This window comes from Helianthus annuus, chromosome 12 (assembly GCF_002127325.2).
Source record: "Helianthus annuus cultivar XRQ/B chromosome 12, HanXRQr2.0-SUNRISE, whole genome shotgun sequence".
NCBI classification, from domain to species: Eukaryota; Viridiplantae; Streptophyta; class Magnoliopsida; order Asterales; family Asteraceae; genus Helianthus; species Helianthus annuus.
Genome location: NC_035444.2, coordinates 144,365,937 through 144,510,115, shown reverse-complemented (window position 1 = coordinate 144,510,115; position 144,179 = coordinate 144,365,937). Strand labels below are relative to the sequence as shown.

Sequence of the window (144,179 nt, the reverse complement as noted above, 5' to 3'; positions counted from 1 at the left end):
AAAAATTGAGAGAGAATAAAGAAAATTGAACGAGAACAAATGGCAGCTGAACGCCCAATTTATAGGCTGATCATAGGCGGGTCGCGCCCCGCGACGCACATCAGCTTCTCCCTCGCGGGTCGCGAGGGAGTCTAAGTCGGCGTGAAGGTTGCTGAGTCATCTGGTGATCTCGACACATGTTCTGACAGGTGGCGTAAAGGGTGTCTGTAACATATCAATTTTTTTTATATATAAGAATTATAGGTTGTTTAAATTCGTTAACCACTAGTAACTAATTTTATTTTTAATATAATTATTCGACCCATATAGTTTTAAAAACTATTTTATATATAAGTGGTTGGAATGTTATACTAATTAATTGGCTTATATATGTGTGTCATTTCTATTTTCTATATTAAAATAAAGTATCTAAAAACTTATATTATTAGACGGGTAGATTACGGGTAAGTTGACTGTTAGAAATATGAAGTACCTAGACGGGCTTAGGAACCGTTTAATAATTAAATTATAAAATTACATTATATTTAAACCTACTCCGTTTTTAATGAAACTTGGTTCAAAATGTAGATACAAATATTCTCGTTCTAAAGACATATTCATTATTTTATAAAACGTCATATTTTGAAAGTTATAAGCGCCAAATAAGTGAAGCGGTTGAATTAATTATAATCTGTATATATAATATATGAATAAAATGTAGGACACGTGTCAAGTGGTGGTGCAACCACAATGGATTTTTGGCGGGAAAAATGTGAGAAACCTTATGTTTTCACACGGGATCCGCGTGTGGTATATCCATACCCGTTTTTTGGACCCGGGTATAAAAACTATCAAATTTAGCCTAGATCTCTCAAATGCATCATTCTTCTCATTCACGCTTTCATTCAAGCATACAAAAACCCTAATTTTGTTCATCGCCGACAAGCAAATCTACCACCATCTCTTTCGATTTCATTAACATCTGGTAAGTCAATGAATCTATTCTTATTTTCCTATGATTTCTTGTATCTTTCATCGATGATTTCGTTCAATTTCTTATGATTCTTCTATCATTCATCCATGATTCGTTCGGTTTCATCTAATCTGAGTGTTAATCAAGTTTTTTTTTGTGCTTGAAGCATTGTTTTGGGTTTTATCTCATCTTTTGTGACAAACAATCTATGGTGCTGAGTTGATTGATTCAGTTCTAGATTTCCAACGAGCGATGATTGAAGTAGAGGTAAACTTGCAAAACCCTAAATCTAAGCTCTTCATCGTCGTTTAACCCATAGATATCATCGCTGTTAATCACTTTTTTGTCACACCCTGGCTTTGCGGAAGCGTGGGTTTATTTGGTGTGATTTCTTAATACCATAGCTTAATCACAACAAAGCTATATGAAAGTAAAACCATGCAGATCATCCATTGATTCATGTTATAAAAGTACCACAACATAGTTTTAAAACGTCGACACGTGCAACGGAATTACAACATAGCAAAATAAAAACATTGTTCAGAAGACATAACCACAAACATGAAATAGACGCAGTTTAAGAACTGTGACTCGTCCAGGTAAAAGCCACAACCCCTAAACTTGGATGACCCCATAACTCTTACGCAGCGTGAAAATGTAGCATACCGTGCCAGCTCCTTAATTCCCTGAAATACACGTAAGTTGGAAAAATCAACAAAAATTGTTGAGCGAGTTCATGTGTAAGTGAGTATATAAAACCTTTGTAATATGAAAATCCCTGGTATGTAGCAAATAACGAAATAAAGAGATCCCAATGGTTTGCAAGGCCATTGATATGTGTGAAGTGCAGTAGGAAGACTCAAACCTAGCAGATTTTTGCGTCGGGTACCAAGTCACCCCGAGCTCCGTACTGTTGGGCCTGGGGCTGGGCTCGCTACACCCAGATAGATCTACCGCTAAAGAACCTCGGTCCTACAATGAGGATTAATGGCCTCCAGTTCCCGCCTACCCACTCACATGATCTAAGTAGTAACCCTCCTTACGCTAACCATACCATGTAAAAAGTATTCGTAAACATTGTAACATGTATTTCACCCCCGCAGTTTAAAAACTGAAAACAGTTAAGAGAAAAGGGGGACATGAACTCACTGAAGTGCGTCTCGAAATAGTAATCTCCCAGTCAACCTGCTGCGTGACGACCTACACGTACTAACTTCTATTAGACGGACGGCCGTGCTTTGGCTTAAGGTTTAACGTTTTTGGGAAATAGTTAGACAACTATTTCGTGTTTACACTTCGTAATTATGTATTAATTATATTCCTTCCCAAGGATGGGGGCTTTAATACATGTGGGTTTGTATAATTCCAAGGATATATTATTAAGTCTCACTTAATAAAATATATTTTATTTTATTTGTCTTAAAATATTCTACTTCCAAAATATAAATATTTTTCCCAAAAATATTATATTTTATTCCATACAATTTTTCCAAAATAATACTTTTATCAAAATACGCATTTAACATAAGTTACATTTTATGGTTCGTGTGGTAATAATAATACCGATGTAACTTAAATATTTATTGTGAGGGCGTTAGTATTATTTTGGGGATCGTAACTTCATGATATTTCAAGTGATATTATTTTTACTCTAAAAATAATATACATGTAGTTCACAAAATATTCATAAAATCGCACAAGTGTTACTATGAAAAATATATGTTCTAAACATATATTTAACAAGTTTTATTTATGAAAATCCACCTCCGACACTTGGTTATTTTGTAATAAAAATTCATGGCGAATTTTTATTTGGGAAAATAAGTTAAAAAATATTTTTAGACACTTGTCATGGAAATATTCTAAGTGTTATATTTCTGGAAAAATTTCGCCAGAGTTTCCTCTGTAACTGGAGGTGGCCACGCTTACTAGCGTATCATTTTCTTTTCAAAATTCAATCAACAACTTTCCCATCATCAACAAACAATATTCAAACATTAAACTAGTCAAAACAAGTATAAATTGCAAACACATGAACTTGTAAGTGGTGTAAAAATATGTAGTAACCTTCCAACCTTTTTTAGTAGGTCTTTCTATCTTTAAAAATGAAATTGGTTTCTTGAAAGCTTTATTTCTAAAGAAAATGCATCTTTACAACTTCTTAGTCAAAAGTACAAAAATATTTCTTTGTTAAATCCTTTTGTCACACAAGTGTTTACACACTTGTTTGTTCACAAAATGCTTTTATTTCATGAAAGATCCGGCTTTTAAACGTGATTACATCTTACACTTGGTTCTTCGAAAATACCACTTGTAGATCTTTAGATCTACTAGTTTAGAACTCCATTTTACAAGAAAAACTATTTTTACACAAGTTCATGTTCATGTATGAAAGGGTTCGTCATCTTGTAACTTTCCTACTTAACATAATGCTAGTTCATGTTCCATGAACATGATCTAGCGTGGTTAGATGATGATCCGTTCCACTACTAGCAACCAACAACATAAAATAATCATAACTAAACAAGATTCATGAGTTTACACCATTATTTACTCTTTAACCATCATGTTCATCTTTCTTACAAGACTTTTAGTTTTGTTTTCGTATGTTCTTGATTTTTATCTGTTAAACTTCTTATTAACCACTTTAGACAAGATCAAGAGAGCGATTAGAAGCACTTATAACTAGCTCAAGGCTAGGGAAGAATCAAAGCGAAAACTAGGTGGATAAAAGCGATGTAGAGAGGTCCTTGTGATTCTGTAAGCACCGGGTCTCCTCGTATGAACTCTAGCACCTTGGATTTTATGTGGAATTGCAAGATCAAAATTGAAAAGTGATGGTGTGTGTGTGTGAGCTCTCGGCCGAGAATAAGAGGAAAGGGAGAGAGAGATCAATTTTGAGTTGTGGTTTGTGAAGTGAATGATGGTTATCCTCTAAGTATACTTATAGTCCATATTGTGCTTTTGTCCAACAAATAATGTGTAATCTAGATATGGAGCATGGGCTATTAAAATAATCAAAATTGTGGATGGTGTCCCCCTTGGGGAACCGTTCGGTTAGAGGGGGGGGGGGTATTTGGTTTGATTCCAACTATATGGTTAAGTACTAGTTTGATTAGTTAGAACTTTAAGTTAGGTATTTAGTGTGTTATGAATTTTAAAGGGTGTTAGGGTATTCGGGGACCCTAACTGGCTCAGAAAAGGAAAAACAATGTTATTGTCAATATTTTTATGTTCCAGGTAAACTCCGGTTGTTCGGTTGGATACTGATCTGTTAAAGTGCTTAATAAACATTTAAAGTGTCTTTAATATTATTTTTAGTGACACAAAGAATTCCCGACACTTTGGAAAGTGTCTAGTATTATTTTCCCTTGTTTTTGCACTTTACTAGTTAGCTTAAATGCTGAATTTTGTATTAAAGTGCAGAATTTGTGTTTAGAACATGTTTTAGGCACATCCGGTCACTATAACTATCACCTAGTGACGCAGTTCTACAATCCTCACCTCCCTACACTCCCTACTAGTGTAGCAAACTATTCCCGGCTCATACTGACCTTAGAGACAGTGTCTGTCTGGTGCTGGCTATGTCAGCACGTTTACTGGGTTATCCGTTCATTGTGCTACTGTGCTTTTGTGCATCAAGTTTGTCACTATAGTTCTGTGTAAATAAATGGAGTGACAGCAATAAGGTATGATGCAAGTATATGTATGTATCAGAAATCACGTAGCAGTTTATCCACAATTGTAAGCAAGCACAGTAATTAAGCATTAATTAAATATTAATTAATTCGTACGGATACCTGGTTTGGTGAGGGTTGTCACATTCTCCCCCCGTTAGAAAATTTTCGTCCCGAAATTTTAGGCTCTGCTTCTAGTTGCAGGGGTCTTGGGAAATAAGTGGGGGTACTTTTCTTTCATTCGGTCCTCACGCTCCCAGGTGTATTCTGGACCGTGTCTTGCATTCCAACGAACCTTGACGAGTTTGACACTGCTCCGGCGGGTTTTGTTCACCTTCCAATCCGTAACCTCAACCGGTTCTTTCACAAAATGGAGCGTGTCGTCAATATGAATCTCGTCTGCGGGAATGACAACAGTATCTTGCGTTGGACTCTTTTTCAGATTTGATACATGAAATGTATCGTGAACACCGTTCAGCTCGACAAGTAAATCCAACTTGTATGCTACTAACCCAATTCTTTCCAGAATCTTGAATGGAGCAATATATCGCGGGTTCAACTTTCCACGCTTCCCGAAGCGTGCCACACCCTTCCAGGGTGATACCTTTAATAATACCGTATCACCTACCTCAAACTCTAGAGGTTTCCTTCTTCGGTCCGCATAGCATTTTTGTCGATCGCGAGCCGCCTTGATTCGATCTCGGATCTGTGCAATCTTATCTGTGGTTTCCTGTACCACATCAGGACCAACCAATTGCCTATCACCTGCATCAGACCAACAAAGCGGTGATCTGCACTTGCGGCCATATAGAGCTTCAAATGGCGCGGCTCCAATACTGGTGTGATAGCTGTTGTTGTATGAAAATTCGCCCAATGGTAAATGTTTATCCCAGCTACCACCCAGATCCATAACACATGCTCTCAGCATATCTTCCAATGTCTGAATAGTCCGTTCGCTTTGTCCATCGGTCTGTGGGTGAATTGCAGTGCTTAGATTCAATTGCGAGCCAAAAGCTTCTTGGAAAGACTGCCAAATTCTTGACACAAACCTTCCGTCTCTATCAGAGATGATCAAGAGAGGCACTCCATGACGTGTAACGATTTCTCTCATGTAAATTTCAGCTAATTTGCTCGTGTTGTCTTTCTCTCTGATAGGTAAGAAGTGCGCAGATTTCGTTAACCGGTCCACTATTACCCAAATAGTGTCATGACCTTTTGACGTTCTTGGCAACTTCGTTATGAAATCCATTGAAATTTGTTCCCATTTCCACTTGGGAATCTCAGGTTGTTGCAGAAGTCCTGAAGGCTTCTGGTATTCCGCTTTCACCTTAGCACACGTCAAACACTTGCTCACATAAACAACAACGTCGCCTTTCATCCTAGGCCACCAATAATAATCTTTAAGGTCCTGGTACATCTTATCCGCTCCTGGATGGATAGAGTACCGTGATTTGTGTGCTTCGTCAAAAATAACTTTTCTCAAACCACCAAACAGAGGAACCCAAATCCTTTTCATAAAACATAACGTTCCTTCCTTGTTTGGTATTAACTGATTCTCCATCCCACGGAGATATTCCTCTTCGAGGTGTCTTTCTTTCAGAGCTTCTTTCTGCGCGGCACGAATGCGCAGTGAAAGATCTGTTTGGATAATCATCTCCAAAGCCCTAACCCTTATGGGCTTGATCCTTTCCTTTCGACTTAGGGCGTCGGCGACCACATTCGCCTTCCCTGGATGGTACTTGATCTCGCAGTCGTAATCGTTCAACAACTCGACCCAACGTCTTTGTCTCATATTCAGCTCTTTCTGGTTGAATATGTGCTGCAGACTCTTATGATCTGTGAAGATTGTACATTTCATACCATATAGATAATGTCTCCAGATCTTCAATGCAAATATCACTACGCCTAGTTCCAAGTCATGCGTGGTATAGTTCTTTTCATGTACCTTCAATTGGCGCGATGCGTAAGCTATAACTTTCTGGCGTTGCATCAACACGCAACCCAATCCTTGACATGAAGCGTCACAATATACCACAAAATCATCAGTTCCTTCCGGTAGCGCTAAGATCGGCGCATTGCAGAGCTTGTCTTTCAGCAACTGAAATGCTTCTTCCTGTTTGATTCCCCAATCAAACTTCTTATCTTTCTGCGTGAGGAGTGTCAGTGGTTGAGCGATCTTCGAAAAATCCTCAATGAACCTTTGATAGTAGCCAGCCAAACCCAAGAATTGTCGAATCTCGGTTGGCGTCTTTGGGGTCTCCCAGTTCTTTATCGCTTCGATCTTTGTGGGGTCCACATGAATCCCATCCCCATTCACTACATGTCCAAGGAATTGGACTTCGCGTAGCCAAAACTCGCACTTCGAGAATTTGGCATACAACTGTTCCTTTCTCGGTAACTCCAAAATGGCTCTTAAATGCTGTTCGTGTTCATTCTTCGTCTTTGAATAAATCAAAATATCACTGATAAACACAATCACGAACTTGTCTAGATACGGTTTGCAGACTCGGTTCATTAGGTCCATGAAAACCGCAGGTGTGTTTGTCAACCCAAATGGAATAACTAGGAACTCGTAATGTCCATATCGAGTCCTAAAGGCTGTCTTCGGGATACTTTCCTCTTGTATCCTTAGCTAATGGTAACCTGATCACAGATCGATCTTAGAGTAAAAGCTTGAACCTTGCAACTGATCGAATAGATCATCAATCCTTGGCAGAGGATATCTATTCTTGATCGTCAACTTATTCAACTCCCGGTAGTCAATGCACATACGAAAACTACCATCTTTCTTCTTAACAAACAGAACTGGAGCACCCCAAGGTGAGAAGCTTGGTCTGATAAATCCTTTGTCTAACAACTCTTGAAGTTGTGTCGACAACTCCTGCATTTCCGAAGCGGCAAGTCGATATGGTGCCTTAGCCACAGGCGCGGCGCCTGGAACTAAGTCAATGTGGAATTCCACTTGCCTTTGGGGTGGCAATCCTGGCAAGTCCTCTGGAAAGACTTCAGGGTATTCCCTCACGACAGGGATGTCTTCGATCTTCCGTTCAACAACTTTCTTATCCACGATGTGTGCCAGGAAGGCAGCACATCCCTTTTGTAAACACTTTCGGGCTTTCAGGCAGCTGATGATTCTCAAAGGTGTGTCGCGCTTTTCTCCATGAACTATGATTGTTTCACCATCATCGGTTGGGATGCGAATGATCTTTTCGTGGCAGACAATCTCAGCCTTGTTGCTTGACAACCAATCCATTCCTACTACCACGTCGAAGCTTCCCAACTTGACCGGTAGTAGATCCAAAGTAAACTCACGCTCTCCCAACTCGATTACACAACCTCTGACCACTTCGTTAGCTTCAACCAGCTTTCCATTAGCCAATTCAATCGAGTATGGGATATCTAATTTACTAACGGCTAACCCAAGCATATTCTTAAATTCTAATGACACGAAGCTATAATCGGCACCAGTATCAAACAAAACGGATGCAAAGCGTTGGTTTATAGGGAACGTACCAGTAATAACATTGGGATCCTGGCGCGCTTCCCTCGCCTCGATGTTAAAGACTCTTCCCCGTGCTTGGTTCAATTCCGGGCAGTTTCTCTTAAAGTGTCCAATGTCACCACAGTTAAAACAGCCAAGTTTCTGCCCGTTTCCACCTCCATTCCCAACTTGATTGTTGTTTTGATTTCGGTTCACATTACCCGCTTGATTCGTGTTGTTGCCTTGGTTTCCATTTCCTCCGTTATTTCCTTGTGCACGATTTCCATTACCTCCACGATTATTGTTCCTATTTTCAAAACCTCCTTGGCCACCCCGACCAGCATTAGCCCATCAGTTATCCTTCAAATGTCCAACTTTTCCACAAGCTTCGCATACTCTTGGCCCACACTGACCAGAATGGTGACGCTGGCAGGTGTTACACTTGGGGTGTGTACCCATATAACCCTTTCCTTTCTTTCCAGCACCGGTTGTAGCTTGGACCGGTGTGCTTGATTCTCCTTTCTTGCCATCACTGCTTGTTCCTTGTTTGAAGTTCGAGAACTTCCTTTTGTTCTCGCCAGATGACTCTACGTGAGTCTCCTTCTTTTTCTACTCAACATTTGAAAACTTGTTTAAGCGGACGGCTTCCTCAGTAAGAGCCACAATCAGATCGATGGCCTCTGTGATTGTCGCAGGCTTGGAAGTAGTGACCATACTCATGATCTGTGGAGCTAAACCCCAAATAAAGCGCTCGATTCATTTGAATTCGTGGAATCTCTGAACGTACTCAGCAATTTTGGGACCTTCCATTTTCAAGTGCCAGAATTCCGTTTCCAGCTTCTGAATTTCCGCACGTGAACAGTACTTTCTTCGCATGAGCTCTTTCAGCTCAGTCCATGTCATCGCATAAGCTGCGGCTTCACCAAGAGTTTGCACTTCTAAGTTCCACCATGATAGGGCTCCATCCAAGAATAGCCCAGAAATGTAAGTCACTTGTTGGTCTGGAGCGCACTTGCTCATTCGAAGAACAGACTCCGTCTTTTCGGCCCATCTGACAAAAGCAACAGCACCTCCGGTGCCGTCAAAGTTTACGGGTTTGCAATCAAGAAACTGCTTGTAAGTGCACCCTGCACATACGTTAGAATATACAAATGGCATTAGCAAACGTGCTAAAGATATCCAAATATATCGTAGTATGTCTCAATGACTCAACATTACCATGAGGCGGATTGTGATTGCCGTTGTTGTTCGAATTACTTCCGCTGGTTCCTCCTTGTGAGGCTGCATACTGCGCTATGGCGGCAGCAATGATTTGTTGAAGTTCTGCCTCGTTGGTAGGCATGCATGTCTGGTGTCTTGGTGGCATCTTCTAAAAAGATGTTTTACGTTGGTCAGGTCATAGTAAGTAAAGTGTACGTACATAGCAAAAACATCAACACATAACATCTCATGTTATAAATAAATCAAACACATAACATCTCATGTTATAGAACATAAACAATCAATCAAACATCACATATGATGAGAATACTGCGATTGCACTGTCATAAATCGAGACCACAATGTAAGGTTTACAAGTACACAACTGTATCATACAACATCCATGACTAAGGGCCACATCGCCCTAGTCCAAAACTATCACATCAATGTCCACAACAGCCAATATACAAAACATCGAAAGTCATAATCATCCAAAATGTGGTCTCCAAAAGCTGTATAGTCTGCGCAATCACCGTCCTCTCATCAAAATTCTACCCGTGTCGTACAAAAAGGCCTAAGCTGATGGCGGTGGAGGAGGGGGAAAATGAGAAAAGAGCAAACGGCGCATATGAAGCCAATCCTCCTCCATAGCGCGATGAGAGCGCAACAAGTAGGCTATCTGCTGCTCAGGAGTCCAAAAACGAGCGGCAGAATTTGGTGAAAGTGGACGTGGAGGGTGAGATACTGCAGGTGGAGTCTGGCACTTGCACGGGAGTCACTGAGCTCTCTCCAGCTCCTGCACGCGACGGGTCAGCGCCTCCTGCTGTATCATGAAAGATCTGAGAATATCCTCTGTAGAATAACCCACGTGATAAGGATGATAAGGATCAGATGGTGGCATGATGGGTGGCGAAGTCCAGAGGAACGACTCACTAGATGGAGCGAAGGATGGTATAGCAGATGGTGTAACAGGGGGAACAAAAGTAGGATGAGAAATCTGGGGTACAAACTGATCTCCTCCTAACACAAAAGGTATATGACCAAATGGCTGACGAGATGAACCCTCCCCAGGACGTGGTGGAGGTATGTCCTGAAGAAATGTAACAGGTAAGTCAGTGTAGTGAGCATCTGTAGTATGTGTGGGAATCAAAGGAGCATCAAAGGCAGCTGAAGCAGGGGCTGAAACAGGTGTAACTGGTACCACGAAAGGTGGGAAATCATCATCATCGTCTACCCACCCGTTGCGGGTGTGCGCGTATCGTGGATCAATATGGGTCGCGAAAGGTGCACGGTCGAACATCGCCGGCACTGGATCAGGAAGTGGCGCAACAACAGGATCAACAGGAAAGTCAGCAACATGAGGAGCATCAACATGAGCATCAATAGCAACATGATCATCCACCAACTGTGGAACAACAATAGGATGATCATCAACAGGTACATCATCAATCAAAGGAGCAACAACGGGTGCATCGGCATGATCAGGGTCATGCTCTAATGCGGGGTCAGGAGCAACTACTGGCTCAGGGGCCACAGCAGGCTCCGGATCATCAAACTCCATCTCAAAATCAGCTGGATCAGCAAACAAGGGATCAACAGGGGCTACAGGATCCTCCATGGGCTGGTCTAAGTGGACGAACTCAATATCATGGTCTGGATCAAAACCAGGTGGGAAAACAGGATCTGAATCATAATCAACATCATGATCGAACTCAAAACTGTGCGCAGGAACCGGTGCAGCTGATGACGCTATGTCCGGGTCGGCGTCGTGTGAATGGTGCTGCACTCCCTGAGTATGCGAAGGTGCGGATGCCACAGACTCAAAGGAGTCTGGAACAGGTGAATGTATGGGAGCCTCCTCTGCAGAAGCGTCAGCAAGAAGTAGGAGATCACCAGCAGCAATATGGGCCTCGCCCTCAAAGTCATCCTCGAGTGGGTCCTCATCCAACAAATCGACATCGTTGTCTGAAACGATATCAAGGGGCATATCAACAGCGGGATAAACGGAAAGGGGTACAGGAGCAGGGATTACCGCGAGCGGCAAATCCCCAACAAGATGGCCATCAGCGGGCTCTACTACGACATCGGGCAGCGCAAAGGGCTGGAAGTCGTCATCGTCCGTGCTGGTAGTATCTGAAGTATACACCTCGTGCTCTGATGAAACTATGTCGTCTGATACTATAGGCATGGGGTCCGTAGTGTCTGACTCTCCAGTACCAGATGAAGGCATGACGTCTGTAACACAAACACACACATGCACAAACAATCAATCATATAATCAACTAAACATGTTAGTCACCAATAAGCATTCAAATAGTTCTCCTAGTCCCACTAGCCTAACCTCCCAGCCTCTCAGACTGAATCTCCTAGTCTCTCAGACTACCCTCCCAGTCTCTCAGACTGAACTTCCTAGTCCCACTAGATTACCTCCCAGCCTCCCAGACTGAACCTCCTAGTCCCACTAGATTAACCTCCCAACCTCCCAGACTGACTCCCTAGTCCCACTAGACTAACCTCCCAGCCTCCCAGACTAACTCCCTGGTCTCTCAGACCAGGACCTTCCCAATCTCTCAGATTGGCCCTTCAATCACCCTGACTGAATCCCTAAATTTTGAAAAATGTGCTCAACTTTTTGTTTGTAAAAATATTTTGTACTCTGGATCTGGACGTAGTGTATGCAATGTAAAAATGTTTTCGTGCGAGCCCTAGTGATCATAGTCTAGACTCGAGAAGGAATCCTAGTTTGCTATGATCAAAGCTCTGATACCAAGCTGTCACACCCTGGCTTTGCGGAAGCGTGGGTTTATTTGGTGTGACTTCTTAATACCATAGCTTAATCACAACAAAGCTATATGAAAGTAAAACCATGCAGATCATCCATTGATTCATGTTTTAAAATAAAAGTACCACAACATAGTTTTATAACGTCGACACATGCAACGGAATTACAACATAACAAAATAAAAACATTGTTCAGAAGACATAACCACAAACATGAAATAGACGCAGTTTAAGAACTGTGACTCGTCCAGGTAAAAGCCACAACCCCTAAACTTGGATGACCCCATAACTCATACGCAGCGTGAAAACGTAGCATACCGTGCCAGATCCTTAATTCCCTGAAATACATGTAAGTTGGAAAAATCAACAAAAATTGTTGAGCGAGTTCATGTGTAAGTGAGTATGTAAAACCTTTGTAATATGAAAATCCCTGGTATGTAGCAAATAACGAAATAAAGAGATCCCAATGGTTTGCAAGGCGATTGATATGTGTGAAGTGCAGTAGGAAGACTCAAACCTAGCAGATTTTTGCATCGGGTACCAAGTCACCCGAGGTCCGTACTGTTGGGCCTGGGGCTGGGCTCGCTACACCCAGATAGATCTACCGCTAAAGAACCTCGGTCCTACAATGAGGATTAATGGCCTCCAGTTCCCGCCTACCCACTCACATGATCTAAGTAGTAACCCTCCTTATGCTAACCATACCATGTAAAAAGTATTCGTAAACATTGTAACATGTATTTCACCCCCGCAGTTTAAAAACTGAAAACAGTTAAGAGAAAAGGGGGACATGAACTCACTGATGTGCGTCTCGAAATAGTAATCTCCCAGTCAACCTGCTGCGTGACGACCTACACGTACTAACTTCTATTAGACGGACGGCCGTGCTTTGGCTTAAGGTTTAACGTTTTTGGGAAATAGTTAGACAACTATTTCGTGTTTACACTTCGTAATTATGAATTAATTATATTCCTTCCCAAGGATGGGGGCTTTAATACATGTGGGTTTGTATAATTCCAAGGATATATTATTAAGTCTCACTTAATAAAATATATTTTATTTTATTTGTCTTAAAATATTCTACTTCCAAAATATATATATATTTCCCAAAAATATTATATATTTTATTCCATACAATTTTTCCAAAATAATACTTTTATCAAAATACGCATTTAAGAGTATTTTCTAAAAATACATAACTTACATTTTATGGTTCGTGTGGTAATAATAATACCAGTGTAACTTAAATATTTATTGTGAGGGCGTTAGTATTATTTTGGGGATCGTAACTTCATGATATTTCAAGTGATATTATTTTTACTCTAAAAATAATATACATGTAGTTCACAAAATATTCATAAAATCACACAAGTGTTACTATGAAAAATATATGTTCTAAACATATATTTAACAAGTTTTATTTATGAAAATCCACCTCCGACACTTGGTTATTTTGTAATAAAAATTCATGGCGAATTTTTATTTGGGAAAATAAGTTAAAAATATATTTTTAGACACTTGTCGTGGAAATATTCTAAGTGTTATATTTCTGGAAAAATTTCGCCAGAGTTTCCTCTGTAACTGGAGGTGGCCACGCTTACTAGCGTATCATTTTCTTTTCAAAATTCAATCAACAACTTTCCCATCATCAACAAACAATATTCAAACATTAAACTAGTCAAAACAAGTATAAATCGCAAACACATGAACTTGTAAGTGGTGTAAAAATATGTAGTAACCTTCCAACCTTTTTTAGTAGGTCTTTCTATCTTTAAAAATGAAATCGGTTTCTTGAAAGCTTTATTTTTAAAGAAAATGCATCTTTACAACTTCTTAGTCAAAATTACAAAAATATTTCTTTGTTAAATCCTTTTGTCACACAAGTGTTTACACACTTGTTTGTTCACAAAATGCTTTTATTTCATGAAAGATCCGGCTTTTAAACGTGATTGCATCTTACACTTGGTTCTTCGAAAATACCACTTGTAGATCTTTAGATCTACTAGTTTAGAACTCCATTTTACAAGAAAAACTATTTTTACACAAGTTCATGTTCATGTATGAAAGGGTTTGTCATCTTGTAACTTTCCTACTTAACATAATGCTAGTTCATGTTCCATGAACATGATCTAGCGTGGTTAGATGACGATCCGTTCCACTACTAGCAACCAACAACATAAAATAATCATAACTAAACAAGATTCATGAGTTTTACACCATTATTTACTCTTTAACCATCATGTTCATCTTTCTTACAAGACTTTTAGTTTTGTTTTCGCATGTTCTTGATTTTTATCCGTTAAACTTCTTATTAACCACTTTAGACAAGATCAAGAGAGCGATTAGAAGCACTTACAACTAGCTCAAGGCTAGGGAAGAATCAAAGCGAAAACTAGGTGGATAAAAGCGATGTAGAGAGGTCCTTGTGATTCCGTAAGCATCGGGTCTCCTCGTATGAACTCTAGTACCTTGGATTGTATGTGGAATTGCAAGATCAAAATTGAAAAGTGATGGTGTGTGTGTGTGAGCTCTCGGCCGAGAATAAGAGGAGAGGGAGAGAGAGATCAATTTTGAGTTGTGGTTTGTGAAGTGAATGATGGTTATCCTCTAAGTATACTTATAGTCCATATTGTGCTTTTGTCCAACAAATAATGTGTAATCTAGATATGGAGCATGGGCTATTAAAATAATCAAAATTGTGGATGGTGTCCCCCTTGGGGAACCGTTCGGTTAGAAGGGGGGGGGGTATTTGGTTTGATTCCAACTATATGGTTAAGTACTAGTTTGATTAGTTAGAACTTTAAGTTAGGTATTTAGTGTGTTATGACTTTTAAAGGGTGTTAGGGTATTCGGGGACCCTAACTGGCTCAGAAAAGGAAAAACAATGTCATTGTCAATATTTTTATGTTCCGGATAAAGTCCGGTTGTTCGGTTGGATACTGATCCGTTAAAGTACTTAATAAACATTTAAAGTGTCTTTAATATTATTTTTAGTGACACAAAGAATTCCCGACACTTTGGAAAGTGTCTAGTATTATTTTCCCATGTTTTTGCACTTTACTAGTTAGCTTAAATGCTGAATTTTGTATTAAAGTGCAGAATTTTGTGTTTAGAACATGTTTTAGGCAGTGTTGTAAAAGTCGCTAGGCGGTCCCTAGTCGGCCGACTGGGGAGTTGGGAGTAATCGGAGTACTCGGAGAGTACTCAGGGAGTACGCGGACATGGTAACTATAAAGAAAATTAATTGTTATATATTGTATATATGTTAAAATAAGCATAATTCATGTCAACTAAATATAATTTAAAATGAAACATGTTTAAAGTTCAAATATTCTGATTACAAGTCTGACTAGTCTGAGTACAAGGTCGAGTAGTCCGAGTACAAGGCCGAGTAGGCCGATGTTGACCGATTTTGACCGATTTTGACTAATTAAAAGTCAAAAAACCACGTTGAACGCCTAGACCGACTAGGCCGACTCTTTCCGACTACGTCCGACTAGGCGCCGACTAGGCCGACTAGGCGCCGAGTTTGACCAAGTTTGACCGAGGCCGACTAATTGAGTCCGCCTAGGAGGAAGTCGCCTCGGAAGGGTTCCGAGGACCGAGTACTCGCCGAGTACTCGGCCTTGGAATCCGACTTTTACAACACTGGTTTTAGGCACATCCGGTCACTATAACTATCACCTAGTGACGCAGTTCTACAATCCTCACCTCCCTACACTCCCTACTAGTGTAGCAAACTATTCCCGGCTCATACTGACCTTAGAGACAGTGTCTGTCTGGTGCTGGCTATGTCAGCACGTTTACTGGGTTATCCGTTCATTGTGCTACTGTGCTTTTGTGCATCAAGTTTGTCACTATAGTTCTGTGTAAATAAATGGAGTGACAGCAATAAGGTATGATGCAAGTATATGTATGTATCAGAAATCACGTAGCAGTTTATCCACAATTGTAAGCAAGCACAGTAATTATGCATTAATTAAATATTAATTAATTCGTACGGATACCTGGTTTGGTGAGGGTTGTCACATTTTTCCTTTTTCACATCTAATATGAAACCCTAGATCTCTAAAGCAATGGTGTGGTAACTCAAGTGGCGGCGGCGGCGGTGGTGGTGGTGCAATCATTTCGATTCAACCAACTATCTGGTAAGCAAAGCTTCTTTGGTTAATTTTTTTAGAGAGCTTGAAAATAAATGTGTTTTGTTTTCATACAGGAAAGAAAATACTTGAATCATTTCGATTCAACCAACCATGTGTTTTGATTAACATGATTTGAAAAGAGTTTGTTAACATATTTTGTTGGACTGTGTGTATAGAGAATTTGTTTTTTTTTTATAGTAGATTTGATAGCAGCTTCTAGTATTGTTATTACTTGCTATTATTGTAGATTTTGGATTGGCGGATTATAAACGATGTTGTTAATAAAGAAATTAAAAGTAGGAGTTACTGTTTTTAATTAGTAATTTATATGATTGCTATTATTTACTTCATTTTATCAAAAATGGTTTTGGTGGTAGGATTCTTGAGCAGATCGGTTGCAACTGAGACGAGATCCTAGCAGTACATGGTGGTCAAGGTTGGTTCCGACAACCCGATTCCGATTTAGCGGTCGCATGTATATTTTTCGATAACAAAGGTACGTCTGGCGACCTTCTTTTGATTTGTTTAGGTCACGTGCTTTAGTTTCTATTAGATTTAGCAACTAATGTTGAAATTTTGTAGTTCTGGAGGCTTTAATGATGATTCTAACAGCTGCAGTAACGATTTGCGACACCATAAGGGGCTATTAACGGATATTTGTTATGTGAAGGAGTAGGTGGTGTTCATATTAAGTGGCCAGCTTGGAAATGCTACTTTATGTCTGGGTCACGGGTTACTGATCAAAAAGTAAATAGTTTGTAATTGCTTTTTGTTTTGATTTCTTTAGTTTATTTTGTAATTGCTTTTCGTTTTAATTTCTTTGGTGTTATCTTTAGATAAAGCTATTCGTGTTCGGATGCTTGACGGTATATGTTTTGTTAATTTTTACTCATCAATGGCAACATTATCTTGTCTAATTCAGTTCTTCTTTGGTTTCACACTCAGTATATTGACCGAGGAAAGCGTGAAAAAAGAGACTGGATTGATGCAAATGTTGTCGTATTATTGCAGAGTACACCATTACAATATTGCTTAACAATGGCAAACTTCAGGTAGAATATGTTGGTTGATTTTAGATACATTTGTAGCGGTAAATGGTTTAAATTTTGATTGGAATTTTAAGTTTTACTAGGGGTTTAATTTTGATTATTAAGACTAGGAGATGAAGTCTAGGTGAGTTCATCCTGCCTTTATAGATAGAACGTACTCAAGTTCTTCTTATGTCTATATATTGTTGTTCTTTCTTTCTTTATTTTTTTTTTTTACTTTTTTTTAATTTGAGTGGATATCTGTAATCTTTTTCAGAGAATTGCTATTGGTTGTCCGGCCGATGGTGATTCCAGTTGAAAGAGAGGTTAATGGGGTTTTGACATTTTTTAATGGTATAGGATTTGTTCTCAATCGACTTGGTCAGTCATATATCTTTATGTCTGTTTTATATAGTACAAATTATGTGCAGTTTTTCATGTTCAAATTACCAATCATGTGATACTGTTTCTTAACTTTTAAGTGGCCAGCTTGGAAATGCTACTTTATGTCTGGGTCACTGGTTGCTGATCAAAAAGTAAATAGTTGGGGCGATAATGTAAAACCAGGCTCTCTTACACTCATTGAAGTCGATAATGAACAGAGTAAACGCGCGTACTCAGTCGCATATGCCACAACCATGGCAGCAGAAGCAGCGCTGACAGCCACTCAGGCTGTAGCTGAGGTTGTTCGCTTGATCTCCACTACCAATTTATCGGGTAAATTTACAAAAGAAATGACTTCTGTCACACCCCAACCGATGGCGGAAACATCGGGATGAGACGAACAAATTGCTCAAAACAACATAACACTAAATGTGACAATATGAACTAAATCATTTTATTAAAACTAAAGAATAATACATTGTTTCAAATAGTAAACATAGATTCAAACATTGTTTAATTGCTAAAATGGGTATTTAAAGCCATCCTAGCTTGTTTCTTGAGTCTTGTACTAATCAACCTGCAATATGTATTAAAATAAAATCAACAAAATATGTTGGCGAGTATACAAGTTTGATACATAGCATAATAAAATATTTGAAGTTGCTCATATCCAACGTGAATAACATGATTACACATTAACAGTATATACTCGAAACGATGTTACTCTATGTGTCCAAACCAAAGTTTAACGCAATTAAAGTGCCAATCCCAAAAGTATAACGGGAGGTTTTAACATAGATTAACCTAACAATACCCGCAAGAATAACGGGAGGGGCGTTTCTCAACCTATAGCGCTACCATTGTTAGGGGAGGCTTGCAAAGTTAATGAACACATAGTCATGAGAGTTTACAATAGCATAACATGTATAGCATGAATCAAATGTATCACGTGCAATTTGGATAGAGTGTGCATAAAGCTGTTTGAAGTGAATAATGTGATTGATATAGAATACATATTGCACCCAAAAGTGTTAAAATGGAAAATGGGTCATGTATACTCACCTTAGATTGCGTTGCGCTTCTTGTAAAGTAGCGTATGAATAAGATTGGGTAAAATCCAAGAGAACGAATGTAATGGTTATCCTAAATATTTAAACGAACTTCTATTATTTGTAAGTTAAATATAATTCCTAATATAGTTGATAAATTTGTTATGTAGATATCTAAAATTTATAGATTTTCCTAACTAATATGTTATGTTATAAAAATTAATTAATAAGTCATTTGGGTTTTAGTAATCAACTAATTAGTTATAAAAAAATAAGTATCAAAAGAAAGGAAAAGAAATGAAAGTAACTAAGGAAAGCAAAAACTGTTGTTTATAAAGATTTTATAATTATAAAAAAAAATCTTTAAAAATAAACCCAAAAATGTCCAAAACCGGGTCTGCCCGGGTTCAAACCCGTGACTCCGGGTTAACGAGCAACAACCAAAACCCACTATATTGGTTAAAAAAATAAACAGTGAACATAGTAGTTACAAACAAAACTCACTGAACTTTGGTTTCCTTTGTGAAATGAATTGTATCATATAAATTTTGAACACAGTTAGTTATATGAAGTTTGGCTTTATAAGATCAAACAGGAAAATGGAGGTGCAGCAAAGGAAAAAAAAAGTAAATAAATAGTAATGGACGAAGAAAAAGTATACCGAAATGAAAGGAGCGAAACTCAGTTGCGGCTTACGGGCGCCTCCGATGAACCCCGGTTCCGGCGAGACCTCCAACTCTGGCGGCTTCGAGTTCTTTCCGACAATGCGCGGTGTCATAAAGAAGACAAGAACAGAACATGTAACCAATTAAGAATCCGTTGTGTTTTAACTTTGAAATTGACAGAAACGAAGGAACGACGAACGAAAAGAAAATAAAAGAATAGTTGGAACGTATACCGTAAACGAGGCGTGCCGCGTTCCTGTCGTCCTCTGATGTCTTCGCGATCTCCCGTCTCCGGTGGATTGTTTTGAAGTGGCGAAACAGAAAGGTGGGAGATGTGTGTGAGGAATGAGGGTGTCGAACAGAATATGTGGAGTTATATATAGATGGTTCGGTGAATGTTTAAAGCCATGATGATTATAGATTAAGCTCTTGATTGGTTTAAAAAAAAGCGGAAATGCAGAATTTATTGCTAATTCCGAACAATCAACGAAAGTTTAAAAGAATAAATAAATAAAACAACAGCGGCTGTTACTCGGTTTCTTTAGTACGAAAAGATGTCTAAGTTCTTGATTGGTGAAGAATGGAAACACGCGTAACTGATAGTAATCCCGAAAAATCAGTTTAAGGTTTTAAAAATGGAAATGAAGGTTGTCATCTTTCTGTTTTGGCGGCAATAATAAAAGGGGAAAAAAGAATTACATGATATCACGTAATACATGTGATGTTATGTTTCAAGTTCCTATTTTCATTATTTTTCTCATAATTTACATACAAGGCTTTCTAGTTTATGATTGTTAAATAAAAATTTATAATTTGTTTATACTTAAAACCAACTAACCAAATTAACTTTAATAATTTTAGTTGATATTTTAATTAAATTAATCATTTAAATAAGTAGATAAAAATCGATAAATGGATTAAATTCCTTCGACGGTTGATTAGTTTCGCGAAAAAAATCCGAGCTTCAAATGGTTAGGATCCAAAATTCAAAACAGGTCGGATTTTGGATACCCAATTTGACGGATGTTACAACTTCCATCGAGATTCAGACAATGATATGGTACTTGGTAAAATATTCTCTCATGAACTTCAGACATTGTTTTTAAAAAGTTATAAAGCAATTTTTTTTTTTATCTTTGCGGTTATATTGTTTTCAGGTGAGGAGGGTCTTGCGTGCTTTGAGAAGGGTCTGGCGATTGAAATCATTAACTCAAGGTCAACCGGTTAAATGTGAAGCAACCTCCACCTTGAAATATATGCCGACAATAGTTTGTGTACTCTCTCAGGTTTAGTCAAGACGCGTTCATATATGTGAGGAAAACATAGTTGTCAAACAACTCTTTTGGAAGTTTAAGAAAAAGCTCCGCAACATTACATGGCACCAAGCGAGATATTACAAAAGATACCTCATCATTTGAGCAAGTGTTTGTTGTTATACCAAGTCAAGTTGCTCGCTTTGTTGGACCTGACATTCAGGTGTGTCATATATTTTTAACTATTAATTGCAGTGTCTTTGTTAGGGTTACATGCCTTCAGCTGGGCCAAATTAGTGATTTAATTGCCCGGGTGGAACTGTCGGGCAACTCGGATAAGTGAGTCTGGAGGCATGGTGTGGGTGGGGATTAAACAGTTCCATCTTGCCGAGCATTATTATCGATTTATCTGAGCATGATGTTCCATTTTGTCCTTACGGTTGGGTTAAATGGGCTCCAAAAGGTGAATGTATTTGCTTGGCTGGGTGTCCAAGACAGGATAGTGACAAAAAGGATTACGGAAACGTCACATTCTTCAAGGGTCTTCAATGTGTCGACTTTGTGGAGAACAAGAAGAAGACGCGGACCATTTGTTTTCATCCTGTTACACGGCGACAATTGCTTGGCAAAAGGTTAGTAATTGGTTAAAAGTGCCTCAGATTTTCGCTCTCTCGATGAAGGACCTGTTGGTTATCACATAAGTCAGTAATTGGACCGGGTAAAAGAAAAGTAGTGCGGATGATCATATTGGTGACTTGATCTTTTCTAGCAAACGGGCAAGTGTAGGGGAAGTGCAGCGTACAACCTTTCTGTGGTACAAGCATAAGGCGAAGTGCAGGTCAATTGAGTGGAGGAACTACGTGATGTTTGATCTCATAGAATAGTCCTTTTGTAATTCTGTTGTTTGGGTGAATTTGTATGGGTGGGTCGAGCGTTTGTGACCAGTAACTTGCTAGAATTATGGTATAATCTTTTTTGTTGTGAAATAATGTTGCAGTCTGCCGTCCAAAAAGAAAATTGCAGTGTCTTTTATCACTTATTTAAATTCAGACAAACATAATTTTGGTGTGCGGAGGGTACAGTAAGAGAGCGGGCCAACGGAAGTGCGGCTGGGTGGGATTGGGATTGGGATTGGAGAAGAAGGTTGGGAAATGGGGCTGAAATCAGTAACTCCAGCACCTTAAAGTGTTGTTTGTAAGATTAAATATGTTACGTATTAATATTTAATCTATAGCCATCATAATCATTTACATTATAGAGATCAAAATATATTAGAACCTATTAAATAATTAGTTGGTAATTGTTGATGGACCATATTACCCTTATTAACTAATTAGGTTTCCTCCTGGGTGCTTATAAAAGGAGAGTTATGTGGAGGTTAAGGGGTTACTCAGTTACACAATTACACACCCCATTAGCCATAACATCATTAGTTCGACCTCCTCTCCAAACCGATATCCCTTTTCGGTTTCTCTAAGTCCCCATCATTAGTCAGCATCCTAAGGAGGAACCAGATCACGATGACAAGCATGTCGAACTCCATTACTGGATTTTCCAACGCACTGTCTGCTATAACAGGTATGTTTTACAGTTTTCCTTCATGCACAAACAGAACTGAACCAACATGTGGTATTAGAGCATATGTTGATTAGTCAGTTCTGTTTTCGTATCCATAATTCTGGGATTGAAACTTGGAAAACGGATTTTTTTTTATAACTTCAAAACGTCACAACCGGTTTCGAGTCATGAAGATCGACTCGAGATCATTGTTTTCAGAAAAAGATTAATCAAAAGTTCATTCGAAATTAACTGGTTTATGTTTTAGCCGAAATCTGTTTAGAAAAATTATTAAAATTCAGGTTTCGGGTTCCAGAATTTTATGTTTTAATTTTTTAGGGTTCATCATGTTCTTGGGAAAATTCGAAGAATTCTGTTATGTTTTGGAATGATTTAGGATTAATGGGTGTTTTTCCATGTTTGATCTAATTTTATCTTTTAATTTTATTCGAAACTGTTATTAGATAAACAGTTATTATTTTCGAAATATGTTGATAAAATTAGATCATCTTAAAACAGGAAACAATATCTCATAATCCCTTAGATTTCGAATTTTCGGTTATGTTATCACAATTAACAGCGGTAACAGGAAGCTTCGAGATCATCAGATTACGACTCGAGACCATCAGTCTCGACTCGAGACTATAGGGTCTCGACTCGAAATCATCAGGTCATTAAAACCTTCACAACTCGAGACCAACAGATCTCGACTCGAGACCATAAGGTCTCGACTCGAAATCATAAGAGCTCAAAGGTCTCGACTCGAGACCATAACGTCATAACTCGAGACAAAGGTTGCGACTCGAGACCATAACGTCATAACTCGAGACCGTGGTTACGACTCGAGACCTCATCATGACTCGAGATCTCATAACTCAGTCGAGACCTGACTCGAAATCTCATAACGTCATAACTCGAGACCGTGGTTGCGCTAACGGGTAGTTTGCTATTAAATAATTGGTTTTGTAATTATTTAGTTAAATAATCAGAATCAGATAATGTAACGTTTTGCAAAACCAAAATAGCTTAACTTGAATGAGCTTCTGATGTATCATTTCTGGCCAAAGCTGACTTGATACATCTACTTATCATTCAAAGTATTACGAAAGCTATGTTAAATGTGCATCATAAGCATGAATGTTTTAATATCTGGCCAAAGCTGATTTAATTCTTTCATAGATGGCATACTTAACAAGTGCATAACTAAAGTGATTGTTTCAATTTCTGGCCAAAGCTGATTTGTTACAACCACTTTGCACATATGCTTAAATGATTACACTTCTGGCCAAAGCTGTTTTGTTTTCGTTTAAGTAGAATTTTAATTAAGTCTATTATTTTGATGTTAGTAATAGACAATATCACAGCTTCATTATGTAAAATGGTCATTATTTATGCCTGCCTTAGTTTAACATGCCCTTAGATCACATTAGGACTTCTTCCTTAGTATCATAACTTGCTCATCTTATTTCCACTATCAGCGCCCAATCAGGGGATTCCATCTTTGACTGGTGATAACTTTGCTGCATGGAAGGATGCTCTCATGCTTATGCTTGGGCTGTTGGATTTCGATTATGCTCTAAGGGAGAATAAGCCAGCGGACCTTACCACTCAGAGTACTGCTGCTGAGCAGATACTTCATGAAAAGTGGACTAGATGTAACCGCATGTGTCTCATGTTTATGAAGCAGTCCATAAGCAATGCTATCAGGGGAGCTATTCCTGATTCTGAAGATGCTAAAACCTACTTGGCTTCTGTGGAGGCACAGTTCAAGGGGACGTCTAAAGCACACGCTAGTACCCTTATTCTCAAGCTGGTGACAACTAAGTATGATGGGAGGAGCGACATTCGCGAGCACATCATGATGATGAATGACATGGCCAATAAGCTGAAGGGGCTGGAAATGGAAATCAGTGATGGTTTCCTTGTTCATTTCATCATTACTTCGCTTCCTTCGTCCTTTAAAGCATTCAAGATCAATTACAACACTCAGAAGGACAAATGGACAATGAGTGAACTGGTCGCTATGTGCGTACAGGAGGAAGAGCGTATGAGGATGGATCGCCATACTGATGTTGCAAACTTCACTACCTCCAATTCTAAGAAAAGGAAGAACAGTTATCAGAGGAAGGATGCTTCAAAAGTCCAAAGGCCTAACCCTAACTCTAATACAAGTGCACCTTCCAGCTCTAAGAACTCCTTAGGCAGTATCCGCTGCAAGTTCTGTAAAAAGACAGGACACATGCAGAAGGAATGCCCTGACTTTAAGGAGTGGCTGGCTAAGAAAGGTAACGATTATTTTATGATACTTGAGTCCTATAATTTAATTGTTCCTGCTAATTCTTGGTGGTTTGATTCTGGTTCTATGGTTCATGTTACCAACTCTACTCAGGGATTCCTTTCAATCCGGAAGCTGGAAAGAAACCAAAGAACGCTTAAGGTTGGGGATGATCAAGAATTAGAAGTGAAGGCCATTGGAACATTACAATTAGTTATGAAAACTGGTTTATGTATTAAACTTTATGATACCTTATATGTTCCTGAGGTAACTCGGAACCTTGTATCAGGACCAAAGTTAGACATGGACGGTTTTATTGTTTCCCATGGTCATCGCAAACTCTCTATCCTCTATGATTCTGTTCTTTATGGTACTGGTATTCTGGATGGTGGTCTCTATAGATTAGAACTAGAAGATAACTTTTCCAAATCTTTGTTGTCATATAACATTAATGAATCACTCACAAAGATGGAAGAGAAACGAGACTTAGAGACTTCATCCATGTTGTGGCATCAGCGTTTAGGCCACATTTCAAAAGAACGATTAAATTGTCTCGTAAAGGATGAAGTCTTACCTCCTCTCGATTTCTCTGATTTTGGAACATGTGTCAAATGTCTTAAAGGTAAAATGACATTAGCGAATAAGAAAGGTGCCACTAGGAGTTCTAATTCATTAGAACTCATTCACACTGACATTAGTGGTCCCTACCAAATCACTGGCATAACAGGACATACTTCATTTATCACTTTTATTGATGATTATTCTCGTTACATGTACTTGTATCTAATTAAGGAAAAGTCTGAATCTCTTACAACTTTTAAAGATTATAAGGCTGAAGTTGAAAAGCAATTAGATCGTCAGATTAAAGTTGTGAGATCAGATAGAGGCGGTGAATATTATGGAAGACATACTGATGTGGGTCAAGCTCCTGGTCCATTTTATGAGTTTTGTAAGGGCCAGTGGATTGTGAACCAATACACCATGCCTGGTACACCTCAGCAAAATGGTGTCGCTGAAAGAAGAAACCGTACCCTTATGAACATGGTGCGCAGTATGTTAGCCAACACTAATTTACCATTATTCCTCTGGACTGAAGCGTTAAAAGCAGCTGTTCATATACTCAATAGAGTTCCTTCTAAGTCTGTCCCTAAAACTCCTTATGAACTTTGGACAGGAAGGAAACTGAGTCTTAAATATATGAAAGTATGGGGCTGCATTGCTGAAGCAAAACTTTACAATCCTTTCCTAAGGAAACTTGACCCTAAAACAGTTACCTGTTTCTTTATCGGGTATCCTGAGAACTCTAAGGGTTATCGTTTCTATTATCCTTCCCATGTCACCCGTATTGTTGAGACCAAGCGTGCCGCGTTCCTGGAGGATTTCAAGGTCAGTGGGAGCAGTACCAACCCTTACGAAGAATTGCAAGAAGTACAAGACGCGGGGGGGGGGAGAGACTCGTCGCTTACCATTACTCTGATTACTCCTCTTGTACCCAATGCAACTACTGCACCTGAAGCTACTGCACCAACTCCAAATTCACCTCTACAATCAGAACCCATTATACCTCATGACGAAGGCACATCAAACGCTCAAAACCAAGACAACGCTGAACCCGATATTCCACTCATGTAAGGTCCCCTTTTCCATAAAAATAATAGTTTACTTAAAAATAAATAAACTAAAGACATCAAAACACCAAATTTGATACATAATTAATATTTTTACAAAAATTGGGCATGACCCGTTCGTACAACGAACGTGCCCCCTGTTTTTAACATAATAAACTAACGACAATCTACGACCCATTTAAACTTTAAACTTCCTAAAACGAAGACAACAAGTTTTTTTTAAGTGTATGACTTCTAACAAGATCAAACAAAGTAACAAGACATGGACCCAAAAAGTGTGCATATAAACTAGCGGAAGCGCTTGGTATAATAAGGCGTGAACACGTACTCGCTCCATATCTCCAAATCGCCTAAAGTGGAGTTTTACCTACATTAACAATCAAATTTTAAAAGGTTAGTTATCACACTAGTTAAATCATAATCCTATCGTTTTAGCTCCATCCATACAAAAACATTCATCCTTTACGCATTCGACTACCCAAATAGTTGGGTTAGGCATAAACACTCTCATTGAGAGTTAAGCATACACATTCGACCCGTTTAATTGGGTTTGGCATAAACACTCTCATTGAGAGTTAAGCATACACATTCGACCCGTTTAATTGGGTTTGGCATAAACACTCTCATTGAGAGTTAAGCATGCATGTTCGACCCGTTTAATTGGGTTTGGCATAAACACTCTCATTGAGAGTTAAGCATACACGTTCGACCCGTTTAATTGGGTTTGGCATAAACACTCTCATTGAGAGTTAAGCATACATATTCGACCCGTTTAATTGGGTTATTTTCCTTCAACATATATTCTTCTTTCTATCTGCGTATCGGATTAAGCTTCTAACATTCATCATAGCATTCCAAAACCACCCGTGCGAAACGGATGGTAGCTTAATCTTACACGGCTTGTGCACTTGAACCGGCCGATTTGCATAGCTTATCACAACTTTCGTTAGCATAACCAAATCCTTAAAGGATTTGCTATCTACTCGCTAATTACCACAAATGTCATACAAGGGTTGTTTTACATCTAAGTTAAATAAAAAGACAATTTTAACAAGGATTTGTATGCAACGGAACATACCTCGATCCTGAGGGCCTTCCGACTTCTTAGAGCTTGAATCTTCTTCCTTTATGCCTATATCAACACATACATTCATTCGTTTAATACCCGAAATCTCTCTCTTTTATTTTCTAAATTACACATAGTTGTTCATTCAAGCATTTCATCAAACACATGGCGGGTTTCGCATTTTCGGGACATTTACTCATCTATCTAACATATATTTCTAAGCTAATTACTTCAATCATTCAACAACAATCAATTAAGCTTTACTCCATATCATATTTTCTAGTGATTTCATATCATAAACAAGGTTATTCTTCAACATCACACACACACATACCAAAACTTGATCATTCTAACCCTAGTAACTTCTCATCAACTTGGGTCTTGGCTATTAACAATAAAATTGCTAGAAATCAGACATAATTCTCATCTTACGTCATAATCTTAACCGAATTTCATAAATTTCATAACATGCAATCAGATTTGATCAAGACCCATTTCCTACACTTTACTAAATCATAAAATTTAACTTAACAATTCGAAGAACAGATGTAGGAGCCTAGAATTCGTTGTTTACACCTTCAATTTTTCTCAAGATTTCACTTAATTCTTGTGAATTTGGTGAACTAGGGTTCATCCTCTTGCTCCCCCCCTTGTTTGCTCGACCAGAACACCCCCACACACACGAATTGTGTGTGGGTCTTTGTCTTTTGTTATTTAGTAACCTAGCTTTTTGGGTATTTACAACTTTAGTCCCTATATTTCATTTACGTATAAATTTTAAATACTATCCCATTTACTTCTACATTTTATCCTATGTGAAACAAACATTTTTGGGGTGTTACAAGTCCACCCCCCTTAAAAGAGGTTTCGTCCCCGAAACCCTTCTCATTCCAACTAGACCACTTCTATTCTTACTTTTCATCTATTCGCTTACACTGACATGGACGCATTCTGAATCTTGGCAAGTGTTTCATTTATGCATAAACGTATTTGTACGCATTGTCCCTCCGTTCTTAACTCAAACAATTTACTTTCATAATCACATATAAGTCAGAATCTGATCCAGAGCTCTTATTAGTGTCGTTTTCACTTTATAATACTAGTTCCTAACATACATCATCACTAGCGGTTCGTTCATTGAAATTTATTCCAAATACATACTAATTGTCGTACAAGCTTATGCTTGCGGCTTGTTTCTATCCTTCTAAATAAGCGTAACATATTCATACATCTACTAATATAAATAAATCGATTTATTTTATTCTTCACACGAATCATGCACGCTATAATTCATTATTGTAATCATAAGCAACCCCATCATCCCATTACTAACGTTCTTCCAATTACTTCCTTGCTCATATGAGGGCTTAGCACAACATTATACGTATACTATAGACATTCACTGACTTAGTGGTACTAATACAAAGCTACCCACTTCCTAATTACTCTTCATACTTAATACGAGTATAAGGCATCATTCTACGGTTACCACCGTCACTTGAACTACTTACAAGTTTGAGTTTAGTCTTGAATTTAATCATTCGCACACTTTATTATTAGCTCCTTGCATGAACTACTTATGATAACAACTATGTATGTTGTGTACAAGCACCATACTAGCGTTTAACCAATTCAGCTCAAACTTTCATTTGAGGCCTTTAATTCTCCCTCTTACTAACATTCATACCTTCTGACGCTGACCATTACAGGTCGATCACTGTATAGCATACCATAATTATTCTACCGTTCATTCTGTTCACATTTACAAATAAATCTTCGGATTCTTAATCATAAACTAAGAATTAAACATTTTACTAACCTCGCTTTCAACGTATAAGTCGGTTATCCGTGTGCCGGATCGATCCGCTTCTTTATATGTACCTTCCATACCAGAATTGGTCTCATTTATTCACTCGTGGGCATCCTCCCACTATCTTCAATACTATCGTTTCACTAAGAATTTCATCATATGTATCTATAAATAAATAATCAGCACATAACCTTTCATAATTGTGTCCTACAGGGTGTTTGTTCGCCTATTGTATCTTTCAAAATTTTCTTACGTACATGCTAAACATATCATACATTCCATTTCTTACATACAATCCTTTCTTTTTATTGGTTATTTCTCCAACTTTCGCAGTTTGACCTTTCAAGGTCAGACTAACACCCCCTTACCTATTGTGGTTGCATCGAGGTACACGTTCGTACCTTATACTCGCATAATTGCAAGGACTTCATTTATTTCGTTTGACTTTTCAGAAGTCTAATTGTAAATGCATTCTTACATATGGGTATCAGTTATCCTATTCTGACACATCATTCTTTAGTCGAGCCCTAAGCTCTTATTAAAAATATGATCTTTTTATACGTACCTGGCGCGGGTCAAAACCCTTGACTCATTATTTATACTTTGCGACGGTTAATGCTTTCCAAACTGTGACAATGCATGCCCATACATTATGCTCACCTATAAGTAATAAACTTGACAAACCGAACATTAAATACCGGGTTCAAACGGCGATTGCCATTTGACCCGTATAACTTATTTGAGTTTGGTACTTACTTTTTATTCTCACTTGTTCAATCCGTCTTCACTTACGGATTCGAACTTTTAATTGATTACCTTTCATTCTTACCAGTTTGAATTCGTTTCTCGGATTCTAGCATTTTCATTTGTACCTTTCGTTCTTCTACAATTTGACCTTTTTAAAATTAATCACACTTAGTACTTATTGTATATAATTATCGTTGTACGCGTTGTACTTACTTTCAATTCGAACATATTTACAAAATGTCTTTAGCTAACATCCCAACTAATATTCTTTCCATACCTTTCATCAACATTGCCAAGTTTTCATTCCCGCCTTAAAACTTTTCAACTAAAATTTATGACCGATTTATCCTTATAATGAGGTCTTATCGGTTTGACATTATGCCAACAATTTCGACGAAACGTACCATAACATTTCTAATTTATTTATACATTTCACTTTGATTTCGAATATGCAAACATGTATACACCTTCATGTAGATAAATTTGAAGTGATTGCAAGATCACTTACCTTTAGTGTTCACGTTCATGCTTGCCTCATCGCTTCCACTTACCCTGTTTGCCATCCATACTTGAATCAACTGACGAGATTTCCATCCTTACATATTATTATATTCGTAACCTTATTAGCTTATGTGAGCATACATACAACTATTCATTTTCTTTCTATTCACACGTTAATTGACTTTCGTTAGTCAAATTTCGTATAAACGAGACATTCATTAATAGCTATCTCATTTCAAATCCATACAACTAACCTATCATCAAGCATAACACGTAAATCACTTAATACATAATACATTAACTCTTTACTTTAGCATTTGTGTCTGATGACCATTTCATGATATCCCTATACTGTTGACTTTTAGATAGTCAACTGTCTTGCTTACACACTTTAAACTTTTGAACATGTGATCATCTAAATATGATAGACCGTAATATTAATATTCTTCGTATTTCATACATACAATTTACGTAATCCTCCAAACAATACACATATATGCATTCACTTTCACGTACCTTCACATGCTAATGGCTAATGCTTCATGATTCTATAAATAGTAAATATCATTCAAGTTAACTATATAACATAATTCCAACGTGCCCTTTACTAATAAGCTCGTATGATTCGCAATTAGCACATATTCGCCTCTTAATCGTAACAAGGCAAATCACTAAATACACATAAGCATCACACCATTCAAATATAAGGTACAAGCCTCTAATGCATAATTCTGATCAAAGCATACGTTCATCTGAATTTTCATACAAATTCCATCTAACTCACATTCTTCAAATTATTTTCACCACTAATCTCATCATTCATTTCATTTTTTTTATATTCATTTATTAAAAATTTCGGCTCCTTCACATATCCAAGTACCTTAGTCTATATTTACTTCCTTCATTATTCATTATCATACGTTTCCAACTCCACTTTATACCTTCGTCATTCATTTCATGCCATTCTATACGTTACATTTGACTTTCGTAAATTTTACTTTATCGCCAACAATCTACCTAACTTTACATAACTTATTATATCTTCTAATAACTTGACAAAAGCATAAAACGGGCATTTCTGAGAAGTATGGGAACTTAAATTATAGTTCACGAGCTTTCAACACAGTTCACATTTTCGTCCTTGATTACTATATTCGTAATCATGCATATCAATTTTTAACTTCCTAAGTTCTCATCATTCATTACATACCTTTGTACACATCACATTCATCTTTATAATTTTTTTTTTATTTTTTTTATACTATCATTCATTCTAGCCTTACATACTTGTTTTGCCTCATAAAAGACTTAACGGGACCGTGAATAAGGCTTTTGAGAAGTGTATATAGCTAATTATGAAAAATATGGAAGTTTTGGCGGGCTGCCTTTACACAACATCATATTTTGCGTTTAATACGAATCATAAACCTTTCAATATATCATACACTTCTACTCTCGATTACCGTCGTAATCGTGCGTTTAAATTTTTAACTTCCTAAACTCCATCATTCATTTCATGTTAATCGTTACACTACCTTCAATTCCTAAGAATTCTTTTCATTGCGATCTCAAGTGGTGATTATAGGTACTTAGTTATGCTTAATAAGTCTTTACCTCATCATTTTATAGGTCATCTAGTAGATCGGAAACTCCAATTTCGAAGAACAAACAAAACAGCGTTTTGTGTTTTCTGCTTGGCGTCGGCGACAGGTAGGGTGCCCGTCGGCGACGGGTTCAAAATAGTGGCGTCGGCCACATTCTCCCGTAGACAGGCGACTAAGGCGTCGGCCCAAAGGAGGGGGGGCGTCGGCGACGGGTGTCCAGCCGTCGGCGACGGCCTGCCATTTGTTGATTCGCTGCTGCTTCTATTTTAAGTGTTTTAACTCCTTCTCGGGTCCGTTTCCAGCCGTACAGCCCCTAGAACTCATCATTTTGCCCTCCATATTTACCCCTTCGCATACTTAACTTAACTTAACTTTACAAGCAAATTACACATACTTGCGTTCACTAAAAACTTAAATTGTTACCTCATTGGCGATCTTGGAGCGAGCACACTTTCGAATGAGCCGTCGGTTTGAGTTCAAGCATCGCGTTAAAAGCTCGAATCCCTCAAACCTAGGCTCTGATACCAACTTGTAAGGTCCCCTTTTCCATAAAAATAATAGTTTACTTAAAAATAAATAAACTAAAGACATCAAAACACCAAATTTGATACATAATTAATATTTTTACAAAAATTGGGCATGACCCGTTCGTTCAACGAACGTGCCCCCTGTTTTTAACATAATAAACTAACGACAATCTACGACCCATTTAAACTTTAAACTTCCTAAAACGAAGACAACAAGTTTTTTTTAAGTGTATGACTTCTAACAAGATCAAACAAAGTAACAAGACATGGACCCAAAAAGTGTGCATATAAACTAGCAGAAGCGCTTGGTATAATAAGGCGTGAACACGTGCTCGCTCCATATCTCCAAATCACCTAAAGTGGAGTTTTACCTACATTAACAATCAAATTTTAAAAGGTTAGTTATCACACTAGTTAAATCATAATCCTATCGTTTTAGCTCCATCCATACAAAAACATTCATCCTTTACGCATTCGACTACCCAAATAGTTGGGTTAGGCATAAACACTCTCATTGAGAGTTAAGCATACACATTCGACCCGTTTAATTGGGTTTGGCATAAACACTCTCATTGAGAGTTAAGCATACACATTCGACCCGTTTAATTGGGTTTGGCATAAACACTCTCATTGAGAGTTAAGCATACACGTTCGACCCGTTTAATTGGGTTTGGCATAAACACTCTCATTGAGAGTTAAGCATACACGTTCGACCCGTTTAATTGGGTTTGGCATAAACACTCTCATTGAGAGTTAAGCATACATATTCGACCCGTTTAATTGGGTTATTTGCCTTCAACATATATTCTTCTTTCTATCCGCGTATCGGATTAAGCTTCTAACATTCATCATAGCATTCCAAAACCACCCGTTCGAAACGGATGGTAGCTTAATCTTACACGGCTTGTTCACTTGAACCGGCCGATTTGCATAGCTTATCACAACTTTCGTTAGCATAACCAAATCCTTAAAGGATTTGCTATCTACTCGCTAATTACCACAAATGTCATACAAGGGTTGTTTTACATCTAAGTTAAATAAAAAGACAATTTTAACAAGGATTTGTATGCAACGGAACATACCTCGATCCTGAGGGCCTTCCGACTTCTTAGAGCTTGAATCTTCTTCCTTTATGCCTATATCAACACATACATTCATTCGTTTAATACCCGAAATCTCTCTCTTTTATTTTCTAAATTACACATAGTTGTTCATTTAAGCATTTCATCAAACACATGGCGGGTTTCGCATTTTCGGGACATTTACTCATCTATCTAACATATATTTCTAAGCTAATTACTTCAATCATTCAACAACAATCAATTAAGCTTTACTCCATATCATATTTTCTAGTGATTTCATATCATAAACAAGGTTATTCTTCAACATCACACACACACATACCAAAACTTGATCATTCTAACCCTAGTAACTTCTCATCAACTTGGGTCTTGGCTATTAACAATAAAATTGCTAGAAATCAGACATAATTCTCATCTTACGTCATAATCTTAACCGAATTTCATAAATTTCATAACATGCAATCAGATTTGATCAAGACCCATTTCCTACACTTTACTAAATCATAAAATTTAACTTACCAATTCGAAGAACAGATGTAGGAGCCTAGAATTCGTTGTTTACACCTTCAATTTTTCTCAAGATTTCACTTAATTCTTGTGAATTTGGTGAACTAGGGTTCATCCTCTTGCTCCCCCCCTTGTTTGCTCGACCAGAACACCCCCACACACACGAATTGTGTGTGGGTCTTTGTCTTTTGTTATTTAGTAACCTAGCTTTTTGGGTATTTACAACTTTAGTCCCTATATTTCATTTACGTATAAATTTTAAATACTATCCCATTTACTTCTACATTTTATCCTATGTGAAACAAACATTTTTGGGGTGTTACAACTCAGGAGGTCATCTAGGCAAAGAAGGTCTACTAATTGGGATGATTATGTTACCTACCTGACTGAAATGGATCCCAGAAAGCTCAATGATCCTATCTCTTACAATGAAGCCATTAGCAGTGATCAGTCTTCTGAGTGGAATAAAGCAATGATTGATGAGCTTGAATACATGAAGAAAAATGACGTTTGGGATTTGGTAGAATTACCCAACGGAGTCAAACCCGTAGGATGCAAATGGGTGTTCAAAACAAAACTGGATCCGAATGGGAACGTTGAATGCTACAAAGCGATATTGGTTGCAAAGGGCTACACTCAGAAAGAGGGAATTGATTATCAAGAGACGTTTTCACCTGTCTCTCGTAAAGATTCATTAAAGATCGTCATGGCCCTAGTAGCTCATTTCGATTTAGAGCAGCATTAGATGGACGTTAAAACTGCTTTCCTTAACGGAGATTTGGACGAAGATGTTTACATGAAACAACCTGAAGGCTTTAAACCTGAGGGTCAGGAGCATCTAGTCTGTAAGTTGAAGAAATCCATTTACGGGTTGAAACAAGCATCACGTCAGTGGTACCTCAAGTTTGATGAAGTCATGAAGAGGTAAGGTTTTATGAAGAATCAAGTGGATCAATGCACCTACCTCAAGATGAGTGGGAGTAACTTTACTATACTTGTCCTTTACGTAGATGATATTCTATTGGCAAGTAATACTTTAAACATGTTGCATGAGTCGAAGCGGTTACTTTCACATAACTTCGACATGAAGGATCTGGGAGATGCTTCTTACGTCATTGGCATCGAAATTCACCGAGATAGAAACAAAGGGATCTTAGGATTGTCCCAAAGGGCTTACATAGATCGTGTCCTTACACGATATAACATGCAACAGTGCAAACCCTCCGTCGCTCCAGTAGTTAAAGGAGATGTTTTCGGTTCATTCCAGTGTTCGACAACAGAGGTTGAGAAGGAGCAAATGAGCCAGATACCTTACGCGTCAGTAGTCGGGAGCTTGATGTATGCTCAAGTCTGTAATCGCCCAGATATCGCTTATATTGCTGGAATGCTAGGCCGTTATCAGACTAATCCTGGCCTGGATCACTGGAAAGAAGCTAAGAAGGTTCTTCGATATCTACAAGGGACGAAAGACTATAAACTGACTTATAGAAGAAGTGATCATTTAGAAGTGGTGGGCTATTCTGATTCTGACTTTGCCAAATGCAAAGATGACAAGAAATCCACTTCGGGCTATATCTTTATGTTAGCAGGTGGCCCTATCTCTTGGAAGAGTCATAAACAACAGTTGACCACAACTTCTACAATGATGGCAGAGTACATTGCTGTTTATAACGCAACATGTCATGGAATGTTACTTAGAAACCTGGTCACTGGACTCAAAATCGTTAATTCCATTTCTAGACCATTGAAGCTTTACTGTGATAATTCAGCTGCCGTTAGTTTCTCGAACAGTAACAGTTCGACTGGAGCTGGTTTATATCTCGATACGAAATATCTATTTGTACGTGAACGAGTTGAGGAAAATAATCTATGTATCGAGTATATTAGTACTAAGGATATGCTTGCGGATCCGATGACTAAAGGTCTCCCTCCTAAGGTTTATGAAGAACATGTTCGGAATATGGGATTTAGTAAAGACCTTATTTGAGCATATTGTACTAGCTTATGTTTTATGTTAATGAAATTTCCTCAGTTTGATTTTGTATGTCTGTTAGAATATGTTCAACCGGTATAATGGCATATAGACAAATAAAGTTACAAATCAAACAAAGGGCTTACGCGTATTTTGATCATTACGATTAGGTTTTAAATTAAGGCTATAGTATGATTAATGGGGATCCTGAGTCGCATAATGATTCAACAGCTGTATTTTTCTGCTATAGTACTTGTTTAAGGCTAAAATGAGTGTTAACTCCTGATCAGGCTTATCTAATACTCATAGTAAATGATTACTCGGCTAAGTGGGAGAATGTAAGATTAAATATGTTACGTATTAATATTTAATCTATAGCCATCATAATCATTTACATTATAGAGATCAAAATATATTAGAACCTATTAAATAATTAGTTGATAATTGTTGATGGACCATATTACCCTTATTAACTAATTAGGTTTCCTCCTGGGTGCTTATAAAAGGAGAGTTATGTGGAGGTTAAGGGGTTACTCAGTTACACAATTACACACCCCATTAGCCATAACATCATTAGTTCGACCTCCTCTCCAAACCGATATCCCTTTTCGGTTTCTCTAAGTCCCCATCATTAGTCAGCATCCTAAGGAGGAACCAGATCACGATGACAAGCATGTCGAACTCCATTACTGGATTCTCCAACGCACTGTCTGCTATAACAGGTATGTTTACAGTTTTCCTTCATGCACAAACAGAACTGAACCAACATTGTTGGGACAGCCGCGGTTGTCGAATAATCCGGACACGTGGTCGTGGGTTTTGGACGGGTTGGGTAGTTTCACAGTTTAAAGTGTTAAAGACGGGAGTATAAGGATGCAGCGTGTTCCTCCTCCGTATGTGGTTAAGCGAAATAATTGGGTGCCGAAAAAGGTTGAAATTCTGGCGTGGCGAGCTGAGATGGAAAGGCTTCCTACGAAGGCCGCACTGCTGAGACGAAACATTAACGTGGGTTCCAGTTTGTGCCCTCTGTGTGAAGACGCAGCTGAGTCGGCCGAGCACCTTTTCGTTTCGTGTGATTTCGTGCAGTGGATATGGCAAGCGGTCTCATCGTGATGCAGTTTAGCTCCTATTTTTGCATTTGGTTTAAGAGATATTCTTGAGCTTCATAATCATGCGGGAGTGTCTCCGAAACACAAGAAAGCGTTACACGCCGTATGCTTGTCTGTACTATGGTGTGTGTGTGGAAAACACATAACGAATTAGTATTCCATCAGATTAGATGGCCAGTTCAGAAAATTGTGGGTGACATTAAGGCCCTTAGTTTTCTATGGGTAAAGGCGAGGTCAAAGCAAGAGGGGCTCGACTGGGAAATTTGGCGCGGGTTTAATGTTCACAGAGTAGGATGGTAACTTCTTTGTTTGTTTTGACTTTGGGTTTTGCTGTGTTTGTTGGTGGCTGTCATGACTATTTAGGGACCCATCTGTAAATATTTGGTTAGTAACCATTCTAACCAGTTGCGAATAAAAAAATTTATTGGCCTTTAAAAAAAAGAGAGAGAGATAGATGGTATCATGAAACTCAGAATTGGATTCTGGAATTAATCATCAATTGATAAAAACTTTGAAGAAAATGAAATTTCATCATCCCATATTCCTTAAAAATGTTAGATGTTGGTAAATGTGGTTCATGCGTTGAGTTACTTGTGTCATGCCACCACTTCTTTTGGAACCACGTGTATATAGATGCAATATTAATATTTTACTAAAAGTTGGGGCGAGTTAGATGATTCCACATTTATTACAGCAATGTGTTTCTTGCCTCAACTTTTTTTAGAACACTTTGAAAATAATTAAGTCAGATAAGGTAATTGGTTGCAACAAAACATGCTATATGTGATATTGGTTGGGGACGATTTTGATTAATTTAATAATTATAGGTGACATATTGGTTGGTGATGATTTTGATTAATTCTTAATAAATTGCAAATGTAAAATATTGTTATTATGTGTTTTTTTTACAAAATGCAAATGTGAAATATTGATCAAGTATCATGTTTACAAATTTTAGTATTAATTTATACTGAATATTAAAAAACGGATCCTATATATCATCTTTACCAAACCACGATATCTCATAACCTCACTTTTTATAAACCCTACATACCATTTCCTAAATATTCACATATAGACTTACTAGATTGTAACCGTATAAAGGAAATAATTATTTATAAAAAGCTATCTTTTGAACTCAACAAAATGTACGGACGCTCCACTTCTGTCCACCTCAGCTGTAGATAGACCTGGTAAGTTGTAACAAACTTGAGTTCTTCATTAACTTTTAAAAATTTCTAAGGTAAACCTACAAAGCAAACATTAAATGTTGTTTAATATTTAAAGATTTATGATTATTTTGTATGTATGTGAATTAAAATTGTATTCTCACTTTGTCATTAGTTTACTTGGCACATAGCTTTTAAGGAAACTATTTTAATCAACCGGTAAAATTGGGTGGGCCGGGCAGGTTTGGGTCATCGATTGAAGCGGACTTTGGGTTAGAATGGATTTGGGTCAAGACGGGTTAGGATTAAACTGATTTCGGGTTAAGACAGGTTCGGAGCAAAATGAGTTCAGTTCAATTAAATGATTATTAATTAAGTTCGGGTCAATATGGGTTTGGAGCAAAATAAGTTCTGGTCAAACGAATGTTTTTTTTTTTTTTTTGAAAAAAAAAAAACTTTAAAGTTTTGAAACTTTTTTTGAGCACTTATCTTTATGTATGATAATTTTGTCGAAGAAATGGGTTTTGAGAAACAGTTTGATGTTATAGATCATTAAACTCTTCTTCACTAACTTTGATATAAGGGATATCTGTTTAAGAACTTATATGGTTTAAAAGTTACCTATTTGGATTCTTATTGCCTGAAACCTAAGTACGCCCCGCTTGCAGTATGCACATATAATATATATATATATGTGTAGGCCATCGGGGGGAAAAAGTGAAAGTGCACTACTTTTAACGTTATTTTACTAATTTCGTGAAAATAACGTTAAAAGCTGAGGATGGTTAATCATGCATCATGTGGTGGTGTTGATAGCTGAAAGACAAAAGGGTACATGCACTAATCGGTCTTTGTCCCGATTGCTGAGTGTTATGTGCCTTATGTCCAAGGCTTGATGCAAAACTACTATCGAGCCGGGGGTCTCATTGGAAGCAGCCTCTCTATTCCTACGGGGTAGAAGTAAGGTTGTCTACATCTTACACTCCTCAGACCCTACCTTTGCTTTGCTATGGGTGGGATTTACTGAGTATGATGGTGATGATTGCCTGAAACCTAATCTTAAATGTAACCCAAATTGACTTGAAAGATTATATGTTTAATTACAATTCTAACAATATAAAGTTCATAAGAAATTTAATATATTACTTAAATATTTTTAGATTATATAGTGTCTTAATATCTTGATTCTTGATGCCAGTAAAGAGATATGAAATCATTTTCGAGTAATCTGCCGGTCATCACCTAATATCAAACCCTTAGAATTTCCCATACCCCAACCAATCTTTCTCCTTGGGTTCGGAGTTTTTAAGCCATCCAAGTAATCATAAAACCATTTTTTCAGATTCTGCATTAGGTGATTGCTACTCTCATTTTATATAATGGAGAAGAAGGCATTCACTAAACTTTTTAGCGAATTTACACAGGCTAGGTTGACGTCTACAACTCTTCCAACTCCAAGTAACGTCAAGGATTCGGAGAAAGTTAGCAAGAAAGAGACTTAGCTCCTATCTCTATGAATTCAAAGCAGTTATCATTTATCGTGTAAGGATTGCATCATTTCATCACGTTGTTTATAATATGTGTATGAATTTTATTAGTTGAAAATTCAAGTAAAAGCATAATATAATATAATTTAAAAACAAACAATATAACATTTTGTACCGGTTTACGAAAATTTTTTTAACGGAGATCTCATAAAGAATTAAAAGGTAATAAGCTTTACACGAAAATTATGAATACACACGGAGACAAAGTTAGGATACTGATGAAATGGAATAAATAAATTATTGTGGGAAGGGAAAGAAGATACTAACGCGTTTCAAAATGTTGTTTATGTACCTTTTATTATTGAAAACTAAATTTTCCTAACCCGAGATGTTCCCGAGTAATAGCCTAGTATATAAATAAAAAAAACTAACTTTCCATTTAATATGATGTGGTGTACGTGGATGTTAATACGGATTACTAGGAATCTTTCAAACGTGCCAATCAAGCTTTCCAAAATCAAGTATAAGGGTGTAAGGGGCACTTCTTTAAGTGGGGATTGACCTCTCTTACCCACAGTCAATCAGTACGCGCCACGTCAACTCCCCACTTAACTCCCTCACACCCTCAATTTAATGGCGACACTCCTCTCTTGGGGGACTTGTTTTTTTTTTTTTTGTTTTTTTATTTGTTTTAATAAAAAAAAGGGTCAAAAATTACAAAACTCCATCGGTGAACACAACCCGCACACCACACCCCGATTTGGGTCACCGAGGGGATGGCGGCGGTGTTCCTGAGCGGGGTTCACACTCACCGCCCCCTCCCCGAGGGCGCCCCGTTCACCCTAAATATGGATAGAACCTTTGCCAATTTCTTCATTCTCTCGTGCCCCCTCTCCACTATTCTATATACTTCTATTTTCTTAAGTATTATACCAATAATACTTCAAAGGATTGCCCCGTTTTAAGTGTTTTAACCCCTGATCACTGATACCCTTTTCGGATTGATCTGGAGCCCCATAACGCATGTTAAGGCTCTGCCCGACTAAGTTCGTTGGGGTTCAGTCTCGTGACGTAGGGATAAAGTTGAACTGGGTTAATATATTTAACGCAAGTGCATTATATATATATATATTTTATTAAATAGCTGAGGAGTTACACCCAAGATTCTACCAGTAGCCTTTTAGTTGAACCCTAAAGTTACAAAATGAGTCCATTCTCTTTTCTCACAGTTTGTGAGTTATTCTCCTTTTTATCACCTTTTTGTGATACAATTATATTTAAAAATGTTTTCCAAAACCCTAAATGTTTATCAATTATACTTACAGTGATTAAGTTTTTATATTTTGCAATAGCTGCCAATATATAGGGTTTTAACTGGGTTCAAGATTAAAGAGGTTAAGTTAAAACACATATATTATTAGTGTATTTCTATAAATACTATGAATATTATAATTTTATCAACTATAATATTACACAACTTGTTAGAGATATGCACTCAACCAGGAGGCAAGTTTTATTTTATAGTCTCGACAACTATAATATCACTATTAGTTATATAGTATTAAACCTAAATATGAAAGTTGAGTGAAAAATTTATTATAATAATACATTAAAATATTACACTATATATCCATTGTACATATATCCATAACTATGTATATATGTACATAGTTCAATTGAGTATAACCAGAATTTCGTGGATCCCACAACTATATAGCTACATCAAACCATAAAATATTCAACAACTATGTATATTATTTTATAGAAATGGGGGATATAAAATAGTATATTATAACCCTTATGTATGATATATATATATATATATATATATATATATATATATATATATATATATATATATAGAATTGCGCTAAAATGAGAACCATCCCGAGTTGTAAGAACCGCGAGAACCACATCATCCGGGTTGCCGTTTACCACGATTTATTTTTACAACTAGATGTGTCTATTATAAACACATCCGTAAAAAAAAATTTTAAACGCCGCGTCTGAGGGGGTAGTTTTTTACACCACAAGTTTGGTGTAAAAAAAAGAAAAAAGAAAAAAAATAAAACACCAAACTTGTGGTGTAAAAAATTACCCCCTCGGGCGCGGCGTTTAAATTTTTTTTTACGGATGTGTTTATAATACACACATCTAGTTGTAAAAAAAAATCGTGGTAAACGGCGACCCGGATGGTGTGGTTCTCGCGGTTCTTACAACTCAGGGTGGTTCTCATTCTAGCGGTCCCCTATATATATATATATATATAAACCTTAATGTATATCTTAAGCGATATATATTTAACTTTTAAAATATTAAGATATACAACAGGAATTATAATTTTAAATCTTTGTCCCATTAATATATTAAATAATCATATAATAATTATTTAATTAATATGTTATATTTAATAAAGTTATAGTTACTAGTTTAACATAAAATAATATATTTCATTTTCTAGGCTAATTGGTTTTATGCCATAGAAAATATATTTGACAAAGTAATGTCACGGGACACTATTAAGTCCAGAGTCACTAGTTGAGAGAATGATCAACAGTGATATGACTAGAAATATGACCAGAGCCACTAGTTGAGAGAACGATCAACAGTGACATGACCAAAGGCACTAGTTGAGAGAATGATCAACAGTGTTATGACCAGAGTCACTAGTTGAAAGAATGATCAACAGTGATATGACCCGAGTCACTAGTTGAAAGAATGATAAACAGTGATATGACCACAATTACTAGTTGAGAGAATGATCAACAGTAATATGACCCGAGTCACTAGTTGAAAGAATGATCAAAAGTGATTTGACCACCGTCACAGGAATCGCCTAGTGACCAATATAATAGTAAGATATACTATATATCTATTACTTGATAAATTCACTATTGGACGAAATTGAGCCAATGAGTGATATAACCACTGTCACATCGAAAGTGCCACCATGTGACAAATACTGATTGAGTTTTGGGTAAATGTAAACAAATATAAACACTATTAATGTTGTAAAGTATAACAATATATTTTATAAAAATAGAATGAACTCGCCAGTATTTATTACTGATAAAATGTTTTCAAAACACGTTTCAGGTAATTTGGTGTAAAGATAATAGAAGTCAGCTATGGAGCACTGAAGGCTTAAATAAAGTGGCTATAAATACATTAATAAAAGAAGAAATTTACGTTTTATTTATTTGAATTTATCCTTATAAAAACAATTGAATTAAATATGGGTTTTAGCCCATTTGTTTAATATTAAAAGTTCGGTGTTTTACAAACTCTGAAATCATTTCCTAACTATGATCCTGATGAAAACTTTTCCGTTGCGTATTTAATAAACACCAGTACCATCTGACTGGCTCACGGCTCCCGCTCCCAGGGTGGGGTCGGGGGCTGTGACAGTGTCCGCCAAGCAATATAGGGTCGCGCCCCGCGACGCCCACAGGCCTAGCCTGTCGCGGCCCGCGAGCGTCCCTAATATTTGTTTTTCATAAATATTAGTATTATTCGGGTCCTTTTCTCACACACGGGATGTATTTGGGATCGTTTAGGGTTGTTTTCGAGGGTTGCTATAATAATTTACGCTCTTATTGATTTTTTTTCTCTTTTCATCATATTCAGCTTGTCGAAACTGTCATGATTCATATATTGTGGCTCTCGTAACTTATTTTCTAGCCCGAGATATGCTTATATGAAGTTTGACACTTTTCAGTCGACCATTCTTGCTCAGTCTAGTCTATGCTTCCAGCTTCCTGTTTTTATCCAAACTCTTCACGAACACTCTCCATACAAAACACAAACCCTCATGGATTTTCTTCCGTTTGTTCATATGTTCCATGTGCTTTCTAACTTCCGTATAGTTCCCAAAAGTCATCATTTCAAGCTCCGTGTACTTTCAATTCATATCACCCACTTTGATTTAAACACTTTCAAATACATATCTAAATCATATATCTCTAGTTCCATTGTGATTCAAGCATCAAATTAATGAGAGAATTAAGATCAAGATCAAAGAGTAAGAAAAGAAGAGTTATGCTACAACTTTCAACCTTTCAGTCCTTCTAAATATTTGAAGATAACCTATTCACCCCGACCCCCTCCTTCTAAATATTTGAAGATAACCTATTCACCCCGACCCCCTTTAAGTTTTATACGCAATATATAAACTATGTTTTTTTATAAAGAAAACGAGCCTTTTATTTATAAAATCCAAAACTCTTTATAAAAAAGGACTTTTTTATTACATATGTATAATATCTTATTACACATGTAATGTGTAATACACGAATACCTATCATTTGTATTCCAAATTTACATATTTAACATGTTATATACAATCACAATAATGTAGTTGTTCAAATTATATATATATATATATATATATATATATATATATAAGTAGAGGATCCTGTAAAAAGTGCTCAAAGTGTGAGAAGTGTATTATAACACTATATATAATACTATATAACACCCTATAAACACAGTATAACAATATGTAACACCATATAAGACTTTGTAACACTATATATCATTATATAACAAATATAACACTATAGGTTGTCTGATAGCATGTCTATGATAGATGTATAGTGTTATATTTGTTATATAATGATATATAGTGTCACATAGTGTTATATGGTATTATATGGTGTTACATATTGTTATACGGTGTTTATAGGGTGTTATATAGTATTATATATAGTGTTATAATACACTTCTCACACTTTAGGCCCTTTTTACACTATCCTTACCCTATATATATATATATATATTAGAAAATACACTAGTGTATTTTCATTATAAAGTCCTGATCAAATCCTAGCCATTGATTTACACTTGTGGATTAATAATCAAGGGCTAGGATTAGTTCACATAGTTCACCATCCTAGCCACTAAATGGCCCCTGTTTCCTCAGTAAGGTTGTGATTAACGTCATATGAGGAATGATACATTTCTTCTTGCTCTCTCTGCTTTCCCAAACGTTCAATATTTCCATATGTCGGAAAGAAAACATGTGTGACCCCTTCACCGAAGCATACAATACCCTACTAATCTCATGGTTCCTGATTGTGCCCTTATCTCCCAACATAGTAATGTCATTATTTCCCGCAATCAAAGACAATAATTTCGGGAAGATCTATAGATTTTCGTGGTCAACTCCTTCAGGAACCTGTCGCAAATAATTCCTCCCACATGACTATACCAAATGGACCCAATGTAATTAATATAAAAAAAGTATCCCTTCTTCGTACACATACTCCCTTGCTAGTTTAAAATTGAATTTAATAATTTGTCGCACCATCTTTCTCATTCACTAGCTATTTGGGTCAAACTACATGGATCAAAACTGTTTTAACTCAAAAATTTTACATACATCATATATAAAGTTGTTATGTTAAATTATATGGTAATTCATGTTGGGTTGTTATATGGTAATTCATGTTGAGCTGTTATATGGTAATTCATGTCTGTTATATGGTAATTCATGTTGGCCTGTTGTTAGTTCTGGTTCTCTCTTGTTGGGCTGGACTGTATACTTGAGGCCCGTCTGGTTGGTTATAATGTTTGTTTTAGTTGTTGTGTAAGTTGAGTAGGTTGTTGGAACTGACAAAAGATTAAGGGGGCATTGTGAAACTTCTCAAGGGTTGCGATCATCTCTTGCAATTCTTTTGGGCCTAAGTGTAATATTTTTGACTGGACATATAAAAGGATGGAGATTGCGCAACAGCTCATTTTTTCACTTACACTTTTCTCTCAGTTCTTCGTTCTAGTTTTAGGGTTTGTATTGATATATTGTTGAAGATCATCTTGTATTCCTCTTTGTTGTGAGAGTTTGATCTGCAGTTGTTGATGATCATCTAGGTATTGTATTGTACTTTGTCTTTGATCTGATCTCACATATTGTGAGATCTAGAGTTTGGGGGGTGTTTTTGGTTTGGGTTAACTAATAAAGATTTTCGTCACCGTTTTATCGCTTCTCTTGTGTTTTGTATTGTTCTTTGTGTTTTGTGCTGAACAATCATACCATTTGACATGGTATCAGAGCTATATCATATAGCTCTTGAGTCTGTTCTTTGGGATTTCCGTATTTTAGATCTGTTTCTTTTTTAGTTTGTTTTTCTTCAGTGTGGTGTTATTTTTTATCAAACAAAACTGCAGTTTTTGACAACTTGAAGATTTTTATGAACTTGTGTTAACTCAGTTTAAAAGGAAAATTAAAGTTTTTAGAAGTGATAATGGGACAGAATTTGTTAATAACCAAATGAACATGTTTTGTAAGTCTAAAGGTATTTTACATCAAACTTCTTGTTCCTATACACCACAACAAAATGGTGTGGTGGAGAGGAAACATAGGCATCTTTTAAATACAGCCAGGGCTCTGATGTTTCAGGGTGGTCTACCTTTAAGATTCTGGTCTGATTGTGTGCTAACTACTGTGTATTTAATTAACATGTTACCCTCTAGTGTTTTGAATGGTAGGAGTCCTTTTGAAATGATGTTTGGCTTTAGTCCCTCTTTATCTCATTTAAGGAACTTTGGATGTTTATGCTTTAGTACAATTCTAACTGAATCTGATAAGTTTGCATATTATGCGGACAAGTGTGTTTTTCTTGGCTATTCAAATTTGAAAAAAGGGTATAAGTTGTGGAGTTTATATAGTAAAAAGGTATTTTTTTTTCTAGAGATGTAAAATTTTATGAAAATGTGTACCCTTTCAAAGTTAAATCATTTGATAGTCAAGAAACTGTTTGGGAAAAAAACTTAAATCATATTATTTTTCTTTGAAAATTATGCATCTGAAGTTCTTAACATGCCCGATGATGAAGAGGGTACAAATGGTGCTAATAATCCTATTAGTGATGATCAGCAGCCATTGTCACCCTTTACATCAGCCCCTGATCCTTGTGTTGATCATGGTCAACAGTTAGGACAGGAGAGCAGTAGTAGTCAGGGTAACAATGGCGGGGCATAGGATACTTTATGTTTAAATGTAGACACCAACCTATCTGAGGGCACACAAAATGTTAGAAGATCTTCTAGGAGTGTTTCTATGCCTAGAAAGTTTGATGAGTTTGTTGTTGAGGGAAAAGTTAGATATGGTATTGAAAAGGTTGTTAGTTATGCTAACTTATCTTATGAAAATATGTGTTTGGTTGCTACTTTAAACAAAACTGTTGAAGCCACTACTTATAGGAAGCTGTTAAGGATGATAGGTGGGTAGAAGCAATGAATAATGAAATGGAAGCGTTGTATAGAAATAATACCTGGGTTTTGGTTGATCTTCCTAAGGGTAGAAAACCCATAGGTTGTAAGTGGGTATATAAGATCAAATACAAAGCTAACAGGGAAGTTGAAAGGTATAAGGCCAGATTAGTGGCCAAAGGTTTTAACCAAAGGGAAGGTATAGATTTTAGTGAAACATTCTCACCAGTTGTAAAAATGGTAACTGTTAGAATCGTGTTAAAACTGGCTGTTAATAATAATTGGCCGTTGTACCAAATGGACATAAACAATGCTTTTTTGTATGGAACCTTAACTGAAGATGTGTTTATGACCCTACCTGAAGGTTGTTTCTCAAAAGATAATACTAAGGTGTGTAAATTAGTTAAGTCTCTATACGGTCTTAAACAGGCTCCTAGACAATGGAATGAAAAATTAATAATTGTGTTAATTTCCATGGGGTTTGTTCAAAGTGTTTGTGACTATTCTTCGTTTGTATTGTTCAAAAGTGATGTGTTTATCGTTCTTTTAGTCTATGTTGATGATATAGTTGTGACAGGTAATAATAAAACTGAGATAGAAAAAAATAAAAAAAAATGTTTAAAGGAAAATTTTCAAATCAAAGATCTTGGTATACTTAGGTATTTTCTGGGTATAGAAGCGTTATACTCAGATGATTTTATATGTTTGTCACAACGCAAATATTGTCTTGAATTGTTAAATGAGTTTGGGTATCTGGGTTGTAAACCTCTTACAACTCCTATTGAGCAAAGTTTTCTAGTAACGAATAAGTGTGTCAAGGAGCAAAAGGCTTTAGAAAACATAAGTGGTTTTCAAAGGCTGATTGGAAAATTGATATACTTGTCGTTAACTAGACCTGATATAAGTTACGCTGCTCAGTTTTTAAGTCAATATATGCATAGTCCTTGTCAATCTCATCTTGATATAGCATTGAGGTTGTTAAGATATTTGAAGAAGTCACCAGGAAGTGGTATTAGTTTTAAGAAGTCTGATAGTATGACCCTAGCAGGATTTGTTGCTTCTGATTGGGGTAAGTGTATTAAGAGCAGAAGGTCTGTTACTGGGTTTGGGATATTTTTGGGAGATACACTTGTTTCTTGGAAAAGCAAGAAACAAAGTGTAACGTCTAAATCTACAGCTGAAGCTGAGTATAGAGCAATGTGCTCAGCAACATGCGAAATTATGTGGATCTTAAATGTGTTAAAAGAACTAAAGGTTAAGTATGTTTTGCCTGTTAAGTTGTTTTGTGACATTTTGAGATAGATCTACATTTTTTGAGAGAAAAAAATGCAGCAGGTATTATTGAACCTGAGAAGGTTCATAGTGATATACAAATTCTGATATATTTACAAAGGGTTTGAGTGCAAATCAACATCAAACTCTTTGTGAAAAACTTGGTTTATGTAATATGTTTGCCACATAAATTATGGGGGCATGTTAAATTATACGGTAATTCATGTTGGGCTATTATATAGTAATTCATATGTAACACCCGTAATCAAAATTTTAATGACGAACTATGCATTTTTACTTGAAAATGCGACCATTTAAAAACTTAAAAAAAAAGTTTCATTCTTACATGACTAACATATTTAGTTAACATCCCTACTAGTTTTTGAAACATTCATGTAACGCTCCGCGTTTTCATAACTTTCCATATGTAGAAACCATTGTTCATATTCCTATTTTCGGAAACTTTGTATCCTAGTATGCGTCCTTTCGTTAATTCAATTATTTAATCGTCGAAAAATCTTTATCTTTAATTCAATTCATTATAAAAATGGTTATTTATTCATTGTTTAACTAATTAAATTAATTAATTTTACAATTTAAAAGTTTAATTTTTTATAATAAACTAGTTAGCCTCGTCAATTTTAAAGCTAGTAAATGCAAACTAACTTAGTTAATTGTATAAGTTAGTGTTTTTTTTAAAAAAAATACCATAAATTAAACTAACTATTTATGTAGCTCCTTAAAGTTGAGGGACTTATTGTGTTTTTACTTGAAGTTAAAATACCCTAAACCCTTCTCTTTCAAAACATCAGCCGCACATAAAGTTTCTTTCCCCTGTTTCCTTTGTCTGCAACTCAAAAGCTATACACGCACAACACCCACCTCTCTTCTCTAATTTACACACTAAACTACCATCTGAGCACACACCCCTGCATCTCCGGCGTCGGCTCAGCCGACGACACACCCAAACACCCCGTTTCCTCTTGCAACCCCACCCCCAATCCTCTATCTTCATGATGCCACAACCGTCACACCAGAGAAACCGAGACAGAGAGAGAGGGTCGGTGGACACGGCACTCGTCGACGGCAGAAACGGAACGACGGCAGAACCGTCGGACAGCGAGAACGGCGGCGGTGCTAGGGTTCTTCGCGGCGGCTGGGTTCAGTTTCTAACGAGCGGTTCCGGTTCAGGTTAGTTTCGAGTCCAGGGTCTGCTTTGATGTTACTCGATTTAAATTCCGGTCAGTTTCGATTCAGTCGTTTTGTTTTGTTCCGGTTCAGGTTCGGTTCGGTCAGATTGTTTTGATTTGGGTTGTTTCCGGCAGTGGTGTCGATGATGATGACGACGACGGTGAGGGCTCGGGTCTCGGCTCTTGTCAGCTTCAGCAAGACAGCCATGAGTTAGACTTGGTCTCGGGTTCACGGTCAACGTAGTCAGAATTGGTGCGGGTTCGGGTTCAGTCAAAACAAGTCAAAGCAGTCAAACCGGTCAGATTCATGTTCGTATTCTGGTTCGGGTTAAACTGGTCAACTCGAGCTCGGTAAAATTTAAATGATGTGACTTTTATTATATTAATTAAGTATTTTATATTTAACACCAACCACGCTCGAACCAACACGATTGGTGAGACGATACAAATTTTAACGATTAACTAGTAAATATAGTAAAATTGTTTATGTTTTTACACTTGTCAAAAGATATAATTGTGGATAAATTGTTGCTGCGTTTTGAAATATATCGAAAACTTGTGTTTTTCGGGATCGTCTAAAAGTAGAGGAAACTCTGCCCGTTTTCGTAAAAATTCGTAAAACGAAACTTGTTTAATTATAAAGCGAAACCTATCGGATCCAAGTTATTTTTGTAAAAACAAATATAAAAGTATATTTGTTTTAGATAACACTTAACTGTTTTATAAAACTAACCTTATTATTCTTAAAACGAATTATATATAATAATAATAACAATAATAATAACAGTTTTACTTTTATTAATTATTTTCCTTTAATACACATTTAAATTAATTTATTTAACTTATATATAGCGTTGACGTTCACGTATTCCATATTTAGGGTAATCACTCTCGTGCGCTCGGTTTTTCCTATCTTTTTCCTCGTGCGTTATTTCAAGGAATCTCCATACGCAAACACAGTGAGCATACTCGACCCTTTTTACGCTTTAACTCATTTTGGATGCAACATGTATCAACCACAAATCTACTTCACTCAATCGAATATAATTAAATACTCAATCCATCGAATACGTATTTGTTGTGCTTAGCTTGTTTATGCATGTTAGTTTCAACTGTATACCCATGCTATTTGTTATGTTTATGCTATTTATGCGTGTTAGTTCCTACTTGAATATCCTTATTATTTGTTATGATTTGGTTTTTTTAATATGCTAGATCCAACTCGAACATAAATTGCCACATCGGATTGAGATAAACTTTTATACTTATTCTTATATTCAAACTTGTATGCTCGCCAATACCTTTGTATTGATCTATGCTTTTAATACATGTTGCAGGAATATCAATGACGCATGGAATCTAGTAGGATTGCCTAGAAACGCATTTAAACGTTAAATACTTGTTGTATTGTATTTTATTTCATACATGTTATAACTAATTCCAAAACCATTGTATTAAACTTTTATGAAATGAAATGAAATTATATTTCTTTTATATGTGTTGTGATTCGAAATTTGTATTATTTGATTTAAGCAACGAAAAGGGTAATTATTAAATACTTGTCACAAATAGCGTTATGAAGCCTCTTGCAATCTATTTCGTCTCATCCTGATGTTTCCGCCATCGGTTGGGGTGTGACAGATTGGTATCAGAGCCATAACTATAGGGAATTAGGTAGAATTGCCATGTTCGACCTAGTCTATAGTCTAAGTACCAAAACTCGACCATTCCAAATTCTTGCTTGATATGTAGTTCTTCCTATTTGCTTCTACCTCTCCTTTTGTCTAAATAAACGATGCATCTTTTCTAAGCCATTTCACACAATACATACTTGAAGATACCCATATTCCACAATCGAAACGACTCACTAGAACAGGGGTGATTCCCGCCTTTGATGACGAATTTCAATCCACCTTACATGTTATTTTGCACGAAATTTCACCATCAAGTCAGGAGTGATATCCATGTCTTGATGGGAATTTTCCATTTCATATTCTAGTGGATCCTTACTGACGACTCGAGATTTTATCTAGTTCGTTCAATAAACCACATTTCGGGGATAAAATTGTCAAGCTGGGATTGATATCCACACCTTGATGACTGGTCCCGCACCTACGATTTTCAATCTCGCCAAAGTTTCGTATTTTCAATCAAATTAGGGACATGTACTAACTGGAAGGGTAAAATACCGTTAATCGCCTGGCGACGAGAGTATTATACTTATTAGGCCAAAGCATATCTCCCTAATTCGGAAGGACTTGCGATTCACTTTGGAATAGTCGAAGTTTCTAAACCCGAAGCACTCCAATACTTGTCAAGCCTCTCTTTTATATTAACTTAACTTTTATGCAATTTAATACTTGTTACCTAACCATCGTTTTACACAATAAATTAATACACGCATACTGATACGGTATACTTGATTCGGGATTACTGGACATTCTTTATGTGATGAACTGGTCATTAGCTTCGTAAGAAGCCACACCTTGACGTATGTAGTGCTTGTGAAGCACTATAGGAGTAGCGCACCGCCGCATGGATTTGTGGTAATGTCCAGACATTCATTCATACATTACGGATCTTTTCATAGCAACGAAATGATGACATGTGCTATGATTAGATGACGCTTTATACATTACGGATCTTTTCATAGCAAAGAAATGATGACATGTGCTATGATTAGATGACGCTTTATACATTACGGATCTTTTCATGGCAACGAAATGATGACATGTGCCATGATTAGATGGCGCTTGCGTTAAACGTTGGGTTGACATTTTGTCATTAACTTTGATCCAGTCGCACCTTAACATATATAGCACTTGTGTAGCGTTATAGGAGTAACGCCCGCCGCATGGACTTGCAGTCATGTTAAGTCATTCATACATACATACATACATACATACATACATACTTGCGGACACGATGGTTTGACCAGGGAGATCACATGCCAGTAATGCGTTAATCTAGTTAACTAAAATATCTCATGTGGACTATTCAAAGAATTTAATCATACTCATACATATACTCATACTTATAACCTCTCTCATACTTAAATACCAATCATGCTTACATACGACATTCCTATACGTACTCATTCTTATTTTCAAAATTTATGTATACCCTAATTCATACGCAACCAGTACAAGCTATGTGGATCATGCGACAATCAGTATAATCGCGAGTGCACACGGATTATAGTGATAGGCGTATGAGAATCATGGAGTGTACTATTGTGTATGGTAAGACACGGAACGCAACATGACATCGAATACGAAACAGATGTACCATGGTCAAAACATGGTGGATACGCTGTTGGTACTTCCTATATATAAGTGTTTTCACCATGTTACCAAACTTTCGTAAAACGTGCCATGAGGAATTCGGTGTTTTGCAGACCTATTTAGACCTAATACGTAAACTTTAACAACTCACAAACGCATTGTTAAGCGCGTGATATCCGATTATCCATGACGAGACTTCATTTTTAACACCTTGTTTTCGTTTATCCGATGCCTATGCTATCCTTATACTCATAATCGTTTTTAGATCAATCGTTCACCTTTATACCTCAATTATTCTCCGTTGTCTCAAACTTCAAAGCCTCAATTTCTAAACAATCATCTTCTGTTTGCCAAAACCTTTTCAAGTCTTCCTTCTGAATAAATTTTGGGACGAAATTTTCTAGAGGAGGGGAGACTGTAACGCTCCGCGTTTTCATAACTTTCCATATGTAGAAACCATTGTTCATATTCCTATTTTCGAAAACTTTGTATCCTATTATGCGTCGTTTCGTTAATTCAATTATTTAATTGTTGAAAAATCTTTATCTTTAATTCAATTCATTACAAAAATGGTTATTTATTCATTGTTTAACTAATTAAATTAATTAATTTTAAAATTTAAAAGTTTAATTTTTTATAATAAACTAGTTAGCCTCATCAACTTTAAAGCTAGTAAATGCAGACTAACTTAGTTAATTGTAAAAGTTAGCGTTTTTAAAAAAAAATAACATAAATTAAACTAACTATTTATGTAGCTCCTTAAAGTTGAGGGACTTATTGTGTTTTTACTTGAAGTTAAAATACCCTAAACCCTTCTCTTTCAAAACATCAGCCGCACATAAAGTTTCTTTCCCGTGTTTCCTTTGTCTGCAACTCAAAAGCTATACACGCACAACACCCACCTCTCTTCTCTAATTTACACACTAAACTACCATCTGAGCACACACCCCTACATCTCCGGCGTCGGCTCAGCCGACGACACGACCAAACACCCTGTTTCCTCCTGCAACATCACCCCCAATCCTCCATCTTCATGATGCCACACCCGTTACACCAGAGAAACCGAGAGAGAGAGGGTCGGTGGACACGACACTCGTTGACGGCAGAAACGGAACGACGGCAGAACCGTCGGACAGCGAGAACGGCGGCGGTGCTAGGGTTCTTCGCGGCGGCTCGGTTCAGTTTCTAACGAGCGGTTCCGGTTCAGGTTAGTTTCGAGTCCAGGGTCTGCTTTGATGTTACTCGATTTAAATTCCGGTCAGTTTCGATTCAGTCGTTTTGTTTTGTTCCGGTTCAGGTTCAGTTCGGTTCGGTCAGATTGTTTTGATTTGGGTTGTTTCCGACAGTGGTGTCGATGATGATGACGACGACGGTGAGGGCTCGGGTCTCGGCTCTTGTCAGCTTCAGCAAGACAGCCATGAGTTAGACTTGGTCTCGGGTTCACGGTCAACGTAGTCAGAATTGGTGCGGGTTCGGGTTCAGTCAAAACAAGTCAAAGCAGTCAAACTGGTCAGATTTGTGTTCGTATTCTGGTTCGGGTCAAACTGGTCAACTCGAGCTCGGTAAAATTTAAATGATGTGACTTTTATTATGTTAATTAAGTATTTTAGAGTTAATTACACAAATGGGTCCTGTGGTTTATACCTAATTTCGCCTTTGGGTACTAACTTTATTTTTTAACAGGTTTAGGTTCTATGGTTTGAATTTTGTAATACCTTTGGGTACTAACACCAAAATTAGTTAATTAATGACGAAAATACCCTTGCATTTTTTTAAGTTTATCAATGTAACACATTTGGGTACTAACACCTAATTTTATTTAAGTTTAAATCAATTTTACAAAATCTATTTATTTTTTTTATTTTCATCTTTTTATTATATCTCTTAATTAACATAAACTCTATTTATTTTTTTATGTTCATATTTTTATTAAATTTCTTATTTAACATAAAATCTATTTGTTACACCAGTATTTTTTTAATAGATTTTTTAAATAAAATCTACTAGCTATATAGTTTTATGTAAATTAAATTTCTTACTCGTTTTAAATAATGTAAACCTTACTCGTTTTCAATTTTGGATTGAAATGATTGATAATAATAAATATCTTTCATGTAAAAAATTTAAGCCGTTTTTTAACTCGTTTTTTTTTTCATTTACATTTTACTATTTTAGAAAGACATTTAATTTACATAAAACTATATAGCTAGGTATTTTAGATAAAACCCAAAAAAAATTAAGCCTTTTTTTAACTCGTTTTTTTTATAAAAAATATATTTAATTTACATAAAACTATATAGCTAGTAGATTTTACAGGTGCAACTAGTAGATTTTATGTAAATTAAATATATTTCTAAAATAGTAAAATGTAAATGAACAAAAAAAAAAAACAAATTAAAAATGGCTTAATTTTTTTACATGAAAGATATTTATTATTATTATTATTATCAATCATATATATCCAAAATTGAAAACGAGTAAGGTTTACATTATTTAAAACTAGTAAGAAATTTAATTTACATAAAACTATATAGCTAGTAGATTTTATTTAAAAAATCTATTTAAAAAATACTGGTGTAACAAGTAGATTTTATGTTAAATAAGAAATTTAATAAAAATATGAAAACAAAAAAAAATAAATAGAATTTATGTTAATTAAGAGATATAATAAAAAGATGAAAATAAAAATAAATAAATAGATTTTGTAAAATGGATTTAAACTTAAATAAAATTAGGTGTTAGTACCCAAATGTGTTACATTGATAAACTTAAAAAAATGCAAGGGTATTTTAGTCATTAATTAACTAATTTTGGTGTTAGTACCCAAAGGTGTTACAAAATTCAAACCATAGAACCTAAACCTGTTAAAAAATAAAGTTAGTACCCAAAGGCGAAATTATGTATAAACCACAGGACCCATTTGTGTAATTAACTCAGTATTTTATATTTAACACCAACCACGCTCGAACCAACACGATTAGTGAGAGGATACAAATTTTATCGATTAACTAGTAAATATAGTAAAATTGTTTATGTTTTTACACTTGTCAAAAGATATAATTGTGGATAAATTATTGTTGCGTTTTGAAATATATCGAAAACTTGTGTTTTTCGGGATCGTCTAAAAACAGAGGAAACTCTGCCCGTTTTTCGTAAAAATTCGTAAAACGAAACTTGTTTAATTATAAAGCAAAACCTATCGGATCCAAGTTATTTTTGTAAAAACAAATATAAAAGTATATTTGTTTTAGATAACACTTAACTGTTTTATAAAACTAACCCTATTATTCTTACAACGAATTATATATAATAATAATAATAATAACAATAATAATAACAATTTTACTTTTATTAATTATTTTCCTTTAATACACATTTAAATCAATTTATTTAACTTATATATAGCGTTGACGTTCACGTATTCCATATTTAGGGTAATCACTCTCGTGCGTTCGGTTTTTCCTATCTTTTCCCTCGTGCGTTATTTCAAAGAATCTCCATACGCAAACACAGTGAGCATACTCGACCCTTTTTACGCTTTAACTCATTTTGGGTGCAACATGTATCAACCACAAATCTACTTCACTCAATCGAATATAATTAAAAACTCAATCCATCGAATATGTATTTGTTGTGCTTAGCTTGTTTTTGCATGTTAGTTTCAACTGTATACCCATGCTATTTGTTATGTTTATGCTATTTATGCGTGTTAGTTCCTACTTGAATATCCTTATTATTTGTTATGATTAGGTTGTTTTAATATGCTAGATGTCACACCCCTATTTTTCCACGTGTCATCGGTGGGCCCGGTGGGGGAGTATCATGACGTAGTTGATATTATCATAGTCAAACAACACAAATTATAAATGCACAGCGGAAGCAAAAAGATAGATTTATTTCAACCAACAAATTGTAATATCCAAGTATCACAAGTAGTCGAAACAGATCCACAGGCGGATCAAAATAAAAAGGAGAATTGTTCAACAGATTCATTGCATCCAAGCTTGCGAGACTCTAAACGATGCTAAGAAGAAGCCAGCCTATTTCGTGTAGAACCTGCACTTAATCTTTTTGGGAAAAAATACGTCAGTTTACACTGGTAAATACAATTTAACAGACTCATTTTGAAAACATTTTAAAAATTGATTTGAATGCACATGGCACAAAACTTTTTATAACTTGGGATAATTAATCAAATTTAAACTTGTAAAAGAATTACATGTTTGTTATGCGTTTAGTCGCCCGGTTCATGCCGGGTTTAAGATTTATAGACACACCACATAGTATAAACCCGCGGCGGGAAACCAGCGGGTATACCTTAATAATTATGGACACACTGTCGGGTGTACGCCTACACCCGCGTGTCAAGGTCGTGGCCATTTCATGAATGATGCCAAGGATATCCGGGACATGGTCATTAAACTCCCAAAGGCGTAAAACAAACAAAACCAATTTTCAAACGGGTCATCTTGATAATACTTAACCACTAATTGATTAAGGTCAAATGCCCGACCAAGCGGTATTTTATATACCGTACCCCAAGCCCGTATAAGGGAAAATAAGTTAAAAGTATTTACCTGAGCAAGTACAAACCACAACAAGCAAGTGCAAGTTTCTTTTATTGGATCTCCTATTCTGGAACGAAGGTTTATAATAACCTATTAGAATCCTAACGGGTCTTTTAATTTAGCCTAAGCTTAGACCGGTTAGTTTTCAAGGATGAATACGATCCAATCGCATGAAACACGAAAACCGGTTTAGAATGTGGTTTTTGAGCCGACAAGCTTGCATACTTGTTTAATATGGGTAACTAAATCACATTCTGGATTTTGAGACAAAGATGATATGGTTTGACCCGTTTCGGCTAAAATGTGTAAACTAGTTACATAAGCCGATCCGAACGCGAAAGTGCGTAACGGGTAACCATATGAATCATATACAAGTTTTCTAAGTTAATATGCCTTGAACATGTTGTCATATCAGCAAGATACCTTCCATTATGCCCCAAATGGTTTTAAACCCAAACTATGCCTCATAAGGGCATTTTGATCATTTTATAAGGTGTAAAAGAGTTAAACTAGTAACCTGAGTTACATATCTGAATAAATCAGTAATTTTACTTAATTTAATAAGTTATATCAGTAGGGTATCTTATATATGTGAAATTTATTAATTGTAACCATACTATGCACCGTAGGGGCATTTTGGTAATTTCACATAGGCTTAAGGTTAAAACTGAAAACCTGAGTTTAAAACTTTTCCTTACTGTTAAAATATAAAAATTTACTGAATATATCAGTAGGTTTCAACCCCATATGCTTAAAAGGTTCTAGTACATAATTATGCGTTAAAAATGCTTAAAAAAGGCGATTTGGAGCCATTTCCAGGTTTGATATAGAAAGCTGATACTTTTAAAACTCCAGAAGGCTCAAAATACTTTAATTAACATATTAGATCAGTAGAAAAAAGGTTTGGGGTCAATAGGATTTATAAAACTCATTTTATAGCCCAAAAGGGTAAAACCAGCATTAGCTGAATTAAGCTTAGAACACTAAGTTATGCTCAGCCTAAAATTAAATAAAAATCTTTAAAAATCCCAAAATATTATTTTATGTCAGTAGGTATAAAGTTTTGTATAAAAATTTGGGTTTAGATAGGCTATATGCAATTTACGCCATTTAATTACTAAAGAAACTTCTAATTACGCTAATGAGCATAACTCTTAATCTATATCTCAAACTGATCTCAAATTTTAGGTGCAAGCTTATAAATCAGTAGCTAAGGTGTCTACCCATTTATATTTTCAAAAATTATATTTTAAGGTCATTTGGGCATAATGGTCAACATATAAGAATTTAACGGAAACATGCATGTGAATAGGATATCTAATGAACCAAGTTGTATAATCACAGAGGGTTATACTAACATGTAAATAGGTCCAAAAGAAGTTCTAAGGCAATCCTAAACTTGTCTTAAACGGGTCAGAACTGAAAATCAAAGCAGAAGTCAAACTATGCGATTTTCGGTTCCAAACCGAGCCTAAACTAAAAATTGTCGAGTTGAACATGTTGGGACATGTCCTTACATTAATTACCAAGTTATATTAATGATCAAACAGGTTGCATGTATCATACATTGCTAATTATGCATTAATTTGAAGGATAAACATTCTGTTGACTTTTTAAGGTAAGCTTTGACTCGACAATTAACATAGTTAGAGTGGGAATCTGGAAATACCCTTTTAAGGGTTTATTACCCCTATAATTACCTACTTAAAGGTATTTTTAATTCATGATTTGACTGAACAAATTTTAATTAATCACGAAGTCAAACCTTAATTACGATGGTTTGACTTTTAACTAATTAACTAAGCTAAAACGGATTAAGGGAGGTTAAGGACACTTACAAGAGGCCTAATTACTGCTAGAGATCACTAGGAAGTTGGCTTGATGTCCATAGAGCTCCAGAAAAGTGTCTTGAGTGATAGTGAAAATGAGCAAGTCCAATGTCACAACTCCTTCTCTTTATATTGTGAACTAGGGAGCTCAAGATCAAGCCAAGAGAGTCTATGATGGTTACAAGATCATCCCAGGTGTCCCTAAGATGCTATATACTGCCTATCATGCTCCTGATTTCGAAAACCACAATACTAAGGCGGTGTAATAGGCTGAACAGGCAGCTGTCCATTTTCTGCTGCCAACGACAGGCTTACGGACCGTAAGCCTAAGCTCTTGCGGTCCGTATGCGGCTCCTACGGACCGTATGCTTGAACGGTTGCGGTCCGTAACCGACCCTTGCTGAAATCGCCCAGATAGTCACCTTACGGACCGTAAGCTTAAAGCCATACGGTCCGTAACCGATGGCCAGAAGCCAAAAATTTTGTAAACATCCAAGTTTGACCATGCAATACTACAAGTCCGAATCTCATGCACTTCCTTTCAGTTGTGGAGCCATGTAGTCAGTCTTTTGCATGCCTAGCCATGCACTTACACCTTTTGGCACCTTGTGGCAATATAAAGTGACGGAGACTTTAAGAATTCTTGTTTGGACATGCATCCTCAAATTTCAATTTTCTTAATTCAAGAATCTAAATTCCTAATTGTAGTAGTAACATTGTAAAGAACCATTTTCCATATAAAAGATGGAATTTTATTTACTTAGAAACAACCGGCTAGATGTTTATCATATTGATTTAAGGATCTTAGGATTCATAACTTGGGTCGATCAGAGGTGTTTTAATAACATGTCGCCCTTGGGCCGTTCAGAGGTATTTTAATAACATGACGCCCTTTTCAAATCCTACCATACATCCTTATTTGATCCGGGTTCCTGACACGTTTGTCCCACATGACACGTGTCTTTATTTTATTGGTCACGAATTTTCGATGTGTTACATCCTCACCCCCTTAAAATAAATCTCGACCTCGAGATTTACGAAAAGAATTGAGGGTATTTTTCTTTCATCGTGGACTCTAACTCCCACGTATACTCGGGACCTCTACGGGCATCCCATTTGACCTTTACAATAGGTACAAGCTTCCTTCGAAGCCTCCTTACCTGTCGATCCTCAATAGACATAGGTTTTTCCACAAATTTTAGGCTCTCATCTATGTGCACATCTGTGTGTGGTATGACCAGCGATTCATCAGCTAGACATTTCTTCAGATTGCAGACGTGGAATACATTATGAATACCACTGAGCTCTTCTGGTAAGTTTAACTTATAAGCCACTGATCCTACACATTCGATGATCTCGAATGGTCCTATATACCTTGGGCTTAACTTACCTTTCTTGCCAAATCGCATCACCCCTTTCCAGGGTGATACTTTAAGCAAAACTTTATCGCCAACCTCAAACTTGATAGGTTTTCGCCATTTATCAGCATAGCTCTTCTGCCTATCTCGAGCAGCTTTCAGGCAGTCACGAATGTGGACAATCTTGTCCGTTGTCTCAAAGACTATATCAGGACCTGATAATTGAGTGTCTCCTTACTTCTGCCCAACAGATGGGCGTTCTGCACTTTCTACCATATAATGTCTCAAAAGGTGCAGCCTGAATGCTGGTATGGTAGCTATTGTTGTAGGAGAACTCGACCAAAGGTAGGTGCTTATCCCAGCTACCTCCTAAATCAATCACACATGCATCAAGCATGTCTTCCAGAGTTTGTATGGTACGCTCACTCTGCCCATGCGTCTGAGGATGGTAAGCTGTACTGAAGTTTAAGTGCATGCCTAAAGAGTGTTGGAAACTTTTCCAAAAGTGTGACGTGTATCTGGTATCTCTGTCAGAGATAATAGCCACCGGTACTCCATGTAGCGACACAATCTTATCAACGTACAGTTGGGCTAACATGTCGGAGCTATAAGTTTCCTTAATGGGTAGGAAATGTGCTGACTTAGTCAGTCTATCAACTATGACCCATATAGTATCATTCCCTTTCTTTGTCTTTGGCAATTTGGTGATGAAATCCATCGTCACCATTTCCCATTTCCAAGTGGGAATTTCAGGCTGTTGTAGCAAACCTGACGGCTTCTGATGTTCAGCCTTGACTTGAGCACACGCCAGACATTTAGCTACATAAGCAGCTATAGACTTCTTCAAGCCTATCCACCAATAGTTTGCCTTTAAATCTTGGTACATCTTATCAGCTCCAGGATGATATTTGGAACTGTGGGCTTCCTGAAGGATGACATCCCGAAGTCCTCCATAGACAGGAACCCATTTACGTCCATTTAACCTTAAAATTCCGTCTTTACCATAGGATAACTGTTCTTCAGTTACTCCTAACTTTTCCTCAGGATCATTAGCTTCTAGCACAGCTTCCTTCTGTGCAGCTAACAACCTTTCATTCAAGCTATTCTTGATTTCAATGCTCTTGGCATTGATCCTTATCGGCTTTACTCTTTCTTTTCTGGTCAAGGCATCTGCGACTACATTAGCCTTGCCTGGATGGTATCTTATTTCACAGTCATAATCGTTCAGAGTTTCCATCCAGTGTCGCTGCCTCATGTTTAAATCCTTTTGATTGAACAGATGCTGAAGGCTTTTGTGATCTGAATAGATCACACACTTAGTTCCATACAGATAATGCCTCCAAAGATTAAGTGCGAATACAACGGCACCCAACTCCAAGTCATGGGTGGTGTAATTCTTCTCATGCACCTTTAGCTGTCGTGAAGCATAGGCAATGACCTTGCCTTTCTGCATTAACACACAACCCATCCTGGTGTGTGATGCATCACAGTAAACTACAAACTCTTCAATCCCATTAGGCAATGTCAATACAGGAGCATTGCTCAACTTCTGCTTCAAAATATCGAAAGATTCTTGCTGCTTAGGTCCCCAATTGAACTTGCTATTCTTGCGAGTGAGAAGAGTCAGGGGTGCTGCAATCCTTGAGAAGTTTTCAATAAAGCGTCTGTAGTATCCTCCCAATCCTAAGAAACTGCGAATCTCCGTAGGCGTCTTCGGCTCTTGCCAGTTCATGACAGCTTCAACCTTAGCGGGATCTACTTGGATACCGCGCTCACTTACAACATGTCCAAGAAATTGGACTTCTTGAAGCCAGAACTCACACTTAGAAAATTTGGCATAGAGCTTTTCTTGTCGAAGCAGTTTCAGAATGCAACGGAGATGCTTCTCGTGGTCAGCTTGATTCTTCGAGTAGATGAGAATGTCGTCAATAAAGACGATGACAAATTTATCCAGATAAGGCTTGCACACGTGATTCATGAGATCCATGAATGCGGCAGGTGCGTTAGTGATCCCAAAAGGCATCACTAGGAACTCGTAATGACCATAACGAGTCCTAAACGCAGTCTTGTGTACATCTTCATCCTTGACCTTCAATTGATGGTAGCCTGACCTTAGATCAATCTTGGAAAAGTAGCTCGCTCCTTGAAGCTGGTCGAACAGATCGTCGATCCTGGGCAAAGGATACCTATTCTTTATAGTGACCTTATTAAGTTCACGGCAATCGATGCACAAACGCATCGAACCATCTTTCTTCTTTTCGAACAAGATTGGCGCTCCCCATGGAGACGAACTAGGTCTAATAAAACCTTTGGCTAGTAGATCATCTAGCTGCGTCCTCAATTCCTTCATCTCTGTTGGTGCTAATCTATAAGGCGCTCTTGCAATAGGTGCAGCTCCTGGAATGATGTCGATTCTGAATTCTACTTGTCTATCTGGTGGCAAACTAGGTAGTTCTTCTGGGAAAACTTCAGGGTAGTCAGAGATGACTGGAATATCTTCAATCATGGGTTTCTCCTCACCAATGGTTACCTGTGCCATATAAATGACACAACCCTTCTTCAAACATCTGGATGCCTTTAGCATAGTCACTTGCTCAGGCAATCCATGCTGAGTATCTCCCTGAATGGTAAGTGGTTCACCAGACGAAGTCTTGATCACCACTTGCTTCTTGTTGCACACAATCTGGGCTTGGTTATGCGATAACCAATCCATACCTAACACTACATCGAAACCGGCTAACTTAAACGGTAGAAGGGATAGGGGAAAAGAGTGGTTCCTAATGGATATGACACATCCATCTAACACAGTCGAAACTGTTTCCATGGTCCCATCAGCTAATTCCACCTCATATTTCACACTTAAGGTTTTAACAGGCAATCTTAGCAACTCACAGAATTTATTATCTACAAAGGATTTATTTGCTCCAGAATCAAACAATACTTTTGCGAAAACATCATTAATGAGAAACGTATCGGTTATAACATTGTCGTTTTGGATGGCCTCCTGAGCATTCATTTGAAAGACCCTGGCGTTGGTCTTTTTCCCTTCCTCAGCTTTCTTTGCCAGTTTTGGGCAGTTGTCTTGATATGCCCTTTTTCATTGCAACTATAGCAAGTTGCATCTTTCAGCTTTTTGCAATCAAGGGTCCTGTGCTCAGAGGACTTGCAAATTCCACATGCCTTCGGCTGGGATTGGGATTTCTGCTCATACCTGCACCTCCCAAAATGGTGCTTCTTGCAAATCTTGCACTTGGGTCTATCACCCGATTGTTGATCACCTTTCTTAGATCCTGACCCCTTTTTGTGATCCTGATTTCCTTTATGCTTCTTGCTCGACCGACGTGAATTATCATCTTCACGTTTCCTTTTCTCCGCATTCGTATTTCTCAGTGATCTTTGTCTTACTGCGTCCAGTGTGAGGGACAGAGATATATCAGCTGCGGATCTCAATGTAGCGGGCCGAGAGGCCTTCACGCTTGCTTTTATTTCTAGGGCCAAACCCCCAATGAAGCGTGCAATTCTCTTGGGTTCCAGTGTCACTAGGTAAGGAACCAACCTTGACATAGTATTAAAACTTGTGAGATAAGCCTGGCAATCCAGGTTCTTTATGACCAGAGATAGAAAGTCAGACTCTATCTTTTCAACCTCATGCTGAGGGCAGTAATTTTCTTTGATAAGAGCAACAAATTGCTCCCATGACATGTTGTACAATGGAACTTTTCCCGAAGCTTGAATCAATGATCTCCACCACGCTAGGGCTTCACCCTTAAATGACTGGGATACAAACTTTACAATGTCCCTTTCAGCACAACCACTAATGTCCACAACAGTGTCCATTTCATCCAGCCAAGTCATGCAATCCACAGCGCCCTTCTCCCCAGTAAAATCTCGGGGCTTGCATGAAACAAAGTACTTGTACGTGCATCCTTTAGCGCGAGGTGCATTATCGAACACTATCTTCTTGGGGTGAACACTGTTCTCATTTGAAGAATGTCGATCATCATCTTTCTTAGACTCATCCTTCTTAGACTTAGGTGGGGTAGGTGGTGGTTTACTGTGAGCCTCAGAATGGGTCTTAGGCTTAGAATGTGGTCTAGACAGGGTTCTACTTTGGGTCCCAGAGGACTCACTGTTCTGCCTATCCAAAGCTTTTGTGACAGCATTATCCACTAACGCTTGCAGCTCCGCACCAGTTAACTGTATTCTAGCGTTATCGTGGTTTTCCACCGGATGACTATTCGCTTCATCCGACCCAGCCATGTAGCTTCAATTGCTACATATAAAACTAACGGGCAAGGTTTTATTTAAGAGCTTTTACATTATTTTATATTCCATTAACCATGGTTTTAAATTGCCATTTTAGGTTAATTTGCTACAATTTTAGGATCTTTATCATTACCCTAAATTTTAAATTAATAATAGCACATAAGGCCTAGTCACAAGGACAATTTAATCTAATTATAAACCAGGATTTTATAGTATCCAGGTATTTAGGTTTGAACCACAGTTCATCACCTTTTCCTTGACAGGGAGTTGTAAGCTACCACTGTCCTTAGTCCCAGAGAACATTTAATTATTTCCTACAGGCACTTCGTCCACAAGGGGCGGTTATATAATTAAGGGAATTTAAATTAACCCTTTTTTAAAAGATGGCCTGTGTGACTTTACTGATTCACAGTTTGCCAAGAATGTTAACATACTCAGAGATGTTAACAAAATTTGGAATCCTTTAGACAGGTTCTACCGTCTTGGCCATGTCTACAATGACACGTGGCTAGGTTTTACCCCCAAGATTCTTTTAATAATTAACGCAGAGCAATCCTAATTTGAGATGTTAAATTGGATCTAAATCTAATTACGGAACTGCCATCTTGGCCTTGTCTTAAGATGACATATGGCTAGGTCTTGTCCTTTTTAGATTTTTGCCATTTTAATATAATGGTAGATCTCTTAATAAAAAGTTAATTTCATTTATGTTATATTTCATGATTATGCACATAATAATTAATAAGCAAAAATGAAAATTTTAAATCAAACATCTCATTAAGATTTAAACAGTACATCTTGCCCTAAACGGGACTTCTACAAAAATAACATGCCCACGCAGGGGCGAAAAACAAACAATTAAACCCACGCAGTGGTCAACTAAAAGACATGCCCACGCAGGGGCAGAATACAAAAAGACAAGCCCACGCAGGGGCTGAGTACAGAAACAAAAAGTCCACGCAGGGACTGATTACAACTAAACAAATAAACAACAAAGGTCTTTAATGACCCCTTCTCTTGGACTTCCCTTTGAGTAGGTCCGACAGACCCTTGAAGATGCCTCGGTTGTTCTCCCGTACCATTCGAATTTCCTCTTCACAGTGGCCCAATCTATCGAGTACCTCTTGCTGGCGCTCAGGCGGGATCAGCTGCGGCTGCGGCGGCTGATACAGAGGTTGAGGAGGTGGCAGACGTTGGTACTCATAAGCTGGGTAACAAGTGGTCCAAAGACCACCATAGGGTCCCTCTGGGTGACGAGCATTGTAGTCCCATGCCTCCTGGTATGGGTCCACATTGGCATAGTCATAATGGGTATGAGCCGGCTGCTCAAAAGGGTTATACGCCGCTGAACCGGCGCATGCAGGGATTGGGTTATCAAAACCCAATGGTGGCGCCATAGGCGCAGAGTTGATCTCTGGGATGGGGTTTGATGGACCCCCCCATCTGTGGGTCTTCTTCTTCTTGGAGTGGCGGATAATGACTGCCACTCGAGGGCTGAGGAGTGCTGATGCGGACTCCTCCTCGCACGGACATCCGTGCGTTTGACCTTCTCCGCCTCGGTGGCTCCGGGGGCGGTTGCTGATCCACTGGTGGCGGTGGTGGCGGAGTGACTGCCACAAATCGAGAATCCTCGGAAGGATCCTGCTGCTGCTGCTGCTGGTAAGGGGACGAATGGTGTGAGGGAGTGAAATACCAGTCAATCTGCCTGAACCTCACCTCGTAGCTGTCAGGACCACGATAAGGTGATCCATGAAAAGATGACCCATCGGAGATTTCGATGGGGTGGTTCGAGGTCCCAGTGGCAGGCTCCATGGGATCCGTATCTTCATCCATGTCATTTTCACCCGAGAAGTGATCCTCGGGTCCTAGTGGGTTGAAACCCACGGGTTCTTGAATAAAATTAGCCGGGTTGAACCGGCTTTGGAAAGCAGGGGTAGGGTCACCAAAAGAATGGTGCGAGTTTGACCGCTGCAACGGTATGAAGGAAGGCGGAGGGTGGTCAGGCTCGTTTTCGGATTGTGGCCCGAAAGAATGCAAATAAGACGGTGAGGAACTTAAGGAGACTGATCGCCTCCCGGGTTCAACATAAACCCTCCACGGCTCCTGAGGGCTAGTGCTCATCGTAATCGATGGGGGTACGCCGGTGCGAAGGCCCGGCTTCATGGTCGTGGCCCGTAACTGGGCCCTTGCCTCGTCCTCTCAAAAACCTTGGCGGCATTCTTAACCTGCAAACATGATTAAGATAATAACAACAAATATATAAAATAAAGACCAAATAAAGCAAAACAAAACAGAGTTTGTCCTATGTTCTTTGTCTAGACTCGGAACTTGAGGAATGTGCAATTTGTGCACTGAGATTAAACACAAAAGGCTAGTGTTTAATTCACTCAGTGTTGACTCTGATACCAACCTGTCACACCCCTATTTTCCCACGTGTCACCGGTGGGCCCGGTGGGGGAGTATTGTGACGTAGTTGATATTATCATAGTCAAACAACACAAATTATAAATGCACAGCGGAAGCAAAAAGATAGATTTATTTCAACCAACAAATTGTAATATCCAAGTATCACAAGTAGTCGAAACAGATCCACAGGCGGATCAAAATAAAAAGGAGAATTGTTCAACAGATTCATTGCATCCAAGCTTGCGAGACTCTAAACGATGCTAAGAAGAGGCCAGCCTATTTCGTGTAGAACCTGCACTTAATCTTTTTGGGGAAAAATACGTCAGTTTACACTGGTAAATACAATTTAACTGACTCATTTTGAAAACATTTTAAAAATTGATTTGAATGCACATGGCACACAACTTTTTATAACTTGGGATAATTAATCAAATTTAAACTTGTAAAAGAATTACATGTTTTTTATGCGTTTAGTCGCCCGGTTCGTGCTGGGTTTAAGACTAATAGACACACCACATAGTATAAACCCGCGACGGGAAACCAGCGGGTATACCTTAATAATTATGGAGACACTGTCAGGTGTACGCCTACACCCGCGTGTCAAGGTCGTGGCCATTTCATTAATGATGCCAAGGATATCCGGGACATGGTCATTAAACTCCCAAAGGCGTTAAACAAACAAAACCAATTTTCAAACGGGTCATCTTGATAATACTTAACCACTAATCGATTAAGGTCAAATGCCCGACCAAGCGGTATTTTATATACCGTACCCCAAGCCCGTATAAGGGAAAATAAGTTAAAAGTATTTACCTGAGCAAGTACAAACCACAACAAGCAAGTGCAAGTTTCTTTTACTGGATCTCCTATTCTGGAACGAAGGTTTATAATAACCTATTAGAATCCTAACGGGTCTTTTAATTTAGCCTAAGCTTAGACCGGTTAGTTTTCAAGGATGAATACGATCCAATCGCATGAAAGGCGAAAACCGGTTTAGAATGTGGTTTTTGACCCGACAAGCTTGCATATTTGTTTAATATGGGTAACTAAATCACATTCTGGATTTTGAGATAAAGATGATATGGTTTGACCCGTTTCGGCTAAAATGTGTAAACTAGTTACATAAGCCGATCCGAACGCGAAAGTGCGTAACGGGTAACCATATGAATCATATACAAGTTTCCTAAGTTAATATGCCTTGAACATGTTGTGATATCAGCAAGATACCTTCCATTATGCCCCCAAATGGTTTTAAACCCAAACTATGCCTCATAAGGGCATTTTGGTCATTTTACAGGGTGCAAAAGAGTTAAACTAGTAACCTGAGTTACATATCTGAATAAATCAGTAATTTTAGTTAATTTAATAAGTTATATCAGTAGGGTATCTTATATATGTGAAATTTATTAATTGTAACCATACTATGCACCGTAGGGGCATTTTGGTAATTTCACATAGGCTTAAGGTTAAAACTGAAAACCTGAGTTTAAAACTTTTCCTTACTGTTAAAATATAAAAATTTACTGAATATATCAGTAGGTTTCAACCCCATATGCTTAAAAGGTTCTAGTACATAATTATGCGTTAAAAATGCTTAAAAAAGGCGATTTGGAGCCACTTCCGGGTTTGATATAGAAAGCTGATACTTTTAAAATTCCAGAAGGCTCAAAATACTTTAATTAACATATTAGATCAGTAGAAAAAAGGTTTGGGGTCAATAGGATTTATAAAACTCATTTTATAGCCCAAAAGGGCAAAACCGGCATTAGCCGAATTAAGCTTAGAACACTAAGTTATGCTCAGCCTAAAATTAAATAAAAATCTTTAAAAAATCCCAAAATATTATTTTATGTCAGTAGGTATAAAGTTTTGTATAAAAATTTGGGTTTAGATAGGCTATATGCAATTTATGCCATTTAATTACTAAAGAAGTTTCTAATTACGCTAATGAGCATAACTCTTAATCTATACTCAAACTGATCTCAAATTTTAGGTGCAAGCTTATAAATCAGTAGCTAAGGTGTCTACCCATTTATATTTTCAAAAATCATATTTTAAGGTCATTTGGGCATAATGGTCAACATATAAGCATTTAACAAAAACATGCATGTGAATAGGATATCTAATGAACCAAGTTGTATAATCACAGAGAGTTATACTAACATGTAAATAGGTCTAAAAGAAGCTCTAAGGCAATCCTAAACTTGGCTTAAACGGGTCAGAACTGAAAGTCAAAGCAGAAGTCAAACTATGCGACTTTCGGTTCCAAACCGAGCCTAAACTGAAAATTGTCGAGTTGAACATGTTGGGACATGTCCTTACATTAATTACCAAGTTATATTAATGATCAAACAGGTTGCATGTATCCTACATTGCTAATTATGCATTAAATTGAAGGATAAACATTCTGTTGACTTTTTAAGGTAAGCTTTGACTCGACAATTAACATAGTTAGATTGGGAATCTGGAAATACCCTTTTAAGGGTTTATTACCCCCATAATTACCTACTCAAAGGTATTTTTAATTCGTGGTTTGACTGAACAAATTTTATTTAATCACGAAGTCAAACCTTAATTACGATGGTTTGACTTTTAACTAATTAACTAAGCTAAAACGGATTAAGGGAGGTTAAGGACACTTTCAAGAGTCCTAATTACTGCTAGAGATCACTAGGAAGTTGGCTTGATGTCCAGAGAGCTCCAGAGAAGTGTCTTGAGTGATAGTGAAAATGAGCAAGTCCAATGTCACAAGATCATCCCAAGTGTCCCTAAGATGCTATATACTGCCTATCATGCCCCTGATTTCGAAAACCACAATACTAAGGCGGTGCAACAGGCTGAACAGGCAGCTGTCCATTTTCTGCTGCCAACGACAGGCTTACGGACCGTATGCTTGAACGGTTGCGGTTCGTAACCGACCCTTGCTGAAATCGCCCAGATAGTCACCTTACGGACCGTAAGCTTAAAGCCATATGGTCCGTAACCGATGGCCAGAAGCCAAAAATTTTGTAAACATCCAAGTTTTACCATGCAATACTACAAGTCCGAATCTCATGCACTTCCTTTCAGTTGTGGGGCCATGTAGTCAGTCTTTTGCATGCCTAGCCATGCACTTACACACTTTGGCACCTTGTGGCAATATAAAGTGACGGAGACTTTAAGAATTCTTGTTTGGACATGCATCCTCAAATTTCAATTTTCTTAATTCAAGAATCTAAATTCCTAATTGTAGTAGTAACATTGTAAAGAACCATTTTCCATATAAAAGATGGAATTTTATTTACTTAGAAACAACCGGCTAGATGTTTATCATATTGATTTAAGGATCTTAGGATTCATAACTTGGGTCGATCAGAGGTATTTTAATAACATGTCGCCCTTGGGCCGTTCAGAGGTATTTTAATAACATGACGCCCTTTTCAAATCCTACCATACATCCTTATTTGATCCGGGTTCCTGATACGTTTGTCCCACATGACACGTGTCTTTATTTTATTGGTCACGAATTTTCGAGGTGTTACACTAGATCCAACTCGAACATAAATTGCCACATCGGATTGAGATAAACTTTCATACTTATTCTTATATTCAAACTTGTATGCTCGCCAATACCTTTGTATTGATCTATGCTTTTAATGCATGTTGCAGGAATATCAATGACGCATGGAATCTAGTAGGATTGCCTAGAAACGCATTTAAACGTTAAATACTTGTTGTATTGTATTTTATTTCATACATGTTGTAATTAATTCCAAAACCATTGTATTAAAGTGTTATGAAATGAAATGAAATTATATTTCTTTTATATGTGTTGTGATTCGAAATTTGTATTATCTGATTTAAGCAACGAAAAGGGTAATTATTAAATACTTGTCACAAATAGCGTTATGAAGCCTCTTGCAATCTATTTCGTCTCATCCCGATGTTTTCGCCATCGGTTGGGGTGTGACAATTCATAATATAACAATCAACGTTTACATGACACGCACTGACTAAAACAAAATATAACATGGCGGAAGCTTCAAAAGTAGTGTGTTCGGTTCCTGGTACTTGCTTGATCTTCATCCGAGTGCATAATTCGATCACCTAAATTCAAAACCAACATGAAAGTTAGTTTTGATAAGTTAAATACATGTTAAAACAAGTTTCATGGTCAAAACAAGTGAGAAACAAACATTTTACAGCTTTTTGGGCCCTCGCGGGCTGCGAGGAAGGTAACACGAATCTGTCGCGGGTCGCGACCGATGTCGCGTGATGTGACGGTGTTTCCAGGTGGGTGTCGCGCGACGCGACCCCCTGTTTTCGACAGCAGGTTATGTTTCCTGGCTGCTGCACTTGCCCAGCTACTATTTAACCAAATCTCTAACTTTAAAATTTCATAATTTCAATATGCATGCCCGTTTTACTTCATTTTTTTTTCCTACGCGTCCGTAATTTAATTACGGACTCACTTATCCTCTTTGTTCGGGTTGAAATCCGGTTTATAGGCATATGACTCATAATTCCTTATTATACGAATAATTGACCCGTCTAGTTTTACATTGCACAACATATTGTGTATCAATAGTTATTTCTAAACATATTTACCCATATCACGGGCTTATCAATATTAGCGTTTCGCGTCCATACCATGGCTTGCGTACGCTATAACGTTATGCTTGTTTTTAAAGTTTCAAGCATGCTAAATTATGCATTTACTACAAGTTAAAATTCTAAACTTTTGACCCACTATTAAAGGTTCGTTAAATCAAACTTAGCGCATTCATTACCTGGCTTACGCACTCTTATCGCCAACACATTATGTGACCTTCAAGTCACTTCAAACATCATCGTTTAAAAACATAGATTTGACCCGTTTGGTTGTCGAGTGAGGACCTTCACTTCATTGACAACCGAGCTTATTCCAACCATTATATTAACTCGTTTTCTATGATACACCCTACGATTTTAGCCGTTCATTTTAACCCGTTTAGCTTATTCCAACCATACTTTAACCATTTATTTTGACCCGTTTGGTTTGTCGAGTGAACTTCGTCACTTCTATGACTTACCAAACATACACTATTCATTCATTTTGACCCGTTTGGTAATGAGTGAGCTTCGTCACTTCTATGTTACACCAAACGTTCTCTAACTGTTCGCTTTAACTCGTTTGGTTGTCGAGTGAAAACCATCACCTCAATGACATGCCAAACTTATTCTAACCAATATTTTAACCCGTTTGTTTGGTCTAATGAACTTCGTCGACGATATACCCAATTTCACATATTATGCTAATTCGAGTCTACTAACTAAAATCCATAATCAAGCATAATGGACTATGCTTTCATAATTCAAACCAACTAGTGACTATCAAATCACTTCAACACTACCATTGTATCCATTATTTGACCCGTTTGGTTGTCTAATGGAAACCACCACTTCACGACACACCAAACTTATCTTAACCAATATTTGACCCGTTTGTTTATCTAGTGAACTTCGTCACTTCAACTAAACATCCAAATTCATATACCATGGTAAATTCAAAGTCTACTAAGAAAATACATAACAAACATAACGTAACGAAACCATAGTTACGTACCTTTAGTGCGTTCCCTTCAAGCGCATATCCGCTCCGGCTTGTTCGCTTGAAGATTCAATTCCCTTGCCTATAGAGTTCAACCAACGATTTGTTTAGAACTCTTATTATAACATGTTTCACATAATTCACCATACAATTCGAACATGCGTTTTTACCCTCAATTTTTACAATTTGTTCTTGTCTAGGCATTACATCAAACACCTAGTGAGCATGATTTTATACCAATAACAATCAAGTTCATGACTAACAATTTAGCCAAGATTAACATCATTTTCAAGTTTATTTCATCTAGCATGCATAATAACACCTAGATTCACTTCATAAAAATCAATAATACTCGTTTTATGATCAAGATTCCAATGTTTTTCATCATCCTACAAAACTCATTTAACACCTAAATGGGTGATTATGAATTTCTTACTTATGAACACAAATTCAACAAATTATTGACTAGGGTTTACTCCTAGACATGATTTCTTTCCTATTCTCATCCAACATCAAACATCCAAGCTCAATTTCGAATTTCATATGTTCATCTAGAATTTGAGAAGGAACCAAATAGTGAAATTTGACATACCTTGTGATCCCTTCTCTAAGGTGATCACTAAGGTTGCGCTTGGATTTTGATTTGGGTTTGATTTTCCCCTCCAATTTGTTGAAATTGTGCTTGCTAGGGTTTGAACAAGAGAGCTTCTTTGGCTCTGTGGAAACTCACGACCAGAACACACACTTAGGTGTGTGTTTTGGTGTTTTGTTTTTAATAAAATAAAACCTTTTTCATTTTTGCCAACTTTAGCCCCTTAACTATTCAAGTTTTATAAAAGGGTTATTAACCAAGTTTTTCTTTATTATTTTAAGGCACATAATTAACCAGGTTAAATTTTTCCTAGTTATTTTATCCTTAATGATGACCAACATATTTATTATGGTCATTTATAAAATTCCTAATATTTTCAGGGTGTTACACATATTGTGCTGTTAATAGTTCTGGTTCTCTCTTGTTTGGCTGGACTGTATACTTGAGGCCTGTCTGATTGGTTATAATGTTTGTTTTAGTTGTTGTGTAAGTTAAGCAGGTTGTTGGAACTGACAAAAGATTGAAGGGGCATTGCAAAACTTCTCAAGGGTTGCTATCATCTCTTGCAATTCTTTTGGGCCTAAGTGTAATATTTTTGATTGGACATATAAAAGGATGGAGATTGCACAGCAGCTCATTTTTTATCCACTTTCACCTACACTTTTCTCTCAGTTCTTCATTCTAGTTTTAGGGTTTGTATTGATCTATTGTTGAAGATCATCTTATATTCCTCTCTGTCTGTGAGAGTTTGAAATGCAGTTGTTGATGATCATCTAGGTATTGTATTGTACTTTGTCTTTGATTTCTGATTTCACATATTGTGAGATCAAGGGTTTGGGGGTGTTTTTGGTTTGGGTTAACTAATAAAGATTTTCGTCACCGTTTTGTCGCTTCTCTTGTGTTTTGTATTGTTCTTTTTGTTTTGTGTTGAACAATCATACTATTTGACATGTTAAATAATTAAAAAAAATTATATTCAAGTTTGTGAGCTAAGAACCGGGGTTTATAACCTCGTATACTTTAGTTTAAAAAAACTGTTTACATCAATTTATATAATGTATTAGTTTTGAAAAGAAAAAAAAACATCATAAATGATTAAAGTTTACGTTGAATGTAATTCAAAGACGCATGAACCAAATTACCAAAACTTGTTTTTTATATAATGCTTGGTAACCCGATGATAATCCTAGAAGTAGTGGTGCCACGTGATCTTTGGATTTGTATTGCGTTCTATGGTTTTTCGGTTCGAATAATGACATCATTATTTATGTATATCGTGATATTTAATAAATAATAAGAGGACCATGAAGAACAACTTTTGATGCAAAAAACAGAATAAATGCAATGTAGATTTGTTAAAGAATTTAATTAAGAACGTCACATTCATTGCATGGAACATGACCATTTTGTGTGAATGTTGTTAAAGGGTTGATCATCATGCTGCCTTGGACTTGTATGGACCTATTCTATCTTTTCCTGGGCTTCGAATAGACCTACAACATAGAGTATACCGTTAGAAAGGCTTCGAGATTGTGGCCTTAGACCACTATTCGACATGATGGTTTAGTGGTATGATGTTTACTCTCTACAAAAGCGGTACGAGTTCAAATCCTTGTAAATGTAAGGTTACATGGTCACAAGATATTGGTTTTTTTGCCAAATGACATCCACGGATCTTCTTAGACCATGTGTAGTGGTTAACACCCCACCCTTGGGCGTTTTGCGCCATGTGGCAGCCCGGTCAGCAATGGTGCATTATGGGGCGTTTTCTAAAATGGGTGTAGACTGTAGTGGGGATGTGCGCATTGTGGGACATTATGTTTGTAATAAAATTAAATAAAAAAACCTCAAAAAAATCTGATTGATTTTACAAAAAGGAAAATGAAGGTGATTGGACACAAAAAAGGGGCAAGGCGTGGAAAATACAACGCCAAATGCCAATTTAGGTTGAAAACGCCCCTGGGGGCCGAGCTCGGGCATGGATTGGGCGTTTTGGGGGTTAAAAACGCCCCATTTCAAACGATTACACACGGCCTTAGTATGTTTTTATTAGATAGACCTTTTTTTCTACTTAGCCGCACAACATTAAACAAAAGGGTGATACTATACACACCCCCCCTAATTCCTGATTACACCCCCCCCCCTATAAAAACATCACATCCATCAATCATTTGGTTTTTGTTTTTAGTCTTTTTTTGTCTTTTTGTTGTCTTTTTTATTTTATTTTATTGTCTTTTTTATATTTTTGTTATTATTATTATTATTTACTATTAGTAATGAATTATTATTATTATTATTATTATTATTAAAATTGATAAAAAAACGTGGTGGTGGTTTCAAATTATTAGTTCTTTTTACTTTATTTTACCTTTTTAGTGCTCAAATTATTGGTGTACAACTATCTCGTGGTGATATTAAATCCAAACAACAAACAATAATGAAGACATGACCATTCTCTGCAAACAACAAACAATAATGAAGACATGATCATATTATTTTTACCTAAAAAGATGATCATATTATTGGTGCTATCGTAGCAAGTATAATAATGAACACAAAAAGCTCATATGAGCCGTGCTATTATTGCTGCAAGTTCTATGTGGTGATATTAAATAGTTGATATTTCCTCCAAAATATCACCAGTTTCCTCCAAAATTGGGAACTTCAGTGCATTCGCTTCATATACTTGAGAAAGCTATTCAAAGAGCTGCATAAATTTACTTGTTCAAAGAGTGATCTATTTATGTTTCATCATAGCATTCAGAAAAGCTAAAGAGATGTCTGGATTTTCAACAGATCAGGTATAGTTTTTAATTCCCATGTTTCAAGTTTCAACTTAGTTATATAATCAAGCTAGGTTAAGAGTCTTGTTTTAGTTTAAATGAGTTTGTTTGGATAATATATATTTTGTAACTACTCAAGCTTGTTCACCTAATATTTTGTAACTAATATTAGTTCACTTTTAGGTGTTCAAGTCTCGTGAAGAGTTATGGAATGGGTTAGAAACACTGGACGTAGTCTTGGTTACGCTATTGTGACTAAAAGATCGAAAGCTAAAAATGGCTACGTGTCTAAAGTTGTACTTATGTGTGATCGTGGTGGTGTGTATAAATCAGATAAAGATTCAAGTAGAGAGACCGGCACTAGAAAGATAAATTGCCCGTTTGAAATGGTAGCGAAATTTTCAAAAAAGAATGGTTCTTGGACGTTAAAAGTAAAACCTGGTGAGCATAATCATCCACCCGGAGAATATATGGAGGGACACCCAATCCTCAAACGATTGACACCTAATGAACACCAATTGGTGGCAGAGTTGACGGGGAAGGTGTGTTCCCAAAAGATATTTTAGGTGTTATGAAGGAGCGTGATGAAAATAATGTCTCTACAATTAAAAACATATATAACGCACGTGATAAAATTCGAGCAACGGATCATAAAGGGAAATCTTTGATGGAGGTGCTAATGTCTCATTTAAATGATAAAGGGGTTGAACCAAGATATTTCGGACAAAGTTCTTTCGCCAACTCTACAAGTGCGCCAGGCTATGACTTCATGGGGTTGAACCAAGATCAAGCATCACAGGTGATACACAACTATATTCATCTAATTCCAAAAATCTTTCATGCGTATGTTACACGCATACATAACGTGTTAGGTGATGGAAATTGTGGGTTTCGGGCGACAGCTTCTGCTCTAGGGTACGGTGAAGATGAATGGTTATTTATCCGGAGATCACTGATGGAAGAGCTACTCGAGTTTAGAAATAAGTACACTAAGGCTTTCTTAGGCTCATTCAAAGATGTGTTCACGTCCTTGGCTTGGTCAGGATCGGGGTTTGCACCTGAAAAACACTGGATGATTATGCCAGAGGCAGGATTCTTGATTGTGAACAAGTTTAATGTGATCGTTCGTTTTTTATCTCAAGAAAAAAGAAACAGTTCTACTTGTTTTTCGTTTTGGAGAGGCCCTCACGAGTTCCCAGAAAAAAAAATAATTACAATTGCACACGTGAATGGTTACCATTTTATAATGGTAGAATTGCAAGGAGAGTATCCAATTGCCAGCACAAACAACCTATGGAAATTAATGAGAGAAAATGATGCAGCTGGCTGGGAGAATATATTTGAATCACGTCAAAATATGTATAAGTCTTGGATAGCACAACCTGCTACATTTGGGGGGTGTATAGATTAAACCTCGGTATGTAAATTGTTAAATGATAATAATTTTGTAAAAAAGTACTTATTTTTATATAGCTTTTGTTACAGCTATAAATATAATTTGATAAATTATAACAATAAAAACTAATAATAAATAATATATCATTACTACTACTACTAATAATAAATATAATAATAATAATAATAATAACTAATTAAATAATAAACAAATACTAAATAACTAATAATTAAATAAAAGAATAAAAAAAAGACAATAAAAAGACAAAACAGGCTAAAAACAAAAACCAAATGATTAATGGATATGACATTTTTAATAGGGGGGTGTAATCAGAAATTAAGGGGGTGGGAATAGAATGAGCCAAACAAAAATAGATCCAATTTATTAGCAAGTGGTTTCCCAATTAAACAAATAATTCACATATGCAGCCTCCTTAACCTGCCCCACGCTAAACCTTTGATCTTCTGCCTATATAATCATGTATACATGGTACAAACTCCTCCACTTCACCCAAATATATACAAACTCTCATTCAGCTGGAAATCATTAAATTTTTTATTTAAATTATATGTTTTTTAGTTTCATATTTTTATTTTGTGTAATGTTTTTAAATTTTATGTAATGTTTTTTTTTTTTTTAGTGTTATGTATATGTTCAATTACTAGTAATATTTTTGTAAGGTTTAGCATTGAATTTTGAAACGTGCCCTTTAAAAGTTTTAGGGTTTTTTTAAGAGAGAGAAACAGGATAAAATGTTGAAAAAAAAAAATAAGTAAGGTGAAATTCCTATTATACCCTTGCATTAAATAAACCTAACTAAGTAAATTAACTCAGTTTGGTGTAAAGGACATAAAGTGATATAAAACATGTGTTTTTTGAACATAAATTGAAACTAAAACTTTTAAAAGGCATGTTTCAAAATTCACTGCAAACATAAAGGACAAAAAGTGAAATTTTCTCTTTTAATTATAAAATAATACAAAAGTTGTGTGTCACGTGTCGATAAACGCCACGTTTCCACGCACCGGGCCACACCGTCCGTTTTAACACCACGCTGCGTTCTGACGCGTGGTCCACGTGTCGCATAATGCCCCTCTTCAAACCCCTTCACACCGTGTGGTCTAATATGATTTTTTTTAAGTTTTCTCTTTCAGTTGCTATATCGAATTTTGATACCGTAATGAACTGAACCACTATTGACCCGGTTCTCACCAATAACGTTATTTTTTACCACTGCGTCTATGTTTTCATTTAAAATTTATTAAAAATCGGGTCGCTGACCGCGAAACACAGGCATAACCCACTAGTTTTGATAAATAAAGAACGTATAACAAGATTGTTAATTTCGTTGATAAAATTCATGTACCTATTAAGATTTGGATAATACAATTAGCAAAGCTGGTGAATAGTACTTTGATTTTTTATGATTTTTTATGTTTTCTTGTACTTTTTTATACTTTTATCTTTCAACTTTCAGCATTGACATTTATAGCCCCTTAACTTTCTAAAGACTTTGTAATCGAGTTTTACGCGTTTATATTTGTGTAAGTATTGGTACACATTCAAGTTGATTTACGTTTTGACGTGAATTTTTCCCGTAAATGAGTTGAGTCAAATATATTATATCCTTATGCTTATTAATATTGTGTACGTTTTCAATTGGTCTACGTTTTGACATAAATTATATTTTACTTTTTTTTCCGAAAATGAGTTAGGTCAAATATAATACTTTTCGTGCTTATTGTTATATATATATATTCAATTGGTCTATGTTTTGACCTAAATTTTGTTCGGAAATGACTTGGATCAAATATAATACGTTTACCTTAGACGATATAAATTCGAGTCCCTTTACGTTTCGACACCGCTACAATGCGGCGTACTATTCTTTAACTTAAAAAACAATATTTTCTTACGTGCTTATTTTTATGTATGTGTCGGCATAAATTCAAGTTTGTTTACTTTTTGATGTAAATTTTCATTAAAGTTATTTTTAAGATAGTGTTTACGTTTCCATTTACAATTAATTTAAAATCAATCTGTAGCGCTGTCTAATTTAAATTAATTTTTAGGGTTATTAGATTTTATCACCCCTAACTATTTGCTATTGGCCGCTGCCACCCTCAAATATCACTTTGACGGCCGTTACCCCCAACTTAACACTTAGTGTGTTCTGTCACCAAGTCCTTAACTGATTACTAACTTTTAATCCTGTTACTATAGTTTTGGGGGTGTCATAGGGATCTCAGGACACCCAAAAGTATAGTAACAAGATTAAAAGTTAGTGTTCAGTTAACAACTTGGTGACAGAACATAATAAGTGTTAAGTTGGGGGTGGCGGGCGTCAAAGTGATAGTTGGGGGTGGCAGCGGCTAATAGCCAATAGTTAAGGGTGATAAAATCTAATAAACCCTAATTTTTATGGTATGTGTAGATATAATTTTGAACATATTCTTTCTGTTATTATATTGAAACAAAATAGATATCGACCGAAACCCCAGCATACACATGATAATGTTACTAGTTATAACAAAAAGAACAACTCATTTTTATTATAGGAGCTACAATAACTTTTTATTTACCTTTTGAAATTTCATATTCAAAACAACTAATTTTTACTGTCGCCAATATACTACTTTCTTTTTACAAGTTTTAAATTTACCTACATATTTAACCCAATAGTTTTATTTATTTCTTACAACATTCATTCGTTAGTTTTTTTTTTTTTTTTTTTTTTTTTTTTTTTACAAAAACTAAATACGTGATGTAATTTATTTTTGAAAACGAGTTGAGCCGGTACCCACCAAACATTAGTAATGGTATTGGTACTATTTGATCCGTTACTGGTATTTGTTTATTATGGTATTTGATCAATATAAACACGTGTAGACGTTTTTTTGGACTTATCACGACTTTATTTTTCAGGTTTTCACTTTTTGTTGCTATATCAAGTGTCGGTACCAAAAAACTAATATCGATTGGATTACAGCCATTAACACTATTTCTACCACTGCCTCTAAGAGTTTATTTAAAACTTATTAAAAAAATCGGGTCGTCCCGATGGGAAGCACGGTTATAACTAGTTAACATCACTTTTAATAGTGTAATTTAATAATAAAATAATGAATACTTTTTTTTTGAATGGCAAATTTGGATCATTGACGGACCACTAGAGTATTATCGTGTCACCAGCAAAACCACCCAATCGTATCTATCTCCACTAAGCTATAATGCCTATACACCAATTTAAGAGGAAACCTAATAAATATGGGAAAAACCCTGTGAGAATCGAACAAAGGCCTGGCTATGGGGTGTGGGATAAAGCCCTAAGGGCTTTATCATGCCACGTCAGATCCACATCAGCCAGGGGGCTTTATCACGCCTTCCCTTAACTTGCAGAGTGTGGGATAAAACCCCCTTCAAACTATAGCGCCCCCACCGGCAACCAATCACCCCTCGATCCTGTCAAATCTTCTTCGTTACCATGTTGGCGAAACCACCATGGCGCCCCCTCTTAAATCGGTGGGTATGGATGGTGGCGCCCCACCGACGCTATCGTTGGTGAGATGACAGGGGTGGCGTCCTCCACACCCTCCGGTCTAATGGTTTCCTATGTCTTATCTCACCCTAAGGTAGCGTTCGTTTCATGGAATGGAATGAAATGGAATTAGGAAGTTTTTCTTTGTAAAATTGATCTTGGTTGGGGGAGGGAGGAATTTGAAATCCTTCACTCTAATGAAATTTGTGACTGTTTCAACATTCCTTAGAAATCCTTCACTCTAATGAAGGAATGGAATGGAATGTTGAAATAGTCACAAATTTCATTGATTAAAGAAATTCATTGGATTTCAAATTCCTCCCTCCCCAAACCAAGATCAATTTTACAAAGAAAAGCTTCCAAATTCCATCCCATTTCATTCCATTTCATGAAACGAACGCTACCTAAGATTTCACTAAGCTATAATTCCATGGACTAAAATTTAAAAAAGAAAAAGTGATTAACTTTCATTTCAAAGCCTATACAATAATAATCATGTATATATAAACCAAGTTGGCTGCCTGCAGGAAGCTGAAGTCAGAAAACAGTGATCGAAAATGAGTTTCAACAATCGAGGCGGAGGAGCCTCCTTCTTCAAGATATTACTCAGAGACTCCATAGACCGTCTTGTCAGTAGTCATCTTTCTGTCACACTTACCACCATTTTTGTTGCTTGTTAGTTAACTATTGGTCATGTTTTGCAGCCATTACCCCCGGCGTATGCCAGGAAATACTTGGAAACCAGCAGCAGCAGCAGCAACATGAAGAAACAAATGGTTGTTGTTCTGAAAATCAAATCTGGTGTGAAATGGAGTGTGACATACTCAAAGATGAGAGACAAATACTACTTCATGGATGGGTGGCTCAAGTTCATGAAGGACAATCGTCTTCAAATGGGTGTCTTTCTTGTCTTTTGGCGTCTGTCACCTTCAGTCTTTGAAGTTTCTGTGTACGGACCAAATGGTTGTCTTAAACAACCAACTGTCTCTCATGTAAGTAATCGGAAGACACCCTTTGTTAACGAAGATGATAATGATTCATCTGAGAACGTGCAGCAGAAGAAGATGATAAGTGTTGTCAAGAGATCTTACCTTCATAAAATGGTAAGTAATATCTATAATATTATTTGCTAAATGTATCTTTGTATGCTTAATACACTTAATGTGATTGTTTTTTTTTGTCGAGTAGAGATGGTACTAGGGGTGCAAACGAGTTGAGCCGAGCCTGAGCTCGACCAGGCTCGAGCTCGAGCTTGTTTAACATATGAAAGCTCGAGCTCGGCTTGATTCAAGCTTTATTTCTAAAGCTCGAGCTTGGTTCTGGCTCGACTCGTTCAGTATTTATTAATTAATTTATATTAATTATAATTGTTATCATACATATAATTTAGTTATCGTTTTTATAATTATGTAAATGATAATTATTATTATTATATAAATATATGTTTAATATATTTAAAAAAAATATATAAACAGAAAGCTCGTTTAGTTAGGCTCGCGAGTCGGCTCGAGCTCGGGCTCGTTTACTAAATGAGCTTGTTTTAGGCTCGAGCTTGAGCTCGTTTAAGCTCGGCTCGTTCGAGCTTTTTTTCGAGCCGAGCTCGAGTAGCTCGGCTCGTTTGCACCCCCAAATGGTACGTACATTCGGTAAAAACAATAGAGGATGGATACATTTGGCACTGGGAAAATTACTAAAATAAGCATTTGAAGAAACATATTTACCAAAATAGACAAAAGCGCCGGCTAAGTCAATATAATTGGCGGTTTTACTCATAAACCACCAGCTAAATTGGGTTAGCAGGCGCTTTTGTTTATTTTTGGTAATTTCTTGGTCAACAATGCTCAGTTTGGTAGGAGACCCAAAACTTTCTTTGTATATATAATTTGTATGTAATTTTCTTAAATAAAAACCTATAAAATTAAAAACTGAATAATATACGGGCGGGCAAAGATATGGAATGTTAAGCTGGATAGTTTTATTATGACAGCCGTTGAAGAAGCTTTTCGTAGAAGCGACCGGAATCAAGGGGTACTGCAGCTTGCAGTTGAGGAACGACGAGGGAAAGATATGGAACGTTAAGCTAAATCTTTATAAGTATGGATTGAACCGATTTATGCAGATAAGTACAGGGTGGCATGATTTTAGAAAACATAACAAGATGGAGACCGGAGACACATGTGAGTTTTATCATGTCAAATCCAACCTGCTTCATGTTCGTGTGCTTACTGCCAAACGAGGGAACATGCATCAAGCAAAGTTGATCTAATGGATGTCAAAATGGTAAATGGTTGTTTGTCAAAGCTTACTGTCATTGTCTTTTGGGTTTTTGGTTATAATCATGTGTGTATTTTGAACCATGTTAAAATTGTGTTATGCGGTTTTAATGCTTATCTTATGACTCTATTAAACATTTTGAGAGAAGTTAGTTTCCTCCTTCTTATTATAGGCCCCATAAAAGAAAAGGTGTAGAATGTTTCCTATTTAAGATATAGACTTCTTGTGTATACTCAGGCATTATCAACTAAGCGTGTTAAAACAGTCGGTTGAGTTTTCGTCAAACAAGTTGCTTTAAGAAATATTAGTTTGGTTGGATCAAAGGTTGTGACTAAAGTGAGCTTGGATTGAAACAGTTTGTTTTAGAATAAGAGTATCAAGATCGGTTCAGCTGCTATATTTGTTTTATGACGGCGAGTAGTAATGATGTTCATGCACACCGATGGTATAAAGGTGACAATAATGGTGACCAAGGCAGGGATGACAGGTGATCATGGTGGTGGCGACCGCTAGTGGCGGTGGTAGCCATGTTGGCTGCCACAGATAGGCAGTGGTAGTGACGCCTATAGTTGGTTGAGGTGCTAGTGGAGGGGTTTAGTTTGATGGCAGACAGGCGGTGGATCAACCATTGATGCGACTAGATATCGTATGATTTGTGCTTGGATGGTTAAAAAGTAGTGATATGCCAAAAAGTTTAGTTTGGGTGGCATCATATCATATGGTGTCTTAAAAGGGGCCTATCTATCTAACCTTAATTTTTTTTGTAAATGGGTTGGACTTTTATACACTACTGGGGTTGGGTTATCCACTGGGTTGTACATGGATCAGCCCATGATGATAAGCTTTCATTCCTTCCATATTTTTTGGAAAATCTAGGATTTTAGAATGGACCTTGTAAACATTTGCACTAACCATTTTTTATTATTGTTTTGAAACTCTTCAACTAAAATGTTAACCCTGAGTGTAAGTTAGGTTTTGAAAAAAGTGTATTCAACCTTTCATGTGCACAATTATAAGAGAAACTCTTGAGAAAACACTGATGATATTGTATTGAGTACCTAAACGGCTAAACTTACAGTCATCTAAACTTGTGTCGGACACCAAAGAAATGGCCTTGTAAGAGATACTTGTGTCTAGTGGTGGAACCACATCTGGGGGGTGTTAATTTTATTGAAAAATTCCGAATTTTAATTAGTGTAAAATATTGGATTTTTGAGAGTCTAGTTTCCACCGAGTTTTTGTTTAAGCTCCGCCACTAATCATACCAGAAAACTTAATTTGGTTATCATCAATAAGAAGATTTATTTATTTGTCATGATCTAGCTAGGTCATGCAAGTACACTAACTAAGGTCCAAATATCTTAAATAACAAGTATGAACATAACAATTCTCTATATATATAACTAAACAAAAAATTAATAAACTTGATGGTAATTTCCACCATCTTAAATCACCTAAAAAAACTAGCTAACCATTATTCATCTTCCACAACAGTTGGAAGTCCACTACTCATGAAACCTGGATCCATAAACTTTGCAACAAATGCCCATAGTTTATACACATCACTAAAATTGGTCAAAAATCCCAAAGAACATGTAACTACCTCAACCCGAATCAACCCACTCTCTTTTCCTTCCATTCGTATACGGCTTAAAATCGCGACACCAAGAGAGATCCCGTTTCTTTCTGCTAACTTCTGGACAATTTCAGGGTTAATTACCCTCTTGTTCTTGTCTCGGATGTTGAATGCCACTGATCCGCCCCTTTCGAATTTGATCTTGGGGCCGTATATGTGAACAAGTGGCGTGCTGGCTTGATCATTTGAACGGATTCTTAACTGTAACAGCGAGGTCACGAGCCAGTTGACCAAGAACCGTAACCGGATAGTAGTCTTGTTGAGTCCTAACATGTTTACATGATCAAGATGTCGACACGATATCTCTGGCTCTTCCCGGCTTGATTCTTGCACATTCTCACTTTCATAATCATCATCTTCAAAATTTGTAGCCAAGAAATTAACTTCTCTCCTTCCCAACAATCTGAACTCGCCCTCGGTCTCTCTACGTATGGCACTCTCTGAATTTGAGCTTCTTTCGTTAGCGGTTTCGGTTACTTCTTCAATCTCATGAACATGGTTATGGTTTGATAGATCCAAATTCTGCGAAACTGGCATAACCTCGGGGCTTTTGGTGATCTTTGAGCCTGCTTTCGGAGACAAAGGGTGTTCGGTTTTGTTCCTGCTCGTAAACCAAAAGGGCGGTTGTGGTGCGGTCGAATCACCGACAATATCAGACCCCACCGGACTCCGACCCAAATCAATCCATAACGAGTTATCCGGTGACTCCTCATCACTAAACACCGGACTTTTCAGCACATCATCAACCGAAAAGCTCTCATTCTCCTCAAAACCGAAATATTTGTCATCCTCCATCTCTGTATCGAACACTTCCCTTACTTGATCCGAAGTGTAGGCCCCAGAAAACGCCGGCATCCCAGGGCCCGCCCCATTTTCGGATACCCCATTAACTCCCATCCCGGTCAAACCCGGGCTTCCTCCAACAGAATCACTAAGATACAAAGGAAAAACCGGGTTAATCTTCACAATCCCGGACCCGGTATGCCCCGGCTGGTTTCGAAGACTTCCTATCACTGATTTCTTAATAAGAAGACACCCGAAACCACTCGGGTCATACCCAAACACTTTATAAAACGACGTTATAATAAACTCGGGCCGAAACAACGATAACCCGAGCGAATCCATATCTTTGGGCCCCAATGCACCCGCATCCAGCAACACATGCCAATTGTTTTGCTGAGCCAATGACATCCACTGGTACGAATATTTCGCACCCGTAACTCTCGACTGGACCGGAAAAACAAACAGCCCCGCACCCGCACCCGAACCCGAACTCTTCTTCTTTCTCTTCTTTCCAGTAATCTGTTGTCGCAAATCGGTTGAACAAACTTGTAAACTTGGCCATTTAAACCAAGCGTTTTGAACCTTGGCACCCTTTTCTTTAGCGTATTGTGCCATCCAGTTAACAGATTGGCTTTCATGATCAAACATTGTTAACAATTGTTTGTTGGTGTGAAAAGGGTATGATTCAGCTAACAGTTTGAATGCAGAGCCTCTGCTGACAGTGAAGACAAGCTCGTATTCATTCTCAGGGATGTTCATGTAATCAAGAATTCTAGTCTTGATATCATGTTCCATTGTTCCTTTAATGGCCCCACCAGAATGAGCATGATTGGTTAGATTTGCTGTGATTTCTGATAGATTGAAGGTGCATGATTCCCAATAGTGAACTGTTTGGAGAAATGAAAATAACCCAAATCCACAATAATCAAGACATACCTGAAATGAAGAAAAAAATTATTATTAGTAAATCATATTTTTTGTGTGTACAAAAACAGGTTTAAGTGGTAGGGTGACTTGGTTTCTCCAATCCCCACTTGTGTCACTTTGGTGGATAAGGCAATGATAGATAGATAGAGCCTAGCCTCCTTACAGAGGTTTTCGTCGCACCGTGTGTTACGCCAAAGAGTTCTGCTCTTGTGGTGGCACAACGACTGTCAAGTGGCAGCCGGCGGTAAACTTTCCCGGGGGAACGCCCAAGCCAAACTCTGAAGCCAGTGTGGGCCCGGTTAAGACAACATAGTCTGGCCAGAGTGGGGCAACGGGACTCTCTAATTTGGGGAGTGTGGTAGCCTAATACAAGAAAGTCGCCGTTCCAAAAAAAAATTATTAAACAGGAAACAATGTTTTGATCTGAATTCTATAATAATGACATGTTAGCCCTATTGGGTTTGGTTTTACAATGAAAAAAGATACTGCTAACCAACAAGACAACCTTAAAGAACCAACATATCTTACAGCAAAGGGTTTATGTTTTAGCTCGACGCGTTTTGACCGAACACCGGTTCTGACCCGAACCAACATAACCATTTTTTATATTTGCCCACCCTGACCCGAACCAACATCTATGCAGTTAATGCGGTGAAATATTGGATATCGGTCGAGGACCGATATTTGAGATATAGGTTATCTCGGTGAGATATCGGTGGGATATCGGTGATTTTAATACAATGCAGAATTTATATATATAGCAATTTAATACTAATAATTCAGTGATATATCGGTCAAATATCAGTTATATCGGTCAAATATCGGTGATATATCGGTTATATCGGTCAATATCACCGATAATATCGGTACCGATATTTTGACCGATGTTTGAGACCGATATTTTACCAGGGGACCGATATAACCGATATATCACCGAGATTAACTGCATAGACCAACATAACCATTTTCATATTGGCCCACCCTGCCCGACCTGACCCACAGGTTTGGGTCTGAACGGGCCGGGCTAAAAAATGGTTAGACTCCCTAAAGCAAGAGCTAATGAGGCACAAAAAACTGCAACAACTTCATTACAGCAAACGGTTTCATGAAGTTATTGCAGTTCTTGTGCCTCGTTATCGTCTGCTTTCAACCATTATTTTAGCCCGGCCTGTTCAGACCCGAACCAAAATAACCATTTTTGGAATGGCCCGCGTGATCCGAACCCGCCCATGTTGCATAACTATTCAAATTATTATAATTATAAATTAATTAATTAATAATAAACACAATACCTTAGGAAGATGATCTGACAGGTGTGAATATTCATCTGATCTCAAAAAGTCAATCTTTTCCGTTGACTTATAATCAGGATACACGATCAAAAACTTTTCAAACGATTGATCAACATCCGGGATCGAGTCTTCCAATTCAAATGTGTGATCAGCAGCAAGAGAAGTGGCTTTCAAGAACATATTTTGAGCTCTAGGTCTTGCTGACGTGTTACTATGATTGGTGGGTGTGATTTTCGGGTCAATTTCTTGATATTTAACAAGTGACCCATTTTCAGATGCTTCATCAAGAGCTTCTCTAAGCTTGTGTTCCCGGATACTCGATGGGTTTCTGCTGAATTCATCCTGACCCGACCCGTTTTGGTTTTGGATCTTCCTGTTGTTGGAGATCAAAGCAACACAGTGGGACAATGGGTTCCATAGTGAAAGACGCATTAAAACAGTTTAGTTTCATAGACTTTACAACAAGAAGAAAAGGTGATAAAGTTTATAACATACTGGAATATTATTATTTTTTTGGTTTTATAGATTGCAAAATGGAAATTGGGTCAAAGAATATGAAACTTCGAAATTGGAAGACAAGGTGGATTTAGTTGAAAGTTTCAATTTTATAATGTTTATAGAAAACCTACCAACATTAAAAGTCAATTATAGTTATCTTGGTGCAATGGTACCTAACAAACATTATGAAGTTAAAATTTGATAAAATAAAAATATTAAAATACAATAGGGGAAGAACAAAGAAAACCAACAAAAAGTGGTGAAAGATCAAATCAAGATTTGAGAATTTTATAGCGTTAAAGAGATCAACCGAAATTTTACTTTTTTTTTGGTGACATCGACTTTGAGCATATTTCGAGCAAGTCAAGTCGTGTGGTTTAAATTCTTTTATTCGGTTTAGTATTTAACTATTTATGGAGCCGTGTATAGGACATAACTAGTATTTTTTATAAAATACCATTAGTATGCAGGCATTGTATTATACTTGTTTTAGGTTTTTCTACATGAAGTGGTACACTCTCAAATGTCGCCTAAGCCATGCACGCGCAGGCCCAGACCCACACTTAAATACCACAACACTCAGGTTCTTCCAGAGTTCCTGCGCGGGACCTATCCTCGTATGGGCAATCTGGACAGCGTATGAAATACATCTAGTATAGAAAGCAGCAGCCTGTCGCCAATCAGGTAATCCCTACGAATTAGAACTGATTTTTCTTCACTACACAAAATTTTTAACTTACAAAACTAATTACATATTGATCATCTTGCAATTTAGACATATTCATTTATATATAATAATTAGACTAGATTAAAAACCTTTGTAATTAAATAAAAAAATATTAAATAGTTCGTAACTATAATCTAAAAGTTATACTTGAAATTTAGATATGTGATTGAAATTTAGATATATGTCCGACTTGATGATTCCTTTGTTTATTATATACTTAATTTGATGTACCAACTCTTCTAAGGCATTAAAGAGTAGAGTTTATTGATTTAACTTAATATACCAACTCTTCTGAGGCATTAAAGAGTATCGTTTATTATATGTGACCAACCTATTTTCACCTATCTTTGAGTTTGTGTACAATTTTAAAAGAACACATATATCTTCTCGTTTCTCTTACGTTTTTACACCCGCTTGCTTGTACCCAAAATTGGAGGTGCAAAATTCAGCCCGAGCCAAAACTCTGTCTTTCAAACGCAAATGTCGGACTGAACCATTTGAGGCCGCGTGCAAGCTACAATGACCATGTAACGACTACTGTTTAAATAAATGTGATTTCTTTGATTGTTATTAATCAACTTAATGACATATTAAAAAAGATCTTTTGGTTGAATGTAAAAAAAAAGCTTTTATTTTAAATGTAGAATTGAATTTGTTAGCTAATTTCTTATAGTATAGAGAAAATAGATATGAAAAATGAAAGAACTCTCCACTTTTTGATTCATAAAATAATAAAAAAAAAAAAAGAAACTCTGTTGTTCGGTTATCGAATACCTACCACAATCTCATTTTATTCCAAAAGATAAAACAAAGAAAAGTCGACGTAATTCTTAAGCAGATGATCATCGATGAAAGAGTCATGTCAGTAAACTTCTATTGGAACTTCTATGGATTAGGGAGTTAACTAGAGGGACTCCTAGTAGCAAAGTAGTATAAAGGGTCCAAAACGCGCCAACATAAGCCGTTGTGTTTTGGGAGTAAAAGGAACATAATCATAAAATTTCTTTTAATAAAAATAATTTCATCAAATGACCTCAACCAAACCTAAATCTTCTTATTGGTCTCTTTCGGGTGTAGATATCGGTTTAAATCAAGTTATTTTTGTTACTAGTAATATATATATATATATATATATATATATATATATATATATATATATATATATATATATATATATTAACGGCCAACAGAATTAATCCCGAGCACTCTTAGGGCACCCACTGGACCAAACGGAGTACTCTAAGAGTAACCCGAGTCCACCACCAATTCCGGGGTAAACCCAGTAACCCACCCGCCCGTAGGCACGACGGTGAAATTACCGGTAAAACCCGTTTGGCTCAAGGATCGAACTCAGGTTTCCTTTGATCTCCTATCATTGTCCACCAATGCCTCACTCTACACCAAGTGGAAGTTGAACTTGCATCTTTCAAGAGAATGCAAGTCTTTCATCACTTGATCTAGAGATCATTGGCTAATTTTTATATTTTTATTTTATAGTATTATACTATTTCTCATATTTATTAAAAAGATTCCTCTAGAATTGTAAATATAACTCCAAACCTGTATATCTAATATAAACTTCTTCGATAAGAGTCAAAATCTATCTAATAAATAAAATAATATGTTTTATAATAACAATAGTATTTATAGTCAATGTTTTTTTAATTGAACTTATTCAACACTTGTTGAATATTACTAGTGAAAAGTTAGATGGGATAAGTTTGACAATCTTAGCATTAAGAATATTGAAATTTAATATTGGCAATTTCAAAGGCTGGTGGGCTGTGGGTTCCACTATTTGAGTATAATATTGCAATCACCACTGTTACATGTCAGACTTATTTTTCAAATCTTTTTAAAAGAATCGGGAGCAGTTACATGTGTACACCACCTCACTTTCTAGACATGAGTAACAAACTTCCGGACAGCTACTAAGTCACATAAGTAAATCTGTATAGTAATACGATCCGTATGTGCAGTACGGCCCCTATGAGGTATGGCACGTCTCGAATACACGGACCGTACTGCTTGACACAGGTCGTATAAAGCATCATTTTGCAAGCTAGACAAGGTTTACTCCATGATATGTGGGCCATTATTTGTTACGACACAAGATTTTGTCAACTATTTGATATGGCACAAGACTCCGTCAATTATTTGATACGACATAAGATTCTACTAGTTATTTGATACGACATAAGATTACGTCAATCATTTGATATGAGACGAGATTCCACCAGTTATTTGATACGACACAAAATTCTCAAAAACATACTATATAAACGACTATAAAGGGGAATACTTACTCGACAAAACAAGCAAGGCATCTATTATGTGCCGGTGTGATTGAACTCGAGTTCTGGGAAGGTCAATTAGGTGAGTTAGCTTTAGGAAAGAAGTTTCATTCAGCAGGAATCGGGAAAGTAACCATACCTTTTAATGTAGCATAGATAGCAGTGGGAAAACAAACAAATGCTTCACGCAAATAGTTTGAAAAAAGTTCTAACCTCAATAAGCAGATAAGGCAGAAGGTCTTGGAGAAGAAGAACACCCTAGTAAACTGTCATAATTGCTCGCCTATTATGAACTTGACTTCAATATAAAAAGGACTAGATTGACCCCAAGAAAGAAGATTTTTTGGTAGAATGCTAAACTCAGAAGGCTAAGTAAGCAATGAATCACGGAGAAAGCTCTTTGGTTCCCTTAACTTAGTATAAGTGAGAAAGACATTCTGATTTCCTCGGCCGAAAGATCGACCTGGTTTAGCGCTTTTCATTTTTATTTTTTGGTATTGGTCCTGGCTCAAAAGGAAGACCGAAAAGGTGTACCGGTGCACTTTATGGGTGGTGAACCTTCACGCAAGATATTAGCATTTTCCACTAATCTGGTATGACATTTGTCATTATGTTTTAGTTTTAATTGTTCATGTCGCTCGAGGCTTTGATGAATTGGGTGCAAACCACAAGATGTGAGAATCTGGGTAGAAAAATATAAACTATGGAGGCCGGCTATTTTACAAAATGCCTTAACGTACGTTGCGTACGAGATTCAGTATCAACATGCGAAATTTGGTTTATAGCATGCGACTTTCATCTTTTTTACACGCGATTTCACTTTTTTTTATGTACATGCGATTTTGAGTTTTTTTGGAACATGCAATTTCCCCTTTTTTAATGTATTTTCAGTTTTTTGAAACATGCGATTTTCTTTTTTTTTTTTTGTAACATAACATGCAATTTTGTCATCGCGTACGCTTCATACGTTAAGGCATATTGTACGATATACTTTTTCATAAACTATGAGTATAAAAAAAAAATACTATACCACCCGTATAGCCTTACAAGAAAATTAAAACATTACCTAACTTCGCGAAACAGAAATCAAAACCCCTGCAAGCAAAGATTGTGAGCCAAATGAAAAGCAGCTATGGAGATGAACCAACCAACCCCTATAAGTTATTCAACAGAATAACAGAATCTGATTTTTTATCAACGAGAGAGCAATAATGCATGGTGCAATAGCGGGCATCATATTATGTATCAAGTACAAAGCTACCTCTACAATAATCTTGCAAACACTAATAATAATAATAAACCAACAAAAATTTCAAATCAAAAGCAAGATTTCCCATTATAAAAACACTTGCACCAGATTCAAATCCACCATTAACATCATCATCATCTTCAAACGGGTATTCTTCTATCTCATACATAACCCCAAAAATCTTTACCAACTCTCATCAAAAACTTACCCAACCATTTCCTCTGTTTCTTCACCTTCCGCCCCACCGTTTTCTCCGGCAAAAGACGGGTTAAGAAATTTCGCCACAAAAACCCACAACTTATACACATCTTCAGAATTTGTTAAGAACCCGAGTGAAGCAGTAACAACCTCGGCTCTAACAAATCCACCGTCGTTTCCATCGTTATTCATAGGTTTGCAAACCGTAGTATCAGCAAGATCAATCGCAGCGCGGTTCTGTTTCGTGCTCTGTATAATCCTTGCATGACAGATGATCCCAACACCAAGAGAAATCCCATGTGATTCAGCTAACTTTTGAACGATTTCTGGGCTAATTAGCCCTTTGCTTCGGTTCCTCACGTTGAATGCCACTGATGCACCACGTTCGTATTTAATTTTAGGCCCGTAAATGTGAACAAGTGGGTCTGAACCGGGTAATCTCAACTGAAGCAAAGACGTCACGAGCCAATTGACCAAGAACCGAAGCCTGAGTGTGGTCTTGTTAAGACCCGACATGTTTACATGATCAAGATGCTTGCAAATTATCTCGGGTTCTCGTCTCTCTGATTCTTGTTCTTCGTAATAATCTTCATCGTTGATGTAATAATCTTCCAACTTATTATTATCTTCCAAACCGAAAGACACCCGTTTACTTCCTTCCATTCTCCCTAACAACCTGAACTCACCTTCGGTTTCTCTACTTATAACCGCACTTTCTTTCGGCTTCTTCGTTTCGGGTTCCTCTTGAATCTCCGTATGATTCGACTTTATTTCGGCTTCGTGAGATTTTTCTTCAATGTTTTCGGATTTCTTGACATTGTGAACCGCAGCATCAAATGATAATACTTCGGTTACGTGCTGTGGTGAATCGATCTCTTTGCTATCGCCTTTCTTGTCTAAAAACAACATTATTTATTTTAATATTTCTGTATATAAAAAATACATAAATTTTCAATAAAGTTTTTATATACCTGCTCCATTGCTGCCTTTAAACCAGGAGGGTGGAGGTACAGGAGAGTTTATGATTTCGGATTGCGAGCCCAATGGGCTCTGGCCCAAATCGATCCACATCGAATTCTCAGACGACTCATCTTCACTAAAAACAGGGCTTTTCATGACCTCACCAACACAATGATTTCCGGTTTCTTCGAAAATGGGGCTAGTTGCATCATGTTCCATCTCGGTTTCAAACACATCCCTCACCTGAGACGAAGTATACGCCCCGGAAAACGCGGGTAAATGCGCTCCAGCGTGACTTTCCGACATCCCTTCACCTTTTCCGACAGCTTCATCGTCTCCAATTCCCGCCAATGCCGGCATCCCGTCCATCGAATCACTAAGATACAACGGAAAAACCGGGCTAATCTTCACTATCCCGGACCCTGCATGACCAGACTGATTCTGTAAACTTCCGATCACCGACTTTTTAATCAGAAGACACCCGAATCCAGTCGGGTCGTACCCGAAAACCCTGTAAAATGAGGTGATGATAAAATCAGGCCGAAACAGCGACAACCCTAAAGAATCCATGTCTTTCGGGCCTAACGCTCCAGCATCAAGCAACACGTGCCAATTATTCTGCTGAGCTAACGCCATCCACTGATACGAGTATTTCGCACCCGTCACACGCGACTGAACCGGAAACACAAACAACCCCGTCGACGAATCCTTCTTCCTTCTCTTCTTATTCAATATCTGTTTCCTAAGATGCGTTGAACACGGCTTCAACATCGGCCATTTGAACCACGCGCTATGCACCTTCGCACCCTTCTCCTTGGCGCTTTGCGCCATCCAGTTAACCGATTGACTTTCGTGGTCAAACATAGTCAACAACTTTTTGTTGGTATGAAAAGGGTATGACTCAGCTAACAGCTTAAAAGCAGACCCTCTGCTAACAGTAAACACAAGCCCATATTCACTCTCAGGAATGTTCAAATAATCAAATATCTTACTCTTGATATCATACTCAAGAGTCCCTCTTTCACCACCACCACCATACAAAGCATGATTCCCCAAATGTGCAGTTATTTCAGACAAACTAATAGTACAAGACTCCCAAAAATTTACACTTTGCACAAAAGAAAACAACCCAAATCCACAATAATCAAGACATACCTTATTCCCATCACTCAAATGACAATACTCATCCCCCCTCAACTCATCAATCTTCTCAGAATCTTTATACAAAGCTTCATCAAACTCAAGAACAGAGTCTTCATCTTCATAAACTCTATCAGCAGCTAAAGAAGTTGCTTTCAAGAACTCCTTTTGAGCCTGTAATCTTGCAAGTGATCTTGATCTGCCTAAACCCTTATTATCTTCTCTCTCAATTGACTCTGAAAAGTCGTCAATATTTTGTGATTTTAAGAGTGACCCATTTTCTGAAGCTTGTTCTAGAGCCTCTCGGAGCTTATTTTCCTGTAGTTTTCGACGAGCAGATGGGTCTGTTCCGGGTTGTTCATCGGTTTGACCCGACCCGAACTTTCTCCTGCTCTTTTTGTCGGAAATTAGAGATACACAGTGGGATATTATCGGTTTCCAGAGTGAAATATGCATCGAAACGTTGCGAATTTAACAGAATTTGAAGAATTTGAGGTTTTCACATCTTATTATTTTTCCCCCAAAAAGAAAAAAACGAAACCCTAGATTCAATATAAAGCAAAAAAGCACCCGATTTTGACCGGTTTTTGAAGGGGTTACAGAATTAAGAGTTAAAAACCTTTGATTCAAACTTGTGAAAGCAAAGTTAGACTATTTTTGTAGATATAGATTGTAAGACAAAAAGATGATGTATGTATGTATGTATGTATGTATGTATAAAGTAGTAAAACTGAAAGAACAGTGAAAGTGAAATGAGATTATTAGTGAGTGACCAAGAAGAATGATGTTGATGATGGAGAATGGGAATAGAAACCCTAGACAGAGGATACACGAAGAAGGTGTGAGGGGAGGGTGTGGAGTGATAATAAATGCAGAGTGGTAGCGTAATAAATGGAAGCAAGGGGTGGGTTGGGTGGAATTGAATACACTCTGTGTTCTTCAGCTTCTACTCTGGCAGTGTGGTGCCCAGAGTAATGAAACGAATCTTTCTTTCCTTTTTTTTTTTTTTTTTTTTTTTTTGAATATTGAGACGAGTGAGATGAAAGGGTTTGGTTTGTTTGATTTATTGTAGTGGCTTTTTTGCTTTCTTTATGTGAAAAAGGTTGCAGCCACTATTTATATTGTTAATTTACTTAATCATTTTTTCTTTACGTAAAAAAGGTTGCAGCCACCATTTATATTGTTAATTTATTTAATCATTTTAATATTTGATTGTTTTCTTCTTTTTTCTGATAATTTATTTATTTAATCATTATAATATTTGATTATTTTTTTTCTGATAATTTATTTTTGTAGATAATTATGTTAAATCCCCTCTCTAAGTCTTCTTTTGCCTAAAAACATAAAAAGGTGATCACCTCTATTGGGTAGAGGTAAACTATTTTTTTAATTTAAATTATGTATTTAAACAAAATAAATAAAACATAAAATACCAATTAAATAAAGACATTACATTAAACTAAACAGGAAAAAGACAACACATAAAATTAAAACTAGTATGATAAATTAAAACCATAAAAAATTACACGGGCAATTATATTTTTTGTGATCTCGTGTTTTCGGGCTAGCGTGATTTCCAACATTCTCGGTGGAACATTTTCATGTGCTTTGTTAAACGTCTCCAAACCCTTATCAAACATAAGTGCTCTCACCGTCTCTAGATGTTCATCCGCCAACACCATAAATTTTTCCTCTCGTTTTTTTTAATGTTCACCAACTCTTGTTTCATAAATTTGTATTCTTCGAATTTGTAGGATATACCACTTGACCTTTCGGTCGTCGTTGCGGGTCCTTTATCTGTTTCCTCTTTCTTTTTTTTTTTGCCTTCTTGGAGAGGGGTCTAAGTTTATGTCGGGTATACCACTAGTACCCGCTTGGTAGTTACCCGAATCTGATAACTTTCTTTTTTGCCTCGAACTACCACTATCTTCACACACAAATGGTATCGGGGCCCATTTCTCATATTTAACCACCTCCCACGCCTCAACATGAGAAAAGCCACCCGGATGTTTTTTTTGGTAATCCTTTAGCGCTTGTTTCATAACATAAGCATCGTCACTCCCGCTAGTACGTAAACGATCCTATAATAAAAATATAAATTATATTAACGTAAAAAATAACAATATATAAAGGTAAAAAAATAAAAAGTATGTAAACGTAAAAAAATATACCGCTTGATGTCAAAAGCCGTTGAATAAGTTCAACTTTCCTTGCATAGGTTTCCATTTTGAACGGACTTGATGAACGGTTCGGGTACTTCCTCCAACCGTTGCATTATAATGTTCGAGAACTTTTTCCCAAAAACCTTCATATTTTTGTTGATCGCCTTTTGTCTTGTTTAAAGTACAATGCACATACACCATGGCTAACGCCTCTTCTTGTTTTTGTCCAACTTTGACGATCCGCCTTACCCCCTTTTTCCTTTCGGTTAATCTTTGGCTTCTTCTTCAACTTCAAGTTCTTCTTCTTGTTCGACATAATCTTCATTTTCGTCTTCATCTAAGTTTTGAGTCTCAGACACAAATTCTTCTTCTTCGTTATCATTGTATATCGGAAGCATGTGTTCAACATTATCTCTTGGTGATTGAGTTGGTGGACTCCGATAAGCAAACGGGTCAAAAGAGTTTTGAGCATTCGTAGGATATTCATACACACTGGGTGCAACAATCGTGGGACCTTGTGGTAGTGAATAAAATTGTGGTGGATAATTGGCTTGGGGTTGGGTGTTGTAAAAACCCGGTTGTGTAGTTTGGGCGTAAAAATATGGAGGTTGAGAGTGTGAGGAATAACCGAGTTGTGATTGAAATGGCACACTTGAACCACTTGATCCGCCTCGTCTACTTTCCGAGTCACGCCCCCTCGCCTTCGAACCGAAACCCAAAACTTTTTTTTTGCCATCACCCTTGTTTTCTTTATCCATAAATGTATGAGAATTTTGAGATTTAGTGAGAGTATGTGAATTGGGTGAAAATGAGATGGAAAATGGTATTATTTATAAAGTATTTATTTATTTTTTAATTAAAACGACATATAGCCATTACATGCTCAACAGTCAAAAACATTCACCAACAGTCACATGCTCAATACGTAAACACTCAGCGATTTTCGATTCAATCATCGGTGTGGGGAGGGTTGGTGGCGGTGTTGCCGCGCGAAAAAAGGGGTCACCGCGTTCACCCTCAGAGAAAAGATGATTCGTAAATGCCTAATTTAAGCTTGTTGGTCTAAGGCTATTGGATATACTTTTACGCCCTTTAACTACATGTAGGCATCACATCACCTACTTTACCCTCATTCACTTCACCTCACACCAAAGAAATGATTTAACGTCCCTTAAATTAATATATATATATATAGGCTAGTTAACGTACATTACGGCTTAACGTACGACTAGCACGCGACCAAATTACGCACGTTATTTTGAAAATCACGCACGTTATAAACCTCAAAAAAACTAATCACGCATGTTGGAAACATAAATCACGCGCGTTAATCACGCATGCCCTAACTCCCAGTTCAAAAATCGCATCCCCTGTTCTACGATCTGAAACCACTGTTACTGCCCTCTGACTCCAATCGAATCAAAGCTTGGTCATGTTCCTGCATCCTCTGTTACGGTCTGAATCAAAGGTTGGTCATGTCCCTTCATCCTCTGTTCTACGATATGATTTCGAGGGTCGACATTTTGATGAAACTTTTCAAAATCAACGATAAATTTGAACCCAATTCGATGATATTGACTGAACAATGGCGAATTTGAAGTGAAACGAAAAGAAATTGAAACGAATTGGACAGAATTGATCTAACCCAGGTTAATTGAAAAATAACAATAATCACGCATGTTATATACAATAATCACCCATGTTGTTTTTTTAGGTTTATAACGTGTGTGATTTTCAAAATAACGTGCGTAATTTGGTCGCGTACTGGTCGTATGTTAAGCCGCAATGTATTTTACACTTTCTCTCTCTCTCTCTCTCTATATATATATATACATACATACATAGAAGATTCGGTTCAATTAAGAACTACCACAGGTTGTGAGAACCATGAGAACTACTACTTCCTGCGTGAGTTGGGCCACCATTTTTTACACAAATGTATATGAAAATGTTATAAACACATTTGCAAAAACAAAAAACAAAAAAAAAATTGTCGAGCACGTAGTTACGTCCGATGTAAATTTTATGTACGTCTTATGTAAATTTTCTTTATAACGATGTAATTTTTTATAATCGATGTAAATTATTGCATATGACATTTTTTTAATTTTTTTATTTTTTTGTTGGAACAAGTGATTTTTTTTTAAATTTCGAGAAAAAAAAATTGAAAAAGACTTTTGAAAGGCTTAGTTCTCATGGTTCTCACAACTTAAGGTGTTCTCATTTTACCCTTTCCCCAAACATTATGGATAGGGTAAAATGAGAACCATCTTGAATTGTTAAAACCATGAGAACTAGGTCTTTCAAAAGGTTTTCCAAAAAATGAATTTCTCAAAAATCTAAAAAAAATCACTTGTTCCAGCAAAAAAATAAAAAAAATGTCGCATGCAAAAATTTACATCGCTATAAACAAAATTTACATCAAACGTAACTATTGACTACATTTTTTTTACAGATGTGTTTATAACATTTTTATCTATGTTTATGCAAAAAATGGTAGATCAACTCGCGTGGGAAGTAAGAGTTCTCATGGTTCTCACAACTCATGTTGTGTGTTTGTACAAATTTCCCAATGCTCAATTCTCTCTTTTTCTCTCATAGTTAACTCCTTAACACGTGAAGCTTTTAATGCCCCTTAACACCCCCTCCCCCAGGTGCCAACTAGGATTAACGCCTATGAACGTTAGTGTATATCACATGGCCTAATGGAAGATATTGGATTCTAACTTTGAGATTCTAATTCCAACATTAAGATAAATAACTTGTTAGTTGGTTTAGAAAACAAAACAAGAATGGTTAAGTTAGAAGTAATTTTCGAGGAAGGATAACCTATACCTTTTTTAAATTTATTTCTAAATCTACGTCAATATTTATTATAGGATTAGAATTCTCAACCACTTGATCGAGACAATGATTTAGTTATCTTTGAATAAATCATAAAGAACAAGCTAATTAGGCTTGTTTTGGTTAAGATATATCAATTTTTTTTAAAGGTATATGAAGTGGAGAAGCTATAAGTTCATACACACGTCCCACTTGCAATAATTATATAACGCATAGTTGAATTGATGAACCTATAGGTTATAAATCGATAAGGCTATGTGGTATACTCTCTGGGAAGATGAGGTGGCAAGTCATAGGAGTGCGGGACCCTTCGTGCTCCCCTTCCCCATGAATGTTCGTGGTGCCCGAGTTTGAGTTCCCGGGCTCCACATCTCCTTTTTTCAACCGTTGCACATTGGACTGTTGGCGAGTTAGCCGTTTGAATAAAATAAAACAATTTTACACAATTGTTTAAACAAACCAATTCTTTTACACGCATATTTAAACAAACCAAGCTTCAATTATTTCACACAACTCTGCGATAGTCTTACGCTTATTTTACACAACGGATTCTTCATCTTCATCGGATGAAATTAACATTTTTTTTTCTATTTACGCGGTTATGGAGGCGGCACAAATCATCATTATCGAAGAAGAAAATATGTCACAACCAAGAAGAACAAGGAGGCCTTGATTACATAGAGATCGGGAATGCCTTTTTTTCTTAATTGTTGTTTTTTAACTAATGTTATTTGCTATATCATTTACATTTTTATTTCTAGAGTAAATTACAAGTTTTGTCCTTTATGTATGTCCCAAATTGCAGGCGCTGTCCTTTGTCTTTAAAATTGATGAGTTTTGTCCTTAATGTTTGCAAATCTTGCACGTTATATCCTTTAGGCCTAACCAAGTTAATTTTTTTTTTGTTAAATCTGATCATGTGCAAGGTACATGAGGGCATTTTTGTAATTTCATTTTTTAATAAATGGAAACAATATATAATTTACATAAGCACACACCCTCTCTCTCCTCAATTAACATAAGAGCATCCTGTTTCACGATACATAGTTTGAGTCATCATCTTCCCCAAATATGAACCCTAATTTGCGCATCATGTTTCACGTCAAATTCGAGTTATATGATCACAATTAACGAATAAAACCTTAGGGCTTTTGAATGGAAAATGAAAACGAGTAGGATGGTGGCTTTCTTACCTAAAATCGGTGCACAGATTACAACGGTGGCTCGCCGGAAAAGGTTGCAGCGGCGGCAATGACAACAGAGAAAGAGAGGTAAGAGCGGTGGCTTTCTTACCTAAATACCCCCTAAGCAACCACCGGCGTAAACACAAAAAAACCCTTGAAACCCTCCTTCTTACTCCTCTGAACCAACCACAGGAGGAACACAGCTCGCGAGCAAGGTTAACATGAAGACGAAGCTGATTAACAGTAACAACTTGATTTTGAGTGAACCGGCGGCGGAGATCGCCGTCTGCCGGAACTTCTGAACCGTCCGGCGGCTAATTAACATTCATCTCTCTCGAAATTAACCCTAATCTTGAATAATCGAGCAAATCTTGAATAACCCTAATCTGCAACAACACCAGATTCAACCTACACGACCTCTCTAAATCGACAAATCTTGAATAACCCCCAACAAAGAAGGACGGCGAATCGCAGGGGTGGGGATGATGGTTGCAGGGGTGAGGATGATGGTTGCAGGGGTGGGGGCGGTGGTTGCAGGGGTAGGGATGATGGTTGCAGGGGTGAGGATGATGGTTGCAGGGGTGGGGATGATGGTTGCAGGGGTGAGGATGATGGTTGCAGGGGTGGGGGCGGTGGTTGCAGGGGTGGGGATGATGGTTGCAGGGGTGAGGATGGTGGTTGCGGTGGTAGAGAGAGAGAGGGAGGTGTAGAGAGAGAGTTGTAGATAGAGGGAGAGAGAGTGAAGATCTGATTGATATATACTTGTATATGTATATAAATAATAGTAATAATAATAGTATTTTTTTTAAATATATTTTGTTTTAATTTTTTAAATAATAATGCTAAATATATAGGTAAAAAGACAAAAATACCCTTTGGTGAGCAGATTTAACAAAAAAAATTAACTGGGTTAGGCCTAAAGGACATAACGTGCAAGATTTGCAAACATTAAGGACAAAACTCATCAACTTTAAAGACAAAGGACAGCGCCTGCAATTTGGGACATACATAAAGGACAAAACTTGTAATTTTCTCTTATTTCTATCATAAAAGGTGTGAACAATCATTTGGTGTCCGACTATTTAGGTGAAACCCCGGGTATATCGACGAACAATTTAGTCGTTAGTTATACATGAGTCGCCGCCTATTCCAACGCACAATGCCGTTTTTAGATTAGCATTGGATGCAAGAGGCCGAAGAGGTTTAATGTTTTTACAGAAGTGTACTTCGACAATTCGTCATATGACGTACACATATCTAGCGATGGTTGAGATGAATTTTTGAAGATGTCTGAGAAAACGTCACGAGAAGGTGTCCATTAGTTTTTGTTTTTTTTTTTTTGAACGACAAATTTGAATCACTGACGGACCACTGGAGTATTATCGTGCCATCAGCGGAATCACCCGATCATATCCATCTCCACTAGGCATAATGCCTATACACCAATTCAGGAGAAAACCCAATAAATATGAGAAAAAACCCCCTTTTGTGAGAATTGAACCCTGAACCTTTTGGTCCGAGAGCTTTATCACATTCTCAAGATACTACTAGTCTATAAAACCATGGGCAACTCAGTTTTTGTTATGATTGGTTTCATCCATCAACATAATCGAATCAAACTATCTTAGGCCATCCGTAGTCATAAAGCCCCTTGTGGGGCGTTATGCGACACGTGTCGTGCCACGTCACACGGGGGGCTTTATGGGGCGTTATATCACTAGAGCCCGTAGTCATAAAGCCCCTACCCATCATTACCTATTTAATAATTTTCAATTTTATTAATTAATATAAAAAAGCTTGCTTGTTTCTGATTGGTCAAAGGTTTGTAAACCATCCCCATACCGCCGTGATTATTATCGCGCCTTTGAAAAATTTTTGGACATGGCGCCCTTGTGGCGGTGTGCAGCGACGCCATACGGTGCTATGGGGCTGCATACCACCCCACTACGTATGCTCTTAAAGTCAATTCAGACAGCCTAGTTTTTTAAATGAAGCCATCAACAACATGACACTACAATGTTGAAACGTTCAGTTAAATCGAAGAATACAACATTGAGCATTTAGCTTTAATTATGAAATTTAATATTTATATGCAATTTTTAGAAAGTAAAATGTAAATGCTATATATTTTTTTAAGAAAATTCTTATTTCAACAAAGCCAACTTGAAAATAAATTTCCATTAAGCTTTAGATTTAATCAAGAGTTAAATGCCATTTTAGTCCCTGTGGTTTGGGCCATTTTGCCAATTTAGTCCAAAGGTTTCATTTTTAACATGTGGGTCCAAAAAGGTTTCACAATTGCCATTTTAGTCCACTGGGTTAAATTCATCCATTTTTTCTGTTAACGAGAAAGTCAATTCGGTCGTTTTATATGGCTGAATTGCCCTTTTAGTTAACAGAATTACATACAAAATGACCGAATTGGCCTTCTCGTTAACAGAAAAAATGGATAAAGTTAACCAAGTGGACTAAAATGGCAACTGTGAAACCTTTTTGGACCCACAGATTAAAAATGAAACCTTTGAACTAAATTGGCAAAATAACCCAAACCACAGGGACTAAAATGAAATTTAACTCTTTAATCAATCTAATGATGGTCAAATCCCTTAAAGTACGGTTCTAGATGCTCCCAGATTTGTTTTAATGATTTCTTTTGTATTTTTATCTTAACTTGTATTGCAAGAATAACAAGTATTTGATTAACAGACAAGACAAATTTAAATCAGAAGTTACATATTTCACATGAAATAATTATTTCGAACAAAATAAATGTTTTATTTATTTATTTAATTTTTGCATTGAAACTGACGTGTAAATATTTTCGTATTTTAATTCCACTAGGTTAAAACCCCGTCTATTACACGAGTTGCATAAATATAATTTTATATAATAAATAGTCAAGATTTATCTTTTAAAAATGAACTTTAATGTACTATTTAATTATGATAACATTTTACTTTGTTAAATATGTAATCTTAACTAACTTTTTGCTTTAAATTATGATTATTATTTAATATGATCATAATAAAAATAAACGTTTATATTCTTATCTAACTTTTTGTTTAAAATTATTATTATTATGAGAGTAAATTACGATTTTAGCCAAAAAAAAGAATTTTTTAACATCTGAGCCTCCAACGTCTTTTTTCTTACCCTTTTGGCCCCAAGCGTCTTTTTTCCTAACTCTTTTGGCTCCAACATTTAATGGATGAGGTTAGTGTTAGGGGCCAAAATGGTTAGAAAAAAAGACGTTGGGGACTCACATGTTAAAAAATTCTTTATTGGACTAAAAGGGTAAAAGTGATATAACCACATAGGCCAAAATCGTAATTTACTCTTATTATTATTACTTAATAATTAATATGATCAACATAAAAACAAATTAATATCTTTATCTAAATATTTATTCTTATCTAATATTTTTGTTTTAAATTATTATTTTATTTAATATTTATTCTTAACCTCATCCATTAAATGTTAGGAGCCAAAAGGGTTAGGAAAAAAGACGCTCGGGGCCAAAGGGTTAGAAAAAAAGACGTTGGAGGCTCACATGTTAAAAAATTCTTTTTTAGACTAAAAGGGTAAAAGTGATATAACCACAGGGGCCAAAATCGTAATTTTGCTCTTATTATTATTACTTAATATGATCAAAATAAAAACAAATTATTATCCTTATCTAAATATTTATTCTTATATAATATTTTTGTTTAAAATTATTATTTTATTTAATTTAGAGATAAATAGGAAAATAAGGTGAGAAACACGTGTCCAAAAAAGATTTTTATTTATTAGTATAGAAAGATTTGTCATAAAAATAATATTATAAACAAGTATTTTTCTAATTAAGTTTTTGTACCTAGAATTTACCAGTAAATACGGAATTAGCGAAAACTACAAATGATCTGTTGACCTACTAGTTTTTATTAGTTTTTAAGGGTGATTTATTCTTTTTGGCACTTTCAAAATGAAAGCAACCCTTGAATTTGAAAGAGATGGTTTTATATAAAGTTAAAGTATTTTTTGACCAAAACCAATTTATTTTTTTGTATTTTGCCAATTTCCACCAAATCCAAATATATATGCACCAACGTTAGCATTGTGCCCACTGAATTATTTTGTATCACAAACACTGAAAAAAAATCGACAATATTTTTAACTTTTAGTATTATAATTTGAACTTTATTTATATAAGAACGCTAAAAAGATAGAAGTAAAAATCAGTCTGTTTCTATGAAGTGTATAATCAAGCGTCTTTGTTTATACTATACAAAATTAAACGCACCAAACCGTTAACTCTGGTTTATTAGACTCGTTAACGATGGTTGTTTAAATAATTGTTTTAAACATTAGGGTGTGGGGCATGGATTGGGTATTCAATCATGGTTGATATGGATTAAACCATGATAACTATGAGCCTTCTTTCCTTTTTCAATATTTCCTTTTTTCCTTTTCATAAAAATAAATTAAAATAAGAGAATAATGCTTTGGGTCATGACCACACCCTTAGACCACCCGTACTGGGGTTTTTTTTGGCGTTTTTCCCTAAAAAACGCCCAAACACGCCCCTTACCCGCTCTCTTGGGCGTTTTTTCAAATTTTTGGTCCCATGCGTTCTTAAATCCACGCCTTCCTTTCAAATTTTTGGCCAATCACAGGTAAGCTTCTTTTTGATTGTCCAATAGCTTTTTTTGATGGTTTTTTTTATTTAATTCTTTACACCCCTTTTAACATAATACCCCACAATGCCTACATCCCCACTACACACATTTTAGAAAAACGTCCTATAATGCCCCATTGCTGACTGGACTGCCACATGACGCAAAACGCCCAAGGGTGGGGGCATTATTTGTGTCTTCCACTACACATGGTCTTAGGGTAGTGGTTTTGGATGATGGATTAGAAGTGGGTGACATGACGCTGATATGGATAATCATGGTAAGCATGAGGATCATGACCACACCCTATAGCCTTAAAAGCCTAACTGAATGGTTTTGCTTTAAATTGATAATTTGTTGCCAAGCAATTAAGTTTGAGAGTTTTAATATAGCATTATTTGTAATTATTATTTTTTTTTTGAAAGGCAAACATAAATTTATTCACCATTGTAGCAAGGGGCTAGCACCACATTAACATCCACCAAACAACCACAAAACAGAAGAAACAAAACTACAATAAACATAAACACAGACACACAGGAAAACAAATAACAAAATACTTAGAAAACTTCAAACCTTCTCCATTTCTCCCATGTAAGAGCAGTCTCCTTAGATCGATTCTTCACCTAGGGAAAGCTTAGGTTTTTTTTATCTCTTCCACGACCTTGGTAACCGATTCCGATGAATGGTTGAATACAATATCGTTTCTCATCCGCCAAATACTCCAGAGGAACACAAGGGTAATTGCGTGTTCCGTTTTCTTCTGCTTGGTCGAACCATCTACGGATCCATGGATCTGTAGAACATCATTCAGGCTAAAGACAAAGTAATTCTAAATTCTGCACCACTGTGCTATTATCGTCCACACCGACTGAGCAAAGCGACATCCGACGAAAAAATGTTCACTTGTTTTTGAGTATTCCTTGTAGAAAACGCACTCAATCGAACCCGGTTAGATGCCTTTCGTTGCCAAAGCCATTAATGGCGGCAAAACCTACTTTTTTAGGTGTCCAGCTATTCCATTTGAAGACCACCTAGGGAGAAGATCTATTAAAATTCCGCACATGTTTCTTTACGCTACCCACTGAGAAGGAACCATTCGGGTCAAGTTTCCATTCCTGCGCATCAGCCCTTGACACCCGGTTCACATCGAGAGAAGGACCGAGAGCTGCTGCAATTCCCAGATTTCTGCCTCAGACGATGGGGTTCTGCTCCAGGCCCATCTGTCGGTGGGAATCCGATTCGCCACACTACATATTTTTTCTTTTTCAATCTGAAAAATTGTTGGGAATTTATAAGCTAGTGGAGAGTCACCAAGCCACGTATCAACCCAAAAGAGAATATCAACTCCATTACTGAGTACCCCTTTTATATAATTAGCTAGAACCAGGTCCGTCCTTTTCAGCTCACTTGAGATATTCCAGATTTTTTTCCACGGCCCCAGGATCGATAATTTGGCTGGGATGAAATTCCATGATCTTGACTTATTCTGAAATGCCCAAATCACCTTCATCCATAACCCATCCTTTTCGACTTTGAACCTTCATCACCATTTCGCTAACATAGCCAAGTTAGCGTCTTTAAAAGACCCGAATCCAACCCCGCCATATTCGACCGGAGAGATTACCTCTCCCAAGAGATCCAATTACCTTTTGACTTATCCTCCATCCCGCTCCAAAAAAAGGATATACGTTGACTTTCTAGGATCTTGATTACTTGAGTCGGCGCTTTGAAAAGTGAGAAATAGTAGGTCGGATGTGAGCTCAAAACTGATTTGATTAGCGTAATTCTACCCCCATATGAAAGAGTTTTCCCTTTCCATAAATAGAGCCGATTTTTAAAGATACTGTGACTGGTTTCCAATTTTTCACCAAATTCATGTCACCTCCCACTTGAAGCCCAAGGTACTTGAACGGGTAGGTACCCGCTTTGCAATGCAACACATTGGCTAAAGCCCCCACTTCATCGGGCCCTACACCTACACCATAAAGCTTACTCCCGAGGAGATTTACTTTTCAGCCCGATGCTATGTAAAAACATCTTAGGATCCTCCTCAAATTAGCCACATTAGCCAAGGACCACTTCCGAGAAACACGACGTCATCGGCGTAAAGCAAATGAGTCAATGTTGGCCCGTTTACCCCACATGTTATGCCTTGGAAAAGCCCCTTCGAAGATGCTTGCTTAATGATACCGGATAACGCTTCCATGGCAATGACAAAAAGAAATGGAGATAAGGCGTTCCTTATCGAAGCCAACGTGTACAGTCGAACTCCAAGGTTGGAGATCCATTGACTAAAACGGAAGCTCGAGAAGATGTTAACATGGCCATGATCCACGTTCGCCATTTTTCTGGGAAGTTCATTTGTCACATAATAGATTGGAGGAAACTCAATTCAACGAGTCATAGGCCTAATGGATGTCTACTTGATGTGTGTAAAATGCAACATGTAAATTACATCAAATGAGGCATAAAACTAACCCTTTTTAAGTACTAATGTTGGAAAAAGTGTGTTTTTGTCTTCCTTTTGTATTTTCAGGATTAAATGAGCTCAAATTAACAAAAGAAGCAAAAAGGCAGCTAAATCTAACATAAATACAAGAAAAGGAACAAAAGTGGATTGCCCGACCCATCGACAGCATCTTCCCAAGCAAAACAGAGAAGGCAGAAGACTGAACACGCCCCGTGCTCAGCGAGCACGGGGCCGTGCCCAAGAAGCAGCAGGAAAGACAAACCTATAGAAGCTTCTATTGCTCACCACGGGGCCGTGCCCAGTGAACACGGGGGTGTGCCCAAAGTACTGCAGGCGCATTAATTGTAATTGCGAATTACAATTAATGAGGAGAGATAGTGTCAGACGGGCACGGGGCCGTGCCCAGCGGACACGGGGCCGTGCCCAGCCCTCTGTTCAGCCTATAAATAGGAGTGCTTTGGCTCATTGCAACTCATCCCTTGGCACACCACCTCTCTCATACTTCATCCACCACCCACCACCATCACAACACCATCATCCACCACCATCATCCATTGTCCATCATAGAGTGTGTGAGTTGTCTCGGGATCCAAGATTGATCGTAAGAGTTCTTGACAATCAAGGCCATGTTTGCCCAAGTCTCTTACATCACTTGGTGAAGACAAGTGTTTAGTATAATACTTTTTATTTTTAATATTTTGCACTTTTTATTTGGTTTTGTATTAATGACTTTAATAACTAGTTGCTTATGTTGAAGGTGACTTTTCCTTATCGTTTGTCCGTGGTGTCTTGGCATTATTTTACTGTCTATGTAAAATAAAAGATTTTCACCATTCATATCTCCACGGTCTATATAGAGTTATGTTGGCTACCTGGTCGGGGGTTAAGGGAACGGTTTGGTAAGGGTCTTGCCCTTGTTCAGCGTTTAGAGGTCCTGCAAGGGACCTGGGTCAAATTTAATAGGATCTCCTTCAATACCCAAAGGTATTGGATGGCGGGGATCCAAATTCTTTGACCCCCTCATAAGTTAACTACTATTAATACTATAACCCGGCTATTTAGGACTGTATCCCTGCTGACTCAGACTACTTAGTCGAGGGTAACGTCACCTCCAAAAGAGGGGCCTACCATAATTTGCATTAAAACTTAATTCATTATCTTTCAATAATCCGACCCTTTAGGATTGTATCCTTGCTGACTCAAACTACTGGGTTGAGGGTAACGTCGCCTTCAAAAGAGGGGCCTACTACAATAACTAAGATAATCTCTTAAACAAGTGCAAAAGTGCGAAAATAATCAAAGGTTATACTAATACACGAGTCGGATCCAAGTGATTCATCTTGTCTATCTGTTTTTATTTTGTTTTATTTTTCAGCATTTAGTTAGTTTTATTTTCTTAGCTTAAAAATCTTTTTTCTAACATTTTGATTTGATTAGACGTTGAGGATAAACCGGTACTAAAAGCTCTTGTGTCCTTGGACGACCTCGGTATCTTACCAACACTATACTACGTCCACGATGGGTGCACTTGCCCATATGTGTGTTTAGTGTTAGTAAATATCGTGTTTTATAAATTTAAAACTTGGCTAAAAAGTGTAAAAAGGGCTTAAAATATATACCAAAAATATATTACACTACACGCACATCAAGTTTTTGGCGCCGTTGCCGGGGACACAAGGATTTTAAGAAAGTTAGGAATCAACGGCCTAATCATTTTTTTTATTTTCTTTTTAATTTTTTAGGATTTTCTTAGTTTTTCAGCTTCTGCAGAGCTCAGCACGGGCCGTACCTGGTCGGACACGGGCCGTGTCCAGCGTTGTCACTGGCAGTTTTTAGTTTTCCAAGTCATAGAAGGCTGACCACGGGGCCGTGTCGGTGCAACACGGGGCCGTGTCCAACTCTCCAGTAACTGGGATCTGGAAAACAATCACTGTAACTCCAACCACGGGCCGTGTTCATTGAGCACGGGGCCGTGGTGAACCTTCTGACCAGCATTCTTTTCTGTTTTTGTTGCAGGACTTGGAACCAGACGCCAACCCTACGTAGTGTATGAGCTCCAGTTCTAATAAGGACATAAAAGAACCTCTAGAAGAACCCGAACGCTTTCTCAGAAAAAGACTAAAAGCCAAAAACCAAGAGAAGGTTTCGGGGAACCCACTTCCAATGGCGGACCAACGTACCCTCACGGATTATCTACGACCCACCGTAGGTAACCTCGGCGCCGCTATCAATGCACCGAATGTTGAAGCCAATAACTTCGAACTTCGGCCGCATTTGATACAGATGCTTCAGAACTCCGCAACCTTCCATGGGCTTGCGGACGAGGATCCCCATCTACTTATTACTAATTTCTTAGAAATATGTGATACTTTTCGGATCAATGGAGCATCAAATGACGCCATCCTCCTCCGAATGTTTCCTTTTTCACTAAAAGACCGAGCAAAAGCTTGGCTTAACGCCCTCCCAGCTGGATCGGTAAACACCTGGGATGAACTAGCCCAAAAATTTCTATATAAGTATTTCCCTCCCGCTAAAACGGCTAAATTAATGACTGAAATTAATACATACTCACAAGAGGACGGGGAATCCTTATATAAAACTTGGGAAAGGTTCAAGGAGCTATTGCGAAAGTGTCCACATCACGGCCTTGCGATATGGCAATAAGTGTCCACTTTCTATATAGGGCTGTTGCCACACACAAGGCAAACACTGGACTCTAGCTCCGGGGGACTTTTAGGTGATCGTCGCCCGCATGAAATATATAATCAAATTGAGGAAATTGCTCAAACCAATTTTCAGTGGCACACTCCCCGAGGCAATAAATCTATTGCCCCGGGCGCCCATAAGGTTGATGAAAGCACTTCTTTACAAGTCCAAATCGAGGCCCTCTCTTCAAAAATAAAAAAATTGGAAATGGCAAAAATAGTCTCGGTTATGGCTTGTGAAGGGTGTGGTGGGCCACATGAAAATTGGAGTTGTATGAAAGAAACAGACGATCAACAAGAATCGGTAAACTACATTGATAATAGACCTAGGCCGTCGGGTCCTCCAACGGGCACCTACAACCAAGGATGGCGAAATCACCCTAAACTTGGTTGGAGAGAACCCGACAATGGTAGTAACCAACAAAACGTAAACCAACGAACAAACTTTCAACAACCAAGAAATGAGTCACAAAATTTCCCTCAACAACAAAGTGGACGAGAAAGGCTTGAAGATACCATATCTCGCCTCATCTCCGACACTGAAAAGAAAAACTCGAATAGATTTCTACAATTAGAATCAAATTTTAGAAATCAACAAGCTAGTATTCAAAACATCGAAAAACTAAGTCAACTAGCACAAAATTTCTCTGAGAGACCACAAGGCGCGTTACCAAGCAATACCGAAACAAACCCAAAGGCGCAAGTTCATCTCATAACACTACGGAACCGCACCGTGGATCCTACGGAAAGCCCGCCGCCTACCGAGGAGACCGTAACACCGCCCTTACAAGAGAAAGGTTCCCCTCCCTCATCAGAGCCTACCAAGGCTCCTCGAGTTCCGTACCCAGTAGGTTAATACGACAAAAGACCGATGAGCAATTCGCAAAATTCGAAAGTTTACTAAAACAATTGCATGTTAATATTCCTTTCATTGATGTCCTAACCCAAATGCCTAAATACTACAAATTCATGAGGGATTTCCTCACTCATAAAAGGAAAATTGAAACATTGCAATTAGTTAACTTAGGCGAAGAATGCTCTGCCATCGTACTCAACAAACTCCCCCAAAAGAAAATCGATCCCGGAAGCTTCACAATTCCTTGCTCAATCGGTGACTCCCCCGTTCGTAATGCACTAGCCGACCTTGGGGCTAGCATTAACCTCATGCCCTCATCAATGTTCAAAAGACTCGGCCTGGGAAAAACGAGTCCTACAAAAATGAGTATACAACTTGCTGATCGATCCTTTAAATTCCCGCAAGGTGTCATTGAAAATATCCTAGTCAAGGTCGACAAATTCGTCTACCCGGCCGACTTTGTCATACTTGATATGGAAGAAGACACCGAAGTCCCCCTCATATTAGAGAGACCATTTCTCGCCACCGCACAAGTAGTGGTAGATATGAATGACGGAACACTCACTTTGAAATATGGGGATGATAAAGTAAAGTTCGGGGTTGGGAAGAGAATAGAGGACGATGACCCGGTCAATTACATGAAGGTTATTGATTCAAGTTTGGATGATGCTCTCCGACGGTGCAACATGGGATGCAAAACATCCCGCTCAGAAAACATATAACCTTGCCTTGGGTCTAGCCAAAGACCCTTATAAACGTGGCGCACCACGAAGGCAATCCGTGGAACTATCCTTAGTTTAAGTTTAATCTTTTAGTTTTAATTTGCAGGAATAAAACACACTTATGGTGGTCAAGGATGACAAGGGAAACGAGAAACATAAACCCATGCATGAAAACTAGGCACCCGACAACAATTTCTCCCTTATAGTCAGTTCAGCACGGGCCGTGCCCAGCCAACACGGCCCCGTGCTGAACACCCTGCAGACAAACGCCCAGTTCAGGTAACTGGACACGGGCCGTGTTCACCGAACACGCCCCCGTGTCCAGGCTTTTGTTTCTTTTCTTTAATTATTGTTACTGGCACCTGAACACGGGGCCGTGCCGGGTCCCCACGGGGCCGTGTCCAGACTGCCAGTAACATAAATTTTTGCTTTTGACACCATTTTACACATTCAATCAACCTAAAAATCTATTTTTGGGACACATTGAGGACAATGTGTAATTTAAGTGGGGGGGGGGATGCTAAAACCTTGAATTTTGCAAGTCCTAATAACAAGCCTTACACAAAACTCTATTGGAACCGCTAATCACCCCAAATTTTTTCAAAAAAATTTTCATTTATTTTATCTTGTCTAAGTTTAAGTTGGGAATTCTAAGACTAACAAGGTTATATTTTTATAAGTTTACAACCGATAGCGTCGTGATAAAAAGAACCAACATAAGAAAATTATGAAACGGCATGACAAGCTTAGTTAAAATTCGACTATATATACTCGATCACATAAAAACCCATTCCCACAAAAGTGAGTTTTTGAGCCTTTATTGAGCATATAAATATACATCTTTATGCTAAATGCTCATTTTTCGTTTCTTGTGTGAATAGCCGCTTGGTTCTTACGACTCTAGAACTTGCCACGACAATTCATTCCCGGTCCTTACCAACTTAAACCCAAGTAAGTAAATGATGGAGGCATTAGGACTAACCCTTTTTCTTTCAACACCATTATTTTTATTTTTCTTTTCACCTACCCAAAAATCCCCCCTAGTTAACCCCTTTGAGCCTAAACCTTTTCATTTCTTAACCCAAATCCCTTTTTACCCACCAAAAACCCTTTTTATTTTTACCCTTTATTTTAAGTAACAAGCTCGGTTTTCGTGTGACTAATATATATATATATATATATGTTACAATGAAGTTAGAAATAAACAAACAAAGCTCCTCAAACAAAAGCTTGTTTGGATAAATACTTCATTTAAAATAAAAAGTCACAAAAACAAAATGTTTTACAAAAACCGACGCTTTTTACGACTTTCGCCCTTTTCTACTAACCACTAACCCAACTACCCACCTTTAGCCCAAGCCTAACCCTTCACCCAAAGCTCTTGTGTCATTGGACGACCTCGGTATCTTACCAACACTATACTACGTCCACGATGGGTGCACTTGCCCTATGTGTGTTTAGTGTTAGTAAATATCGTGTTTTATAAATTTAAAACTTGGCTAAAAAGTGTAAAAAGGGCTTAAAATATATACCAAAAATATATTACACTACACGCACATCACTACTTTAAAGAACATGCCCGATTTTTTAGCCGACTTCATCCAAGCTAGTAGTTCGTTTAGCATCAAAGGACCATCCGTGATATTCCTTTAAAAAAGCGGTTTGCTCCTCCAAATTCAACTTCCAAATCTCCCCTTTGAGGCGATTAACCAAAACCTTTGAAATGACTTTATTCACACATCCGATCAAACTAATGGGCCAGAAATTCGAAGGCCTTAACGGGTCCTTTACTTTGGGGATAAGGGCAATGAATGACGAAGTACAACATTTACTAAGAGTCCCATTAACAAGGAACTCATCTAATAACTTCAAGAAATCCCCTTGTAAACCTTCCCAACACCGTTTGATGAATTTAAAATTAAAGTCATCCGGGCCGAGGGCCCGATCCCCGTCGCATCCCCAAATTGCACTTTTAATTTCCTCCAACAAGAATGGAACCACTAGGGCCTCCGCTTCAGCCACCGACGAAATCTTCAAGTAAGGACAATTTATGTGCGGGCGATGGGGCATAGGCTCCGAGAATAAGTTAGAATAAAACTCAAAAGTTTGTTGTTTTACTATAACCGGATTCGTTACTGAAGGGGTAAGGTCCCAAAAACCTTATAAAAAGTGCTTGGGACCATACCACAACTTTAATTTTCAGCTTGGCACCTTGCGCGGCTGCGCACTGGTCTCACAAAAGAAAGATTTAAAAGGCCCACAACAGTCAACACTTGCGCCCAAAGGGAATCATAAAACCTGGCGCCTTTCCTACACAAAGCAAAGGATAAGAATCCGGAGTTAGATACTTCCGCTTAATATTCAGACTTGGATATTATTTGCCCAGACTTGGGATTTATTCATCTGTTTCCACACGATAAAGGTGTCACACCAGATTACAGCAGTAATCTTCTAGAAATAATACAATCGTGCACCACCAAAACGGTTACAACCGTCTGGACACGTGTCACTATATCAGTCGTCTCCAAATTCACAACGAATGCATGCAAATGAAGAGTAATCTTCCTTTAAGTTACTTTACACGTGGCAAATCCCTTGCCTTATATCTAAACCACGATCCGTGTGCCATCACATCGGATCAAGGAGTATTAACGGAAGAAAGCATAACCGCTTAAGGAGTTAGCATCTTCCGTCTTCTTTTCACTAACGAGTTTTCCCGCCTTTTGAACGACTCCCGGCTATAAATAAGAGAAAAATCAGGTATGAACACAAGTTACACACACTTCTCAAATACATCTTCTTCTTCATTACCAATACTTATTCTCACACCGGAGTCGGGTCAAGGAGAGAACCCTCTTCTCCCCTTGGCGAGGCTAACGGTGTTCTTTTTTTGCAGAATCACCGGAGAAGAAGGTCTGTTAGGCCTAAATCGATCGAGTGGAAACCAACCTTTTTATGCGGATTCAAACACCCTAGATAACTCGGTTCCGACCATTTATCTAGTGTTTCTTCATTGGCGCCCGCCGATTCCTCTGTTTTTCCAGTTTTCATCTCGTTTTGATTTAGTTCTTTTTTATCCTCTGTTTTGCACATGGCAAAGGATTCATTATTCCACTTCCCCGATCCGAGTGAGAAGGTTCTACAACCCAAAACACTCAAAACAACGGTCATTCAGATAGGGAGAATTTCTCAGATCTAATCATGAAAAAATCCCCATCACATTGGTTCAGCAGATGTCAAGCTGCTTTAAGCACAATCGTTACACAAATCGCCAGATCTGAGGTCCCGAACATCAGATCTGGTGAAGAAAACAACATTACAGTATTGGACCCACCAACACCCTGTCGGGGGGACATCCAATCTAGTCGTAACATTGAAATACAATTCAGAAATAGCAGTCATCAGGAAGTTAAACCAAAACAAATAAACATGATTCAAGGAGGTCCATCACGAAGGACAAACAAACGAAGTTATGACCAACATTGGAGGGAGCAGCAAGTCATATTTCCCGTCGTCCCAGGAGGCCCTCAGGAAGAGCGACCAGTAATTATTACTGGCATCTTCGGTCATTATCGGACAGACTACATATTTATAGATCCGGGTAGCTCGATGGACATCATATACGAGCAGTGTTTTAAACAACTCGACCCAGATGATAAAGCACGTCTAGAACCGGTCGATTTTCCCCTCACCGGATTCTGCAATGAAGCTGTATTCCCATTAGGGCAAATAGCTTTCCCTGTGACTTTGTCGGATGGAGAACATTCTCGAACAGTTACAGTCAGTTTCATGGTCATGCCGGCAACATCACGTCATGATGTTCTGCTCGGAAGAAGGTCACAAAGAGAGTTCAGTATGATCACATCTATCCCACACGCGGCATGTGGGTTCCCAACGGAAACCGGAGTTGCAATTCTGTACTCAAGCAAAGAAGTCATGTACATGGACGACGAGCCACCAGCAAAGGTAGTCAAACCTTCAGCATCAAACGAACCGGAGAAATGGGTCCTGAACGAAGAATACCCAGAGCAGACCATCTCACTAGGTCATGCCATCTCACCAGCAACACGGATACAACTAAAAGCATTGTTGTCCAACAACAAGGATATATTCGCCTGGTGCCCAGCAGACATGACTGGGGTTCCACGCGACATAGCGCAACATTGCCTGAATATTAAACCATCAGCAGAACCTGTTACCCAAGCGAGGCGCAGCTTTAGCGAAGAGAAAGCGAAAGCCATGGACGAACAAGTAGTAGAGCTACTTAATGCGGGTATCTTGCACGAAGTAAAGTACCATACATGGTTTGCCAATCCAGTAATGGTACAGAAACATAGTGGCGGATGGAGAATGTGCGTCGACTTCAAAGACCTGAATAAAGCATGCCCAAGAGATTGTTACGCACTTCCGGAGATAGACAAAAAAGTCGACTCTCTAGCATCATTCAGATGGAAGTGTTTTCTCGACTGTTACAAAGGTTATCATCAGGTCCAGATGAAAGAAGAAGACGAAGACAAAACTGCATTCCGCACGGATAAAGGCATCTTCTGCTACACTAAAATGCGCTTTGGCCTGCGCAATGCTGGCGCAACTTATCAAGGATTAATGGACACAGTTTTCAAAAACGACATTGGCAAGACAGTTGAAGTATACATGGATAATCTCGCCATTATGAGCCATGAGGAAGACTCAATGCTCAACAACATTCAGCGTACATTCGACTCTCTGCGCAGCGTAAACTTAAAGCTCAACCCAACTAAATGCTCCTTCGGCATGGAAGAAGGGAAATTTCTGGGCTTCATAGTCACAAGAGAGGGCTTCAAAGTAAACCCAGAAAAAGTACAGGCTATCCAGCAAATGCCCTCACCCGCAACAATAAAAGAAATGCAAAGACTCGCCGGACGCTTAGCAGCCTTGAACAAATTCTTGGCTAATCATGCGGCTAAATCTTATCCATTTATCAGCACGCTGCGAAACTGCGGGAAGAAAACCCCCTTTCAATGGACACCTGAAGCAGAAGCAGCATTCAAACAAATGAAAGAATGTTTAATTCAGCTACCAACGCTGACTGCACCAAAAGAAAAAGAGCCACTAATCTTATACCTATCAGCCGCGGAAGTAGCGGTAGGAGCAGTATTAATGGTGGAACGGGAAAACGTTCAGACTCCAATTTACTATATCAGCAAAATGCTCACCGGCCCAGAAACTCGTTACTCAATGATAGAAAAATTGGTTCTAGCACTGCTACATGCATCCCGACGCTTGCACAGGTATTTCTCGGGCCACGTCTCTCACAAATTATCATTTAGGCCAAATCTTGTCAAAACCCGATGTGGCGGGAAGATTGGCTAAATGGGCCATAGAGCTGGGAGGATACAATATCTTTTACAAGCCAAGACCAGCAATCAAAGGGCAAGTTCTAGCAGACTTCGCTACTGAAGTGCCCATCGATAAAGTACAAGAATGTGAGGCAATCCAGAACCCTACACCTGTTTTCGATGACAGAGTCTGGACCTTGCACACAGATGGTGCTTCCAATGATGACGGAGTAGGAGCAGGCCTCCGATTAGTCAGTCCGGACAATCACGAGCTCACATATGCTATACGCTTAGACTTCCAAAGTACCAACAATGAGGCAGAATACGAAGCATTTTTAGCAGGACTTCGTTTAGCGCTCAAAATGGGGGCAAAAAACCTTGAGGCCAACGTTGATTCGAAACTTGTAGCCGAGCAAGTTAACGGTCACTACGATGCAAAAGGAGAAGCTATGGCATTATACCTTGAACAAGCACGGTTGTTAATCAGCCAATTCCAGACATTCAGGGTTAACCATATCAACAGAAGCGAAAATAAGCACGCAGACGCGCTTAGCAAATTAGCTGCTACCAGCTTCAAGCACCTAGCAAAAGAAGTGCGCATAGAGGTACTGTCTAACCCATCAATCCATCTCAAGCAAGTAAACGTTATAGAGGTCGGTAATCCATCCTGGATGCCTCCGATCATCTTATACCTACAACACGGGAAACTCCCGGAAGGAAAAGCAGAAGCGCGGAAACTCCAACACAAAGCGATAAATTACGAAATGGCGGATGGCGTCCTTTACCGAAAGTCATTCATGGGACCATTACTACGCTGTGTCGACAAAACAGATGCTCAATACCTGGTCAGAGAAATCCATGAAGGTTTATGTGGAATACACGCAGGACCGCGCATGGTCGTAGCAAAAATAATGAACGCCGGATACTACTGGCCAGGAATGCATATGGACGCAGTTGATTTATTAAGAAGATGCGCACCTTATCAACGCCATGCACCAAAGACACTCCGACCAAAAAATCCGCTGGTGCCTGTCACATCCGCCTGGCCATTCCAACAATGGGGCATCGATCTTGTTGGCCCATTCCCTGATGCGCCAGGCGCAGTAAAATTCATTATTTTAGCGGTCAATTACTTCACCAAATGGGTGGAAGCTAAAGCTTTGGCTTCGACCACAGCAATGGTAATTCGCAAATTTATATGGGAACATATCATTTGCAGGTTCGGATTACCATTGCGCATTATCTCTGACAACGGCACAAACTTCGCCTCAGAAGATCTTCAAAAGTGGTTCAAAGAAATGAAGATCGAGCATCATTTTGCCTCCGTCGCGCATCCACAAGCGAACAGTCAAGTAGAAAGTATAAACAAACAGATCGTTGACGGCATAAAAGCACGGCTAGGGACAGCACGCAGAGGGTGGGTCGACGAACTCCCCAGCATCCTCTGGGCGCATCGAACAATGCCAAAGACTAGCACAGGCGAAACTCCGTTCAGTCTAGTCTATGGGTCTGAAGCCGTCATCCCAGCTGAGATTGGCTTACCATCACCACGCATAATAGCCATGGAAAAACAAAATAATGAGCAAGAACGAAGATTGGATCTAGACCTCCTCGAGGAACGGCACGAGAATGCCGCTATCACAGAGGCCAGGTACAAATCCAAACTCGAAAAATACTACAATGCGCGCGTCCGCATATGCACATTCGTTCCGGGTGATTTCGTTTTACGCGATAATGAAGCATCAAATGTTGAAAAACCGGGCAAATTAGCGCCAAGATGGGAAGGGCCATATGTCATTAACGAGGTCCTAGGCAAAGGGGCGTATACTCTCAAAAGAATTGACGGGACTCTAGTCCCATGCACCTGGAACGCGCAGCAGCTGCGCCGGTGTTACATGTAGGTCAAAACATTCACAGGCAATGTATTTCCTATTTACTCCTGTACTACAAGACTCGCGCTTTATCAATACAAAAAATTATTTTCATACTTGTTTCTGTTTGTTACAAATTGCATGAAATTCTTTGGGCTTACGCGAAAACAAAATGGTAAACATTGTACACCTCATGAACAGTCCAAACCAGGCTATCACGCCTTTTAGACAAACGTTCACACATGAGCACAATACCATTTCTCATTTGCCTCACCTATCCAAAAGCAATTAAACACATGCAACATATTGTAATCCAAACATAGAAGTAAAACCTTACAGACTAATAGTATGTCATCACATACATATCATCAAAAAAGTTCAGCACAAACACTTAGCAAGATCATGGCAATGATCTTCAAAATTTTGTTTTTTCAGATCTACAAAACATTAAACAAGAACTAAACCCTAAGGATAAACACCTAACCAGCACCGGAATCTTCATCAACGGCGGACACCTGCTCACACCGGCGAGATTTTCGGCGTTGATACACCAACCGGCATTCCTTCTTCCGAAGCATCAGAAACCGAGCCATCAAACTATCAGCATCGAGCACAATTCTAACATCATCAGCAACGCCCATATGTCGAGGAACCTTGCAGTCAGAACCAACAGTTATCGGTGAAGCAGGTTTGACCGGACCCTTTGCCGGAACAGCAACACAGGGTGGTAACCTAGAAAGCAACACGAGGCCTTCAGCAGCTTCGTAAACCCTAAGAACATCCAGCAGAAGACGTGTATGATAAGAGTGTTTCATTTTCTTTGTCAAATATCAACAAGGCAAAAAAAAAAACGTTTCGAATGTACCTATATATAGAAGAACTCAGCTTCGAGAAAAGAGAAATTCAAATCATCATGATTAAATGTCAGGAAACATCACATCCTAATGGCGCTACAGGAACAGGAGTCTTACCTCCATTAATGAAGTCTGACAAAGCACCAGTACGTATCCCAATGTAAGAAAAAACCCTCGTAAATACATTATGATATCATCACACGTCACGATGTAATCATAATTTTCAAAATCTTCCTTTTTCTTTTTTCTGACAAAATTTAAATCTTCTCGTAGAAGATTTTTTACATACCACACCCAAAAGCATTCACTGTCATAAGTCCAGTGCTCCACTTATTTGCATAAGTACAACACTAGACTGGGGGGACTTGAAGGGGTAAGGTCCCAAAAACCTTATAAAAAGTGCTTGGGACCATACCACAACTTTAATTTTCAGCATGGCACCTTGCGCGGCCGCGCACTGGTCTCACAAAAGAAAGGTTTAAAAGGCCCACAACAGTCAACACTTGCGCCCAAAGGGAATTATAAAACCTGGCGCCTTTCCAACACAAAGCAAAGGATAAGAATCCGGAGTTAGATACTTCCGCTTAATATTCAGACTTGGATATTATTTGCCCAGACTTGGGATTTATTCATCTGTTTCCACACGATAAAGGTGTCACACCAGATTACAGCAGTAATCTTCTAGAAATAATACAATCGTGCACCACCAAAACGGTTACAACTGTCTGGACACGTGTCACTATATCAGTTGTCTCCAAATTCACAACGAATGCATGCAAATGAAGAGTAATCTTCATTTAAGTCACTTTACACGTGGCAAATCCCTTGCCTTTGATCTAAACCACGATCCGTGTGCCATCACATCGGATCAAGGAGTATTAACGGAAGAAAGCATAACCGCTTACGGAGTTAGCATCTTCCGTCTTCTTTTCACTAACGGGTTTTCCCGCCTTTTGAACGACTCCCGGCTATAAATAAGAGAAAAATCAGGTATGAACACAAGTTACACACATTTCTCAAATACATCTTCTTCTTCATTACCAATACTTATTCTCACACCAGAGTCAGGTCAAGGAGAGAACCCTCTTCTCCCCTTGGCGAGGCTAACGGTGTTCTTTTTTGCAGAATCACCGGAGAAGAAGGTCTGTTAGGCCTAAATCGATCGAGTGGAAACCAACCTTTTTATGCGGATTCAAACCCCCTAGATAACTCGGTTCCGACCATTTATCTAGTGTTTCTTCAGTTACCCACTCCCCATCTACGATCACCCCATTGATTTTGTTTGAGCTAATGTTGACTTTGACGACCGAGTGAAAGTAGTGAGAATTCTCATCCCCCTCTAGAGCCCACCTGGCTCTAGACTTCTGTCTGATATCAAGGTTTTTAAGACGGTCTATCTCCCACATAAATTGCTTACACTCAGCTCGAAGTTCTAATTCCGATGGGGAAAGGGCACGTTCTTCCGCCAAAAGTTCCAGATCCCTCACCTTCTTTCTTTTAACAAGATACCACTCCTCACAATTGCCCTTATCCACCCGCAGCCACAATTCTGTTTTTAAGTCATCTGAACTTGGTGGCCAACCGGAGATCGGGGACCGTCAAACATAAATGACCTGCAAATAGACATGACAAACTCCAAAAAAACCAGGGATTTCAAGCCAATAATTAAAGAACCTAAATGGCGTGTGACCGAAGTCCGACGGGACGGCACTGAGGAGTAACAGGCGATGGCCTGAAATAAATCTATCTAACGCAGTAAGAGCGGTGGTTGGCCAACGTTCAAGGTACCCAATGCACATCATAACCCGGTCCAACTTACTTAGTTTTCCACCGCAATCAGACATATAAGTGAATAGGGCACCTCCCAGTGGCAAGTTGTGAACGACAACGAATATTATAAAATCATTGAACGCATCCGCATTATTGGCATTAAACTCAGAATTAACCCGCACTGACGCCGCCCAGACCTCATTAAAATCCCCAAGGAAAACCCATAAACCTTGCTTTGAATTCCTCAGATGTAACAAATCCAGCCACAATAATTTCCGGGTTGATGAGTCATTAGGCGCATATACATTTACCAAATTAAGTCGCACCCCCGATGGATTTAAATGACCACAAATACACAAAAAGTATTGAGATTTAATTATCTCCCTACCAGTGAACACATTCGGGTCCCATATGGACGCTAATCCATCCGACCTTCCTAGTGACTCTACGGTTACCACCTGAAACATGGATTTGCCCCAGAAACGCTGAAATTGAAAGTTGTCTGGATCATCCAATTTAGTTTCCTATATTTCTAGAAACTGAACCCCATAGCTTGTCTTCAACCCCTTAATCCACTCTACCTTCTGGTCACTCCGGACACCACACAAATTAATAGTCAAACAACTCATTGGAAACCACTTTTGATGCCATAACCCATGATAACACCTTAGTATCCTGCTCAAAACCTACAAGTTTGATCCCAATGATGTCTCCGACACTCACCGTTATAGCCGTTTCGAGATTCACATCGATCCCCGGAGTTACGTTGCCAACCGACGGCAGACCATCCCCGTAATTTTGTTGGATGGGGACACTCTAAGTATCCTTAAGGGGAGTAGGTGGAACAAAGGTGTTGGCTCCAGGAGACCCTGTGGTATTTTGAGAGCGAGAACGAAGAGAGACATTTAGGTCGAACTGGGCCGAATTATCACCAAAGAAAGCCCAAGTATGTGGACCCTAAGTGGAGCCCAGAGAATGTGGGTTTCTTTGGTTTCTATTCCTCTTCCCAAGTGCAGCAACCGGGCCTAGGGGGTTGGATGGGCCACCAGCCAAGGGGCAGTCCAAAGCAATCCTGCTATGCTTGGGACCACTTAGCTTTCCAACCGACAACTTCCTGCCACTGCCCCCTTCATCAGGTTCTGTCTTGGAATTCTAACCGGCGTTGAGCATTCCCCATGCACACTGTTTTCCATAATCGGCGTATCTGCATGCACCTCTTGTGATTCTGGTACCCTTTCATCGTCCGCCTTCCAGCCATCAGCCATCAGATTGAACATCTTCGTCGGAGCGTCGGAGCTCTCTGTCTTCAATGTCATCATCTGCTACCGGGTTGGATCCATTATCCTTCCAATCTGAAACTTTAGTGGAATTTACTCCCCCAAACTCAGGTTTATAGAGAGGAGGCTTGTAAGACCCTCGCTATTATTTTACGGTTTTCATAAAGATTATGAAAATAAACATGTAATTATAATTATATACACAATGAAAATACAGGTTAATTAAAATTTTTCTAAATTTAAAACGTTATATCATGATTGGTAAAAAAATTCGTCGTTTAAAAGTAACGATGAAACTATGTGCGGAAGCATGTAACTGCATCGTGTTTGGTTCTTCGTTGAGCTTGATCTTCATCCGAGAAGTCTTGGCATACACCTAATGATCAAAACAAGTCCGTGACAGATATAACCTTAGTTTTCGCGGGCCGCCACAGGCCGTGGCGGGGCGCGACAAACAACCCTTTCTCCGCCGAGGGGCGCGATGGCCACTTTTCGATAGAATGTTTGTTTTGTTGAGCTGCACTTGCCCAACTCATTTTTTAACCAAAATTTAAACTTTAAAGCCTCATAACTTTAGTTCTACATATCCATTTTACGTAATTCTTTTTCCTTCATGTCCATAATTTAAACACGGACCCGTTTACCATCTTAATTCATATCAAAAGCTGAATTATAAGCAAAAAGGCTTATAAATTCTTCATACCATTATTCAACCCGTTTTAATTATCTACATATTACTTGTTTATCAGAAATATTGATTTTAATCCCTTTTTACCCATTCCCGGGCTTGTCAACATTAGCATTTTTGCTTCCATTACATGGTTCGCACATGCATCTACATTCACCGGTTCATTTTTTAACTTTCTTACACTAACACCAACATTTAACTTCTTAATTTATTTTAACCCGCTTAGTGGACTTTTAAGCATTTAAGCATCAAACTCGTTCTTTTCTTTTCGAATTTCACATTCTCATATTAATTAACTACTTATCTTCCACCACAACTATTTTTGTAGTGGATTTAACATAAGGAACCCAAAATCCCAAATTTCACCCTTCGGTTAGTCATTTACGCAAATGACCCATTTTTAGGCATTCGACCGACGAATGTTTATGCCTATAACTTCTATACGTATCTAAGGACTTCAAAATCAATATACAAATTCCTAAACAACCCATGAGGGTCGTTTGCCCAATTTACCCATCAAGGGCGCTTTGGTCAACGTAGTCCTCCATTTTATGACGAAGGACTTTTGCTACTTATTTGACCAAAATTGTACGTTTAACTATAATCATATTTATACGTACCTGGCTCGGGTCAACGTATTGGCCCGTTTTAGTACCTTGTCTCAAAATTACTAATCCATAGTATCTCTAATTCGTAAGCCGTCTTATCCTGTGAGTGTATGACTCAACAAACGCATATTAGTCGTTAATTGTCAAATGGTATCAACATTACCATTTGACCCGTTTGGTCTAAACGACCAAATATTTTGCGCTTATAATCTAATGGTATTTATTTACCATTTCATTAAGTATCTCATTTTGGATCTTTCCTTTTTACCAATTTGTTTAGGTTTCGCAAATCCGTTTCTACACTTTTTATTCGTTTAGGCTTACATATAAGTAGTCGTTAAAAAACTCATTTTTTAAAATTAGCCTTTTCATGGCTAATTTAACGTTTTACCTCTTTTTACCATTAAACATGGTTTTTATCATTTATATTAGTTCCGACCCGTATTATTCCGTGTCGGAAACCATATCTAGAATATTATCTTTATCGTATTCGCAACTTATAGAACAACCACATATTCTACAAAAAAGGTGTAAGTTTCACTTACCTTGCATCCGGTTATGCTCTTTTCCGCGTACTCGACCCGTTTGACCCGCTTCTTTCCCAAGCCTCCGACTAGCTTGTCAAGAGTCAAACTATCATCACTATTCATAAGACGGTTAGATTAGTCATTATCATATACAACTACTCCATCTTACGAATTCTATGTCGAAACCACTATTCGACTTCATCATTGGTTAATTTGACTTAGAAAAGTCATTTACCCTTAATCATACAAAATGCAAATTTGCATTCAATAACTCATTTAGGCAATCTCATCAATTATCCAGTAGGCATTACATTGATGCTACCGTTTTAAACTATATATATATATATTCCATATTCATGCTATTATTAACATCAAGTTAACCTAGCTCCCAATTATCAAAGCCACTTTATTCGTTCATTAGACAAAATCTACGGGTTTTCATCTATAAATGAAACCCTTTTATCATGTTATTAGGCATTTGTAGGATCGCGATCTGACCCGAATGAGTCGTTCAGAGAAGGTCTACTTTGTTTCAGGTGCGGAATAACAAGAAACAAAGCTAGAAACAGCTGATTCTTCACTTTAACTACTGATTGTATTGATTTGAATGCAAATACAAGCAGTCTTCACACCGGCAGCACTTCGGTATGGAATTCAAGGCAATTGTTATGTGATTTCGCTCATGGACACCTATATATAGGCTCCAGATTTTGCTCCAAGAGACACAGGGTCCACATGAGCGAAATCCCAACTTGACCACATAAGCGAAATCACCTACCTAAGACCCTATGAGCGAAATCAGCACCTAAGACACATACATTCTCCTATTTTCTCATAAAACGTGCCCTAATCTATACAATGCAATCTAAGACTCGATCCAAGATGAAGTCGACAGATGTAGTGCATCAACAGACTCCCCCTCAGATGTTGACGAGTCGTCCATCGAGTCTTTGACAATATCATGTCTTCACTTCTTCAGTCTTGATCAGTCTTTGGGCTTTTCTTTCTCTATCTTCATCAACAGACTCTCCTTTAACAGTATCTGCTTGAATATCTTCAGACTCCCCCTCTCGATTTGCTGGCATTTCTTTATTCTTCAGCAACATCTGTTTCAGGATCGTTGTCTGGCTTTCACAAGTCCAAGATTGTTGCCTGGCTTTAACTTTGACCACAGAATCGGAACCTGGCACTAGCTCTGTTCACAAACTCTTCAGGATCGATCAGCCTGGCTTTCTTCAATCAGAGTCCTCAGGTATCGGAAACCTGGCTTTCGTTCAGCTTAACTCTCAGGATTGAATTAACCTGGCTCAATTTAACCTGCAAAACCTCTACCTCAAAGTAAGATTTATATTTAACAATTTGAGTATAACGTATGCACCAACACTGACTCTCCCTCAAATCACTTTCTCTATGATGAACCACTTGTTGATTTAAAAACAAATTTGATGTTCAATATACACTCCCCCTCACAACAATGTCATCATGTTTAGCACTCGGAATTTTGAAAATCAGCTTTCCAACATCAGTTGTCGAAAATCCTTTTGACTTTTTCAAAAGTTTATGCTAAAACACACACAAAATCTTTTTGGATTTTCTGAAAGAAAGTAAATGACACCACTTGAAGAATCAGAAATGCAGAAATGAAATATTTACAAACAATATTTTTGTGAGTCTGTGTAAGAGGATCATATCAGTTTTTGAGACAAGTCACCAACACCGTTAAGCTTTATTTCATTTCAAGTTTTAAACAATTCACTTAGATTGTCAGTATATTTGTCCATTTAAATTTTCACACAAAGTTCAATTGATCCGAGATATGATGTTAATGTTTTAATCACTTGAACTTATCCGTGTGTCCCACTACTTGAATATACTCCCGTATCCAGATCCCAATATTCAGTCTTACAGGTGAGTATACCACAGATGACATCTGTCAGGGGTTAGATGCGAGGGTCGTGAGAGCTCAGGTCGATACTTCCGTATACGCAAAGAGATAACGGCTTCGACTTTTGGTGTGTCCCCTTTAGAGGATCTTTTGATTACAACAGCAGCGACTATCAATTTTATTGTTTCATCAGCATGCTGAGGGCGAAGCTATATTTCAAGCTTTTGCAGAAAGCATTATTCGGGGACTAGGTTAGTACTTCCATACAGCAGAAGTCCCGGGATAATACCCCAGATATCACTGAGTATAAAGACCTAGTATCTCAGAATAAGGGACCTTTCAAACAAGATTTCAGGGGTTACCTATATATTCAATAAGTTGTTAACCCACAGAATAAGCAAGTTTGATTTGTATGTTTATATCTCGTCACAATTTACTAAATGTGTAAAAAACCTACTGACACATCCGCAGTGAGATTGTTTATCACATTTTAACTCTCCAATTCTTTAGCATGCTGTGACAGTCCACTGATGTACTATCATCTCCTCTTTTCACAACAAAACTCATTTTTGATTTTATCATGTTTTTGTCCTTTTCAAATTTTCTAATGTTTTTGGATTTTCTCTGAAATTTTCTACTCCCCCTAAAATGCAAACACATTTCAAAGGAAATTTGAAAACAACTAAGCTCTTGACCCACTTGAAACATAAAAAGCAAAAACAAACTATACAGAAACTTGACAACTGACATTGAATTAATTCGCCATTCACTCGGCATAAACAATCTGAACTCCCCCTTTCACAAACCATTTTCTCATTTAGATCTCAAAACACTTAAGTTTGTTTTAATCCAAATGATTTTTCCGAAAAATAAGTTTGTTTTTACCACTTGTAAGTTTACCACTTGTTAAGTATGGGGATATGGTTCATCATCTTGTCTGTTTTTATCGTGTGTAATAAATCAAGTACAACTTAATGTCCCTGATTTACTATTTGCATTTCAACATCCTCTGTACCACTTGTAAAAACACACACAATACTAACTGTAGGAATGTCACGTCTACATAAACTGTTTTACCAATTAGAATGCCGATTCCTGCTTCACACTTACCGACCTGGAAGCTCCGGCATAGTCCTTTAACCTGGAAAAATTCAAACACTTTTCAAAAACTTTCATACAACTCATTACAAACATGAATGATGCCGATTCCTGATCCACGATTACAAACTTGGGATCTCCGGCGTAATCCTAAGACTTTAAGGAAAACAGACTTCCATCCAAGTCTTCTCAGACTTGATGGTTTTCAATTCTTGCGCAGTAGGGTTATAAGTTGCCTTTTTAGTTGCATAGAAATCTTTAACCCCCTTTGCTTTCCCATTCAACATTTTCCCAAAAATTTTCTTAACATTCCCATTGAATGTTTTCTCGACATCAAACTTAGTTTTCTCATTGTAAAACTGATTCGAGATATCAACCTTACCCACTTTCTGTTTAACTTCTTCAAATTTCAGCGATGGAAACTCATCATCATTCACTGAAATTTTCATCTCAACTTGTGGCTCTTCTGGCCTTGTGGAACCAAATTCATCGCCGACTATCTCATCAACCTTTTTAACAACCCACACTTGGTTGTCTTTCTCTTTCTTTTTGTAAAGATTCTTTTTAGAACACTCACCAATCTCATAAGTTGAGTTTTCAAAAATTTTAAATTTTTCGATTGGTGGTTCAACATCAACAACCTTTTCTTTCAATTTGTTAGAAACTCCCTTTTTTGTTTTGGCATTTTTCGGACAATTCCATGCAATGTGTCCAGCTTCATTGCATCTGTATCAGGTTCGAGTTTCCTTTGAATGAAACACTTCAGTTCCATTCCTTCTCTTCTCAGCAAGAAACTCTTGATTTGACTGTCTCCAGAACGGTTTCTTCTGTTCTTCTTCTGCACTTCCACCTGACACAAATTCTGTTTTTTGTTTTAGAATTTTTCATATTTTTATGGTTTTCTGGTGGAATAAATCCTAAACCTTTCTTTTTGTAGCTACGATTTTGGTTTGATTTCTTTTGAAAACCAGAACCAGAATTGTAACCCTTTTTCTTGTTTAGACGTTGTTGAACTCTTGAAGTGTATTTTTTAGGTTTTTCAGTAAGATTTAAATCTTTTATTTCAGAAATATTAATTTCTGTCATTTTGAAAACCTTTTTAATCATGTCAAAACGAACACTTCTTATTGGAAACTCTTTGTCAGAGTATAATTTGTACGAATCATTTAAAGTGTATGCGACTTCAAATGTTTCATCATCCAAATTTGCTTTTGATAACAAAAATTCTTTATTATAAGACCGTTTAACCGACGACTTTGGACTGTTGACTGACGAATTTGACCCTCCAGACTCAGACTTTGACTCGGACTCCTCGTCAGTATCCAACACCTGATCGACCACCTTTTTGATTAACTCAGACTCATGATCAGTGTCAGACAAGGTAAACGTGACGTCAATGTTTTCTGGTAATTCATCAGTTGTGTCGGTTTTTAGCTTTATATTGACTGCTTTTTCAAGTTGCTCCTCGTTTGGTTTTCTAGGAGAATACCCTTCCCAAATTGGAGGCGGACATTTATTATAACTAACAGTCAGTTTCTTACCACAAATTTTCTTCTTTGGCTTCTCATCTTGAAAAGCTTCCATACCTGCAACAGTTGGGTAAATACGATCAATGAGATAATCAGAACTAGAATAACTTTGCAATAAACGTCTGATTCTCTCATTCTCAATCTTTTCTGTCTCCAACTCTTGCTTCCACTTAGCACTCTCTTCGATGTAGAAATTGATAGCTTTCTGCTTTGTCATCATAACAGCATTCATCATCGTTAGTGCTTGTTCTCTCTCAGAATTTGTCTTTTGGAGTCCAGTTACTGTTTTGTACAAGACATCATAAGATTCTTTCACATAATTTAGATTGAACAGCAACTGCTCCTTTTTCTTCTCATACTCAGCAATTATATCGTCTTTTGCTGCACATTCCTTGCATGCTTCCAAACACTTCGTGCAAGGCTTGATGACTTCAACAATCTTTTCAACTTCGATTGTCTTTACCACTTCAATCACTTTTTCTTCTTCTTTCACCTTTTCTTCTTCCTTCACTTTCTCAGTCTCAACCATCTCCTCAGCAACACTTTTAACATTTTCATTTCGAACAACATCTTCAGATTTCAATTGTTGTTGTTCTTTTGCAGCTCGTTTCTCTCTTAGCTTCTCCATGCGATCTGCAAAATAAAAATGAAAACTTTTAGGAGAAAGATGATTTTTAGCAACATTAATATGTTTCTCTTCCTCATCATCACTACTATCATATGGAGGTGATTGATCAAACTGTACAGATTTTTCAGAACTAGCATCTGATAAACCAGAATCAGATGGTGTTTGATCAAAAACAACTTCTTTTTCTGAGCTAACATCGTTTTGTACACTCTCATCTGAACTCTGTGAGCTTTCATCAGCACTTAATGAGCTTTCATCAGAAACAACAGACTCTTCATCCACGCTCTTCACAGTCTCACCAATAGTCTTCATCCACGTGGCAAACATGTCTGGTTCTCTGACAATCTTAGCGATGAAAGCTTTGAATTCTCCTTTTTCATCAACAAACATATCCCAGCTGAAGCCTTCAGGTAGTCTTTCATCATCTTGATCGACTAAACATGCTTTGCTTTCAGGTGATATGTAGTTGTTCCTGTTAAAATCCACCAAACACGCTCTCTTTGAATCCTCAATCTTTCTACCATGAGCCGTTTGTGAGTCTTGTGATTGACCAACCTGCTGATAAATGGCTTTCCGGTAGTAGTCATCTTTTCCGAACGGATTCTGAGCCCCACTAGCTTCCCTGTTCTTGCACTCTCGCTTGAAATGGCCTTTCTCCCTGCATCGAAAACAAGTAACTTTAGATTTATCAAAACCTAAAGTAGATACATGAGCATCGAGAAAGTCATTTCTCCCAGTAATAAGCTTGAATTTTTCAGCTCGTCTGAGAACACTAGCTAGACACCATTTGATATCCATTAATTCCATCTCTTCAGCGTCTATCTGATCGTAATCCTCTTTAGTGAGCATAGGATTTCCAATCCGACCAGCAACAAGACCTTCATAAGATAGAAGTACAGAACCAAATAAATCCATGTGGTCTTTAGCAGTTTCTTCCGAAAAACTTTGACCTTCTGGAAGATTTAGAGCGATGTTACACTGAATCACATAACCATTTCCTGTCTTTGTGCTCTGAGAATGGAAACTTGTATTTGACTCTTTCGGATTGACACTTGGAAATGATGAAAAACCACTGCTGCTTTTGTTAGAACCCTGATCAGCCTTTTCTGTTGAATCCCCAGCACTAAATGCAGTCTGGATTTTAGGGCTTCTCTCAGCTTCTGGAACCGGAACACTACCTTTGTAGTACATCTTTACGTCCTGTTGACCACTCAGACTGTTCATCCTAGCGATTTTCTGCTGTTCCAAATCCTGACACTCGATCTTTTCAATAAACTGAGAAATCGTTAGCCCATCATAAACGCCGGTATTCTTCAGAATCATCAAATATGTTCCCCACTCTTTCTACGATAACGCATCTGCTAGTTTGTCTACCCACTCTTCACGATCTTTTGTAATACTCAACATTGACATGGATCGCACTAAATGGCAGTAGCGTTCAATCAGCTTCTTCGTATCCTCTCCCGGTAAGCTACTGAACAGATCAAACTCTTTCTTGGGTAACGCCTTCTTGCTCTTTATCATGTTCTCACTACCCTCAAATTTAACTTTAAGTGCATCCCAGATCGATTTTGCAGTTTTGTCGTGCTGAAGCAATATGAAGATGTCTTCTTTGATAGCTTGCTGAAGTAGAGTGATCATCATTTTCTCAGCTTTGTACATAACCCGTTCTTGATTTGTAAACTCTGATAGATCTTTAATAACCTGCAAATCTGTTCGAGGCAACACATATTTCTTCAGTATACATTCCCAAGACCTAAGATGGTTTGCCTGAACCCAGTTCTCGAATCTATCTTTCCACCCGTAGTATTCTTCGATACTCATCAATTTAGGGGGCTTTTGGGTGGTTCCCGTCTCATTTTCCAAATTCATAACTTGAGCAATGACGGACGAACTAGACGGAGTTGCAAACGCGTTGTAAAACTCGGTATCCATGATTTGTCAGCACGTAGTTCAAAAACAATGACTTTGGAGCGAAATTAGATGTATCCTTGAGCGAAATCCCAATCTTATATGTCACAGGAGCGAAATCAAGATGCATTTGGAGCGACATCAAGGATTTTGGACACCCTGGAGCGAAATTACACTTGAACTTGGAGCGAAATCAGGTAGTTATGAGCGAAACCTCAAAGTAAATGTGTCACAAGAGCGAAATTAGGCTGCTTTTAGAGCGAAATCAGATGTTTGTGAGCGAAATCAGAGACTGTCCATATGAGCGAAATCAACTCGAAGGGTAATTTGGTCCATTTTTAGTCCGAATTTCAGTGTCAAACTTTCAGGGATTTGTTAATGTCCAATTATCTATTATCTGTGAAATTTTGAGCAGGTTTTGATCGGTAAATCTCGTTCTGATGAAGAAAGAAGGTGTAGAAGTAAGAAAACTTGATGAATTCCAGCTAATCTCTGCAGAACTCCTCCTCCTGAGCTCTGATACCACTTGTAAGATCGCGATCTGACCCGAATGAGTCGTTCAGAGAAGGTCTACTTTGTTTCAGGTGCGGAATAACTAGAAACAAAGCTAGAAACAGCTGATTCTTCACTTTAACTACTGATTGTATTGATTTGAATGCAAATACAAGCAGTCTTCACACCGGCAGCACTTCGGTATGGAATTCAAGGCAATTGTTATGTGATTTCGCTCACGGACACCTATATATAGGCTCCAGATTTCTCTCCAAGAGACACAGGGTCCACATGAGCGAAATCCCAACTTGACCACATAAGCGAAATCACCTGCCTAAGACCCTATGAGCGAAATCAGCACCTAAGACACATACATTCTCCTATTTTCTCGTAAAACGTGCCCTAATCTATACAATGCAATCTAAGACTCGATCCAAGACGAAGTCGACAGATGTAGTGCACCAACAGCATTCCTACGGATACCTAATCAAATCAAGTTCTACTTACAACCGAGTAGACACGCGATTTCACTTAGACATTTTAACAAACACCTAGTGGGCATAATTTTTTACACATTTACAAACTTGTTCATAACTAGTTATTTCTACCAAGTTTCACATCATTTTCAAATTCATTATATCTAGCATGCAAAACAACACCTAGATTCACTTCATGGAATTCGAACAACGCCTATTTCATGATCAAAATTCTAGTGTTCTTCCTCATTCTACAAAACCCATTTAACACCTAAGTGGGTGATTATGAAGTTCATAATTATGAACACCAACTCATAAATTTATTTTCCTAGGGTTCATTCCTAAACATGGATTCATCCTAGTTTCACCCAAACATCAATCATTCAAGCTTGAATTTCGATTTTCATAAGTTCATCAAGAATCTCAACTTCACTAAACATAAAAATTTAACATACCTTGTGTTCCCCTAAGCTTGGTGATCACGAATTTGTGTTATTCCATACGATTTGGCCCTAATTTACCCTTCAATTTGTTGAAACTTGATGAGCTAGGGTTACACCCCTTTCCCTCTTGCTCCTGGGCGATTACACGCACACACGCATGCACGCACACACACACTAAGTGTGTGTGTTGTGTTTTATTTTTTGTTTTAATAAAATAAATTTCCCACTTGGTAATATTAGTCCCTATAATTTCAAGGATTTATAAATGAAGCTATAACTCATAATTTATCATTTAATTACCCACTACTAACTAGGTTAATTCTACCTAGTTAACTTAATGGGTTCGGGAAGTTAGAACCCGTTTTATTTTAAGTCCCGTTAGCTCGGGCTTCTGATAGGCTTTGTTTTCTCAAAAGCTTTTATTCTCTTATTATTTAATATTAGGTTTATTTTGTGACAACCCTCACTAAACCAGGTATCCGTACTATCTAATTAATAATTAATTACTACTTAATTACTGTGCTTAACTGAAATTGCTGATGAACTGCTACCTGATTTCTAACACTTGTATATTCCTGCATCATACTTTGACTTCCGTCACTTCATTATTTACATGTTGAACCTTAGTGACAAACATGATGCACAAAAGCACAGTAGCATTTGAACGGATAACCTATTGAACATGCTGATAAAGCCAGCATCAGGCAGACACTGCCTCTAAGGGCCTGTATGAGCCAGAAATATTTTACTACACCCATAGTGAGTGTAGGGATACAAGGGTTGTGGAATTGCGTCTCTAGGAGTAAGATATAATGACTGGATGTGCCTAAAACGTACTCTAAGCACGAAACACAGCACTTTTATTAACATACTAGCTTCTGGCTAACTAATAAAGTGCCAAAATATGAGGAAAATATTCCTGACACTTTGCAGAATAAATTGTGTCGCTAAAAATATTACTTACGACGCTTAAAAGATTACTTAAGCACTTTAACGGATTACTATCCAACCAAACAACCGGACTATACCCGGAACATAAAAATATTGCCAAAAATATTATTAGTCTTTTTCTGAGCCAGATAGGGTCCCTGATTACCCTAACACCCGCTTTATAACACATCATGCAACTAACGGGGTTAATCCCTAAAGTTAACCTACTTAACTAAACTAAACACTAACTGAACGATTGAAAACGAACTGGATACCCCCCCCCCCAATGGATTCGGCCAACTAGAGGAGACAAGGGAGTACAACTTTTGATTATTAAATTGTTTATGTCTAATATCTAGAAGACATAAAATCCGTTGGACGATGATCATAACTTTGTCTATAAATACCTTGCATTAGCACATAAGATCTCTCACTTCACTTTCACCAAACTCTCTCCTCTCTCTTGCCCTCCCACTCACGGCCGAACCTCCATCCATCTACCCATCCATTTTCGAGTTCCATCTTTCACATTCCAAGTATCTACAAGGCTTACGGGTTACGTATTAGGAAGCTTGGAGCAAGCGGAAGTGGAAGGACCTCGTTTCTTAGCTTTTATCCACCTCATTTTCGCCTAGATTCTTCCCTAGCCCCGAGCTAGAGGTATAATGTTTAAAACTCACTCTCGAACGTATCTAAAGTGGTTAATATGATTTATAACGGTTAAAAGTCGGAAACATGCGTTTTGAATCTCTAAAGTCTACTAAAACTTGAATTTTGTTGGTTAAAAGCTCATAACATGTGTAAAAGTTGTAGTAATTGAATATGTTGATTATTGAGGCCCGATCTACGTTGTGGTGGCTCTTATCATCGTTTAACCCGACTTTGTTAAGATCATAGATCTTGACATAAGCTTATTTCTATCGGTACGAGGGTTAAAAGGTGAAACTCTACCACACGAAAGACATGAACTTGTGTAAAAGTATTTTTACTTGTAAAATAGTATTTAAAACTAGCGGATCTACGTATGTACAAGTGGTATTTTCGTAGAACCAAGTGTCGAGAAAATCATGTTTTATAAAAGTCGGATGACACACTAACAAATATGATTTTTTTACAAACTACAAGTGTATAAACACTTGTGAAACGAAAGATCCGACAAAGTAACAATTTTTATAAAAGTTGTCGGGAAGTTGTAAAGAATGATTTATTCTAAAAACGGGGTTTTTACAAGATTAAACTACTTTACACATAGATCCACAAAATATAAGGGGATCTACACAATAGTTTTCAGAAAAACTACAAGTTCATGAAATAATGCGATTTACATACTAGTCGGCAAGTTTGGTGTGTTGAGATTAGTTTGATGTGTTGGAAATTGTTTGATTGAATCAAGAAATTGTTGAAGTGATTTTGTAAAAGAAAATGACACGCTTGAAAGCGTGGCCACCTCCAGTTACAGGGGAAACTCTGGCGAAATTTTTCTAAAATCTAACACTTAGAATTATTTACAAGTATTAAACTATTTTTGAGATGTTTTCAAAATATATTTCGCCATGACTTTATTTATTAAATAATCGGAGGTGGGATTTTCACAAAAACTAAACGTGATAAATATTTATTCAATAAATATATTTTTCACCACACCGTTTATGATTATTTTGTGAAAATACACAAATATTATTTTTAGAGTAAAAATAATATTTACAAACGTTGACGAATCCAAAATAATACGAACGCTTTCACGATAAACATATAAGTTACAACGGTAATTTTTTTTATTACCACACGATCGCTAAAACGTAACTTACGCATTATACGGAAATAATTATGAACGTATATTTTATCAACGTATTATTTTTGGGGAATATTATGTGAAATGAAAATATAATATTTTTGAGAAAAATATTTATATTTTGGAATTGGAAATGAATATATTAAGTAAGACTTAATGGTGTAATTCGAACGCCCATGTATTAAATCCCCCATCCTTGGGAAGGAGATTAATTACCAAGTACATGCAAAGTATAAACACGAAATAGTTGTCTAACTATTTCCCAAAAGCTTAAACTATAAAGCTAAGGCACGGCCATCCGTCTAATAGAAATTAGCACATGTAGGTCGTTGCACAGCTGCCCGACTTGGAGTACTTGGTAGAGACGCACCGACTGTGAGTTCATGTCCCCCTTTTCTCTTAACTGTTTTCAGTTTTCTAAACTGCGGGGGTGAAATACATGTTACTATGATTACGAATATTTCTTACATGGTATGGTCAGCTAAGGAAGGAACTGTTAGGTTATGTGATTTGGGTAGGTGAAACCTTAAGAACATTAGTCCTCGTAGTACGATCGAGGGATACAAGTGATAGGCCTATTTGAGCATAACAAACCCCACCCATGAGCCCTAAGGTTGGACCATGTGGTGACCATGTCTTAACACCACCCATGCGCCCGCAGGTTGGACCATGTGGTGATCTTGTCTTAACACCACCCATGCGCCCGCAGGTTGGACCATGTGGTGTCCTTGTCGTAACACCACCCATGCGCCCGCAGGTTGGACCATGTGGTGACCTTGTCCTATCCCCTCCCATGCGCCCGCAGGTTGGACCATGTGGTTACACATTAACTGATATGTTTCCTTATTTGCTTTCATACCAGAGTTTACAAAATACTCATACTTACAATGGTTATAAAGGTTTATTCGCGCGCACCTACTAAACACATGAACTCGCTCAACATTATTGTTGATTTTTCAACTTACATGTATTTCAGGGAATTAAAGGATCTGGCACGGTATGGCACGTTTTCCCGCTGCACTAGTTTCCAAGGTCATCCGGGGTCTAAGGAATGTGACTCATTTCCTGGACAAGTCACAGTCCTTAAAATGTGTTTATGTTTGTTTGTTTGTTGAACAAGATTATGGTTGTTAGGATGTATTCCCGTTGAAACAATGGTATTGTATTTGGTTTTCAAAACTTAATGGATGATCTTGCATGTTTTTAATTCATATAGCTTTGTTATGATTTAGCTATACGCTTCCGCAAAGCCAGGGTGTGACAGCTTGGTATCAGAGCTCTGATCATAGCGAACTAGGATTCCTTCTCGAGTCTAGACTATGATCACTAGGGCTCTCACGAAAACATTTTTACTGCATACCACTTAAGTCCAGATCCAAAACGTTTTTACAAACAAATGTTGAGCACATTTCATTTATTCATTATTAGGCTCAGTCCTGAAGACTGAGGCTCGGTCTTGGAGGCCGAGGCTCGATCTTAGAGATCGAGGTAGATGTTTATTATTTATAGGCTCAGTCTTGGAGGCTGAGGCTCGGTCTTGGAGGCCGAGGCTCGATCTTAGAGATCGAGGTAGATGGCTAGCTAGGCTAGGAAGAGTAGGCTCAGTCTTGGAGGCTGAGGCTCGGTCTTGGAGGCCGAGGCTCGATCTAAGAGGTCGAGGTGGATGATAGAGCAGTCTTAGAGACTGGGAGGAATTTGGCTAGTGGGACTAGGAATGTCAGTCTAGGAGACTGGGAGGCTAGTGGGACTAGGAGAATTATTTGATTGTTTATTGTTGACTTACATGTTTATATGAATATATGATTGATTATTATACGTATATATGTTTGTGTTACAAACGTCATGCTTTCATCATGTACTAGAAAGATGGACACTACGAATCCCATGGCCATAGTATCAGACGACATAGTGCATCGAAGCACGAGGTGCACATTTCCGATACTACCGGCACAGACAATGACGACTTTCAGCCCTTTTGCACTGCCTGAAGTCGTAGCAGAGCCTACTAATGGCCATCTAGTTGGGAATTTGCCACTCGCGGTGATCCCTGCTCATGTGCCCCCTTGCCGCTTATCCCGTTGTTGATATGCCCCCGACGTGGCCTCTGACGACGATAACGATCTACTAGAGGAGGACCCATTCGAGGGCGAGGCCCTATTGCTGCCGGTATTAGCCTACTGCTTGCGGACGCTCCTGCAGGGGAAACTCATGCCCATTCCCCTCTCCCAGGCTCATTTGAGTTGCTGACATCCGCATTTTCGCATATACAGGGAGTGCAGCACCATTCACACAACGCCGACTCTGATACGGCATCATCGGCTGCACCGATTCCCGCACATAGCTTTGAGTTTGATCACAATATTGAGGGTGATCCTGTTCTTCCATCTGGTTTTGATCCAGACCATGACCTTGAGTTCATACGCTTAGGCCAGCCCTTGGAGGATCCTGTAACCCCCTGTGATGGTTGATCCAGCTGATTTTGAGATGGGGTTTGTTGATCTGGAGCCAGCCGTGGCCCCTGAGCCAGGCGTCGCTCCTAACACCGCATTAGAGCATGACCCTGTTCATACCAATGCACCTACTGTTGCTCCTTGATTGATCATCTTCTTGGACGAGAGAAAATTTGGGGTAACTGTGCAAGACAATTTATTATTACGGGGGCCCACGTTATAACGACTTGTAGTGCACAGAAATCCTGGTGGACTCTGCGGGTCAAGCTAATGAAAACCAATGTGGCAGGAAATAACTCGAACACGAATGACCAAGGCGATGAAGCCTCGAGTTCATCCTATTTCAAGCAACAAGCCAAATAGGCAAGCCTATGTGAAGGCTCAGTAATTTATTTCCCCACTCATACATTGAGTATATTTACGTATAAAATTAGGTGAGTACATGATGGCTTATGGTGCTATGTATCTCATAGACAATTGGGAAGTTGTCTAACCCACTTCATGCCATTTCGGCAGAAGAGAATGCCACCCAGGCATGAACGCCAGTATGTTGCCAAGGATAGAAGCCGAGCTGCAAAAACGCATCTCACAGGCAAATGCGTGACATGAAGCACTCCGCACTAAGCGCAGCGATGGCACTACGGGGAATAACCCCCCCCCCCCCCCCCAAACTGACCGCACCTATAAGCAGTTCCTGAACTGCAAGCCTTTGAACTTCGACGAAACAGTGAGCGCCATTGCAATTGTTCGTTGGTCCGAAAAGATTGACTCCATTCTAAGAATGACTAACTGTTCGCCCCAACAGAGTGTTACCTTTACCTCGGGGTCATTTCTAGATGGCACGCTTTCATGATAGGATCTTCAGATTCAAACCCTTGGTACAGATGCTGCTTATGCACTGGGCTGGGACGAGCTCAAGGAAATGATTAAGGAGAAATATGGTTCTAAGATTGGAATAACAGAAGTTTGAGATGGAGTCCTGGGATTTGAAAATGGACGAACCAGAGATTCCTGAACCTGTCCAACGATCGCACGACTTGCCTAGGGTCGTCACCTACTAAGTCATTGATGTTGTATGATACAGTTGGGTACCTGTAAACCTTACATTCTGGTCTCGATTTGTGGCAATGAAATCGAAGTGATCTATTGTTTATGTTCTATAACATGAGATGTTATGTGATTGATTTATTGATAACATGAGATGTTATGTGTTGATATTGTTGTATACTTACGCACATTTTACTTACTATGACCTGACCCGTACGATCATCATAGGAAGATGCCTCCAAGACGGGATGTACGCATACCCACCAATGAGGCGGAACTTCAGGGAATCATTGCTGCAGTCATCGCACAATACGAGGCCCATCACTCCGAGCGCAACGGAGGTACCTCAGGAAATAACCCACCCAACGGCTGCACCTACAAGCAGTTCTTAGGCTGCCAGCCCCTACATTACGACGACACTGGGGGTGCCGTAGCCTTCGTACGCTGGATTGAGGAGACGGACACTGTTTTGCGTGCGAGCAAATGCGCCCCAAGAGATCAGGTCACGTACATTTCCGGGCTGTTCCGAGATGGGGCTCTGTCATGGTGGAAACTTCAGGTTCAGACAATGGGCGAGGCTGCTGCGTATGCTCTATCGTGGGACGAGCTGAAAGAGCTAATGCATAAAAAGTACTGTTCGAGAACAGAAAGCCAGAAGGTAGAAATGAGTTCTGGAACTTGAAGATGGAAGGTCCAAAAATAACTGAGTATGTGGAGAAGTTCCAAGCTCTATCGCGTATCGTTCCTTACATGGTAGATCCGGAGTTTAAGAGGATTGAGCGTTTCATTTGGGGATTGGCACCCCAAATCATGAGCATGGTAACGGCATCAAAGCCTGCAACAATCACTGAGGCCATCAATCTAAGTGTAGCCCGGACGGAAGAGGCAATCAGGATGAACAAATTTTCAACCTCTGAGGAGCAGAAGGAGACTCATGTAGAGTCACCTGGGAACAACAAGAGGAAGTTGGCGAATTTCAAACAGGGTACCCAGTCGAGTAGCGACGACAAGGCCAAAAAGAGAAAAGAGTACACGGATATTCTACCAAAGTGCGACAACTGTCGACGTCCCCATAACGGGCGGTGTAGATATGGAAAATGTGGTAACTGTGGCAAGGTGGGACATGTCAAGGAAACGTGTCGGCAAGGTACTAAACATGGAAATAGAGGTCAAGATGGTAACGGAAATCGCGGAGGAAATAACGACGACGACAACTATCAAGGCAGGGATGGTGACGATCAAGGCTGTGGCCAAGCATGTTTTAATTGTGGTGATGTGGGGCATTTCAGGAAGTATTGCCCTAAGAACACTCAGGCACGTGGATGAAAGCTCAACAGCGGGGATAGAATCCAAGCATGGATATCGGTACGTCTCAAAATAGTCAATGTTACGCTCTATTTGACAGTATTGTCAAATTTTAGCTTCAAAAAAATATAGTTGTTTTAGTAGTAAGTAACCTAGATACCCAGTTCTCGATAGAACAAGCCTAACGGAAGCTTCGATGTGATAATTGGGATGGACTGGTTGTCGAACAACCCAGCGGAGATTGTCATCCGCACCCCGACGACGAACGGAGAAATGATGGTGATTCATGGAGCAGGATACGCTCCTACGGATCATCAGGCAAAGAAGACACAAATATTTCGCACAAAGGATGTGTTGCATTCTTGGCTCATGTCGTGGAAAAAGAAGCCGAAGAACCAAAACCCGAAGACATCCCTGTGATTGGAGAATACCCTGAAGTCTTCCTCGAAGACTTGCCGGAATCGTCTCCTCAACGATTAGTCGAATCCCGCGTCAATTTAATTCCAGGCACTGCACCCGTAGTCAATGCATCGTAGCGACTTACATTTTCGGAGATGCAAGGATTGACAGAGAAGTTTTAGCAATGGATAGAGAAGGAAGATAACAGACCAAAATTCCCTTTTGGGGTAACCCCATTACCACTCGTCAAAAAGAGGGATGATGATTTTCAAATAAACATCATCTACCGGGAGCTGAACAAGCCGGCGATCAAGAATAGATACCCTCTGCCAAGAATTGATGATCTGTTTGATCAACTGCAAGGTTCAAGCTTTTACTCAAAGATCGACTTGCGATCTGGATACCATCAGTTAAGGATACAAGAGGAAAGTATCCCGAAGACAGCCTTCAGAACTCGTTATGGACACTACGAGTTCCTTGTTATGCCGTTTGGTTTGACAACGCACCTGCAGTGTTTATGGACTTGATAAATAGAGTTTCCAAGCCGTACTTGGACAAGTTCATGATTGTGTTATCAACGACATCTTGATTTATTCAAGAACAAAGGCTGAGCACGGACAGCATCTAAGAGCTATTTTGGAACTGCTAAAGAAAGAGCAGCTGTATGCCAAATCCTCTAAGTGCGAGTTTTGGCTACACGAAGTCCAATTCCTTGGGCACGTGGTAAATGGAGATGGAATCCACGTGGATCCAACCAAGATCGAGGCGATCAAGGATTGGGCAACGCCAAAGACGCCAACCGAGATTCGGCAATTCTTGGGTTTGGCTGCCTATTACCGAAGGTTCATCGAGAACTTTTCAAAGATCGCTCAACCATGGACGCTCCTCACTCTGAAGGATAAGAAGTTTGATTGGGAAATCAAACCGGAAGAAGCATTTCGGATATTGAAAGATAAGCTTTGCAACGCGCCAATCTTAGCCCTACCGGAAGGTACAGATGATTTTGTGGTATACTGCGATGCATCGCGTCAAGGATTGGGTTGTGTGTTGATGCAACGCCAAAAGGTTATTGCCTACGCGTCACGCCAACTGAAGGTACACGAAAAGAACTATACCACACACGATTTAGAGCTCGGCGCAGTAGTTTTTGCTTTAAAGATCTGGAGACACTACCTTTATGGTACGAAGTGCACAATCTTCACAGATCACAAGAGCCTCCAACACATATTCAACCAGAAGGAGTTGAATATGAGGCAAAGACGATGGGTAGAACTGTTGAATGATTACGACTGCGAGATTAAGTATCATCCAGAGAAGGCGAATGTGGTCGCCGATGCCCTAAGTCGAAAAGAGAGGATCAAGCCCATAAGGGTTAGGGCTTTGGAGATGGTTATTCGAACCGACTTTCCTATGCGCATTCGTGCCGCGCAGAAAGAAGCTCTCAAGGAAAGAAACCTTGAAGAAGAGTATCTCCGTGGGATGGAGAAGTTATTGGTACCAAACAGGGAAGGAACGTTGTGTTTTGAGAAAAGGATTTGGGTTCCTTTGTTTGGAGGTTTAAGGAAGGTTATTTTCGATGAAGCTCACAAATCGCGGTACTCTATCCATCCTGGAGCAGATAAGATGTACCAGGATCTTAAAGATTATTACTGGTGGCCTAGGATGAAAGGCGATGTTGCTATTTACGTGAGCCAATGTTTAACATGCGCCAAGGTTAAGGCGGAATACCAGAAGCCTTCGGGACTTCTGTAGCAACCAGAGATTCCCAAGTGGAAGTGGGAACAAGTCTCTATGGATTTTATTACGAAGTTGCCAAGAACGCCAAAAGGCCATGACACTATTTGGGTAATAGTGGATCGCTTAACGAAGTCAGCACACTTCCTACCTATCCGAGAGAAGGATAATACAAGCAAATTGGCTGAAATTTACATGAGAGGGATTGTTACACGCCATGGAGTACCTCTCTCGATTATCTCCGATAGAGATGGGAGATTCGTATCAAGGATATGGCAATCCTTCCAAGAAGCTTTTGGCTCGAAGTTGAATATGAGCACCGCGTTTCACCCGCAGACCGACGGTCAGAGCGAGCGGACGATTCATACGTTGGAGGACATGCTGAGAGCATGTGTTATGGATTTAGGCGGTAGCTGGATAAGCATTTGCCTCTGGTTGAGTTTTCATACAACAATAGCTACCACACCAGTATTGGTGCCGCGCCATTCAAAGCCTTATATAGGCGCAAATGCAGATCACCGCTCCATTGGTCTGACGCCGGTGATAGACAGTTGGTTGGTCCTGATGTAGTCCCAAAAACCACAGATAAGATTGCACAGATACAAGATCGTATCAGTGCGGCTCGTGATCGGCAGAAAGCCTACGCGGATCGAAG

General features: G+C 38.0%; 4 protein-coding genes and 5 long non-coding RNA genes across 9 annotated transcripts; 4 read left to right on the top strand and 5 right to left on the bottom strand.

Annotated features, from left to right (window-relative positions):
• The first annotated feature begins 895 nt into the window (after positions 1 to 895).
• On the top strand, positions 896 to 16,211 carry LOC118484915. The gene is made up of 3 exons (XR_004875046.1): positions 896 to 964; positions 1,119 to 1,219; positions 16,156 to 16,211. It is a non-coding gene; the product is annotated as an uncharacterized LOC118484915 (long non-coding RNA).
• A 1,974-nt stretch (positions 16,212 to 18,185) lies between these two features.
• Positions 18,186 to 19,964, bottom strand: LOC110896994. The gene is made up of 3 exons (XR_004875045.1): positions 19,356 to 19,964; positions 18,708 to 18,788; positions 18,186 to 18,222 (listed from the first exon to the last, which is right to left on the bottom strand). It is a non-coding gene; the product is annotated as an uncharacterized LOC110896994 (long non-coding RNA).
• A 12,449-nt stretch (positions 19,965 to 32,413) lies between these two features.
• LOC110896995 lies at positions 32,414 to 34,056 on the bottom strand. The gene is made up of 3 exons (XR_002568350.2): positions 33,929 to 34,056; positions 33,410 to 33,463; positions 32,414 to 32,698 (listed from the first exon to the last, which is right to left on the bottom strand). It is a non-coding gene; the product is annotated as an uncharacterized LOC110896995 (long non-coding RNA).
• A 14,908-nt stretch (positions 34,057 to 48,964) lies between these two features.
• LOC110896982 lies at positions 48,965 to 50,777 on the top strand. Its single transcript, XR_002568341.2, has 4 exons — positions 48,965 to 49,325; positions 49,416 to 49,675; positions 50,205 to 50,283; positions 50,662 to 50,777. It is a non-coding gene; the product is annotated as an uncharacterized LOC110896982 (long non-coding RNA).
• A 20,143-nt stretch (positions 50,778 to 70,920) lies between these two features.
• LOC110896983 lies at positions 70,921 to 73,353 on the bottom strand. The gene is made up of 3 exons (XR_002568342.2): positions 73,197 to 73,353; positions 72,620 to 72,686; positions 70,921 to 71,121 (listed from the first exon to the last, which is right to left on the bottom strand). It is a non-coding gene; the product is annotated as an uncharacterized LOC110896983 (long non-coding RNA).
• A 2,832-nt stretch (positions 73,354 to 76,185) lies between these two features.
• On the top strand, positions 76,186 to 83,179 carry LOC110896984. Its single transcript, XM_022143958.2, has 3 exons — positions 76,186 to 76,521; positions 81,618 to 82,016; positions 82,901 to 83,179. Exons 1-3 carry the CDS (start codon positions 76,186 to 76,188, stop codon positions 83,177 to 83,179), a joined length of 1,014 nt encoding a protein of 337 aa, XP_021999650.2.
• Positions 83,180 to 84,524: 1,345 nt separating this feature from the next.
• Positions 84,525 to 88,527, bottom strand: LOC110895584. Its single transcript, XM_022142906.2, has 2 exons — positions 87,826 to 88,527; positions 84,525 to 86,542 (listed from the first exon to the last, which is right to left on the bottom strand). The coding sequence occupies exons 1-2, from the start codon at positions 88,255 to 88,257 to the stop codon at positions 84,662 to 84,664; spliced, it is 2,313 nt and encodes a 770-aa protein (XP_021998598.1). The 5' UTR covers positions 88,258 to 88,527; the 3' UTR covers positions 84,525 to 84,661.
• A 3,981-nt stretch (positions 88,528 to 92,508) lies between these two features.
• On the bottom strand, positions 92,509 to 95,922 carry LOC110895585. The gene is made up of 2 exons (XM_022142907.2): positions 93,763 to 95,922; positions 92,509 to 93,687 (listed from the first exon to the last, which is right to left on the bottom strand). The coding sequence occupies exons 1-2, from the start codon at positions 95,345 to 95,347 to the stop codon at positions 92,798 to 92,800; spliced, it is 2,475 nt and encodes an 824-aa protein (XP_021998599.1). The 5' UTR covers positions 95,348 to 95,922; the 3' UTR covers positions 92,509 to 92,797.
• A 19,771-nt stretch (positions 95,923 to 115,693) lies between these two features.
• On the top strand, positions 115,694 to 119,711 carry LOC110893290. Its single transcript, XM_022140402.1, has 3 exons — positions 115,694 to 116,815; positions 116,981 to 117,701; positions 117,763 to 119,711. Exons 1-3 carry the CDS (start codon positions 115,694 to 115,696, stop codon positions 119,709 to 119,711), a joined length of 3,792 nt encoding a protein of 1,263 aa, XP_021996094.1.
• Positions 119,712 to 144,179: the final 24,468 nt, after the last annotated feature.

What these genes read in the sequence shown, in the direction of transcription:
- LOC110895585 (XM_022142907.2), bottom strand. Translation starts at nt 95,347, where the DNA reads ATGCATATTTCACTCTGGAAACCGATAATATCCCACTGTGTATCTCTA. An exon ending in TAAAGGCAGCAATGGAGCAG is followed by an intron (nt 93,688 to 93,762) that starts GTATATAAAAAC and finishes TGTTGTTTTTAG; the next exon opens with ACAAGAAAGGCGATAGCAAA.
- LOC110896984 (XM_022143958.2), top strand. Translation starts at nt 76,186, where the DNA reads ATGGAATGGGTTAGAAACACTGGACGTAGTCTTGGTTACGCTATTGTG. An exon ending in TGGCAGAGTTGACGGGGAAG is followed by an intron (nt 76,522 to 81,617) that starts GTGTGTTCCCAA and finishes CATGTTTTGCAG; the next exon opens with CCATTACCCCCGGCGTATGC. An exon ending in GATCTTACCTTCATAAAATG is followed by an intron (nt 82,017 to 82,900) that starts GTAAGTAATATC and finishes TTATTATGACAG; the next exon opens with CCGTTGAAGAAGCTTTTCGT.
- LOC110893290 (XM_022140402.1), top strand. Translation starts at nt 115,694, where the DNA reads ATGAAAAAATCCCCATCACATTGGTTCAGCAGATGTCAAGCTGCTTTA. An exon ending in GGTTTGCCAATCCAGTAATG is followed by an intron (nt 116,816 to 116,980) that starts GTACAGAAACAT and finishes GGTTATCATCAG; the next exon opens with GTCCAGATGAAAGAAGAAGA. An exon ending in GCTCACCGGCCCAGAAACTC is followed by an intron (nt 117,702 to 117,762) that starts GTTACTCAATGA and finishes ACGCTTGCACAG; the next exon opens with GTATTTCTCGGGCCACGTCT.
- LOC110895584 (XM_022142906.2), bottom strand. Translation starts at nt 88,257, where the DNA reads ATGCGTCTTTCACTATGGAACCCATTGTCCCACTGTGTTGCTTTGATC. An exon ending in TGTCAGATCATCTTCCTAAG is followed by an intron (nt 86,543 to 87,825) that starts GTATTGTGTTTA and finishes TCTTCATTTCAG; the next exon opens with GTATGTCTTGATTATTGTGG.